Consider the following 144,179-nt stretch of genomic DNA (forward strand, 5'->3'; position numbering starts at 1 on the left):
CTGGATGCAGGGCACACGCGTGTGAACCTGCATTTCCCGCGCGGTGCACGCACACTTAGGCAGTGCTTGCCTGACGGGTCACGCATGGGTGTCCCGGGCAGGGCCTGTCATGTGGGGAGAGATCCGCAGGACCCCGAGACTCAGGGGATCACAGAACACGCTTTGCAGAAGGGCGGGCACACCCTGGAAATGAGACGGGTCCACTTGCCGGGGAGGAAACCTAGACACGGCTGACAGGCCAACCCAGCCCTTCCTTCCCGCGTGGCAGGTTAAAGCGGGGATTCAAATATTATATCTAGGTCGCTACTGGGACGGTGGTGCAGGGTTCCTATGGGGGGAGACAAAGCGAGGTGTCCCCGAAGGCTGGCCAGATCCTGTCCGAGCCTGCACGTCAGCCCGGATTTGGGGGTGTCAGCCCCCCAACAGTGTGCTCTTCAGTTTGGGGAAACTTGTACACATGGCTTGTCTCTGAATCACCAATCTGCTTTGGACCAGACCTGTCTGTACAGTTTAGAGTTATTGCTTCTAGTGACAGAAGGTATCGGAAGCCCTGGTGGCTTTGGAGTCCGATAAACACGGCAGGCTCAGGGTGTCTGGGTCTGGGGGGCGTGGGGTCCACCCTGCAGGACACAGACCTTGGAGTGGACTGGCCCAGGGTCAGGGGCGTGGAAGCGTTTGGCAGTTCGGGGCTGCGTTCTAATCTACTGAGGTCAGGCACAAGAGGCATGCGAGGGTCTCGAAGGGACACGTGGATGGGGTCATTCCAAAGGGCAGCAGCAGCCTGGCCTAGCAGGGGCGATGCACCAGGAACCTCGCGCATCGGCTAAAGTGTGCTGTTCACACGGGGTGTCGGGCTTACCTTCATTTTGGTCAGAATGGAATAGGCAGACCGGTGCGCTATTTACAGAGCATCTTCAAAGAAATAATTTAGAGAGAATCCTACTTGGAAGGCTCTAACATTTGTACATGAATATCGTACAAGGTTAAAAATAAATAAGGCAATGTCATACAGTCTTATCACAAATAAAAAGGAAGTCATTGGCCAAACCCCAAGGAACATTATGGCTGAGCACGGCCCCTAGGCCCACAGGAAGCAGGTAGGGTTTGGAACTGCTGATGATGAAGGAGGCTCTGCTCATCGAAGGGGAGACCTCGCCGTTGCAGAACAGCCGAGGCCCCGATGGCTTCCCGCGGCTGCGGTGACAGCTGGCCACGCGTTCCGTGGCTTTGCCAACACTCCTGTGGGGGGGGTGGTCCCGTGGCTCTGTGGACCTGAGGTCCCAGCACAGCGAGTCTGGGCTCTCATCCCGGGGCTCAGGGTCCACCTCGCTCAGGGTGATGTGAATTCAAGGCCTGTAGCTGTGGGATCGACAACCCGCTTCCTCACCGGCTGATGGCTGGGGCGTCCTCACCTTCGACCGGCTGCAGGCCCCGCATCTTTAAACAGCGACCTCGTGCTTCGAATCTTCCTGACTGCCCCGGCCTCCGTGTCCACTTCTAAGGGGCCACGTGGTCGCATTGGTCACACTGAGTTAACTCAGATGGCCCAGGATCCTCTCCTCAGCTGCTGCCCCAAGCCCTGAATTCCCTCTGCAAAGCCCCCTTTGCCATGTGACAGAGCATATTCGCAGGGTCAGGATCCCCTGCGCTGTCCACCCCCCTCCCGCCCTGCCCTGGGCTGGAAGCTCGGCCATGGGGAGCAGGTGGGCAGCAGGGCCCTGGCCAGGGTCTCAGCCCCGCAGCTGGACACAGGTGTGCACACCTGCACAGGCCGTGTGCTCAGAGGGCTCTGGAGATGACTCAGCTTGTGCTCTGTCTGTAAGGGGAGGGGGGAGGAAATTCAGCTCTCACCCAGGGCACATCTGAGGAAAGACTGTCCACCTGCCCGCCTCTGTCACTGGCCCGTCCACATGGGCTAAGTGGCCGGCCCTGTCAGCTACACCCACACAGCCACGAGTCATACACCCACAACGGAGGCAGCCCGGGGGACGCCACTAGCCACCCCCATGGGGCTCAGTCCAGAGTGAGCCCCTGTCCCAATTCTGAAAAGTCGGGACCCCCAGGGAGAGCGGTGTGGAATGGGACCCTCAGGCCTGCTGACTCTGCCGAGCAGGGCTCCCCTGCAACCCACAGAACCCTCCGGGCTGCTGTCGGAGCTTGGGTCTCTGCATGGCCATCCCCCTACTGACTTGCCTGCCCAGAAGGTTCCCTCCAGTTTCAAGCTGCCCTCCTCCCTGCAGTCGAGAGCTGAGGTCTCCACGTCCAGCTATTTCTGGCCGGTCTCTTCCCACTGGCCCTCCCAGATCCCTGCCCACGCCCAGGAGCCCATCCCAGCATGGCCGCATTCTTCATCTCCATGGCAACCGCAGAGATGCCTAGGTAGGAGATTCCCAGACTTGCACAGAATTACCTGCAGTCACTTTCCCTGCAAACCGGAGCAGGGACATCTGTACCGACAGCCATAAACTAACTCCAAATCTCCACGTCCAAGGGACTGGTTCTGCCAGAGAAACGCCTTCCATCCAGGAAGCGTTCTCATGGTTGCGAGGTCCACTTGTTTTCAAAATCAACAAAGCCTTGCACTGTTGTTCAGCGTACGGGAACCCAAGATGCCGTGGTGGAAGAGGTAAGAAATGACACCGACCACCTTCTCTCCTTTGAACAAACACAGTGACGTGGGCAGAAAAGGGAACGTCCAGGTTTTACAGGAGCCGATATGCTCAGCAGGGCAGGTGGAGAGCGCACAGGTGGAACAGGAACTATGCTGGTCACAGAGATGTGGCTGCAGGGTCCCCCAAGAATTCCAGAAGACCTGCCTCTGGCTCTTAACAAAAACCCAACCTCGACGAAAGCCAGCGGCCACCACCATCCATGCAGTGGGACAGGGGCTTCTCAGTTCTTCCCAAACCGTCCACCGAAGGCCTGCCCAGCTCTGGCTCTGGCCAAGAGAGTCCTGACTCTTACTCTGGGCTCTGCAGGCCACCGCCCAGGGCGGGAGCTGCCCTCATGGGACCCACACAGCTGGGCTGATGCCAATCCGTCTCCGGGCACACACGAGCTGGGCAGCCCAGTCACTCTGCCAGCCAGACCTCCAAGGCTCTCGCTGTAGCCTGTGGCCCTGGTGGACGTCCTGACGGTCCCGACGTCCAAAGCTCACCCAGCCAACCTCCCTCGGCCACCGAGAAGAGGACGGAGCAAACAAAGACCCTGCTAAAGCCTCGGCGTCTGCGCAGTCTGGGTTCTCCCCTCACCCGAGTCACTGCCCAGCTGCTTCTGGTCATGCCTGGACAGTCCCCCTTCCCCAGCCCGGCCACTGGTTCCCGGCCCTGCTCTGCTGGCCGGGCTGGTCCCTGCGGGAGCCCCGAGGCCACCAACGCCCCGAGCATTTGTGCGCTGTGCCCCCAGCGGCCCGCCTGGGCTCCGCTAAGCCTCCTTCCCAGCTGCTCCGGGGGGCAGGTGGTGGCCTGGGGGGCAGGGGGCAAGCCCTGAGCCCTGCAGAGCCCCCGGCCCGGCTCTGACTGGGAGGCCGGCCGCAGGGGGCACCGGGGGGTGGCCCGTGGCCAGTCTGGTCTGGAGGCCGGCTCTCCCGTAAGGACACATTTTCCGCTCTGAGTTCACGGACCTGTTTTGGGAGCCGTTTCCGTCGGTCCTGCCTTCCAGGAAGTATGTCAGCATCTCGCCCTTGCCCTTGACGCTGACTTTGCCTCGGCACACGAAGCGGTAGCAGCCCCGCCGCAGCAGCCTGTGCACTTCCTCTGTGACCTACAGCGGAGAAAGGCGGGCGTCACTCTTGGTCAACGGGGAGGCCACGAGAGGGTCCCTCCCCGACCTGCACTGATCACCCGATCGCCCGGCCTCTGGCTTCCCCAGGTCGGCCGGCAAGTCGGGTCCTGTGCCCCTCCTATGGTCACTCGGCGAGAAGGACGTGATCCTGCAGAGAAAGCAGGGGACTCAGAGGGGCCTCAACGGGGCCCTAGACAAGCAGGAGAGGACAGCGTTCGCCATGGGGGGTGCCCAGAGTGGGTGGGCGGGCTGGACAGGGCCCACACGGACCCGGTCCTAGGGGCTGCGGTGTGAGCTCCGTGATCACCCCAAGCCCTAACCAGATGCCTGGACACAGGGCTCCGGCTGTGCCGCCAGGGCCCTCGGGACGCGGTAACCCCACACGTCTTCGAGGGTCTGGGACTGGCAGGTAGCAGCTCAGCTGGAAGGGGACAGCACCGTCTCCCATCCCCGTGGCTGGCACGGAAACCTCAGGGCCCCGGTGGGCTCACACCAACCTGCCAGGGACCCCTGGGGCCTCTGTGGGCCACCAGCACGAGAGGGCAGAGGGCACGTTCTCCCAGGGACAACAGGGGTGTGACTTAACTTTCCTGATGCTCAGGTCCCGGGCAAGGGTTTAGCCAAAAGAATTCCTGCCTCACAGAGTTATGAAAAAGGTAAAGGGCAAGAAAGCACTTTCTAATAAGGTTCTGTAAACAGAAGAGGACACGATCATTTGGATTCTCCTCACTTGACACTGAAGGCGGAGACCACCTCTCTCCCCGTCACCCCGACTCCCAGCTGCTGCTCTGAAAATCCCCCCTCCCCCACCCCATGTAGTCACTCACCTCTGGCGTCTTTATTTAAAACGACTCAGCCCACCCTGAGGCCAGGGTCTCGCATCCCCAGGGTGTCAGTCCCCAGCAGAGCTGGGCAGAGGGGCTGCTCTCTTCCCCGCCGGCTTCGCTGGAACCCTGAACCCACCCCCTCCCCCCAACGCGGCTCTCACCCTCGCTAACCGTCGGCCTGCTTCGCGTGCGACGGTAAAGGTCTGTCTCAGCACAACTTACCAAGGCTCCTGGTGTTCATAAGTGCTCACTGAATGAAAGAATAAAGGGACCAATGGAAGGAAGGGAGGGAGGGAGGTAACCAAGGCCCGCCAGAAACCTGCCCGCAGTTCAGGAAACAAAAATGACCACGGAACATCACAACCTGCACAGCTCCCGGGACAGTGAAATCTGCCGATGGATCTGCAAGTGCTGGGAGGGGGTCCCTCAGCTCCCCTCATGGCACAAACAAGCAAAACTGGCTGATCCAGTGTAGACAGAGGGCATGGAACAGAGTATGCTCAACCCACAACAAGTGGCCAAGGATGTATCGTTCCCCTTAATTAATTAACTCCGCCAGTTTCTGTGGATTTTCATCAGCAAGGCACTGGCTGGTGCTCGCGCGGGGGGCAGGGGGCTGCTTGGTGTTCTGGAGAAAGTTCCGCGGCCCCTCACCAGGGCTGCCGCCGCCCACCCACCGGGATGGAGAACGGCAGGTGGGTGCCTGAGGCCTAGACCCTCACCAGGTCGGCTGCATCTCTCGGCCTTGGGAGCAGGTCAGGTGGTCCCTCCCAGACCTTGTAAAGGAGAAGCATGTCGTCCACTTACAAGAAGAGTCCCTTGGTCAACTTGATGATGACTATGACATTCACAAAGACTTGGACGGTCAAGAAAAAGTGGGGAGTGCTGAAACTCCCCAGAGTGCTGCCAAAGACCTCGATCCAAGGCCACACAAGGGCCAGAGCCACACGGCCTCACTCAGGTCCCCAGCAGGGCTCAGCGCACCCCAGAGTCCTTCATGGAATTGAGCCACAGGCTGGCCGGTGACACAGGGGAGGTGCCACTGTCACAAAGGTCACCACTCAGATGTGGCCTCTGAGACGCAAGGTGATCTCAGAGGCCTGCTATTGCGATCAAAGGCTCCATCGTGCTCCTTCCTTTCACGATTGAACCAACCCACAATTCATCTGTTCATCTGGCCTTCCTAGAACCCTGACGTCCAGCTTAAGGCCCAAAATACACATTAACAAAAATCTCTGAGTCTTATCCTTACGTGAGCTCTTTCCTCTCACTGTATTCTCTTGTCTTACGAAGAATGAGAGGTAACAAAATATTCAGATCATCGCACAAGGTAATGCTGGAGGTGAAGATGACCCACCAGCACGTGCAGTAAAGCCGAGGTCTGAAGGCAGGTAGGCTCGGGCCTGGGCGTCCTTCCGGGCCGCTTGGGAGCTCGGGCTGCACGCCGCCCCTGTGCATCTCTCAGCCTTGACATTCTAGCCAGGAAGTCCCAGGCTGCGAATCAGGGTTGTGTATGACGTCACCGTGGGGGGCCCAGAAAGGGTCCAGGTCAGGGGCTCAGAGACACGAGGTCCCCAAGAGGCCGAGAGGGAGTCCCCTGTGAAGTCTGATTCTCAGCAATCCCTGTGTCTCTGAAGAGGTGGGCTGGGAACTCTCTCTAGAGCTCCCTGTGAGGCCCGGCCAGCAGTGGGGGGGACCTCGCTCTGCCTGAGAGAGGGTGCTGGGCTCCCACGGAGACACTTCCCGGGAAGCACCTGCTTGGTCCTCAAGTTGATGGCCAAGGTGGAACCTGGGTATCGTCACGGTCAACCTTCTCTTGGCCGCCGTACTCCTTGGAAAACGGGGCCCTGGGATGCCCCGGGGACTTTAGTCTGCTCAGAACCCTCTTGTCTGCCTCTCCTGGGACAGCAGGCGTGAGGAGGGGTCCCCTTTTCAGGAATTTTGACACAGAAGAAAGAAGGCTTCCAGCTGAGGACTAAGGAATGAGCATTTGGGCAGGTGATATCTGATTAGATATTATCCTCAGGAAAAAGTTAAGACACCTCTTTGCGAACCTTCATCATTAATATGTGAGTCTCTTGTTCACTTCTTCAAAAGAACCAAAGGTTTAACCTGGGCTGGCAAAGGGAAGGGATCTCTCCTGGGCTGTGACCAAGAACACCTACGAGAACCATACAACAGTGGAGCATAAGTGTTTCTCCCTTTAAACTGGGATGACGAGCACGATGGGCTGGAGGGAAAGAGCCTTCGGCCAAGGGGGTGGCCAAGCGGCCAGGCCAGGTCACGTGGGCCGCCAGATGGAGGGACTGCAGGTCTTACCCAGGTTGACAAATGTCACCAGAGCCCTGCTTTTGTCCTGCCCTGTCCCAAGTGCATGGGGTGCTGCCACCCGAGCCTAAGGGCGGGAGGGGAGGGGCCTGGTCTGCTAAGACCTCCTGCGATGCGGACCTCCAGGAGGTCCGGGCCGAGGGACTTTGCCCTGCGGGAGTCCAGACACAGATATCGCCGGGCAGCCCAGCAGCCGGCAGAGGCTGGATGGCGTGCCGGAGTCCCTGCCATGGCAAACAGCCCTCCCAGGAGGCTGGAGGGAGCAGGGACGGTTCTGAGCAGAGGGGTGGCCGACGCAGATCGGATGTTACAAACTTAGAGATGTGATGTTGGCACTGGACAGAAGCCAGGCTGGAGGGTGGAGGGGGCTCCCGCCAGGTGTCCCCTGGGGCATGACCAGCTCCTGGGGAAGGCTGTGAGAAACATAGGTGAAAGATCCTCTTAGAAAAGGAACACGGTGTCCTGGGATGGACGGCAGTACGACACCGTGGACGCGCTTAACGCCCCTGAGCTGTGCACTTAACAACAGCTAAGACGGTCCGCTTTACGATACGTCTATTCCACCACCGCGAGAAAAGTTGAAGGGAAAGAATGCAGAGGTGCAGAGAGGCTGCACGCAGACCCCGCCTGTGTTCCGAGCAGGAGCTGGGGCTGATGGGAAGATTTTGGTGCCTGTCTTTTAAGCTGACGGATCCAAGAGACCCACCGAGGTACCTGTCCGAGGGTCAGCACCCGATGAAGGCAGGCGGGGGCCCCGGGAACTGAACAGGTATGACACGGGAGGGCCCCAGGCGGGCAACCTTCTCATTGGAACCGCATCCTGCAGAGGCCGCACCCCAGTGCCTCTCTCAAAACCTGGGGTGAATGCACGTGTCTCGCAGGGTCTATGGAGGACTGAGACTTTGTGATCAAGTAAAGGACCAGTGCTAACTGGCTGCCAGCTGGTGGCTACCTCAAGGCCAGGCCACAGCAGGAGGGCAGTGGCCCTAGTCACCCAGCGCTGCGTTCTCTGCCCCATCCATCCGGGCCCCCAGAGGCCAACCGAAGCCACACACGGGGGACAGGCTCCTTCCCTCCGTGTGACCCACGCTTGCATGTTTGTTCCAAGGGAAATCCCGCGAGCGGAACCGCACGGCCACAGACCACGAAGCGCAGGGGCCACTGTCTCTTACACCTTCAGTGCCAGCCAGTGCCAGAGCACCTGCTTCGCACCCCAAGTGAGCGCCCGCAGGTTCTCAGGTCAGGGGGCCCCACAGCACCTGCCCTTCAAACGGTGAGGCAGCCCCTTCCCTTCTAGGGAGCCATCACTCGCCATCCCCATCTCTGCGCCTGGCCACACAGAGGCCAACCTCCAAGGCTGCAGACACACTGAGCCTCGCGGCTCCGTGTCCCTCCCCAGAAGAGGCAGACCGGGATGGGAGGACGCAGGCTGCGGGGCTGGGCGGCCGCCCCCGCCCGACCCTTGCCCCTTCCACCTCAGCCTCCCGCCGGCAGGATGGGCCCCTGTGCCTCGGGGGCTTCCGAGTGAACTGACCTGGATTCTGCCCTGGACGCCGGTGCTGTCCATCCGACTGGCCACGTTGACCGTATTTCCCCAGATGTCGTACTGTGGCCTGCGAGCCCCGATCACTCCAGCCACCACGGGGCCAACATTGATGCCTGGAAACAGTCGCGCGGGGCGTCAGTGGGGAAGCCTCCGAAGGGAGGAGCAGCCCCGTGGGAGGTCACGGACTCCTGGGGTCACGCAGTGCAACGCCCCTCCCCAAAGCAGGGACCCCAGAGCGTCGCCGAGAGGCAGCTCCCGGGCTCTGCTTGCACACCACACCGTCAGGATCAGCTGATCCGGGAAAAAGTCCCGTTTCCTGGAACGGCAACCCCGTGACGAGCCTTGCGGATCGGAAGGCTGACCGTTCAGGCTGTGGGCCACAGCGTGTCCCTCCGCCCCCAGCTCCCTCTCCCAGAAAGGACAGTGGCTCGACAGGTCCCCTGGATGAGGGATCCCCTCAGCTCCTCTGGGTGTCGGGCCCAGAACTACATATTTTCAGGGCGCCCTTGTCTTTATGTGGCACAGGGTCCAACTGGCCTGGACAGTGACACAGGCCCAAGTAGCCCCAGTCGCCCCTGCAGCCAGGTCTGGGCTGACACCCAGCACACCTTCTGACTCAGTACTCTGCGTCGATTTTCCTGAGCTTAGCCAAGCGCGTTAATACCATTTCAGACGCTGGCCTAGTCAACCCCCCAAAGCCGAGGCAGTGGGTGCTACATCTCTGGGAGGAGGTAGGGGTGGAACTGGACGGGCTGAGCTGGGAGCCTCAGGCTAGGTGGATGTGGGAGCCCAGGAAGGAGCCCCAAAGGGGCCACTTCCAGATGGCTGGTGGGACCTGGGGAACCCCTTCTACCACCCCGGATGCCCCAGTCCATGTGGACGAGACTGAGCCAGGATGCAGCCTCCTGTGTGACCGGCCATCCGGGCACAGAGGTGCGACTGGCCTATGGGTCCTCAGTAGGAGAGTAAGAAACAGAATTTCCCTGATGGACCCTTACGTCTATTAATCCAAGCCCGCGGCCCCAGAGGAGAACTGGACCCCGGGGGTGAGGCGCAGAGGGTGCTCTGGCCCTACCTCCAGCACGTCCCTCGGGCCGGGCACCAGGGCTAAGTCAGCACCGTGTTTAAGCACATCAGAACTCTACCCACTCTGGAGGCTACCACCCCTCGTGCTCAAGCCCAGCTCTAAGTGCTGTTCTTTAAGGCCACCAGACATCTGAACTGTAAAACAGCTACAAATATCCTGTTTAACTATATCGTGGACTAGTAGGTAATGGGGGGGGAAGGGGGGAGGGGGGAGGGAGGGAAGGAGGAAGGAAGGAAGGAAAAAAGGAGAAAGAAAGAAAGAGAGAGAGAGAGGGAGGGAAGGAGGGAAAGAAAGAGAGAGAGAGAGAGAGGGAAAGAAGGAAGGAAGGCAGGAAGGAAGGAGGGAGGGAGGGAAGGAAGGAGAGAGAAAGAAAGAAAGAAAGAGAGAGAGAAAGAAAGAAAGGAAGGAAGGAAGGAAGGAAGGACAGAAAGGAAGACAGGCAGAGAGAGAGAGAAAGAAAGACATCTCTCGTTTAACTATATCCTCGACTAATACAAATTTTTCTGGTAAACCTGTATTCCCAGAAAAAAGTGAATTTAAGACTGAAAACAGAAACCCTACAAGTCTGATAAGAGCTAGAGCGGAGCTTAGACCCCGGGTGGTTCCCCTCTTCACTCGCAGGCAAGGCAGGGAACCCAGGAGGACCAAAGACCCAGCCTGAGCCTGCACCCTGGGCTTCTGCCAGCCTCGGCCCCAATGTTTCGGGCCTGCGGACAGGGGCACCTTCCTCCAGCTAAGTGTGGACTCAGAGGTGTATCTGAGAGTCTCTAAGACAATCAAGATTTCTCCTGCGTTTCCTAAGCTGCACAATGACTCTTCCAGGTCCTCAGTCACTGATAACCAGCTCTGAGGTGGACCCAGCTGTCCCTGCGTCCCGTGCACTCCTCTGGGTGGTACCATCCTCCTTCCTGTGAGACAAGGGAGCCTGGACCGATGACCCCCGCTCCCAGGGGACAGCCCAGGCCACCAGCTCCCGGGGCCCGTGCAGGAAGGGTGAGCTGGCCCGAATGATGGGACAGCTCGCAGCCACGTACCAACACGGAGCACGAAGTCGTTGTAAGACTGGTAGTTGATCTCATCCAGGACGTCGAACATCTCGATGGCAAAATCTGCCAGTGTGCTGAGGTGGGAGGAGATGGACTTCTTAGCCTGGACGTGAGCAGACACGGGTTATGTTTGACGGGTGCAAGGGCAGAGGGGCCAGGGACACTCAGCCAGTGACCTGCGGGGGTGGGCGGACCAGGCTGTACCCCTCACAGGCTCAGGGACTTGACCCCCACGTCAACCATGCAGCAGCCCCGCTGGCTGGGCCTGGGGCTGACTGGGTGGCACCCTACAGCTGCCCTAGTGTGTGTTTATCATCCCATTCTACAGGTGAGAGACTGAAACAGAGCAGGAATATTATTGCCCAAGGCTCCCAGCTCCTGAGGGCAGAGACTGAGGCCATCTGAGCCCAGGCAGAGCCCTTCCGCAGGAATGGGGGCGGGGGGGGAACCCTGTGGTGGGAGACCAGATGTCCCACTGCTCAGACAAGGCTGCCACCAGCCCATTGGAAACAAGCAAAGTAAGGTGAGCAGAGGGGTCTGAGTCAACTGCTCACACAGCAGAGAGCAGTTCCAGCCCTCCTTCCTCACACTGATTCCGTCTCTTTCATCGTGTTGTGTTGACAGATCCTCTCTTTTGTGAGAAAACAACTGTAAATTTTTTTCTTTTTCTAATGATATCAAGGTTACTTGCTCTTCTTGTTTTAGGAATATTTTCATAGTCCTCAAAGTTGGGGAATTAATGCTTTTTTTAAAAAAAAATTAACTGACAATTTTTTAAAGAACAGTTTTAGGTTTACAGGTAAATTGAGCAGGTAAGTGTAGAGAGTTCCCATATACTACCCCCGTACCACCCCTCACACATACAGAGTTTCCCCTGTTATTAACATCTTGCTTTAGGCTATGGTAGATTTGTTACCACTGAACGAACCTACGCTGATTCATTATTATTAACTAAAGTCCACAGTTTACGTTAGGGTTCACTCTGTGTGCTCTATGGGTTTTAAAAAATGCAAAATTTCATGTACCCATAATTGTAGTAGAATACAGAATAGTTTCACCGTCCTCTAAATCCCCCACCTATTCCCTCAAACCCTGGAAACTATTATTTACTGTCTCCATAGTTTTGCCTTTTCTAGAATATCATACAGTTGGAATCACAAAGTATGTAGCTTTTCCAGATTGCCTTCTTTCACTTAATGATATGAATTTAAGGTTCCTCCATGCCTTTTCATGCTTTGACAGCTCATTTCTTTTTAGTGCTAAATAATATTCCATTGTATGGATGTATTACAGTTTATTTATTCATTCACCTATTGAAGGACACCCTGGTTGCTTTCAAGGTTTGCAATTATGAATAAATCTGCTATGAACATCCTTGGGCAGGATTTTGTGTGGACATAAGTTTTCAACTCTTGTGGATAAGTAACAAGGAGAGTGATTGCTGGATCACATGGTAAGAGCATATTTAGTTCCGTAAGAACTCCAACTGTCTTCCAAAGTAGCTGCAGCATTTTGCATTCCCTCCAGAAATGAGCGAGAGTTCCTACGGCTCCACGACGTCACCAGCACGTGGCAGTGTCCGTGTTCTGGATTTTGGCCACTCTACTAGGTGTGAAATTGTATCTCGTTGTTTTAATTGCATTTCCCTGTGACATATGATAGGGAGCATCTTGTCATATGCTTATCTGCCATCTGTATATCTTCTTTGGTAAAGTGTCTGTTCCCATCTTTGGACGGAGCACTTTTTGATTGGGCTATTTGTCTTCTTAATTTTAAGAGTTCTTTGTATATTTTGGGTACAAAGCCTTTATCAGATAGGTGGTTTGCAAAGATTTTCCCCAAGTATATGGATTGTCTTTTCATTATAGTATTTTCCACCAGTAGAATTTTAAAATTTTAATTAAGTCCCATCTAACAGTGTTTTCTTTCACGGATCATGCTTTTGGTACTGTATGTAAACACTCATCACCAAACCCAAGGCTACCTAGATTTTCTCCTATGTTATCTTCCAGATGTTTTATAGTGCTGCATGTCACATTTAGGCCTATGATACATCTTGAGTTAATTTTTGTGAACAGTGTAAGGTCTGTGTTTAGATTCATTTAAAAAATATAATTTAGATAGACAGATATTCAATTTTTCTAGCAACATTTGTTGAAGACTATCTTTGCTCCATTTGTCAAAGATCAGTTGACGATATTTATGTAGATCTATTTCTGGGCTCTCTATTCTGTTCCGCTGGTTTATTTGACTACCTCCCTTTTGCCAAAACCATACTGTATTGATTACTGCAGCTCTATGGCAAGCCTTGATGTCTGGTGGTGTCAGTCCTCGAACTTTGTCCTGCTTCTGCTATGTTGTGTTGACTACCCTCAGTCTTTTGTCTCTCCATGTCAACTTAGGATCAGTTGGTCAATGTCACATAATAACTTGCTGCACTTTTCATCAGGACTGCATTAAATCTACGGATCAAGTGGGAATCTGGCATCTTAATGATACTGAGTCTTCCTAGGCAGAAATACGGAGTATCTCTTGACTTATTTAGATCTTTGATCTAAATAAGCACTGGGCCCAGTGCTTTCTGTTTTGGAAGGTTATTAATGACTGGTTCAATTTTTAATATAGATATGGACCTACCCAGATTATCTATTTTTCTTATGTGAGTTTTAGCAGATTGCATCTTTCAGAGAATCGGTCCATTTCACCTAAGTTACCAAATTTGTGGACACATAGTTATACTTTTATACCAGTTGGAAATAGTAACTTTTAAAATGTTTGATTTTATAATTGTCTGTAGTTAAGATACAGAGATAAAATAGAAATTTCTATGTTGATTTTATATCCAGCAAGTTTGGTAAAGTCACTTAAAAATTCTATCAGCTTATATGTAAACATTTTAGCACTGTATATTCTAAACATGCGAGCAATTTGAGAATGATGGTTTTGTTCCTACTTTTGCAATTCATAACTCTTCTGTTTACTTTTCTTCCCTTATTGGACTGGCCAGGACCTCCAGTGTAGCACCATAGAGTTGTCCACAATATACTTTAACATCTTTTTTTTTTTTTTTTGCGGTACGCGGGCCTCTCACTGCTGTGGCCTCTCCCGTTGCGGAGCACAGGCTCCGGATGCGCAGGCCCAGCGGCCATGGCTCACGGGCCCAGCCGCTCCGCGGCATGTGGGATCTTCCCGGACCGGGGCACGAACCCGCGTCCCCTGCATCGGCAGGCGGACTCTCCACCACTGCGCCACCAGGGAAGCCCCTTAACATCTTTTAAATGTCCATTGGTTCAGTGGAAATGGCCCTTCTTTTGTTTCTAATATTAGTAATTTGTGTCTTCTCCCTTTTTCTTGGTTAGCATGGCTAGAGATTATCAATTTTATTGATCTTTTCAAAGAGCCAACTTTTGGTTTCCTTGATTTTCTGATTTCTTGTCTTTGATTTCATTGATTTGTGTCTGATATTTATTATTTCTTTTATTCTGTTGCTTTAGGTTTATACTGCTCTACCTTCTCTACTTTTCTAAGGTGGAAGCTTATTGATTGGATTGGTCTTCTTTTCTAATGTATGAATTCAATGACATAAATTTCTCTCTAAGCACTGCTTTTCCTGCACCCCACAAATTTTGATAAGTTATATTTTTATTTTCCTTTAGTTCAAAATATTTTTCAACTTCTCTTGAGATTTCTTTTTTTTTTTTTTTTTTTTTGCGGTACGCGGGCCTCTCACTGTTGTGGCCTCTCCCGTTGCGGAGCACAGGCTCCGGACGCGCAGGCTCAGCGGCCATGGCTCACGGGCCCAGCCGCTCCGCGGCATGTGGGATCTTCCTGGACCGGGGCACGAACCCGTGTCCCCTGCATTGGCAGGCGGACTCTCAACCACTGCGCCACCAGGGAAGCCCGAGATTTCTTTTTTTTTTTAATTTCTCCTTTGTATCACTTAGAAGTGTACTGCTTCATCTCCAAATATTTTGGAATTTTCCAATTATCTCCTAGCAATAGATTTCTACTTGAATTCCACTCTAGTCTAAGAATATAGTTTGCATTATTTCAATTATTTTAAATTTATTAAGCTGTGTTTTATGGCCCAGAATGTGGCCTATCTTGGTAAATGTCCCATGTGAGGTTCAAAAGAAGTACATTCTGCTGTCCTTGGATGAAGTAGTCTATAGATGTTAAGTACATCCAGGTGATTGACGATGCTGTTCAGTTCAGCTCTCTTTACAGATTTCCAGCCAACTGCATCTACAGATTACTGATAGCAGGGTAATGAAGTCTCCAACAAAAATAGTGGGTTCATCTACTTCTCCTTGCAGTTCTATCAGTTTTCGCCCCCTGTTGTTAAGTGCATAAATACCAAAGATTGTTACATATTCTTGGAGAATTCACTCCTTTATAATGTACCTCTTCATCCCTGATAATTTCCCTTGATCTGTAATTTGCTTTGTCTGAAATTAAGATAGCTACTTGAGCTTTTAACCGTGCTAGCATGGTATCTCTTTCTACATCCTTTTATTTTTTAATGTATCTGTGACTTTATATTTAAAGTGTGTTTCTTGCAGAAAACCTAGCTGGGTCTTGTTTTTTAGCCACTCTGTTAGTTTCTGCTTTTTAATTGGTGTATTTAGGCCATTCACATTTACGGTGATTATTGATATAGTTAGATTAGCATCTACCATATGTATAACTGCTTTCTATCCATGACACTTTTTTTTTACATCTTCCTCTCTTTTTCTGCCTTTTTTATAGGGGCAACCTGAGGACTTTATTCACAATCCTGAACTGGGAAAGGGGAACACTCAGTGGTGCCAGGCTGCCAGGATGGGCCAGGGTGGCAGGAAGGGGGCAGGGCTGGAGGTAGTTCTTGTGCCCGGCCTTCTGTGTTGACCTTCCCCAGAAGGTCAACACGGAACGGGCCACTGACAAGACAGCCTGCAGGCTGCTGCCCTAATCCAGTGCAGAGGGCAAACTGAGGCCCACAGTGGGGGGCCTGCCCATGGTCCCTGGGCAGCTGGGGGCAGAGCCGAGGGTAGAGCCGGGGCCCAGCCCCTGAGCAGGGCCCACCTGTCGACCTGTGCTCACCTTGGTCCCGGCCGCGGGCGCCAGCCCCACGGCAGCCATGTAGGTGCTTCCGATGGTCTTGATCTTCTCCAGGTCCTTGTAAAAGTCTCTGTCCATGAGCTTTGTTTGAAACACAAAACTGTTAAACGTTACATAACATCTTATAAAAGTCACGGCGGCGCACGGCCGCCAGGAGCAACCGCAGACAGGTACGTTCTGGAAAGCAGTGTGTCTTCTTCATGTAGGCATGAGACAAGTTCTGGGGCTGAACCGAGAGGCGCAGGCCTCAGGGGCTCCAGCAAAGGTGCTTAAAAGAGGCGTCAAGGAGGAGCCATACGGAATGCACTCCCGTCCTCTCCGTCCTCCAGCAGCTGAGCTCACAACCACCCAGCGGGCAGACGGGCCCCAGGGAGGGAAGCAGAACTGGCGCAGACTGGAAGCCTGGCTCTGGAGGGTGCAGAGGTGCCTGCCCACCCCCCCAACCTGCAGGTGAAGCCGCCCACCTGAGCTCGACATTCACAAGGCAGGGCACAGACGCCAGCACCCGCCCTCCCCATATCCTAAGGCCAATTTCCTTCCTCAACTGTCACGGTTGGTTAGGATTCCCAAGGAGACAAAAGGCACGTGCTCCCCCTGGCCCCCTGCCATCCACAGAGCAACGTGCTACATCGGTGGACACAATTCAGGACTCGGTTGGAGGAGGGGCACCAGGCCGGCCCAGGCCCCAGGGGGTCAGGACTGTGGGGCGGCCCTTACCTCGTCAAAGTCGGCGATGATCTCGTTGAGGAGGCGCAGACACTCCACGCCCATGTTGTTGCCATCCAGCTCGATGTAGAAGTCGTTGAAGTTGGGGATGGAGGCGAACATGACCCCCACCTGCGAGTACGACTGGTAGTACAGGTCCTGGGGGTCAAAGGTTGGGTCAGGCACTGAAGAGGCAGGCAGAGCAGCATTGAGGGCTGGCGCTGGGAGCAGGGCCTGCGGACCAGTCCTGACGCGTGGCTGCCAGGACGCGCCGGCACCCCGTGCCACACGAGGAGGGGGCTCGGAGGATCTAGGCCCACACGAGGTAAGTCAGCTCACAGGTGGGTGCAGAGCCCCCAGCCCAGCGGGACGAAAACATGAGCCCTGGAGCTATTTCAGGCCAAAGCTAGTGAAGCGAAGCCTGGGGGTTTGTGCCTTTAGGACCTAAAAGCCCGGCCGGAGCCTCTTTATTGCTGAGTCGGCTTTCGTAAGCCCTGCCCTATGCTGACTGGGTGGTCCCAGAGCTTTACTGCAGTAGGTCGTGGCCACTAGGACGTTCTGAGCAACTCAGACAGCTCTGAGCACAGAGAAGGGAGTGAACCGCCGGCCCTACGGGTGGGTGCGGCAGTTTCTAGGGGGCCACCCAGGACGTGCAGGCCTTGAAACGGCGCTTCCCAACCTCGTGTGCAGTTTACTGAAGCCCACTCGCCTTCCCTGTGGGGACAGTGGATGCTGTGCTCTCTCCCAGGATCAAAGGGGAGGGCACGCTAGCTCTGGGCACCTGTCACCCCCATGGCCCAGGGGCCTCAGATGGTCTAGTTCCCACCCTGCCCTTGGGGTGGCCGAGGGGCCTCTCCACCTCGGTGCTCACCATGTTGCGGGGGTTGGACATGAGGAAGTGCTGGGCGACGTGGGCCGGCAGGAGGTTGAAGAGAATCCTCTTGTTGTCCAGCTTCACCCTCTCCATGTCGTCCCTCTCCTCCTCTGCCTGGGGAGTGGTCCTCCGTTAGCCACTGGCCCGCCCACTCACGCTTCCCTGCTCGCTCGACTACCCGCCATGCAACAAGATTCTCGCCTGGACCAGACTCTGGACGCTCTTCCCCAGTGGGCCCTGACGTCGGGGCATCCACGCTCATCTCTGCATCGTCCAGTTCGAGCAAGAGCCCTGCTTAGTCAGTTTAACACGACGTCCCACCCTTGACCTCTGATCACCCCGGATATCTGATCGCGTTCCTCATCTCCGAGCCCAGCCAGGTGATGTCAGATCACCTTGGCCTGATCTCAGCAGGGATCCTGTTAGGTCAGTTTAGCCGGAAGCCCCCTCACGTGGATGCCTCCTTTGGGAGTTTCCCATCCACCGCCCCCCACCCTGCCCCTTGGCTACAAAGCCCCACTTGCCCGCCCTCTATTTTGGGTTGAGCCCGCTCTCTCTTCCGCTGCAGTGGTTGGTCCCTACGCCTGATGCAACACTCCCGAAAAATGTCTGCCTTACCCTCTTTAATGAGAGCTCTGAATTATTACACCTGTAACGCATGCTTCTTTCTGCTATCCAAGCTAAATGCCAAGTATGCCAACAGTTTCCACCAGGCTCATCTCCACGCCCTCTCCAGGTAGTGACTAGATCAACATTAGGGGCTCAGAGGATCCACGCAATTCTGGACTAGTCACCACCCGGCTCAGCTAGAGCTTCCAAAGGACAGACCATTAATAAGGGGCCTGGCCCCAGTTTCCAGGGTCTACCCCCAGCCATCTTCTGGGGACCAGAGGCCTGAAGCAGCCCTCTGTGGGGCACGTGCCCACTCCCAGGACACACCAGGCCTCCAGCAGCCTCCGACGTGCCTCCAGAGCATTGCTGGCCTCACTGGGAATGCCCGCAGCCAGCGGTGGACCCTCCCTAAGCTCCTGCGTCCTCTAGAATCTCCTGGCTTTCAGCAGGACTCACAAGTCTCTGGGCGCTGAGACAAGCAGAAAGCTACAGGGGCCGGGGGGGCAGACCCAGCGGAGCAGAGGGTAGAAGCCGGCGGGTCCAACTGGGGGACGCGGCCAAGCAGATGGCAGGTGTGGTACAGGTCCCAGCTGGCTGGCCTCTTAGCTCCAGGGCCCTGAGAGACTAATGCAACCAGCGGTGATGGCCCCACTCACTGGGCACCATGAGGGCTCAAGAGGCGATGCTGGCAAAGTGCTGAGGGCAGCCTCAGGTCCGGTGCCAGCCCTCAGAAATGGAGGCCACCGGATCACTGTGGGTCACTGTCCCCCGCTTTCACATCTGGCACCTGGCCGTAGCCAGGGAAGGAGCTCAGCTGGGGGGACATTACATCAGCATTACAGGGGCAACAAGCTCTTGAATGCAGTGACAATGTCACAGGCATGCCGTGTGGATGGCCTGCGGCCGCCACCAAAACCCACACCGTGGAGGGCAGCACACCCTGGTTCAAGTGGCCGGGTACAGAGCTCCAACCGCCTCGTCCTAAAATGAAACGCCCATTCATAGAGGCACCATTCCTACCTGGCAAGGGGTTAGGAGGGCGTCTGCTAGCTCGTAAGCCTTGAGGAGTGTCACCTATGTTTGGTGCTGTTATTATCATAACAGTGGAAGGGGTCAGCTACACGTTGCTGGATTTCATGCAGTGATTCTACCAGTGAAAAGCAAGCATGTGAGACCCCCGAAGGTGGATGTGAGGAGGCCTCAGGCCACAGCTGCCAGGAGGAAGGGGGCCCAGCCAGGAGTCCCAGGCCTCCTCTAGGGCGTTTTCTGGGAAAACGAGATGTGTGGTCCACAGGAGCCGTCAGTTAGCAACGGGGCTGATGCACGACAGGCTTCGTCCTGCCCCTTAAAGCGGGTAGACATGCTGCAGGTGAGGACAGAAGAAGGAGCCCAGGAGCCCCAGGACCCGGCTCGGACAAGCATGGACCCTGCAGACAGGGCTGTGGCTGTGGACAGCGGCTGAGATGGGTATCCGCAGACACAGCCGTGTGGGGAAGAAAGGCCTCACAGGGGAAACGGGAACCTCTCCTAAGACACATATAATTAATTTCCTGTTAACACGTGTGCACTGACACACAAAAGAAAGTTTCTTGAAAGATGAGGTAAAGAGAAAGTAAATAATAGTTTTTAACTAACAGGTGTTTAGAAACTTATTAATGGCACAAAAATGTTTGTTTTCTCCAAAATATTAACGTTAACAGTATTTTAATGAATGCAGTGTAACTGAATATGTTTCAACTTTTTAAAAAATTTTGATCGATCACTTTGTGTGTTGAAAAGCTTTCGTTCTAATTTCGGTTTCTTTCAATTTATTTACAGCTAACTCAGATTTATGGGCTATCAGATTAACTCTCTTTCTAAATAATCAACTACTTTTTAATCCGTCCACGGATGTGAACGTTTCTGTTGAAATCTGACTGATAAATGTCTATCTTCTTACAAACTAAGCAGAAGAAGTTGGATCGTTATATTTTTCACAAATAAGATGAAAATCCACCGAAGTTGTCTTTTTGTAAGACTTTCCAACCAGCCAGGAAGTATTGGTAAGAAAGAGCTGTGGGTAATATACATTATTCCTGTAAACAAAGTCACACGACAGAGACACATCCAACATCCATTTTCAAAATGTTTTCTCGGGCTTCCCTGGTGGCGCAGTGGTTGAGAGTCCGCCTGCCGATGCAGGGGACACGGGTTCGTGCCCCGGTCCGGGAAGATCCCACATGCCGCGGAGCGGCTGGGCCCGTGAGCCGTGGCCGCTGAGCCTGCGCGTCCGGAGGCTGTGCTCCGCAACGGGAGAGGCCACAGCAGTGAGAGGCCCACGTACCGCCCAAAAAAAAAAAAAAAAAGTTTTTTCTACAGCATAGTTTCCTTAGTTATCAAAAGGGAAGAGGAGGGGGGATAAATTAGGAGTTTGGGATTTACATATACACAGTACTATGTATAAAATAGACAACCAACCTGAAACTAATACAACATGGTAAATCAACTATACTTCAACAAAAAAATTAAATTAAAAAAGCACGTTCCTTCTCACGTGACTCTATAGGACAGATTATGGGAGCTTACCTTCCAGAAATTAATTACCAGGGGACACTTACAGACAGCTTCACGGCATCTCAGAAGGGCACCCAGCCTGGGATCACTATCTTTTGGTAAACAGAACAGAGCAAAAACAAAAAATAGCACAACCTGACAACTCCCGGCCGATGACCAGTGAGCCACTGTGCCCTGTGACTCTCAGTGTGACCCCTATGAGGTGCTGTGAAGCTTTCGGTCTAACCAGCCGAACAAGCAGACCCTGACCCAGCAGCTGGAGTTAAGGACAGCTCGCTAAAAATGAGCAATTGAGGGAGGGTGGCACCGGCCTCGCTATGCCTGGGCAGTGATGTCCCTGCCTGTGTCCTAGAAGTGACATCTGGCCAGGGTGAGATCAACCCAGCCAGCTCATTCTTCAACGAGGAAAGCATGTTTCTTAATTTTCAGATTCGCTCACTATAAACAGAACTTCTGATGTTGTTCCGCAGTGTTTCGCAGAGAAACAGAGAGAACAGGGCAGATATAGACATACAGGAAGGGATTGATGAGGAGGAGTTGGCTCTCGTGATTATGCAGGCTGAGAAGTCCCACCATCTGCTGTCTGCAAACTGGAGACCCAGAAGACCTGGTGGTGTGACTCCTGAAGGTCTGAGAACCGGGGTGCTGAGGGCAGAGACGATGTCCCAGATCGTGTAGTCAGGCGAGAGGGGCTCCAATTCTCCCTTCCTCCACCTTTCTGTTCTATTCAGGCCTCCCTCAAGGGATTGGATGAGGCCCACCACATTAGGAGGGGGAATCTGTTCTACTGAACCCAATTCAAATGCTAATCTCATCTAGAGATACCCTTCCAGACGTACGCAGAAAAACCTTTGGCCAAATAACTAGGCACCTCGTGATCCAGCCAAGTTCACACATAAGCTAACATCATGATGTCTTCTTCCCAAACCCCACTGTGCTATCTCACTTGCCTTCTGGGGTACACACAGCCCTCTTTGGGACGCCCAGGCTCTGAGAACCACCTCCTCCTGGGGAAGCACAGAAAGGGAAAGGGCCTTTCCAAAGCACACAGAGAAGCTGAGACAGAGGTCATCAGTCCCCAGGTGAGAAGGACTTCATCTCTAACTCTTGAACTGAATCATTCCTAGTTGCCTCCCTTTGATAATTTCGTCTCACTTGAGGAAAAGCCACTCTGTGAGACATGTGCGTCAACAACTGCACCAGCTGGGCAGGTGATCAGTGATGGTGCTTGTCTCCATAGATAGCGGCTGCCCTGCAGAGGGGACAAGTGTGGAGATTCAGGGTGGACCAGGCTGGTCAGGCCACACGGGGCACAGGCATCCAGAGGAGCCCCCCACCCACTGCCAAGAGGGTGAAACACGAGGGGAGGTGGGGTCAGAGGAACAGAGACAAAGATGATAGCAGACTTATCGTTAAAAGCAATGCCAGACGAAAGGTGGTGGAACGTCTTTAACGCACTGAGGAGAAAAAAAAGATCATGAACTCAGAATCCTATACCCAGCAAAAGTATCTTTCAACCACAAAGGCAAAATGAAGAGTTTTTCAGACACGCAAGAGGTGAAAGAATTCATCACCAACAGACTTGCAAGAAACATCAAAGTGGGTCCTTCAGGCAGAAGGAAGATGACAACAGACAGAAGGCTGGATCTGCACAGAGGAATGAAAAGCACCAGAAATCATAACTATGTGGGTAAACAAAAAATACTCTTTCTCATTATAACATATCTTTAAAATAGACTTTAATGTTTATGATGGAAATAATAGTATATTTGGGGGGTTATAATATATGTACAAATAAAATCTATGATGATGTCAATGGCAAAATCCCTAGGATGGAAGAAACCGATGTACATACTGTTGTTATGGTTCTTATACTATATGTGAGGTCATATAATACCACTTGAAGACAAGCTATGATAAGTACCCATTAAAAAAATACAACAAAGAGTTAGAGCTAATAAGAAAAGAGGGAGATCAAGTGGAATAATAGAAATATTTAATTAACCTAAAATAGAAAAAGAGGAAAATGAAAACAAAGCACAGATGGGACAAACAGGAAACAGCAACATGGAAGATTCAAGATTAAAATCCAACCACATCCATAATCACATTAATTGTAAACGGAACAGCTCGATTAAAAGGCAAGATCCAATTGTATGTTGCTTATATGAAATCCACTTTAAATAAAAAGATACAAATAGGTTAAAAGTAAAATGATGGAAAAACATATAACAAGAGAGCTGGATTACCTATATTAATGTCAGACAAAGCAGACTGCAGAGCTAAGCATATTACCTGGAAAGAGAAGGTCTTTTTTTTTAGGGATTGATATTTATTTGGAGTTTTTGGTTTTAGCCCACAGGTATACAATAGCGTCTTTTTTTTTTTTTTTTTTTTTTTTTTTTTTTTTTTTTTTTGCGGTACGCGGGTCTCTCACTGTTGTGGCCTCTCCCGTTGCAGAGCACAGGCTCCGGAAGCGCAGGCCCAGCGGCCATGGCTCACGAGCCCAGCCGCTCCGCAGCATGTGGGATCTTCCCGGACCGGGGCACGAACCCGTGTCCCCTGCATCGGCAGGCGGACTCTCAACCACTGCGCCACCAGGGAAGCCCGAAGAGCGACTTTTTGTTGATCAGAGAAAAAAGGTTTCAATTTATCAAGAGGACATAATCCTAAATATTTATGCACCTAATAACAGATCATCAAAATACATAAAACAAAAACTGATAGAACTGCAACAAGTTCTATCCACAGTTGTAGTTAGAAATTCCAACACCATTCTCTCAAAACTTGATAGAATGACTAGAGAGAAAATCGGAACCTGACTTAACTGACATATATAAAACACCATCCAACAGCGACAGAACCTCTCCCTGGCTAACTCCTCCAAAATCTCCACGACTCTATCAGGTGTTATCTTTATAGGCTAATGTCACCAACTCGGGGGCCCGGTCAGGCCGTGGGCCTGTCACACGTGTGGAGAAAGGAGGCCTGGGAAGTGACTGAAGAAGGAGCTGCAGCAGACCTCAGCTCAGCCCAGCCACTGGGAACTCCACGTCTGAGCTCCCCACCCGCCACCGAGTGCTGAGAATGGCCGCTGCACAAGTGGGAATTACCGTCGGAATAGGCATTCATTGTAGAGAGAGAAATTTTTATCATAATCAAAATTATAAGTGTCATCATGATTATCTGAGTTCAAAGAAAAAAAATCACTGGAGCAAAGGCATTCCGATAGTTCCAGATTAAGAGGTTGAGGAAGTCGTCAGGAAGGAAAAGCCCATCTGTTTATTTAGGTTTATAGAACCAGCTGGGTCTCAATAAATAATTACCCCACTGAGCCTTTGGTCTGGTAATTTTGCAACAGTTCGAGGCACTCTGATGTGCCTCTGCTGAAATATCCAGAGGGCAAATGGGCAAAGTCTAGAAATTTCCTTGTTTTGCTGCGTTTACAGGAAAGCGAGGCGTTTCTCGTTACACATCGTTAGAAAAATATGTCAGTGTGTTCCACGTAGGCAACCCTTCCCCCAGGACACAGAGGTTCTCTCCTGCACCAGACTCCCTGGAAAGCACTCTTCGCCGTGGGGCCGGGTGTGCAAGGGGTATCGCTGGCAGAGGACCCCAGGACAGGGTCAACCACTGGACTTAGTAACATTTAAGGGGACACCAATGCCAAGAACAGCTCTTGCCAATCCAGATGAGAGAAACTGCCTGCCTGCCTGAGGGAAGGGGTCCCCGGCTGGGGGAGCCGACAGCCAGGGCCTCAATCCCACTCTCTGAGCGTGAGGTCCAGAACGGGCACCCAGTCAAAGAGTGGGAAACCCCATCTCCCACACCCCCAAGCCGGTCCAGCGCTTCCTGGCTCATCCTAAGCCCGTTCTTCTCTAGCTCTGAGTAGCTACTCATAACTGAAAGATCTTAAACCAGAGGGCCCAGCGGACGGCCAGTAGACACATCTCGGGGACCAGCCTGCCCGGTCACCCTGGATACCCGGCTGGAGCCGGGCAAGACCAAGTTCAGCGGCACAGCCCACCACAAAGAGGCCGTCCTCCCTTACCTGGCGCGGCTTTGGCAAACTGCAGCAGCCGCATCCCCTTTCCAGGAATGGTGTGCGCCGGCCTCTTCCCCTGGCGTCTCTGCTGACCCAGGACCCACCCAGAGGGCTCTACCTACAGGCCCCCTTGCCGCTGGCTTCTGGCCGGGCTCGGCCGGTGGGAACATCAGTAGGGGCTGCGAGGGAGGCAGGAGAGCACGGCTGGGTCCCTCCCAGCATGGTCACTGTGGGCTGGCTGTGTCCCTTGGCTAAAGGTCGTGAATCCTGTCTGGTGGCCCAGATTGTCCCAGGTGCTGAGGACCCCTTCCACTGTGGTGCCCTGGGCACTGCACCAGCCTGGGGTTGTCCTATCGCTGCCCCACCTTTCAGATGGTCCAAGTGCCATTAGCTCTCTTGACCTCACTGGTCTGGAGCGCGCCCTCTGCCCTCTGCCCAGACTGAGTGCTACGTGCCTGAGACCACACCCACCTCTACCGCAACCCCCGCGCCTGATGGGCATGATGGACAACCATGCCCGGGCTCTATGGGGCCACTTCCAAGTTGCCCCCTGGTGGCCCCTGTGACTGTGGGGTCCCCACCCAGGGGTGCCTCCCCCTGCCCCTGCTCCATCACACTCCATGGCCAGGCCACCTTCCAGAGACAGGGATGGGATCCTGCCACCCTGGCTTTGGGGCCAGCAGTCAGCCCTGCCCACAGAGAACGGGGGGCTCTGACCCCTCAATGGTCTCCCCGCCACCCTTTCCCCCCGGGGTCTCTGTGAAGTTCCCCCTCCTGGCACACACCTTGTCCCCTTTCCTCGACGCCAGCCCCTTACCCCCCCACGGTTGAGTCTCAAGCGTCCAAGAGGCCCAGAGAAGCCCAGGCTCTTCCCAGAAGCCTGGCTGGGCATGGTGTGCCCATGTCGGTGGGGCTGCGGCCTCGATCTGGCACCGGTGAAGGCGGCTGCCTGAGTCCCCCGAGGAGCGGGGTGAGCCAGAATCAGGTGGATTCCCACCCTTACGCCCTCACCAGGGGCCCTGCCCAAGCTGCACAGGAACTGGGGCCAGTGCTCTCCAGAGAACCCACCTGGGGGGTCCCTGCCTGTGCAGAGGGAGCCAGGGGGCTCAGATCTCAGCGGCCTCCTGCCCACCTGGAATCCAGGTATGGAGTGAAGACAGGGCTGGGCCACAGGCCCCTGCGAATCAGGGGTCTGTCCCAGCAAGGGCTGGCTCAGGGCTCCCACTGGCCCCACACAGGGAGTCTGTGTCCAGAACAGGCACTGACTTAAGAGTACAGGCTGAAGAATAAAGAAACAGGCAAATCCACAGGGACAGAAAGTAGATGAGTGCTGGCTCGGGGCTGGGGGTGGCTAGAAATGGGGAGCGACCGCTAATGGTTATGGGGGTTCCTTGGGCAGCGTAAAAATGTACTAAAACTGACTGTGGTGTTGGTTGCGCGATGCTGTGAATATACTGAAAGCCACTGAATTGTATACTTTAGATGGGCGCGTGAACCACGTGGGATGTGAACTTCACCTCAGCAAAGCTGCTGTATAAAAAGGAATAAATAAGCCATGCTTTTCACCTAGCATATCCGTGTGTGCACAGACAGATACACACACACGCACGCACACACACACACGCGCGCGCACATTTTCTTTCTTTTGTTTACCCAGAGGAATGGAATGATTGCTCATGATCTTGAATACAACCTGCCCTGGTGTGCAGACAGCAACCTGTTTTAGTAGCATCTGTCTTTTCCAGGTTAATTAAACTAGAGGGTGAACAGTAGTTTCCACCGGAGTGGCCGCTGCCTTCCGCCCCCATCACAGCCAGCCCTCCCATCCCCCCTCCCTGCCCCTCCTTCCCACAGGGAGAGCACCCAGCAGTGGCTCCGGAGAGAGCCCAGTGGGGCCTGCAGCCTGTCAGACGTAACACGGTGTCTGCACCGACTGTGCGCCAAGCCTGCTGGGAAGGGAACTGTAATCGTTCCTCACTGCAGTGGCTAATTGCATGTGTCAACCTGACTGGGCCACATGGCGCCCGGATCACTGGTGAGCATCCCTTCTGAGTGTGTCTGAAGGAGAGATTAGCTCTGAATAGCTGGACTGCGGGAGGAGGTCGTCCGCTCCAATGTGGGCGGGCATCATCCAATCCCCTGGGGCCTGAAGGGAAGAAAATAGCAGAGGAGGGGCACTCCGCTCTCAGCCTGAGCTGGGGCGTCCATCTTCCCCCTCCCTCGGACATCAGCACTCCCGGTTTCTGACCTTGGGACCCGGACTGGACTACGTACACCCCAGCACTCCTGTTCTCTCACGGCAGGTGGCAGATGGCGGGACGTGTCAGCCTCCGTAACCTCGCAGGCCAATCCCGGGAATAAACCTCCTCTCTGCAGAACCCAACCAATACACTCCCACACGGGATTAGGGTCCTCACTCCATTCTACTGCGGACCAGGGACCCCAAGTGGAGTTGTGGGATTCCCGAGGAGGACCACTTAACTCTAGGCCCACCTCCTGCCCACCCGACACAGCTGACCAGCGAGGGCCTCAGCCACTGACCTCCTGCCTATTCCACCGCAGGACACGGACAGGCGTCATCCGTCTTCCTGAAGCAAGGGTGTGGGCAGGCAGAAAAAAAAGGAGACTGGGCCCCCCAGCAGGCGGGGAGAGTGTGGGGTGACGGCGGGGTGCACCCAGACACCTGGCTCAGAGCCACGTGGCTCTGGACTGGGACCCTGGCTGCACACAGGGTCCCTGGTATGCGGACGCTCCCACCCACCACAGACCTGCTGGGACCTCCAGTCATTCCAGCCCTGGCCCTGGGCACATCACATCCGTGTCTGAGCCCATCTGTAATCCCACCTCCCGGGCAGGGCTGCTGTGAGGACGGAACAGAATGAACTCCCTCAGACAGCCAAGGGCTGCTTCTTCACGTGTCAGAATGAGAAGACTCTCCTGCAGCCTCTGTTCTACTGCACACCCGCCTCCCCATTTTTAGACGAGGAAACCAAGGGGAAGCAATCTGTCCAGAGCCAGGAAGCGTGCAAGTTACACAGATGGAGTCTGGCCTCTGGACCAGAAAGCCGGAAGCCCTCTGTTCCCAGAGTCGGGGACACAGAGCAGGTGACAAGGGGACAAGGAACAGGTGATGAGGGGGCTCGGAGACACACCACACCACGTGTGACCTGGGCTGGGCCCAGAAGTGGCCCTGGGTATGCCCGGTGCGCCTGTGCTCTGAGGTCATCGCCTGACACAGGGGCTCAGGGCCCAGGACAGCTCACGGGTCTGCTACTCCTCCGTGTCTCTCCCTCTCGTTTCAGAATTCCCCAGCATGCACTGTAAAAACATCAGGTCCCGGCCCCCAACCACAGACCTAAATCTGGAGCGGGCCACGCGCGATTCGGCACCTTCAGGAATTTTCCACGAGCCTGATGAGACCCGCTGTCACGTCCGGCCAGCGGAGGCCGAGCCCCTCTGCACCGTCACCCCTCTGCCAGCACGCCTTTGCTCACTGCTGGCAAAGCAGTCAGACTCTGACCGTCGCACAGGGCTCGTCAGACTGCCCCCCGCCTGCCTGCCTTCCTGCTCCTTAGCCCCAGTGGCTCCACCCACAGAGCCGCCAGCGTCCAGCCGGGAGCCCCCACCTGACACCTCTCCCAAGGGGCCCCCGCCCCCCCCCACCCCACGGAAGCAGAGGGGCTCCTCTTGCCTGTGCGGCCCACAGGTAGTCCAGCCGCAGCTTGACGTCCACCTGCCGGGCGTGCAGGGCCAGCGTGCACGAGAACAGGAGGATGGCCACGATCGGCTCAAAGCTGCGGCCCGAGACGGCGTCACCCCTTGGGGAAGAAAAGGAAGGAAACCCACGTCAGTGTCCCGAACGCAAGGCCGGTCCCCAGAGGCCCCTCAGACGCGACACCCCCAGCGGCGCCCGGGACGGACCCGGGCGGAGAGCCCCATCCCCGGGGAAACCCGAGGACTGGCTGGAACGTGGGTCCAAGTGAAGAAAGGGAGAAGCCCCGGCACCGGCGAGCTTCTGTTCAGCAAATCGGAACACAGGGCCCCTCACGTGGACACAGGCGATGCCTGGCCACCGGCTCTAGCCGGAACAGCGTACCTACCCCACGGCCTTCGTGTACCCGCCGAGCTCCAGGACGAGGATGTAGGAGGTGGTAAGCACGGCAAGCAGGATCATTTTTGGCAAGGAGGACACCCGCAGGAATACAGCCAGCGGGAGGGTGCCCACGAGGCCACACAGCAGGGCGTGGGGCGCAGACTCGCAGGGCGCGGCGGGCAGCACGCGGTCCCGGCGCCCAGACGACAGGATCACCAGCGACCCGTTGGGACTGGAGCTCCAGGCCCAAGGCAGGCAGCCCACCTGGAAGGGGGAGAGAGGACCCAGGAGCGTGGGAGGAGCCCCACTCAGGACACTCACGCGCCCTGCTCCCCGCCCCCTACGGCCTCCCGCTCCAACCCGCTCCCCCAGCGCCATCAGCCGGGCCTCGGAAACTTCTGCCTGCTCCCGGCCCTGCTAGTCTCCTGACTACCCAAGAGGGGGCAGGCTCCCCAGGGCCTGGGCCTGGGGGCATGAGACCCCTACCATCCTCCCAAACCACTCAGCTCCATCCTGTCCCTCCCCCCACCCCCTCCTTCCTGTTTCTCTGCCCAAGCTTCATCCTCTGCGCACTGTGAAGGCCGGGCCTCCATTCCCAGGAGGATCGCGTGTCCTGCCCTGGGTGACGTCCCCTTCCCACCCCGCACTTCCTTGAGCACCCCCAGGCCCACCTCTGATCCCCTTGTTTCCCTCCCCAGCCCAGGGCCAGGCCCTTCAGGGTGGTCCCCGCAGGGCCCCCCACGTACCTGCGCCTGGCGACCCTCACCACGCCCAGCCCCGTGCTCAGCAGAGACACTCACCACACAGCCTTGGGCCACGGAGTAGATTAAGACCACGATGAAGATACACAGGACGGTGCGGATCTGGATCGTCAGGCACCCTGGAAAACACTGAACAACAAAATGCTATTGAGAAAACGGCCTCTTGTTACAAAGTCGATCGTGTTCACAGTAAATCACAGTACAGAATGTTGAGAGCCACCTGTAGGCAGCTAGAGTCTCACCGACTACTCATCCTTCACACACCTTTCTCGGTTGTTTTCATATAATTAATCTCCCCGGTGGAAAAGCTGCCCAAACTAAAAAAGACAAAAACTGAAGTCTTTAAATTAAAAAGATGCTGTGACGCTGAGTGGCACTGACAATCACTGAACAGATTACCTTGACGTTTTCAGAATACTGCATCCTTCTATCTCAGAAATGGTAAGACTTTCCGTTTATTTGTGTCTTACATGCTTTAACTAAGTTTTATCATTGTCTTCACACAGGCTTTATAAAATTTTTGTCATCAGAAGTCTTATGTTAAGTCTATTTAATAAACACATTTTGCAATATTCAAAAAATGATGTCATGGATAAAAGAAGTTCTTCTTAGACTCACACTTCTGAAATTAGAAATGAAAACGAAAATAGAGACCACAGGGAGATTACAGAAAACACCGACCGGCCAGGGAGCCCGGGACCATCTACATGGTTATCCCTCTATCCTCCCCGCCGTGAAGTCGGAATCATTACCGACCCTGCTCTACCGGTGAGGAAATGCGGCCCAGACACCACTCACTCTCCAGTCCAGGAGACACAGAGTGGGCCGCTCCAGCTCACACAGTGGTGGACGTGGATCTGGGTCCCAGTTCTAGGCTTCAATACTGTTGTAGTTTCCTTGAAACGCAGATCTCCTCTGAGGTCCTCACGCAGAGGAGCTGTTCTGCGGCGGTGTGAGCCCCACTGTCTTAGTACCTGCGTCACGCCCATCCCAGTCTTCTCTCTCACTGAGCCCTGGGCAAGGCCGTGGATGCTCAGGGGGACTCCTGCCCCCAGCCCCAAGAAGCACGGGCTGCTCACCCTTTTACTCAGCAAACCCTGGAGACGCCGCGACCGGGAGTGGGGCCTGGCCCCTGGTGCTGCGGGAGAGGTGCAAACAGGACAAATGTCTCTCGGGAGGCTATGAGTGGAGGGGCACTGGCCAAGGCTGGGCAAGCCCCGCCCACGGTGTGTCCCGCTCCGGGCCTGGAGGGTGGACGTGGATGTACAGCTGGGTTGCTGATGCCTTTGGGCCACCCAAGGAAGGGCAGCCTTGGGCTGAGCCGGCACATAGGGGCAGTCAGAAGACCCAGAGAGAAACTGGTCTCAGGTAGTTGAATGGAGTCACTGGATAAAACCAGCCCTGGGCCCACCCTCCTCCCCTCCCTCTCTCCCTCCCTCTGAATTTTCTGAATATATAGGACAATAAATTCCCTTTACCACTTAAGACCATTTGAGCTGGCTCTTCCGTTACCTGCAAAATAACATTGTTTAAGGCCGCCCCTGGATCACGCAATGGTGAAGAGCTGTGACGGCCAGCCTCGGGGTACTGAGACCCTCTTCACTCCATGCTAACTGCCTGATCCTACAAACGTGTTTGATTGAATACACACGAGTTAAAATACCTCTCTGGAAATTAATAATGACAATCACAAGGGCCCGCCTGGAGTTGGGGCTTGTTTGCTGGGAGCAACTAGAGGGGTAGGAACACAGGCACGATAAGAAGGGCTGTCTGTTCATTTTAAGACTGCTGGCCGCCTTTTTTACAGTTTATTTGGGTCAACTTATCAGTTCTCGAGCAAAAAAACAAATATACAGGCGCACACACACAGACACACACACACAATCTCCGTAGACCTAAAAACAGCATGAAAAGTTTGTCATAATACAGAAAAAAGGTAGCTGATCTGACATAAACAATGGAAAATTCCCCCAGAACGTGACCCACAATTAGACAACCCAGGGGGTTGTCTATCGTTGCCACATCCTCAGAGCATGCTGTCACTGTCTCACGAAGGGAATCTGCAGCAATGGCCAGGCTGAGCGCCCGGGACCCCACGGCCAGACGGGGATTCACAGCCTGAGCTGAATTTCACAAAGGACCCCAACAGTGTGACAAGGTCGCGAGGCAAGGGGATGCAGAGCAAGGCCCTGCCCTGTGCTCTGCAGAGAAGCAGAGCCGTGGAGCGGGCTGTGACCAGGGCGCGACACACGGAAGAAACCGCGGCCGCGCCAGATGGCCGGCGAAAGGAGGGGTGACCGCCCGGCACCGTGGAAGGTCAGTCCTAATGCGGGCGACACTCCGCCGGAGCCGCGTGGCAGCAGAGTCCCAACGACCTAGGCAAAGGCGACAACTACACAACCGCAGCCTTCTCCACTCAGCCCTGCCTCTGCGCTCTCGGCTTATTCTCCGCCCATGCGTGTTGAGGGCCCAGAGAAGCACAGGGCGTGGCCAGAGACCACGTGCTCCCATGGGGGCGGGGCTTCAGAGGCTTCTGACCAGGCATCAAACCTGGCATCAGCCTTTGGCTAAGATCAAGTGTAGTAAGAACTGCGTTTTACACTACGGCGCACAGGTACACACAACTGAAGCAAACTTCCGGGAAACCCTGACTACAGTTGATATAGGATGGCATTTTCATTCATTCCTATTCCATTCCTTTTGTTCACATCTCACAAAAACCTAAAAAAACCAAAAAACCACATATAAAAACAAGCAAAAAAAAACCCCCAATTTCACAGCCCCCCAGAGAGTTGCAATTTGAAGTTTAAAAAATATGACTTACCCTATGCTAAATACATGAACTCAACCACACACAGATGCACTGCAGAAGCCACTGGGGCTGAGGTAGAAAAGGATGCGTCACGGGGACGGCGGGGTACTCTCAGGGGCTAGCAGAGCCCTCAAGTTTGTCCCCGGAGGGTCACTGTCCTCTGCTGAGGCTCCGTCTCCCTCCCCAAGGAGGGAAAACCTACAGGTTTTCTAACTTCCCAGGCACTGTCCATTCATCGACAACGTCCAGTGTAAGCGGAATCTCACCACCACTGCAGACCTCCTCCCTGCCTTCCCCACCCACTGCAGGTGGCTCGCAGGGTCTAGGGTGGGCCGGGCCGGGGGCAGGAAGCCTTCCTCCCTGGAGGCCAGCCCTGCCAGGGCCGTAGGGAGGGCAGGAAGCCCAAGGCAGGAGCCCCACCTCCTGAGCGGTACCTTCGCTCAGGGGACCGCAAAAGGGTGACTGGGACGGCGGACAGAAAAGTGAGGCTGAAATACGGGAAGAATGTGTGCCAGGCCCTGCTCCCAGTACATCATGAATATCCTTTCACGGACGGAGACACTGAGGCCCTCGCGCTGGCAGCCCCTAGCAATGGAGCTGCCACACCGGCTGCATGCCCTGGCTGCGGCCGCTTCTACGTCACAGAGGAAGGCACTCTGCCCAGTTGACTCCCAGGCCTTCTCGGGGATGCTCAGCTGCAATGGACCCTCCCGCCTGCGTGCACAGCCATGACCACTCACGTCTCCCCATCTCAGCACGTGCTGGCCTCTGCGGGACGACCCTGCCCCCGCTGCCTGTACCCACCCTCCCCAGCCAGAGCCTGCCTGCTGTCTGGCCCCTCCTGTCGCCTGGCGCCCAGTCTTCTGCACAAGCCCCATGGTGAGCTCAGAGCCCGGCGCAGGGCCTGCAAAGGGGAGTGTGCGAGTGTGTAAACTGGCCCCTGAACTGGCGCGCACTGGCCGGGCGACCTGCAGCTGCCTGCTGCCAGGACCATGCACGCTGCACCCCGCTGCTTCCTGACCATCGCTCTGAGCGGACCCATGAAGCAATGGGTCAAAATCGCACACCTAGAAAAAATGCTCAAGCCCATGGGGGAGGGCGAGGAGGGGGGTATGGGTGGAAAGAAAGGGGCTGGGGGAGCCAGGGTCACCTCCTCCAGGAAAACTGTCCACCAGGTGCACAGATTCTGAACACGGGGGATGAATGGGACGGGCTAAGAAATTAGCATCCACTTGCCATGCTTTCACTTGAAATTAGGTGAATAAAGCAATCTTATCTGAAGTGGGAAATTCCAGTTTACCAAACCAGACGCCACCCCATCTATGAAATCAGAGAGCTGGGAACGTGGTTTGAATAAATAGCACTTTTTCTTAACTCAACAAGTTACCTATGAATAATAAAAAATTTAAATAAATAAAACTAGAGCCGATCTTCTCAAGAAGTAGCTGTTTTCAACAACTGTGCAAAAATAACACTGGGTCGGTCAGACGTGACAAGTGGGGGTCTAGTGGGGACAGGGGACATTTGAAAATGAAGGTTCAGGATGTGAGAGAGGCGTGCGGGACCAGGACAGAGCCCTCTTCCAGGAGCCATGGGCGACACGGGGCCATGCACTCAGCCCTGGCTCCAAAGCCAAGGAAGCATCCTCGAGAGTGTGGCCGCCCCAGGCTAGGACGGGAACCCACGACGAGCCACAGGACGCTCCATCCGCAGAGAAGAGCGTCACACCTTGTGTTCGTTTATCCAGTCACTACCAATCACCCACCCTTGTGTCCATGGGGCACCTTCCCAGAACCCCAAACTGCACCTGGCACATCATGACGGGCTTCATGAACTCCCAATATGCAGACACTCTTTCCGCCTGCCAAGAAGGCAAGCAGACGAACTGCCTCCACTACCCCACCTGTCCTGCCAACGGGGCAGGCAGAAGCCATGCACCTACCTGTCCAGGTGACGTGCAGGTGCAAGACACACACACACTGGTACCTGGACTAGGTAACGAGCAGGTAGAGAACACGAGACACATATACCTGGACCCGGGTGATGTGTAGATACAGGACACAGGCCACCAGGAAGCAGATGCAGAACACCAGCAGGAGGAGGACGGCCACGCTCCTAGGACAGAAGACACGTGGGCACTGCAGGTTGGGCCGGGCGAGGTGTGCCCGAGAAATGCCTGGGAACCCACCCTTCCTCCCCTGCCTCACCCAGTCGCTGGCCCCCAGGAAGGAACAGCGGCCTCTGGGGACTTGTCCATGCTGGCTCTCTTCTAGGGGAGGAGCCCTTCCTGTGTCCACCCCAACTTCTAAGCCCCCCAGGGTCTCTCTAGTCCTGGGAGCGCCTGAGAGATGCTTTCCCTATGCAGGAAGGGCTGGGGTTGCACAGACTTGGCTGCTGGGTACCACCCTCTTACTGGGCTTCAACTGGGAAGGGTTTTTCTAGAAAAAGCTGTATCCCCACATAGGGCCGTGCAGATGGCCACTGTGTGTCCACAGTGTCCTGGGGTTGGGGGGGGGCGGCTTCCATGTACTTTCTGGAAACTCACAGGAGAATTGCTCCACTCGGGACGATGACTAAATGTTATTAAAATCATTATGCGTTTGTTCCTTTCCAAAGCCTGCTTTTCCTCATTTTAACGTTTCTGAAAATGACAAGCACCTAGACACCAGGGTGCCCATTTGGTGCCCTGTTTGTCTCCTCCTGCAGACGCTGTCATGAGGTCAATGGCACATGTGGTGTGGACAGAGTCACTGAAAATATACGGTGTCTGAGAACCGAGCACATTTAAAATTAAAAACTGCGAGTGAGCATTCCACACGTTTGCCATCAGGCGTGCTCAGCTAGTTCCTCTGGTAAATGGAGAACTGGTGTGTGGCTCAGGCCGTCCCCAAAGGCCAGGGCACCGCAGGAGTGTGACCGCGGGAGTTGAACCTGAACTTGAAAAGAAAAGGACTCCTGGTGACCTTCTCCTCTGACTGATGGACCTGGAACGGTACTTACTGCGGGATTATTAGAAGGTAGACAAGGCCAAATAAGGCGGCCAGGATGAGGGCCAGAATGACGGCGCTGGTGAAATACTCGTCCTGAAGCTGGTGATACTAGAAGACACAGAAAAGGACCGTCAGCCGCCCAGCTTCCTGGAGACGCCAAGGTCTTCCCGAGGGCGCCAGGGATGCCTAGAACTACAGCGAGAAGGGCCACCCACGTTCACTCCCAGCCCCCCCAGAGCCCCCCCACCCCGCACTCACCTTTCGCTCTCGCTCAGCCTGCTTGTACTTCAGGGTGAAGAAGTTCAGGTCCGCCATCTCCAGCTCCATCTGGCGGGCTTCCAGGAGGCGGCTGATGTACCTGTTGACGCGTGTCCCAGGGGTGGTGTGGACAACATTTGTAGAGAAAGACGAGCGGTTTCTGAGTTTTTCTGAGGCTGTTCTCAATGCCCTCCGCTGCCCGTCACGGAAAGAAAGGAAGGGATAGTGTCAAATTCTCCACTTATTAAAGAAAAGAGCTCTTATGCTCCCACCTCCTGGGTCCTCGCCCACTGCAGAGTCTGGGGGGCCGGGTTTGGGGATCTGAGATGCAATCTCGCCTCAGCCACCTGCTGGCAGCGAGATTCCAGGTGAGTTATCTCATCCTTGGTGTTGTAAGTGGGGTTACATGGCACCTGTGCGGTGGTACCATGTGGAGGATTTAAGGGACCCCGCTCATGTGCAGTGGACAGTGCCCAGCACAGAGCAATGAAACTGGTTCTTTGAAAATGTCAATAAAATCAACAGATATCTAGCAAGGATGACAAAGAAAAAGAAAGAAAGACACTAACAAATTCAGGAAAGAAATATAATTTTACTACAGACCCTGGAGACATCAAGAGGATATAAGGAAATACTATGAACAATAGTTCACATATAAATTTGACAACTTAGATCAATTACCTACTCCTTGAAATATACAAACTACCACAACTCACCCAACAGGAAAGATAACTAGAAAAGCCCTATAATGGCTAAAGAAATTTACTTCATAATTTTAAAATTCATGCAAAAGTAATCTCCAGGCTGAGATGGTTTCATCGTGAATTCTACCAAACATTTAAATAAGAATTAACATCAATTTTATACAATCTCTTCCAGAAAATAGAAGTCAACACTTCCCAAATCACTTTATAAAGTCAGTATTAGGGGCTTCCCTGGTGGCACAGTGGTTAAGAATCCACCTGCCAGTGCCAGGGACACGGGTTCAAGCCCTGGTCCAGGAAGATCCCACATGCCCGTGCGCCACAACTACTGAGCCTGCGCTCTAGAGCCCGCAAACCACAACTACTGAGCCCACATGCCACAACTACTGAAGCCCACATGCCTAGAGCCCATGCTCCGCGACAAGAGAAGCTGCCGCAATGAGAAGCCCGCACACCGCAACAGAGTAGTCCTGGCTCGCTGCAACTAGAGAAGGCCCACGGGCAGCAATGAAGACCCAACGCAGCCAAAAATAAATACAAATAAAATAAATAAATGTATATAAATAATAAAGTCAGTATTATACTGATACCAAAACCAGACTAAGACAGTATTAAAAAAAGGAAAACCACTTTTGAGGTCACATCCCTCATGAATATTGATGCAAAAATCCTTAGCAAAACATTAGCAAATAGGATTCAGCAATATATAAGTAGAGGCCTACACCATGACCTTTACTAGATATGCAAGGCTGTTTAAATATTTGAACCTCCATGCAATCCATCGTATTAACACCATATTAACCAGCACATGGAAAACCTCATGGTCATATCAACTGATACAGAAAAAATCCTTTGACAAAATTCAATATCCACTCATGATAAAAATGATCAGAAAACTAGGAATGGAGGGGAACTTCCCCAACTTGATGAAGCACATCTCCAGAATACCTACAGCTAACATCACACTCAAAGGTAAAAGGTTTTCCCTCTACCATCTGCAGTAAGGAAGAGATTTCTGGCTCACCCCCACCTTGAATACAATACAGTGCCCCCAACCAGTGCCATAAGGCAAGGAAGGCAAATAAAATGAAAACAGATTGGAAAGGAAGAAATGAAACTGTCCCTATTTGCAGACATGATAGAAACAGACATGATAGTCTACACAGAAAACCCCAGTGGGAGGAAAAAAAATCCTAGAACAAATAAGTGAGTTCCACAAGGTCACAGGATAAAAGATAAACATACAAAATCAACCATATTTCTTTATACTAGCTATGAGCGTGTGAAGACCAAAACTAAAATACTGTACCATTTATAATCACTGAGAAGATGAAATACTAGGTGTAAATCTAACAACAGAACTTGTATGCTGAAGACTACACAATGCCAGTGAAAGAAATCAAAGAAGATCTCAATAAATGGACAGACATACCATGCTCATGGATAAGAAGACTCAACATAGTATAGTGAAAATGTCAATCCTCCCCGCACTGTCAATTCCTGTGAAATCCTAGCAGGATATTCTTTTTTTTTTTGTAGCTAGACAAGCTTATTCTAAATATTAAATGGAATAGCAAAGGAATTAGAATAGCTCATTTTTCTTAAAAAGAATAAAGTGAGAGGAATTGCTCTACTGATTTTAAGATTCACTATATAACTATATCAATCAAGACAATATGGTTTTGGCAGAAGGACAGACACATAGATCAATGGAACAGAACAGAGAGCCAGAAATAGCTTCACACAAGTATGGTCAACTGATTTTTGACAAAAGTGCAAAAGCAATTCAATGGTAGAAGCAAAGTTTTTAAACAAATAGTGCTGGAGCCATTGGAGATCCATTAGCAAAAAAAAATGAACTTAACTCAAACCTCACACTTTATAAAAAGAATTAACTCAGAATGGATCACATTACAAAACATGAAAATATAAAATCCAGTTAGAAAGCAGACAATAGACACAAGGGGCATTTCACCAAAGAAGAGAACATACAAAGAGCTCCCTGGAGGCCTAGTGGTTAGGATCCTGGGCTTTCATCAGGGAACTGAGATGCCACAAGCTGGGCAGCGTGGCCAAAAAAACACATGGATAGAAACATAAGCACTCGCTTTTCGATCAATATTAAAGCATAACATTTTATATGAGGGATTAAATCTTGAAATACATAAACACATATTTTTATTTCTTTTTTTTTTTTTTTTTTTTTTGCGGTACATGGGCCTCTCACTGTTGTGGCCTCTCCCGTTGCGGAGCACAGGCTCCGGACGCGCAGGCTCAGCGGCCATGGCTCACGGGCCCAGCCGCTCCGCGGCATGTGGGATCTTCCCGGACCGGGGCACGAACCCGTGTCCTCTGCATCGGCAGGCGGACTCTCAACCACTGCGCCACCAGGGAAGCCCTTTTTTATTTCTTTTTAAAAGTGGATTAAAGGTCATTCCCTTGCAGAGCTAGCCTGTATCTACTTTACAGTATGAAGTATCTCTTTAATTTTATAACTAATACTTTGTATTTTAGTTTTTCTTACTCCCCTCAAATTTGGGGGGACATGAAAGTAGCTTTGTGAGGACCATTTGGAAATTCACTGTCACAATTCTCCCCTGTGCTTTGTTTGTTGTATCTTTGCACACGTGTAAAGATCTGTAGATGAAATGCTGTACAGACAGTTTGGCTAAAAACATAAAAGCTCACCAGCCAGCAGAGGGGAATAATAAATCAGTGATATTAAAATCTTCTTACAATGTCAGAAAGATAAAAGTCAGAATAAAGACTCTTTCCATTGAGAGAACGCTCCTAGATCAGTATGCAGCTAGAAATTTTAATAGGGAACATGCATCTTTTGGTAATAAAAGTTGTTAAGAACAAAATAGCACACACACAAAAAAGAAAATAAGCACTTGAAAAGATGTTTGACATCATTAGCCATCAGGGAAATACAAAATAAAATCACAAGGAGATATCACCGCACACTTATTAGAACAATAATATATTTTCTTTAAAAAAAATGGTGACAGGACTAAGAGCTGGCAAGGATGCAGAGACTGGATCACGCATATGTTGCTGATGGGATTGTGAAATGGTACAGTCACTCTGGAAGACAGTTTGCCGGTTTCTTAAAAAAACAAAACAAAAAGCAAAACCAAATAGGACCCATCAATGGCACACCTCGGCATCGATCCAAAAATAATGAAAATTTATGTCCACGTAAAAAATCTGTACCTGAACGTTTATAGTAGTTTTATTTGTAATAGTCAAAATTGGACACAACCAAAATGCCCTTCAACAGATGAGTGGTTAAACAAAGGTGGTCCATTCCAACCCCGCATACCAGCCAGCCACGGAAAGGAAGGAGCTATTGATCCCAGCAACAACCTGGAAGGACCCAAGCATAGAGCTGAGCATAAGAAAGGCCACGTTCAAAGGGTCACACACTGTGTGATTCGTTTATACAACATTCTCAAGTGACAGTTATAGGGATGGAGAACAGATTAGTGGGATCCAGGGTTAAGGATGGCTGTGAGGAGGGAGAAGGTGTGACCACGAGCGGGGCGAGACCTTGGTGGTGATGGAAATGTTCTGTATCACTGCCACTAAGAAAGCCACTGGGTCTCAATCCACACCAGCCCATTTCCATGGACCCACCGATGTCAGGGTCTCAGATGCAAGTGCGTGGCGGAGACCGCTGGCAGTCTCCCCGACATTCATACCCCCTTGGTCACAGAACCCAAGTTCTATAAAGGCATTGGTCTCAGCCAATGCACTGCCTTTCTCCCCTTCCCCTGTCAGCTTGGTGCAGCTGTGTGGCTGAGTTCTGGCCAATGAGCTATACGCAGAAGTGTTGCTAGGGAGCATCCTCAAGAGGAGAGAGATATGCCTTTTGCCAGCTCTGCCTTGTTTCTGCTGGCTGGAATGCAGATGCAATGACTGGAGCCCCAGCATTTATCTTGGGCCATGAGGTGGCAGAGCAGCCAAGCCAGAATAATGAAAGAGAAAGGGTCTGGTCAAGATGCTTGTGAAGCCACCACATTAGCCTTGAACTGCCTGCTCTCTGGATTTAGTTTATCCATGAGAAAACTCACCTCTATTTTGTTCACGCCACCATGATTGGGGTTTTCTTCATATGCCCTGAAACCCACTCCTGATTAGCACTACCTCCGAAAGCACACATCTCTGAAGCGGCATTCCTGGATGCTATGACCCATCTGCTCCTCCAATCCCAATCTGCCCTCTACCTGCCATGGGGTGTGGTAGTTACAAGAAGACAGGGTGGTGAACTGGGGGACAGGGAAGATGGGGCATTCCCACAGCATGGAGCTGAAACCCTGGCCTGGGGTAGACTGGGCAGGCATGCACTTCCTGGGGCTGAGCTTGGGCACCCAACTTCCTGAAGCATATGAGCAGCTGAGATCAGTAAAAGTGTCCCCAAGCCTGCAAAGCACAGAGCTGCGTCTCAGGTCTCCTTTCACACGTGACATCCCAGGAAGGCCATGGTCTGAGAAACGGTCTCTGCCCAGCATCAGCCCCTCTGGGGAGCAGGCAGCAGGCAGCTGCTCTGCCCCAGGTCTTACCCAGTCCCCTCACATATCCAGCTCCCCACAGGGCCCAATGAGCGGCCCTGCCATCCACCCTCACCTACTGAAGGGACAGGGACACCCCAGGGGCTTGATGCTATCACTTCACAGACGACTTTCTAGAAATGACTCATCAGCCTAAGAACTGGTGGCTTTTCTCCACCCTTTTCCACGAAGAATTCCTTGTTTGAACCTCTCCCAGAGCAGGGGCAGGGGCCAGGCTCACGCCTCCCAAGGGGCGTCCTCATCAGGGGGTATCCACCGCCTCCTTGAAGCAGCTGCAAAGTTCTCTCCTTCCTCTGCTCTGCAGGAGTCCATATATGAGCGGGCACTAGAACTCCTTCAATGACCAGGAGAACCCACCGTCAGAGCCGTACGGGCTGGGAGTTTCCTCCTGGGAAGCAATTTAGTAAGACTTGAGTTCCTAACAGACAAAGGAGTATTCACATTTCCGCTTTTGCCTGGGTCTTTTTGCCCTTTTGAGTTTTACCAGGAATTTGTCCATTTCATCTAAACTGTGAAGTAGGCTGTCAAGTTGCCACCTTACCTTCAACTATGAACATGTTAGGATCTACACGACGCCCCCTTGCTCCCCGGGGGACAATGGTAATGGTGTGGTGGCTGGATCGTCATGGATGACAGCTTGGGGTTTAATCCACTTCAAGGACATGGGCTGTCGGGGAGCAAGGAAGAGCAGAACCTCCTACTAGAACCCACTGGAGTTTTGCCAGACAAGGGCCAGCATAAGGGCTGAACCAAAACTGGCCAGGAGGGGAGGCAGCAGCTGAAAGCACAGAGCTCTCGAGCGGGGCCATGAGGGATGGCTCAGTCGGGTGATTTCAGACGAGAAATCCTGCGAGCCCCTGGAAACCGTCCTGAGGCGTGAAGTCTTTCCTGAGGCCTAAGCAACGAGAACACCATGCCCAGATCCAGCTCAGCAAGTGTCTCTGCTCTGTCCAGCAGCTTTCCGGATGCCAGTGCAGGTTGTTCCCAGGTGGGCAGACCTGGCCTGGGTCTCGACCACGGTAAGTGACCTTCAGCTCAGAAGGTAAGTGGCCAATGGCGACTGTGCTCTGGTCTGGTTTGTCTGGGGCTGATGGACATATAGATTCACCTCAGGTCAGCCTGTCACCTCAGGGGTCAGAGTGTCCTCTTGCGACAACTAAAAGCCAGTGACAAAAGAGTGGCACACACATCACTGTGGTGACAGAGAGGGGAGCCAACCGCTGTCCCTTGCAGTGGTTATACCTGGGGCATCCTGATTCGGTGGGGACACAAAGCAAGTAAAAAGCTACTAGATGTCAAAGAAACCTTGGAGGAATCTGTAATACCATTTACCCTGTAAGAGTCAGAGAAGAAAAGCCACCAGAATGATCATCTCAATAGATACCGAACACTATTTGCTAAAATTCAATATCTACTTCTCATTTTAACAAGTGCAAACACTCACTCACAGGGCTACTTTCTTGAGATCATTGGGCACCCATTACTAGTTCTTACCAAAAGCATCACAATTAATAAGAAAACTCTATTTGTTTTAACTAATTAAGCCAGAATGAAAAAAAGAATGCCACTCATCACTATCATTGAATAAAGGATGTAAAAAAAGAAACAAAAATTATCACTATTTAAAAGTGATACCACTGTATATCAAGGAAACCCAAGGGAAGTAAAAAAGTTATTACAATCAGTTTCAATAAGTATGGACCAAACATAAGCTAGAACTTGATCTTCATCAAATTCAAGCAGTAATGGTGGAAACTATGTTTCTAAAATATTCCGAGCCATCTTTAAAACAAAAAGCTGGGAAACAGGGTAGGAAAGGCCCTCTGCAGACCTTGAAACAGATCAGGAAGGGAGACGCGGCATGAAGCAACGAACAATGCTTAAACTGTGCTGAGGCCGTGCTGGGGAAGCTGTCACAAGAGTGAGTGCGGAAAACATGGAGAGAACAATTTGGCAACAGCGATCACAAATTAAAATACATGCACCATTTAACGCAGTGATTTCACTACAAAGAAGTTACCGCAGGCTATCCTTGTAAAGTTCACTAAGATGTACAAAAAAATTTTTTTAATTTAAGGATGTTCTCAGCACCGATGGCCAAGAGAAGAAATCTGGAAATCACGTTCCCACGCATCAGCAAGGCACCGGGAAACAAGTCTGTCTGCAGGTAGAGGCCCCCTGGTACGAGTCTCCAGGATCTCCAAGGTCTGTCACTGAGTGAAAAGACAGGGCGTTGGGACAGTTAAATAGGTCAGGTCTTATTGGCATTAACCTTCTAGCACACAGCCAGGTTTTTCTGGGGGGGAAGAAAAAACACAAAATGGTAAACAGTTTGGGAGATTGGACTTTCTGTATCACGGGTACATGTTACTCTTGTATTTTAAAATAAATATGCTTAGGTAATTTTAAATCTGAAGAGAAGGAGAGAGGCAGCATTTTTTAAAAGGGGAGAGAGAACTGGAAGGCTCCTGGTGTACATTCTGGAAGGGGCAAATCTACCGGCAGTATTAGGGGACTCCATAGAGAGCGTCTCCCCACGCTGGCCGGGGAGGGGGAGGCTTGGCTCCCACCTGCTGCTATAGGTAACACTGGCGCTACAATCTCTAACCAGCTACACACCCACGCTCGCAGATACTCAACTCAGAGAAATCCATTTTACAAAATGATCAGAGATGTGAGTGCACTTTCGTGAGCAAAACAATGCTGTGAATCATTGACTTTGCTTTAAAAAAAAACCCAAAAAAAAAACAATAAAAGCAGAAATGACCTAAATATCAATGGAAGTCGAGTGGAAGTTGAGTAAGTAAACGGTCTCTCCCTAGGCTGGAAATCTACACAATGATTAGAGAACCCTATTTTTGAGGAAGAGTCAATAATATAAAGAAACCCTTATGATACACTGGCAAGTGAAAAAAAAGTAACAAACAGCAAACTGATTGTATATCATCCCATCAATTTTATGTAGAAATTTATAAATATACACACATCTAAGAAGCTAGAAGGACGAAAATGTTGACGATAGGTTGGTTGAGGGTGATCGGATTGTAGATGAATGCTTTTCATCTTCTTCTTTGTGCATTTTTGTATTTTTCCATATTTTCCACAATAAATTACTTTTATAATCAGAAAGGAATACTGAAGGAAGAAACAGACAAGCGTAAGCATGCGGGGGTTGGATTTACTGGAGAGAAGTACCTTGGACGTGAAGTACCCTAAAGCTGCGCTGGAGCCCCGACACCAAACCCCGAAGCCCAGGTCCCTGGCCGGAGGTGCGTGCACGGTATCGTCGCCTAGCGGCCGATTCACCCTGGGCTCCCACACGGCTGACCCAGGAGAGGCTAGGAACACGGGAACTCCAGGTGCACTGTGGTCTGAGGCTGACCACGTACATCTGAGTCACCCCCCAGAACCTGGGACACAATGTCTCACAAACTCGGCACATAGGCACAGGCGACAGTGGAACCCACTGCCCTGATCCCGCCGGCTTCCCCAGCTCCATCTCCAAGGCCCCCTCGGTCAGGCTCAAGGTGCGGATAAAGTAAACGGAAGACAGGAACAGGAACGATGAGGCAGACCTCATCCTAAAGCAGATGCAGGATCTGAGACCCGCCGGGGAGAACGGCTGCAGGGCAGGGGCTGCTCTGCTCGGGGGTCACCGGACGGGGCACTCATGTCATCCTCCCCAAATGTCCCCACTGGTGGCCGGCCCCGCCCGTGCACAGCCTCTCCACCCCATTGTTCCAGGACCACCATGGACCCCCCCTCAGGCCGCCTGCCCTGTCTTCATCCTCTGATGCCCCCCCCCCACGGTGCCAGCCCTCTACCTTCCCCATCCTCGTTTTCACTAATCGCGGGGGGCAGGTGGCAATGAAAGGGCACAGAGCAGGGCAGCAGAGGCCCGGGCTCCCAGCTCGGCTCCCAGCCTGCGGCACCTGCCCCTGGAGGCTGTGCTCTCTGCCTCCCCAGCAGGGGAGCTGCCTGGGCCCATAGAGGCTGCCCAGGGGGCATCGAGGCCGGAATCGGGCGCCCTGCGGACGAGGGGTCAGAGTCTGGAGGAGGCGGCGTGACGGAGAGAGAAGCGGGCTGGGTGCAGAGGGCGCCTGAGAGCAGAGCGCAGGCCTGGGCTGCGGTCTCCTCCGTTGGAGCCAGCCAGGCAGTGGCGGAGGTGTCCCAAGCACCAGAGATGTTGGGTGTGTCGGAGAGGGGCATGGGGACCCTGAGCACACAGGGTAGACCCGTGGGAGACTCCGGGACAGGGCGCCAAGGACGAAACCCAGGACACCACCACGCATGCTCCCAAGGGAGGCGGGAGGGCTGCAAAGCTGGGGAGGTGAGAGGCTCGGGGGACGAGGAGTCCAGGAATCCAACCGTGACTCCTGACGCTGGAAGAAAAGGAAGGAAGGGGCTTCCCTGGTGGCGCCGTGGTTGAGAGTCCGCCTACCGATGCAGGGGACACGGGTTCGTGCCCTGGTCCGGGAGGATCCCACATGCCGCGGAGCGGCTGGGCCCGTGAGCCATGGCCGCTGAGCCTGCGCGTGCGGAGCCTGTGCTCCGCTATGGGAGGGGCCACGGCGATGAGAGGCCTGCGTACCGCAAAAAAAAAAAAAGGAAAAGGAGGGAGGGAAGGGGCCCTGCACACAGCAGGTCTGCCTCCCCCAACCCCTGGGATGGGAGGGACGGGAGGAGCTGCACAGCTCCTGTCCTGGGCGTTGAGCCCAGGTGTGCGATTCCTCCCCAACCTAAGGAGCCATGGCTGGGGCGGGGGCGTTACTGGCGCTCTGTGGTCCGAGTGCGAACACCAAGGAGCCACCGGCCCCAGCGAAGGAGAGGCTGATGTTAGCTGTGCAGGCTCATCAGACACAGTCTGAATCCAGGGGTCATAGGCTCCTTTCACAGGTCAGCAGGCTCTGCCCTGGAAAAGCCTTATTAACTCCACCACCCTGGGCAATCCAGCAGGAATGACGCGTTCCCTCCCCTCTCCGCACCCCAACCCCCCTGAGGAGTCCTGGGGACACCAGCCCTTGCCTCAGGCTCCAGGATGATGGCTCTGCACTGCCCAGGCTTCAACTAAAATTTGATTTTTCATTCATTGTGGATTCTTTTGGATTACATTTGATTTTTTAAAATATTGCACTATTACTTATCCTGATACTGAGGGGTTTTTTTGGTTTTTTGTTTTATAAATTCATTTATTTTATTTATTTATCTTTGGCTGTGTTGGGTCTTCGCTACGGTGCGCAGGCTTCTCGTTGCGGTGGCTCTTCTTGTTGTGGAGCACGGGCTCTAGGCACACGGGCTTCAGAAGTTGTGGCACGTGGGCTCAGTAGTTGTGGCTCGCGGGCTCTAGAGCACAGGCTCAGTAGTTGTGGCGCACGGACTTAGGTGCTCCGTGGCATGTGGGATCTTCCCGGACCAGGGCTCGAACCCGTGTCCCTGCATTGGCAGACAGATTCTTAACCACTGCGCCACCAGGGAAGCACATCCTGATACTGAGTTTTGGATGCATATTTAAATTGTGCACCTCATAACCCTCCCCCAGTCCCATCCCTGGGGGGGCGGGGTCAAGTTGAATCAAGGGGGTTGGGGAGGGGGTAGTGTGGGAAGAAGACAGAGATTAAATCAGGGTTTCTACCCTGGCAATCTGGCTAACAAGAAAGCCTGAGAGTTCTCCTGTTACAAATTCTGGGTAAATATATTAACTCATACACACTTTGAAATGTACAACTGAGCTGGCAAGAAAGTAAGGAAAATGACCAGAGGCCAGAAGCGTCAGGACAGTGGGAATGCAGGCCAGGGAATGGTACCATCAAGCTTTCATGGGGCTCACAGAAATCCAGGGGCCCAAGCAAGATGGGCAGTGAGGTCAAAGCCCTCCGGCTGAACCCCAGACCCTGAGAGGCTCCGTCAGCAAACACCAACCAGGAGAGACCACGCAGTGGGGTCGGTCTAAGACAGCTGGCCTTAGACCTAGCTGCGTACCACCTGGGACATCTAAAAACCACAAGCTGGGCATTTAGCCTCCTGCAAGGCCAGTAGAGGAAAGGCCCATCTTCTTGAGGGAATTCACCAGCAACAGAGCTCTTAGGCATCTCCAGATAAAGTTTTCCCAAACAGGAGCTCGTCATCAAAATCACAAGAAAATTCCTCTAGAATAAGGCACCACGAGCGAGAGTCAGCAGGATTTTGCTTCCTCCTGAAAAGCCACTAAAACTGTGGTGAGGGAATTCCTTTTAAAGGCATAAAACCCACACGGAGGAGAAAATGAGAGTGCAGAAGCGGCAATGCAATCTCGGGAAACAGGCAATCGGTCACGGATGTGCAGACCCAAGAGCACAGGTGATAGTGAAAGTCAGAATATTCAGGAGGCACAGCCGTTGGTGAGGGGACTGGAGGGCCAAAGACAAGAGGACGCGGGGAGGACGCTCAAAGCTGCTGACGAAGTGGCGGAGCACAGGCTTCACCCCAGGCTGCCGGGACGCGGCCCTCCTGCCCCAGAGGACCGGGGTCTTCCCTGGGGGGGGAAGGGATCAGGGTCTCTGGCCCCGGGTTACAGGCAGTATGCTTGTGTGGTTGAAGCAGACACTAAGGATCCCCCCGCCAGCCACAATGCTGCCTCCGCTCAGCTCCAGGCTTTCACCCCAGGCCTCGCCCCATCCCAGCAGACTAAAGACCAAGGTGACTCTGACCAACCCAAGAAGAAAGACGGAAAATCCTGCACCCAGGTCACCTGCAGGAACACCCACAAAAGGAACCTCCGTCAGGTGCTGGAGGCCATGCGCCACGAACTAGAGGGACTTAACCCAGGAAGGAGCGGCCTCTGATATGAGAGCCAGAGAGGGAGGGAGGGGATGGCCAGAGATGCTCTCCATGGAGGTGAAGGGCAAGGCTGGGGTGACACCACGTTGAGGCTCTCGGGGTGCAGACAGAGGAGGTCGGGGGCTCCGGAACCAGCGATACAATATCTGACACGTACAGATATCCTGAGGACAGATTTAAACAACGGCTGGGGGACTGTGGCTTGAATTTACCGATAAATCCATGGGATGCCAAGTTGCAAAAAAAACCCACAACGTAATGAAAAGTGTTTTGCAGGAAAGCAAAAGCAACCCAGCTCTGAACAGCATTTACAAGATTGTGTGAGGTGAAGGGCGAGGGCTAATGGAGGCGACCGCAGCAGGACGGCACTGGGAGGACAGACACACAGGGACTCCCTGCGGGACCGGCACACGGGGGTGGGGCCCGCCTACCTTGTCGTCGTCCTCGCAGGTCATGACATTGGAGAAAGGGATCTCAGCCTTGAACATCTTCCGGCAGTGCATGAGCTGCACCAGCAGGTAGCACACGGTCTTGAACTTCATCCTCTTGGCCGGTTTTATATCTGAGAGAATCAGCCCTGGAAATATCTGTGCGGACGTGCAGCAGAGAGAAACGCTGTGAGCCGACACACACGTCCTACCTCTTGGGCGGGGAGCACGAACTTAACGGGGCAGGGAGATCACAGGCCACTTGCTGAGGACCTGCGGCTCACCAGACCCAGCAGGGAACAGAACCGGCAACCCAGTCCCAAAACACGCAGGTCTCAACTACGTCCAATGCCTCTGAAACGAGAGCGATGCCCGAATCCCGGGGCGGATGCATGGACATCACCCAGCTGGGGCAGCACCACCCTGATGAGTGTCACCCACTGGCCCCCGGGGTCCGTCCTGCAGACCTGCCCTTCTGCCTTTCACCTTTTTCTCTCTCCTCCTCAACCCAAACTTCTCCCAAGGGGCTGCTCATCGTACAGACCTCGCCATCCTTCCCACCCTCAAACCGCAGCCATGGCTGACGCTGTTGTTTAATTCTGTATGACGGGTGGGGCGGCATCCACTCATGGCACCAAGGCTCCCTCCTCTGACTCACAACCTCCTGCATCCCGGCAGCAGCTCGCAAGCCTTCCTCCTTGGCGCCCTGCCCTCTGCTCCTATGTCCCCAGGTTGACCCCAGCTGGTCACCCAAACCTCTCACACCTGCCCTTCCCTCACACACTCACTCCCCTTCTCCAGAAGTCAGCTCACCCTGCCCTGCCTGTCCTGCCCTGAACCCCATTTCTCTCCCCTGGCCAGTGCCACACCCATCCCCAGCTCCCACATCACATGGGTGCCACCGCATCCTGGCCTGGAGAGCACTGGCCCACGGATGCACCAGGACAGTGAAACCCCAAGCTCTCCCTGACCTGCTTGTATCCTGAAGAAGTACTGTGGCCACCTGTGTCCTGTGCACCTCACCTGTGTCCCGTGCCCCTCACCTGAGCACTGCACTCCTCACCTGAGCCCTGTGCCCCTCAGCTGAGTCCTGCGCCCCTCACCTGAGTCCTGCGTCCCTCACCTGAGTCCTACGCCCCTCACCTGAGTCCTGCACTCCTCACCTGAGCCCTGTACCCCTCACCTGAGTCTTGCGCTCCTCACCTGTGTCCTGTGCCTCTCACCTGAGTCCTGTGTCCCTCACCTGAGTCCTGTGCCCCTCATCTGAGTCCTGCGTCCCTCATCTGAGTCCTGCGCCCCTCACCTGAGTCCTGCGTCCCTCACCTGAGTTCTGCGCCCCTCACCTGAGCCCCGGAAGTGGTTCGGTCACCCTCAATCGTGTCCAGATCACTTTCCCAGGACAGAGTGACCTTCAGCGCTCACACAGGATGGTCACAAGCCTTCCTGTCTGCACAGCACCCCTTGATCCATAGCGCACCCCATCCCTGACCTCCTGCAGAGGGTTCTCAAACCTGATTTGCAGGAGAGGTAGTGAAGGTCCAGGGAGGTGCAGTAGGACTCAGGATGGCCCAGCCCTCGAGGACCCCAGGGCCCTGACTCCAAGCTCCATCCCCTCCCCTCCCCCACGGCCCTCCCCTCACAGGCAACAGGCCAGGCCCAGGACACAAGGTCAGCGGGGACACCCTCCCATGTGCGCAGAGCTCAGGGTCTGAGAAGCAGCCATCTGGGGAGCTATGAGTCCTTAAGAAGGCTCCGCACAGGACCCCTTCTGGAGCCCACCTTTCGCCGATGGGAGGGCACGATGAAAAAGGTCTCGATGTTGTGAGTTTTCAGAAAACTGTTCCTCTCGTGTCCATGGCCCGGCTCCACCTCATAGTCACCATTCAGGCACGCCAGGGTGGTCTTTGTGATGTGAACCTTCCTACGGAAAAGGAGGCGGAGGTTTGGACGAAGCCTCCCCTGCGGGGCCGCAGCTGGTCTGGGAGGCATCCGGGCGATGCTCTGCGGGGTCCTGGCAGAGCTCTGGAAGGAACACTCAGATTCCCTGGGGCATACGCACAGGAGGACTGACAGGTGGGATGGGGCAGGGGAGGGACCCCACGAGAGAGGGGGAAGTGTGCAAAGGAGGGCCAAGAACAGGGAGGGCTGCAGGCAGAGGGGATAAGGGGCCAGAGGGACACAAGAGGAACTGAAGGGGACAAAGGAAGCAAGTGTCAGAGGACACAGAAAGGACGATGAGGGAAGGAGAGGGGGGCAAGGTGAGGGGAGAAGCCAAACCCCCAGGGCGGGAGGACCCCAGCCTGACATCAGGCCCACACTGTCCCCACACAAAGTGGGCGGGTGGGAACAGAGCCATGTGTGCGGCATTCATGCCCACCCCAGTGAGTTTTCTGGTGAGAGAAGGAGAAATCCTCAGGTAGCATAACCTGAGCTAAACCCAGTCCCCACGTAACCTAGACACGTGGCCTGAGCTTCCGGCCCTTAGCAAGGCCTGAGCACTGGGGCTTAGGGAGAAACACAAACTCCCCAGCATGCAAAACACTCCCTGCAAAGACCTGAGCCCTCACGTCCCCAAACAGTCTCCTGAGTTCCTCGGTCGGGGAGGGGGAGACACATGCAGGGCACTGAGGCAGGAGTGAGCATCCCCCCATTGCTGGCCCTGAGGGCACCTGGGACACTGTCACCCCATCAGCCTGGCCCTGAACTGCAAACGGCATCGACAGTCTCCAGAAATGCACGCACATCCACTCATTCATTCACTGGTCCCCCTCCCTCCTTTCCTTCCTCCCTTCCTTCCACCACAGAGCGGGACGGCACAGTCCTGTCACTGAGCTGAGGGGCCAACAGGGAGACACAAACATCAGCGACCACTCTCAGCGCAGAGCATCTCAGGCTCTGGAAAAGAGGAGGGGTCTCGGGTGCAGGTTGCCCTAAAAGCACATGGTGGGAATGGACAGCACCCAGGCTCTCAGCCTGGGCTGGGGAGAAACTGGAGGCCTGGCTGGTCCTGAGCAGCAAGGCCACTAAAGGGGATAGGGCCACCTCACTTCCAAGTGCTGCCCACCGCTAACGGGGCGATCCCTCCCCCAACACAGGTGGTGGGAGTGAAGACAGCCACGCTAGCTCGCCTGCCCTGGAGACGGAGGGTGGGGACGCCCAGTGTCTGCCATCCCTAAGGCCCGCAGCACCAGAGCCCAGTTATTGATGAGACTGTCTTGTCCAAGACAATAGGGGTGGGGAGATGTGGGACCTGGGGCGGAGGGGGCTCCACCATACCCTGGAGTTGGGTGGGGTATGCAGGTGACCCCAATCATGGTTCCTACCTGAGGGCCCCTGGGGTGGGGGGCACGGGTAGGCCATTTGCTCAGGACCCAATTTCAGTTGCTTCCAGGCAGCCTGGAACATGCATCCAGCACTTCAGTTTGGGGCTGACCAGGAGCCGTGTGTGCTTCAGGGCAGCAGAGAGGGCTGTGTGGTCTCCTGCCACCAAGAAGCAGACAGGTGCCCCATCCCTCCCTGGCCTTGGCCTCTCCAAGGCAACCACTCAGGGTGTACGGCCTTGGGAAGGAGTCCATGAATCAAGTCCCAGGGGTCCCAGCGTGAGATGCTGGGGTAAAGACACAGCAGTGACTCATTCCTCCCATCTGTCCGCCCGCCCGTCCATCTGTCTGTCTGACCAGCCACACTCCCCGAATACCCAATGAATAGAAGATAAGTGCTTGCAGAATGGATGGATGGAGGATGGATGGGTGGATGGAGGAAGTATGGAGGATGGATGAGTGGATAGGTGGGTGGATGAAGAAAGCAAAAGAAGGACAAGGGGGAAGGGGGAGGGATGGGCTGGGAGTTTGGGATTAGCAGATGCTAACTATTATATAGAGAATGGATCAACAACAGGGTCTTCCTGCACAGAACAGGGACCTATATTCAATATCCTGTGATAAACCATAAGGGAAAAGAATATGAAAAAGAACGTATTGATATATATATATATATATATGCATGTAACTGAATCACTTCGCTGTGCAGTAGAAATTAACACAACATTGTGAATCAACTATACTTCAATAAAATAAAATTTTTTAAAAGAATGAAGGCATCACATTAAGAATAGTGCAAGAAAGAGCAAACCTAAAGAGAGGCAGAGTGAGGAAACCCTGAGAAGCTCCAGGGTGGACACCATCTCCAGGGGCCTCTCGGAAGGTTACTGGAAAAGCCCCATCACACACATTCCCCCCCTGCCCCGCTGCAAGGGCAAGGCAGGACCCCGAGGGGTGCACGCACCACGTGTGCCAGGCCCCTAGAGGCACCGGGGAGGGTGGCTCAACAGCCCCTGGTCCCCACTCACAGAGCAGCTTTCCAGCAGCCCCTCCCAGGCCAGCTTCCTTCCCCTCCGCCCCCTGCCCTGCGGGGAGAGTCGCAATGCTGTCTCCCTGGGAGCCAGGCACTCACGCTTTGGCCCTCGTGTGCCCTGAACCCTCTGCTGAGGCCACCGCTGGCTGCACACACCTGATCTGGTGTCCAGTCCTCATTTTGCAGCACTGAACGCAGCTGACGGCTCTCCCTCCTCCCCGGCCCTCCTCCTGGCTGCCCGCACTCCCTCTCACCACCCCACCCTCCCCTGCCCCTCTTCCTGTCTCGCGCTCCCCTCCTCTCAGGAGCTCTCAGGCTCGGACCTTCATCATCTTCCCTCCTCCTCGCACCTCCTCCTGGCGCTCCGTGCACAGTGCCAGGGTCTCAGTGCCCCCAAGGGCCTGTGAGCGCCCCAGACCCCCGCCCAGCTCTGAACTGACCTCAGTGCCCAGGAGACCCAGGCTGACAGGTGATAAAGGCACCTCCCCCCGGCCCCGTGTCGTGCTCCCCTCTCTGCATCCCCCCGGTGGCCCCCCAAGAACGTGAACCCCACCGGGGCCGAGGGCTTTGTCTTCGCTGCCAACATCACCCTCCCCCGTCCTGGAAAAGCCAGGTGCTCGGTAAACACTGTGCTCCTGAGGTGGGTGTCTCCGAAAGGGGGAGTGGAGGGGAGGAGGGAAGAAAGAAGCAAAGCAGAGAGCAGGGCAGGCAGGATGCACGCCCCCCACCATGGGACTGGTAGGTAGAGTGGAAGGAGGGAAGCTACCGGTCAGCCGGAACTTGAAAGACGCCCTGGCCAGGTGAGGGGGCTGCGGAGCGGGGTCCCTGGCGGTGGGAAGTCCGTGTGCTTGTCCGCACGGCAGGCGGAACGCTGAAAGACCTCAGTGGGCAGGGGAGGAGGGAGGTGGGCGGCTCCTGGCGCCACCTGGCCGGCCAGGGGGCTGGACTTTGTGCAGGACAGCGGGGCTGCAGGCGGGCTACTGCTGGGACTCACTCCCCCCCACCACCGAGACCCTGCTCTGAAGGGTGGAGAACAGGAGGAGCGGAGGGGTGCTGGAAGGACGGGGCCCTGGAGGAAGGAGGGGTCGGTGGCCAAGAGGGTCCCCCCAGGCGGACGCTCAGAGGCAGCCCGGGTCACAGATGACAATGCCGCGATTTTTGAGCTCGCCTAGAAATGCCGCGGCCACTCCCGTGGCAGGCTTAGCGTGGATCCAGGCTCGTTGGATTCTAATCTCCAGGCTTGTGGCTTCCTGGAGCCCCGTAAGCTCTCCTTTCCTGCAATTTCAAAGCTGCTCTCCAGAGCCAGTGGCCTTGGATGTCACTCACTGGTCCCTCGGCCGAGCTCAGGGCCTTGGCACAAGGAAAGGTGTCACCTGTTTCCGCCACCTCCCCCAAAAAGTCAGGCCAGGAGGGAGCGGGGAAGATGCGGCCCAGAGGACGCCAGGTCTCTAGGGTGAGAACAGGACAGCTGGGGACAGGCAGCCAGGGCCAGAGGGGCCCTGAGGCCCCGCAGAGCGGAGGGCACAGAGCTTTGCCCTGAGGTTCGCAAGACAGAAGCAGACATGCGTGTGCAGGAGTCTAAGGCTCAGCTCTAGCCCCTGGGAACCGCAGCTGGGCCCTGCGGCAGCTGCGAGCACGGCCGCCAACCCCTCTAAGAGGCGGAAATCGGGAGGGTGGGGCCATGGGAGTGTGCCTCAGAGCCCCCTCTTCTGCAGTCACATCGTCCCCCTGCTGCCCACCGTTCGTGGAGGGCGGGGAGGTCCCGTTCAGTTCTCGGGTTAATGTTTTCACCGTACGTGATGCCTTGGCTCTGGGGAATGGTTTGAAGAAAATGAGACCAAAGGAGGCGACTGTAATGAGAAAGCATTAGGAGTGCACGGACCAGTGAGAAATGCACCGTCCTCACTCTAGAAGGAAATCTGTAACTTCCCTAGTGGGGCTCTAAAGGCAGAACACTTTCCACTTTAAGTCTGAGAAAGAAAGCAAAAAGAGAAGCGACATTCAGCACGCAGGACAGCTCCGAGCCAGGCAGACCACAGGGGCAGCGTTCAGTCTCCTCCTCCAGGGTTGGCTCGCCCACTCTCTTTGGGGCCTTGCGGGTGGGGCTGGGACAGCCGGGCATTCCCAGATCCCCAGGCAGAAGGTTGAATTAGAATCCCCCGCCCCTACCCTCAGGGTTCCCGATTTACCCAGGCAGGCCGGCAGCTTCCATGACGTTCGCCAGGGTCACGTCGTTGGACCACACGTCGTACTGCCACTTGCGCAGGCCCAGGACCCCGCAGAGGACCCTGCCGGTGTGCAGCCCCACACGCATGTTCAGGTCCACCTCAGTGGCCTCGGCCACGGACCTGCAGCAAACACAGGCAGGGCGTGGGGCTGGGGCCCCGTGGTCTGCTCCCTCAGGGCCAGGAGCACAGGGCAGCGGGAGCATGCGGGGGGCGGGTCTCCTGACCTAGTCAGCCTGACCCCCGAGCTGTGGGCCCTGGTGGGCAGGGGTCACTCCAAGCTGGCTCCCCCCTGCTCCCATGGCCACTGGCCATCTCACAAGGCATCCCACCTCCCCTATCCCCCTCCCCACCCAGAGCAGCAGCAGAAGAAAAATGAGCCCAGGACCCCGATCGAGGACGCCGATCCTGCTCTGGGTACCACTGACCTCATCAGGGGTGTTCGTGCCTGCTTGCTAGCCAGGGGCCAGCGTGAGAGCCCCGGGGAACATCGGACAGGGTCCCAGGAGCCCTGGGAACGGTCAAGGTTTGACCCTGAGTTCCCTGAGAGGGTGGGCTGCAGACCCAGCCTGCGGGGAGGCGCGAGGCTCCACAAACCTGCCCCGAACAACAGGGGGGCCTTGTGGGGTGCAAACTGTGCATCTGTCAACTCAAGGGAGAAAACAAGACGAAACACGCGGACGCTGAAATCAGACTGCAGGGCCAGCGCACGCGCGCTCCACTGCCCCAGGCGCTCGTGTCTCTGGGCTCCAGACCCGGCTGAGGAAAGGGTTGGCAGGAAGCCCTGAGGGCCCCAGGAGAGACCACCCTCAGATGTGGGGGGCAGTGCCTGTCGTGTCAGAAGAAACAGGAGGTGGTTTTAAAAGTTCCTTTTAAAGGAACGAGGACGCCCTGCATGGTTTCTCCAGCCCCACGAAGCCCACGGTGAAGGGAGATGCAGGAAGTAGGCAAAGGGCCTGTGATCGCACAGCCAGAGCGCGGGGGACGCACCGCAGCCACGGGGAGGCCCTCTGATGCCACTTTGCTGGACTTTCCACTTCTCCCCAAAAGCAAGAGATTATTTAATCTTTAAAAAGTCTGAAGCATGTTGCTGAGGAAGCAATGTCGCGCCTGGCTGGTGTGCTCCAAGGGACAGAATTGCAAGGAAGCCGTGAGGGCGGGGAGGGGGTCAGCCACGGCGCCCCCAGCCCTCCCCACCCCGGGCGGGTCCGAAGGTGGCCCCGACCGGCACGTGTGTCGGATGGGGTTCTCCGGCCAGTGGAGATGTTCCGTAGCAAGAAGGGCAGGAAGGTGGAGCTGAGGCTCGGGGACACAGCGGCCCCATGATTAGGACATCGGCTGCGAGAGGGAAGGCAGACTAGGAGACCAAAGGCACACAGGGCCACGCTGCCACCACCCTCAGGCAGCCCGACATGGACTACCCACCCTCCGTCCCCTCCCAACAGCAGGTGCCCTGTAGTCCAACCACATCTAGACCTGCCCCCACAATACAGCAGGTGCCCCGAGCCTGTGAGCAAAATCTCAGTCCTGCCCCAAGTCTCAGGGCTGAGTCATGTGCATCCCACCCTGTTCAAACATAACAGAGGCCCAGCCCGGATGCTGCAGCCAGGAAGCCCTCCCAGATCCTTCACCACAGCAAACACACCCCCGTCCCTGCCCAGACCCTTGTCACTCTGCTTCCGCTGGGTCAGGCTCCATCAGAGACTACTGCGTCCACATGGCCACATGGCCGGGCTGACTGTACTGACCAGAGGCTTGGCGGACATCCTAGGGCCCTCCCAGAGAGTGGGTTGCAAGCATCCTGGGAGGGGCTGCCCCAGGCCATTCCTCACCTGTGTCTTGTCCCAGGCGGCTGGGGCTTCCCACCTACCCCACCCGCGACGGCTGCAAGCTGTAACAGGGCTTAACCGCTGGACAGATGCCTTCCGGCCACAGCGCCCGCCACTGGCCCCTTGGGTTTGGTGTCAGCCCAAGGGAGAAGGAAGGCGGTAGCTGACACCTCCTGCCCTGGCTTAGCTTCCACAGCCCACCTGCGTCCAGTGTCCTGACTAGCCCCATCCCACCTGGTGGTCTCTGCGCGTGAGCCTGTCTCCACGCTCGGTACCTGGAAGTCCTCTGTGCCTGGACTGGCCTGCCGCCTGCTGACCCGAGGCCCATCTACAAGGGGTCCTGGCCACGAGCTTCCCAGGGCCTGGTGTAACACCAGTCCTGGACCCTCCTGAGTAAACGGTGTGGAATGAGATTTCAGTTCCCCTCGCCCACACAGCTGCTGACCACCACCAGCTCGCTGCCCTCCAAGAAAAAAACCCTTAATCTAAAAGACTAAAGAAAGACGAGGGGCTTCAAATGATGAGGAAATAAAGAGACTGGGAATCTTCATCTGAAACAAAATGAATGCCACCAGGACACAACTTAAGTCCACAACATCGCAAGGAGGTCGACAGAGAAGGAAAGTCCCGAAGCCCTGGCTCACGTGCCTCTGACAGCAAAGGAGCCTGTTCTGTGCAGCAGAAGAGAGGACAGAGCTGGGCCGCCCCGCGGGAAGGCTGGGCCTTCCCCAGAGACTCTGAAACTAGCATCCCCAGGGACTCTGAAACTATCCCACGATCTCTTCCTAGCAGGTTACTGATGCGTGATGCCCTTACTAGTGATCCACGATTTATTCATCATCGTAACAGGAGTAGCAGCATTAAAGAAGCAAACACTTACACCCGGGGTGCACCTCGGGCTGGGTCCCCAGAGCTCCACCTCCCCAGCCTGGCTCGTGCACACTCGGCTGCCTCAATGCCAACGTCCTGTCCTCAGATCAAAAACTGCAGGCTGCGACCAGGAAGGGACAGGACCTGGGGGGCAGGTTAACCCCATTCGTCAGCAATGCCACAGCATGCGTGAGGCTCACTGGACCCAGCCCACCTGCCCTACCCTGACTTCCACTTGCACACCGTTCACCCACAGCCTGGCAGGGCTTCCTGCCAGCCAGGAGCCCCTGCCACGGCCCCCCGCCCCGAGCGGCCTCCACTCAAACCTCCCCCCATCCCAGCCTGTCTTCTAACCAGGAGCAGTTCTGCCTGCAACTGCTCGCGTCACCCACCGAGGGCCTGTCCCCCAAAACCATGGCACACGCGGGCCCCGGAGACGTGCCGAGACACTGCCTTCCCAGCTGGCCCTCGAGCCCAGCCTCACCGTCCTCCGTATTCAGGGGGCCAGGCTGGACCATAGAACCAGATACGTCTACACAGGGTCCCGGGCATCCTGGTGTTCAGCTCTGATAACCTCAGAAGCCTGCGTGCCACGAATTTACAATAAAGGTTTTGTGGAAGCCTGACTGTTCACATATCTTTACTACCTATTTCATTGTATACACTTTAAATGTGTTTTTTTTCAATTTTAACTCTTTTTTCATTCGTTTGCCAATCGCCAGTTAAAGGTACTGAAACAACAAAACTAAGGTTTAAAAAAAAATTTTTCTTAATTCACAAAAAGAAATGAGTTCGGGAAAGAAGTAAACTTGCAAAAGATGTTTTTGTGCATTTTAAGCATTTCTACTTCTGCAGTCGTGGAAGGGCAAAGGGCAGGGGGACTGCTGCGACCCACGTCCAACCTTCCTCAAGGAGGCCTTCCTGTCCGCAGTGTGCAGGGCCTTTGCCAGCCTCCACCCAACCTGTGCAGCCCAGGACACTCCATCAATTCGCCCCGTCTGTCACCCCTTCGAGCAGGCTCTCCATTGGGGGAACAGCAGACGTGCAGTGAGCTGGACAGTCACTTGTAGATAAATCCTGCCTCAAGAACTGTCTCACTCTAGATTACCAACAAGGACCTTCTGTACAGCATGGGGAACCATACTCAGTATCTTGTAATAACCTGTAAGGGGAAAAGGTCTGAAAAAGAATAGATATACATATATATATGTAACTGAATCGCCCTGCTGTACACCTGAAACTAACATAACATTGTAAATCAACTATACTACAATTGAAAAATTGTCGGGCTTCCCTGGTGGCGCAGTGGTTGAGAATCCGCCTGCCAATGCAGGGGACACGGGTTCGAGCCCTAGTCCGGGAAGATCCCACATGCCGCGGAGCAACTAAGCCCGTGCGCCACAACTACTGAGCCCGCGAGCCACAACTACTGAAGCCCGTGTGCCTGGAGCCCGTGCTCCACAACAAGAGAAGCCACCACAATGAGTTAAGAAAAAATTGTATGAAAAAGAAAAAGAAAAGAAAAACAGAAAAAAAACAAAACAAAAAACCTGTCTCACTGAAGAGCGTTTGCCAAGAACTGAGAAAACTGAAGGACGGGGAGGACCAGGCCTCCAGAACAATCAGAAATGACTTCTGTCACTCGGCCATCTCTTCTCATTCGACCTCCAGCCTTGGGCTGCTCCAGCCTGGGCACATCGGGTCTACCCATGACCTGAGCACAGGCAAGCTGGCCTTACCAGCTCAAAGACGGGTCAGGGAAGGAAGAGCACATGTCATTTACTTCTACTTAACTCAATATAGTGAACCAAAAATACCCAGACCACAAGCAAAGCCACGTCTGGATGAAGTATTTAGCAAAACGGTACCCTGCCTGTTTGGAGGTCTGATTCGTGATTTGCTAATGCCTGTGACAGGCAAGGTGCTCCCCGTGGAGTGGACAAACCCCGTTCCTATAAGTGCACAGAATCCTGCTGCTTTGGAGCCCAAGGGAGGGACAGCGGCAGCTCAGCTGGCTGCCTTTTCTGGGGGTTAATGAATTGATGACCGCAGTGGCTGGGGACCCAGCATCTTCCGTGCCAGCCCATTTAACCTGGGATCCCATTTAATTCCCACAACAGCTCAGAGATGCAAACACGGTTTCTGCATGTCACAGCAGAGAAAATCAGGGATGCGAGGAAACCAAAGCATCACCTCAAGGATGGGGAACCAGGAACCCAGGGGGCCTGTCTGCTTCCTCGGGCAGGAAGCCCCCAGCCCACTCAGGAACAGCTGCATCTGGGGGCTGATGACCTGAACTCTAGGAAGCGTTCTTGTACCAGACTTGGCCGCAGAGGAGCAGTTTCCTTGGGTCTGACCTAATATTCAAGGCCTGACAGAGGGAAGCTGGCACTGGGTTGCAGGAAAGCGTAGAGGCACAGATCTCACATGGGCAGCACACCCATTGGTGGGGGGGGGGGGGGCAGGATCAGGCCTGGGTACCCTGGGGAGGGGCCGCAGAACTTACAGTCAAAGACCCAGGTCCGAGCAGCATGACACCACCAGGAGTCCTGGTGAAACCTCCCCAGAACCTTCAAGGTCAAGGACTAGCCCCTGACCACCAGGACACAGGGCCTGGACGTGGCCATGAGGTTGGTCCCACTGCCCTGGTCTCTGCCAATCCAAGCTCGCTCAGAGCCCTGGATGTCATGAAGCCATCACTCCCATTTTTCAGATGGGGAAACTGAGAGCCAGGGTCACAGCTCTGCAGGGGCAAGACGAAGCCAGTCATCACATTTGCTGGGCACGTAAGGCTCTTCCCACTCTATCTCCATTCCTCCCACAGGCAGGTGCCACCTGGCCAAAACTGGGAATATATAGATGACTTTAAATTATTATTAAAAATCACACCAACAACAATTAACATGTGGTTTTTTTTAAGAGCACATAGCACACTTTAATGAGGTCCACAGTTTGAGAGGAAGATCTGATTTGGGTGCTGCGGGCAGATGGGGGCCAGATACCCCCAAGCAGGAGCCCAGGGGGCCTCGGGCACTGCCACTCCCCTGGGAGGGGGTTAAGAGCCCTGGGACTCCACATTCAGGCTGCATTCTTCACTCGGTCTTTTACACGGAGCATGGAAAATCTTTCATCCGTTTTCCCCATAGAAATGAACTTTCTACCAAGTGGAAAAAAGATCATTCCTCACTTCTTGGCCAGGGAGAAGACCCTCGACCCCTCCGGTCTCACTCAAGGTCAGGGCCGGTCTGGCTGCACGCCTGCCTGCCCCTGCCCTTGCAGAGGTTTCTTCCTCGGTTTTTACAGATTCCTTCTTCAGCTCCTCTCTATCCGGCGGCAGCAGCGCTTGACCCACACACGTCGGTCCTGCACTCACAAGGGTCGGAGTGGATTGCCCTGTTTTCTGAAGCGAGCGACCCTGGTGGATGTGCTGCCCGCAAAGCGCCCGCCTGAAGAGGGAGCTGACAACAGTGGTCCAACACCCCTACGGTGGGGCTCGCGCATCCCCCGAACCTGAGCATCTGCGTCACCACGCACGGCGTCTGCACGAGATGCTTCAGGAGTCTCATAACCTTGCCAACCATCCCTCCTGCCTTTGGGTGTCCTCTGTCCACTCAGAGGTCCCCAGGCCTGCAGCAGACCTCTCTGTGGCCCCGGCAAGGGACATCTCGGCACCGCAGCCTCTTCTGCTTCCAGGTCACCCACGGCGCTGTGCCCGCGACCCAGGGCCACCTCTGGCCTCCCCAAAGAGCAGGCCGGTCAACAACCAGCCTCTTCTCCAGTTCAGCTTTTCTCCAGAGCAAGGGCTGCATATTGAAATCACCTGGGAGGGGGGGGCTTTTCCACCCTCAATCCTGGACCACAGCCCAGACCAGCTGCCACTGGCTCTCCGGGCAGAGCAGGCCTCAGGGATTCGACTTGCCCAGGCAATGCCGACACACAGCTCCTGGCTCCTGAGAAGCGGGGTACCAGGCCGAGCACGCTGGCGAGGTGCTGAGCGCCCTGCTTCTGCACACAGTGTGCAGGTGTGTGGACCCCGCAGTCTGCGTCGCAAGGACCGTGCAGCTGAGCCTGCCGTTCATCCCATCGCGTTCCATTCTCGTGCTATGACTTCTCTGCTCCCAAGTGTGAAAACACAGCAGGCCCTGGTGACCCCATCTCACGGAGCCGAAGCCATCTCTCCAGGCTGTCGAGAAGCCGGGATGTGGCTCTAAGCTCCGCCCACCAGCCCAACCTCCCAGCTCCAGACCCTCCTTAACTAGACGGAAGGCTCCCACCTCCTCATTGCCTGACGAGGGCTATGAGGGTGGCTAAGCAAGGAGCAGGCCAGGCCCCCAGTGTTCCAGAAATACCTGCTCCACCCCACCCTCTCTCCACAGAGAGCCCCTGACACCTGGTCACCTGCCCGCATGGACAAGCACATGGGACTCCTTTTCAACTGGAACGCGGCCGGATTTGAGCCAACCCTTTCCCGCAATCAACTCCTTGAAATCTTATCCGGCTAAGCGCGAAGGGTCATTTCTTTTGGCCTAACTAACGCATAGCTGGCAATACCCTGGATCACCGCGGACAGGGAAATGCAGTCCCCACAAAACGCAAAGAAGGGAATCACAGAGGCAGAGCTGCACAGAGCAGGCGGGACTCCACCCAGCACCTCGCCGCCTGGCTCTGGGTCTCCGCAGCCACGGCACAGGTGACCCACCTCGGACACACTGGCCAGGACAAGGCAGGCCTGCACGGCAGGGCACTCACGTGATGGTGTCGATCATGTCCAGGCCCATCTCCACGCAGCAGTGGGCGTGGTCCGTCTTGGGCTGAGTGAGGCCGGACACGCAGTAGTAGCAGTCTCCCAGGATCTTGATGCGACGGCAGTGGTTCTCCTTCGGGCGAGAGGGCAAAGGGCATGTTAGTGGCGCACCTGGGGCCGCCCGAGCACCTGCGCCTCTGCCACCACCAGGTGCGCTGACCGTTGAGCTCAAGGCCCGACCTAGACCAGGGCCCAGGCGGCTCTCCCACAGTCAGGGTACCTCGGGAGGGCAGGTGGCCCCTATATGGCTGTGATTAGGGTCGCCTTGGGGCACCCCACGCCGTCCCCGCTACCCGCACTCAGCCTCTTCCCACGCGGGGGTCCACCTCCCCTGCCCTTCAGATCACCAGGCCAACCCCACAGGCCCTTCAAGGAGGGGAGGCCACCCCATGCCTGGGAGCCAGGTCCTCTCCCCAAGGAGGGGCCCCCTCTCCCAAGAGGGGCTAATACAGTCCCCGTCCTCGGATCACCATGTGATTGGCCCTACTGGAACATGCTAGACTCCTTCGCCAGCCCGGGAAGGCAGGCCACACGCATCTGAGTGCCCGTGGCTGAACCCAGAGTCAAGGTCCACAGGCCGTGTGAGCAGCTCTCCCCAGAGAACCACCAGCCGGGGCCTGAGCCCAGACCTCACCACCCACGGGGAACACCTTGGAGAGTCCTCCGACACTGCAGAAGGTCTACTCTCGCACTTACACAGAGGTGAGAATGCCAGTGCCCACCTCGCCCTCGTGTTGAGGACAGAGAGACACGCCAGACGCTTACTGCCACCTGTCCTGCACCAGTCCTTGGGGGTCAGCTATGATTATGACGGTGACTGTCAGTTTTATTTCAAGGACAGCATTAAAACAGCAGTTGTAAAACATTTTGTTTTCAACACCCCTTCAAACCCCCCCTAAATAACTGAGGACCTCACAAAAAGTTTTCATGTAAGCAGGTTACAGCTATGGCTATTACCACATGAGAAGCTACAACTGAGAGATTTTTTTTAATGTATTAAAGCATTTAAAGTAACAAGAGCAAATGCGTTATATATTAACATAAGTAACACTGTTTGAAAAATTATGACATTTCCCCAAACAGAAACAAATGAGAAGCAAGGCATCGTTCTCACTTTTGCAAGTCTCCAGTATCTGCCTTGACAGGAGACAGCTGGATGCTTTGTTCTACCATTCACGACATCATGTTTCCTGAGCTTGTGCACGTCTGTGAAGATCAGCCTCACGCAGCCTGTCGTGGATGAGACGGACCTCCCAGCCCCCGGGACGGACAGCCCCCCGGATGGTCCTGTAAAGCCCAGAGCTCTGCCGACCCTACTCTGAGCACACATTCTACAGCTTGTATTTAATTCTGCTCTTTGGTTTCTTACAAATGAGCCACCTCCTGCAGGTTTTCTCCAATGCTGTGAATTCACACAGTGCCCCGGGATGAGAATTCTCAGCCCTCACCACCCACGGGTTCACACACGGCCCGCACTTCTTCTGCAGGACGCTGTCCACTGGTGCAGAGGGTCGGGGAGGAACAAGGGCCAGCGACCCTGCTGCTCTCCTGAGAGATGGCCCAGGCCACTGAATGGCTGGGTGCCCAGCTCCCCCCAGCCCTGGGCCTCCCTCAATGTAGGGACAGTCGGTCAAAGGGGAAGAGAAGAGCAGTCACTTCCACCTGTCGGGTGGTCTCTGGGGAAACCCAGTGACCGGGTCTTCCCCATGCTAAGCCCCACAAGCTCCCCCTGTGGACAGGGAGCTGGCCTCAGGGAGGTCCAGGGTCCAGCCACTCATCCTTCAAGAGACCAGGGGCAGCCACTTAACCATTAGGACACCAGCCTCCTGGTCTGCAGAAGGGGTTTGTTTCCCCGCATTCCACGGGCAGGCCGTGCCGGGGCTGACTTGTCCCGAGACAGAGTCTGGGAGCCCAGGGCCTGGTGCAGACGTCCACACCACAGAGCCCCTGGGAGGCAGCCGGCCAGGCTTCTCTAGGCTAGCAGGCAGCCCGGGCTCTCTTCTGGCACCTCTAGAGTGTCCGTCCTCACCTGTCCCCACCGTCACTGCCACGACACACCATGCAGGCCAGCGAGGGGCAGCTCCCCCCATACATCCGTGCCCCGTCTTCACAGTCGGGCTGCCTTCACTAGACCCGAGCGCCCAGGATGAGATGAGGGTCCACTGCCAGGGGCCGGACCCTCCCCAGGCGCAGAGACCCTCAGTGGAAGGCTCATGATTCCCGACTCGTCCAGCCCCCTCCGAGCTGTCTGGATCTGGTGATCCAGACCCCTCCCTCTGAGAAGCCCGCACAAGCACCTACCCCACGTGGGCAGCATTCTTGCAGAAGATCTCTAAGGTCACCAAGCCCTGATTCTGGGGACCTCGAGGATGACAGGTATTCCCCACCCATCAGCATCTCCGTGGGACGCTGAGTGCGGGTGACTGCGGACATCCCTGCATCCCCCAGCTTGGCTCTGCAGAGTTCCCAGCCACCTCCAGGCCCCATAACCCCAGCCTTGTGACCCTGGGACTGGAAGGTGCTCGGTACAAGGTCACTGAGCGGGCAGGTGTGCGCGCGCACTTGTGTGTGTGTGTGTGTGTGTGTGTGTGTGTGTGTGTGAATGGGCCATAAATCCTACGGGCAGGTCGTAAGTGGCAGTTGTGCCGTCAGATTTCAAGGGAAATCAGAGGCCGTGGGTGGGGCTGCCCCCCAAGCAGCCACCCTATGAGCCCGACCGTCATATCTGACACAGAGACTCAAGAGTGGCCGCCACAGAAAAGGGAGTCTCTGTGGGGCTGGCCGACCCCTCAGGACAGGAGGTGCTGAAGGACCCTGTCGTTGTAAACTGTGATGAATGCAAGTGGTGCCCCTGGCGAGCCTCAGGAGTGACCCCTACGCCCGGCAGGGCTGCTCTCCAAGGCAGGACGGGGCATCTAGCAAGTGTCCAGGCCGCGGGCTCACAGGTAGATGAGGCCCACCGCATTCTGGGGAGAGCCAACGCACGCAGGGGCGTAACTACAGCCCGCCAGCGACACATGTGTCGCTGGCGACCATCCTGAGACAGTCCCTCCCGGGCTCAGAACAGACTGGGGAAGTGAAATGCTCACCCGTCCCCTTGTTTTTTAATCTCAACTCTCCTGACTTTTGTTAACAAGCTTAAGAGACCAAAATAACGATGTTTTCCATTGCTTTTGGTGTTTTAGATAACAACATCTTCCCTGTAAATACTGAAAGCCAGCGCCTGGAGTTCCCCCGCAGGGAGCGTTTGTGACACCTGAACAGCTGCTTCGCGGCCAAAGCAAAGAAAGAAAATGGAGGAGGAGGGCCAGCGGGGCTTGCTTGGAAGGGACAGGAGTGACAGGACATGATGGACAGAGCCCCCTCAGAGCAGCACAGGGGCTGCCGGGGGATCCAGGCAGGAGGGTCTCCTTTGCTTCCCAGGTATGGTCTGCAGGCCCGCTGGTCAACTCTGGACCTGGCTGGCCCTGCCCGAGAGGACGGCAGAGACTCCCACACTCAAGGGCTCTGTGACCCTGCCCGCCCAGCCCTGGACCCAGGAAGAAGCAGAGAATTCAGTGGGATCTCAGGAAGAGCCACTGCAGCTTCAGAACCGGAAGAGGCCCAAACCCCTCTGAGGCCGGCTCTGAAACAGCGGGGTCCAGAGAGGTCAGAGGCCATCATGTGCACCCCACACTGCAGCTGGCTTCTGGGAAGGCTGGGGAGCTCCCAAGACCTGGTGGCACCCCTGTGGGAGGGGAGGTGCAGAGAGAGAGCTTGAAATGACCCAGTGACTGCACCTGAGCCCCAGGTGGCTGCATGCAGAACCAAATGGCCAAGTGGTGTTAACCTTGCACGGCGCCGGGCCATCCGTGGGAAAACCAAATAAGAGATTTTAGAAAATGTTCCTTCTAGGAGGCTGTCTCAGCGTTTAACCTGCTGCTTCCGCACAAAGCTGAAAAGAAATGCACCAAGATATAAACCACGGCTATCACTGGAAAGTAGGACACATAATCATTTCAACTTCCATTTCCATAGATCGTTCCTGCAGTTCCTTTTACTGAGTCCCACGTGCTCCACCCACTGCAACAAGGACCGCGGACACAAGCGAAGGGAAGAGACGAGGATCCTGTGCTCCGAGGGCTTCCTGCCCACGGGGAGGGACCACACAGGAGCAACAGAGCAGGAACCCAAGAACGCACAGACGTCTGTCCTACAGCAGAGACCAGCCGCATTAACTCAGGACCGGAAGTTTCTCCAGCCTCAGCCACGCCCAAGAGACATCAACGGGCCCCACTGAGGCACACTCTCCAATAATAAACAGTCACATGTACACCTCTGCTCCTGGTGTCCAAAAGGAACAGAGGAGGAGCAACCCAAAACAGGGCACAGATGCCTAACTGCACGGGGCGGGGGGCGATGGTGGGGTGGGTCAGCCCTCTCTCCGCGTATCTTGCCTCAGGGTCTGCATTGTGGGACAGAGCCGTGCAAATAGCTGATGTACTTAAAAAAGAAAAATTAAATTTAGAACAGCAGTGCCTAAAAATAAAACCAAAATGAAATAACTGGGAGCACGCTGGTAGCACAGTTCACAAGTGGTTTCACAAGTGGTTTCACAAGTGACAGGAAAACACGTATTTGACTGGATATCTAGTGGGATGTACTTCAAGGGCAAGGTAACGAGAGCAACCACTAAAGAAATCTTAGATTCTATTCAATGGTCTTATTGTGGGGAATAATATTGGTAATGCTATTTTGAATCAACTGTATATAAAAGGATGAAACAAAAAATTCTATTACTGTCATTAGGGTTTCCAGCATCAAAGGAAAAGGGACACAAATTTAAGAATCACAGGAGTGAAGTTAAGTGAATTGGAAATAACAATATGAACTGAGCATTCATTCATGAATTTTTCTTTTTCTAAAACATATCTTCCATGTCTGGCTCCTGTAAAGTCCCAGGACCGGAGACCACCCAGATTACAGGCTGGAAAAACCATTTCCCAATGAAAGAAACTAGGGCTTCCGGAAAACGCCGCATCGGTGAGGCAGGACCACGCTCAGAGGGGACGGGCTGAGTCAAGAGGAAGCAGGAGGCAACCGCACGGCTCACCCCTCCGGAGGGTTCTAGTCCTGAAACTCGATAAAGAAATGAAAAGAACCAAGCATGCACTGAGGATAACCCAAGAGCTGAGGACTAAATGTGCTTCATTTTTAAGGAACCACAAGCTAATAAATGCAGAGGAAACAACAGGATCCGAAAACTACCACTGTGGCAACCAGAGTGAACACCGATGGGCCAAGTTCGCCAGGCAGCTGCTGTGACCCTCGGGTGCAATGTCATGGGAGACGGGTAACAACACGGGAACCTCAAACCCACACGCCCTGGAGGGAGGAGGCCAGCGGGGAGGGGTGCACTGGGGACAGCACTGTGCTCCAGGGAAGGGCTGTCAACACAAATGAGCGAGCCCAGGATCTAAGGCAGGTAGAGAAGGTCTGCTGGTTCAGGAGAAGCACAGGACACACCCAGCCTTGGGGCTGAGCCGCCACAAAAGGCAGGAGGCTTAATAAGGAAAAACCGAAACCAAGAAACGCTTGGCATATCCAGGAATACGGTGTGTGTATTCATCCAGGTTTTAGTTTTCTGTATCCTATGAAGGTCTGACGTCTCGGGGGCCTCGCTGGCAGGGAACGATGACCACCGCGCAGGGCTGGCTAATTCCCGGAGACAAACAACGGCTTGTTCCAATTACACAGGCGGATCAGAGGCCACATGTCCTCTGCGGGCTCTCACACTCTGGCCACTGTCCCCACCCTAATCACCAGGGCAGGGACCAGACCGCAGGGAACACCGACAGCCCAGAGCCCTTACTATCCACACTGTCCAGCCCTGCATCTGCTTGCCCCCTCTTCCCGTGGAAACGCCAATAAAGCCCCGCCCTGCTCTCCCAGCCCCCTCTGCCAATCTGGGCGCCCGGTGGTCCCCTGTGACCTTGGATGGCCTGGTGTGTCCCCTCCTCTCGGGGACCATGAGTGATAGAGCATCCTTCTATGGCCTTAGCCTCTGTGTCATCACCCAAGGGTGCAGTCCAGACACACGTCCACCTCATGTGAATCCTGACTGGAACAAACCAGCTCTGAAGAAAAGACACGTCTGAGACGAGCAGGGTGACCAAGCCCAGAGCCAGACTCAGAACTCTGTGACTGCAGTCAGTGCAATTGGGTGCGACAGGGGCCTTGAGGTGGTGCTGGCCGTAACGTGCTCAGTGGAAGAGCTACTCACCAAGGATGCAAGCGTGCTGTGCGGTGCTGGGCAGGACCTGGCGGGGAGAGTGCAGACCAAACAAGACTGGCCAGACGTTAGTTACTGTCGAGGATGGGTTGTGGGTGCCGGGGGAGAGGGCGTGACGTTATTGTCTCTACCTTTGTGCTTGTGCGAATTTTCTAAAACCTTCAAGGGCAGGGTTTACATCTGGCTTACTCATGCTGCACCCCTATCACCTAGGACAATGCTGGCACACAGGAGGGACCGGGGAGCTGCTTTCTGAAGCCAAGTATGAACACGTGCCTCCCTGGTGATACGTGGAGGAGACACGTCCTCCTCCTGTGCACGGCACTCAAGGGGCCCGTTCAGGCTACCCTGCCTCTCCCTCTACCGCGGCTCCCCACTCAGGCCTCAAGTGAACCTTGCTCTCCACACCACCCTCCTCCCTCTGCCTAGAGCACATCTCCCCACACAGGGACCTGGGCCACCGCACCTGCTGAATAAAGGTTTCCTCCCAGCAGACAGGGTGTTGAGTTTCTACAGGTGGCCTGATACGAATGACAGACTCCTTCAAATTCCAAACATCTACTGGCTTTTCAAGAAACAATATCCAGGGCTTCCCTGGTGGCGCAGTGGTTGGGAGTCCGCCTGCCGATGCAGGGGACGCGGGTTCGTGCCCCGGTCCGGGAAGATCCCACATGCTGCGGAGCGGCTGGGCCTGTGAGCCATGGCTGCTGAGCCTACACGTCCGGAGCCTGTTGCTCCGCAACGGGGGAGGCCACAACAGTGAGAGGCCCGCATACCGAAAAAAAAAAAAAAGAAAGAAAAGAAGAAAAAATATTTATTCCCTGCTAATCAAGGGATAATTAAAGAAATCCAGGTTCATCATCAAGGATGCAGAAAGTTCAGAAAATTAAAAATCACAACTCAGCAATAACCACAGTTATTCTGGGATATTTCATTCCAGCCTTTTCTCTCTGGCACTCACATAAGTGTGTGCACACACAGTGTGAAAATTGGGATTCTACTCTCTATGTTATTTGATCACTTAAAATCGTTCCTTTGGGGCAGTTTTCCAAGCTGAGCTCTGGTGACAGCTCCACCGCCACCCCCTCCAGGCTGTGCTCACGATGTCTGTTTACATCCTGACCACACGCTAGCAAACATCTCATTCAGCAAATCCTGGTTTTGCAAAATTGGCTCCAGGTCTCCCCACCCGAGCTGTAAGCACCCCGGCTGTAAGTTCCCTGACTCCGTCTTTGTGCTCCAGCACCCCTTGCCCGACAGCAGGTGCACAGGTGGCTTTGCTAAAGGAACACCGTCCAGCAGAGTCACAACTGACCCACGAGCACGTGTCAGGCCTGAACGCGGCCAACGCTGCGCAGCTACGGGACCAGGGTGTCAGAGCAGGAAGGCCTGACCCTCTGAAATGATCCCGAGGACAGTCTCCCGAGGAGGAGGGATGAGGGGGGACAGGAAGGATGGACCTGACCACACACCCGAGTAGCTCGGAATTGGGTAGGGAGCTCTGCCCTTGGACCAGCTTCCATGGGTCCCTTTCAGAAACATCCAGAAAAACACAAATAACTGAAAAATAATGTCCTCACTGACACAGGTCATCAGAGTCATCTTTCAGGAATTGCACCCCCTACCCTCTTGTCCAGGAGCCCCTCGGTGTCGGGTCCTCACGGGCCAGAAAGGCTCACGAAGCGTCCGAGTTCAGGGACAGTGCAGACTGGCCAAGCCCAAGGGCGGGCATCCCCAGGGAGAGCCCCTTAGCAGACTCTGAGCATCCCCAGGGATGCTCGGACCAGAGAGGGGACGCCTCCCGCACTTGTCCGCGCTCGCTAACCACCCATGACGCGTGTGGGTCAGCCTCCTGGCCCCGGGCACCACCAGCACTGTCCTAAATCCAATGCACCCCCATCCTGTGCCAGGCAACCGCCACCTCGGGACTGAGAACTGACAACAGTGCAATGAGCTCTCTCTGGAAACAGTCCCTGAAGGATTCCCGGGGTCATGACCAGAGCTAAGGACTGTGTTCTCATCTGCCTGTCACCCCTGAGGAGGGGGCCACAACCAGCCCAGATGGCCTTGCGGATAAGAGGACAACAGGGACTCAGGCTCGTCTCCGTAGTGGGCACACCAAGGACCCTCCGTGCTGGCCCACACCTCCCGAACCAGCCAGATGAACGTCTGCTTCACCCGGCCAGTTCATCTTCCCGCAGAGAAAACTGATCCAGAGAAGGGCCCCGTCCCCAACAGGTGGCGGTGGAGCAGGGCTGAGCCTGGGACAGGGGCTTCTCCATAAACCTAAAGGGTGCAGCCAGTTGTCAAATACACACGGAGATCAGAGCAAACACAAATCTAAAATGGATCCAATAAATGGGGGAAAGGTCAAAAACATAGTGCACATCTGTGGTCATCAGCCATGGATGAGGGTAAATAAAACGTCAGCTCCTGTGGAGACTAAGACAAACACGCTCTGTGTTTGTTTAACTGCCCGGCAGATACCTTTGTAAAGGACGATGGGTTTGGATCCCTGGGGTCACCACACCCTCCTCACTGGGCCCTTGGACACAAAACAAGCACATGTGAGAAAAACATGTCCAGGTGCTCATCAAAACAGGACACCAGCAGATTAGAACGAAAATATGTTTAAAACCCACAACATCCATGCACAAACGGACAGAGAAAAAAAGCAATAAATTAGAAGGGAATGAGGCCATTTTAATTTTGAGCTTCCTCACAGTCACCTCAATGAGAAGGAAGAAAGATCCGAGATGAAACCATGATGTCTGAGCTGGAAGCTGCACTGGATGGTACGTGGCAGGTTAGACGCTGAAGGTGCAAAGATTAGTGAACCTGAAGGCGCAGCAGTAGAGACTGTCCAAAATTAAACAGAAAGAAAAAGAACCCCCAAAATAAAACGAGATCATCATCCTGACGTGGGTGAAACTGGCGTTCCTGAAGGAAGAGGAGGACGGGCATAGAAAAGTATTTGCAAAACGGTGACTGAGGGTTTTTCCCCAAATATTATGAAAACTACAGATGCGAGAAGCTCAATAAACTGCAAGCACAAGACACCTGAAGAAAACCACAGCTAGGCACGTCAAAATCAAACTGCTGAAAACCAGCAACAAAGAGAAAATCTGAAAAGCAGGCAGAGAAAAAAGACATTTCATACAGAGGAGCAAAGAGTTGACAGAAGACTTCTTGTTGAAAACAATACGAACGATGACAAGAAGAGCAACATCTTTAAAGTTCTGGGGGAAAGACCTTTGCACCTAGAATTCTATACCCAGCAAAAAAGAAATTCAAAAAAATAAAGGCCAAATAAAGAGTTCTTTCAGAAATATAAAAGCTGAAAGGATTTGTCACCCGCAGGCCCACACTGCAAGAAACACTAGAGGAGGGCTTGCTTCCCTGGGGGCACGGTGGTTAAGAATCCACCTGCCAATGCAGGGCACATGGGTTTGAGCCCTGGTCCGGGAAGATTACACATGCTGCAGAGCAACTAAGCCCGTGCACCACTACTACTGAGCCTGTGCTCTAGAGCCCATGAGCCACAGCTACTGAGCCTGTGTGCTGCAACTACTGAGTCCAGTGCCTAGAGCCTGTGCTCCACAACAAGAGAAGCCACCGCAGTGAGAAGCCCGCGCAGCACAACAAAGAGTAGCCCCCGCTCGCCGCAACTAGAGAAAGCCCGCGCGCAGCAATGAAGACCCAATGCAGCCAAAAATAAATAAATTTTAAAAAATAAATGTATAAAAAAAAGAGAAAAAGAAACATTAGAGGAAATTAAACAGAAAAAAAAGATAAAACGTGGAAATATGCCACACGTAGACCACACAAATGAGTGAAGCCCATATTCTGGGCCATAAATTTAAGAGGATTCAAATTTTAAAAGTATGCTCTCCAACCACAATCAAATTAAATTTGAAGTCAAAAACAGAAAGATCTTTGCAAACTCCCTCAAAAAACAAACGTCTTAATAATCCATGGGTCTAAGAAAAATTAAAGGGAAAATGATAAAGTATTTTGAACTGAACACAAATAGAAACACAACATATCAGAAATTTGCTACAGCAGTACTTCAGAGGAAGTTCACAGCATTAAACACTCATATCAGAAGAGGAAAAAAGATCTAAAACACAATGGTCTCTGCTGCTACCTTAAGAAACTACAAAAAGAAGAGCAAATGAAAACCAAAATAAGCAGAAGAAACAAAATAATGAAAAAAAAATAAAGGAAATTAATAAAATTGAAATAGAGATATATGAAACCAAAAGCAAATTCTTTTTAAAAAAATCAATAAGACTGATAAATCTGCAGCCAGAATGATGAGACAAAAAGAAGACACAAATCACCAAACTCAAGAATGGGACAGGTGCCATTACCACACATTCTACAAATACTAAACGGATAACAAGGAAATAGCGCGAACAACTTTATTCTAATAATTTTGACAACTTAGGTTAAATGGGAAGACTCCCTGAAAGATTATAAAACACCACGCTCATTCAAGAAAAAAATAAATAACCCCACGAGCCCTACTGAAAGTAATTGAATTTATAGTTAAAAATTTCCACAAAGAAAACTCCATGCACCAGTAAATTCTCCACACATTTAAGAGAGAAATCATACCGATGCTACACAAACTCTTCCAGAAAATTGAACTGGAGGAAATACTCCCCAACTCTTCTATGAAATCAGCATTACCTTGATACCACATAAAAACAACATAAGAAAAGAAAGCCACAGACTAATATCCTTCAGGAGCACAGATGGAAAAAAAATCTAAACAAAAACTTAACACACATGTACACACACGTACACCTACATATTCACATACGTATTAACTCGTGTACACACATGCGCACACACACATGTACAGAGTTGCATGCATGTTCATGCACACTCACGTATATACAATGCACTCACATGTACACACACACTCACATACATTTATATACACATGCTCATTCACATGCGTACACATACACACACCTAACATATCTCTTACTCCAGTCAACCCACCATGAGGCTCCAGTGTGTGCAGCACCTGTTCTCTGGAGGGTGTGCACTTCCCTTGATAAAAGTATCTAATCCAACATCTCAGACACCAGTAAGTGTCCTGGTGAAAGAGCCTAGTAGTGAATAAAAGAGAAAATCTCTTACGTACCAACAAACTGGACAACCTAGAAGAAATGGATAAATTCCTAGAAATATACAAGCTACCAAGATTCAATCACGAAAAAATATAAAATCTGAACAGACTGCATCAGTAATCAAAAACTCCCAATACAGGAAAGCCCTGGACCAGACGATTTCACTGGTGAATTCTACCAAACGTTCAAAGAAGAATTAATACCAATCCTTCTCAAACTCTAAAAAAAAACAGAAGAGGAAGGAGCACCTCCAAATTCATTTTACAAGGCCAGTATTATCCTGCAAGGATGGCACAAAAGAAGAAAATTATCCAATATCCCTGATGAACATAGATGCAAAAATCCTCAACAAAATTTCAGCAAATCGAATTTAACAATACATTAAAAGGATCACACAGCACGATCAAGTGGGATTTATTCCAGGGATGGTTCAACACACACGAATCAATGCGATACAAACACATTAACAAAATAAAGAATAAAAATCATATAGCAATCTCGATAGATGCAAAAAAGGTATTTGATAAAATTCGACATCCTTTCATGATAAAAAGTCTAACAAAGTGGGTATAGACGGAACCTACCTCAACATAATAAAGGCCATGTATGACAAGCCCACAGCTAACATCATACTCACTGGTGGAAAGCTGAAAGCTTTTCCTCTAAGATCAGGAACAAGACAAGGATGCCCACTCTCACCACTTTTATTCAACATAGTGTTGAAGTCCTAACCAGAACAGTTAGACAAGAAAAAGAAATAAAAGGCATCCAAATCGGAAAAGAAGTAAAACTGTCTCTATTTGCAAATATCATAATATTATATACAGAAAACGCTAAAGACTGTATCAAAAAACTGTTAGAACTAATAAACGATTTCGGTGAAGTTGCAGGATACAAAATCAATATACAGAAATCTGTCACGTTTCTATATACTAATAACGAACTAGTAGAAAGTAAAATTAAGAAAATAATCCCATTTACAACTGCATCAAAAAGAATGACATACCTAGGGATAAATTTAACAACAAAAAAAGGCAAATTGTAACAGTCTGAGGAAACACATGGAACACTGAGACATTCTGAGGGAACGTGTGATGCCCCAGAAGGCCCAGTGGACACCCTGCCATGTGCACCCTGGGTGCAGTGCCGATAGAAAGGGGCAATGGATGTCACAGCTGGGACATGGGCCCGAGAGGTGCCCCCAGGGCCAGGGTGAGGGCACAGGCCTAGAACTCAAGGTGACACTCACACCTGCAGCTGATTTAAAACAGAAGAAACTGGCAAAGCGACAGAGGGAGTTTGTATTCTAGGAAGGAAGAGGACAGGACAGGGAGCCCCCAGATCACACATTTCATCCTGGGTGTTCCCAGGGCACCATCTCCACCCGTGCTCTCCCACCCAGGGAGGCCCATCTCTCCAACCCCTGGACGGGGTAGGCCCTGCGTCTGTTCCAGTAGAACACAGCACAGGTGGGGCCGGCCATCGGACTGCCCACCTCTGGGAATGCCACACCCACAAAAGAAGCAAGTGATCACCGGGCTGCATAAAAACTAAAATCTCTGCCTTTATACAACACTGTCAGCAAATGAACAAACAGGCCAAAGTGGGGAAGAAAATATTTGCAAATCAGGTATCTGACACAGGACCAGCGGAAAATCCGTAAAGACTTCCTGGGCGGCTGGGAAGCAGGTTATGTCCTGAGAGGCCTGGAGCGGGGGGTCTCCCAAGGACAGCAGAGGGGCAGGCGGCACTGCTCACCACGAATCACTGACCAAACTTGGCCCTGATCCTTCGGGGACCGTGATGCTGACCTCAAGCTGCTGGGAAGACAGAATCGGACGAGGAGGCAAAGAGCACAGGCCCTCCCGTCAGCAGCAGATGCTCAGAAAAGAGGCCCTCGTGGGCCGAGTGGGACCCTGGTCCAGAAGCTTCCTGGTGAGGGGGGAGGAAGCAGCAGGCCTGAGAAAGCTCCCAAGCAGCACTGTGAGAGCCCCCGGCCGCCAGTCACCCCCTGCATCGGACAAAACACACATCCTGACCCAAAGGCAAAAGGTGCTGGAGGCCCGGGCACAGGCCACGCTCACGCCCTCCCCGCCTCTTCTATGCAGCCCTGTCCGCGGGAGGACGCCCGGGAGGCCTTCTCCCAGGAAGGCGAGGCGGCACGTGTTTGCACAGACCTCAGCCTCGCTCCCGGGAGCAAGTCCAGTGGCCGCGCAGACAAAGGCTGCCAGGGCCTCGAGGACAGGCAGCTCCATGCCCAGCAAAACGACATCACAGGCAGTGTGACCGCTGCTCGCTCTTCCTGCAAGGCAAGAGCAAAGGCCGGGGCCTGGTGTTCTGTGTCCTGCCCAGAGGCCGGTCCGAGTCTGCGGCCCACGCGGTACCCGCCACCCAGCGTCCCTCAGGACTCCTGGCCACTGCATGAGCCAGGCCCAGCCAGGGGTCCTCTCTTCACCCTGTTCACTGAGGGGACGTCCACCCTTCCAAGAGATTTAACTGTCACCTCCCCTGAGAAGGAGTCTGACCTCGACAGAGTCTGCCGGCCGACCCCTCCCTCCCTCCCTCCCTCCGTCTCATAACCACCCACTCAGGGGCCTCTGTTTCCACCTCGAGCAAGGCTGAAGGAGAAGGTGCACTTGTCCGTGTCCTTGTGTCTCCCCCATGTCCTGGCAGGACAGGGCAGGTGGGTGTCGGGGTCCCAGGCCTGCATATGCTGCAAGCGAGGCCGTTAGCCTCGGCTTGACCTCTGCAGGCCTTAGATGTGACCTGTTCCAGGAAGACTTCAAAACCCTGGCGCTCAGCCCGCAGCGAGCAAGGGGGCCGGGCATCCTGAGACGTCACCAGCTGACCCCCAGCAGGCAAGTTTCAAGCGCAGGCAGCGGGCCCGGAAAAGGGCAGCACAGGCCTGCTCCGAAGAGTCCTCCACCAAGGCCAGCCCAAGCGACACGTGCCACAGGACAGAAGGTGGAGGGCGGCCTGCGCGCAAGACCACGCAGCTCAGCCGGTGCCTCGTGCCGCCGGGGCCCCTCACTGGAGGCGCTGCCTGTGCTGGTGCAGCGCCGTCCTGTCTGCAAAGGTAGCGCTCAGGTCCCAGGGAAGGAACCAGCGAGCAGTGAGGCTGGAACAACGGGCGAACACCGCGTCCCAACCAGCCTAGGTCACATCTCCAACATGGGGATCCACCTGGCACATCGTCACCCCAGGAGCAACTCACGTGAACCTCCGGACAAAGGGAGAGGCTGCGCTTACCGTGGCCAGCTCGTCAAACTTGCCGAAGAGCTCATTGAGGAGTTTCACCAGCTCCTGGGCCGTGCACTGCGACGCCAAGCCCGTGAAGCCCACGATGTCTGCAAAGAGGATGCTGCAAGACAAAGGGGTGCCCGTTGCCCTCCTCCGCCAACAGACGGACAGGCTCCTGCCACTCAGACGGACGTTACCTTCGCACGTCACCTGAAACTAGAGCCCCCTGCTGATCCCTCAAGCAGCGGAAAAGGAAGGCTCTGCTGTTCTCGTGTCACAGGTGAGGAGACTGAGGCTGGGAGAAGCCGGGGGACTCTTTGGTCATAGAGGGAGGAAATGCTGGAGCCACTCAGAGCTCCTCCCAGGACACAGGGGAGCAGCAGTGACCACCGCATGCTGTCTATATACTCGGCGTTCCCCAGACACAGGGGAGAAGCTCAACGCCCACTAGGCCTGTCCCTTTTCCCAGGGTGGCCCTGTGACGGGGCCGTGGCTGGTGGCAGGTGAGCAGAAGTGACGTGCTCTTATGGAATGAGCAGCCCTCCTCCACACCTCCTACAGGTGATGCAGGCGACTGAGGCCCAGGCCCCGTCAGAGCCTCACGGGAGTCCTGTGCTACGCGCAGGGTCACCCCTCAGTCGGCTATGAGGCGGGGGGCAACCCCTCTTATATGCAGGGCGTCCGTTTACTACAGTACCTGGGTCAGTCTAAACAAGTCAATGCCCACCCATAGCACACAGCTGGCATCCTGGATGTTAGAAAGACTTTCAAAGGCTTAAGTAATGAGGACCAAAGCAGGGCAGAGAACTTGTAGGACAACAGAGAACCTCCCCGAGCCGTACGTTTGGGAGAGGCTGGGGTTCCTGACGAGTCCTCCAAGCACCCTGACCCTCCCACATGTGAGGGACGAGGGAGATGGGATCAGGGGCCTGTCTCAGGACGAGGTGTTCCACGGAACCCACTTGGGAGAGGCCATGGGGCCTGATCACGGAGCTGCCGGACCAGGGCCAGGTGCCGCTTCTGGACCTCTCGCCCCAGGGGAAAGAGAGCCCCTCGCTCTTGGAGACACTGCATGGCCAACTTATGTCACCCACAGCCAAAAGCACCCTCAGCTGTGAGACTTGGGAAATCACACACATGGTACACTGGAGGGGTTTGCGAGACTTAAACGTGCATCTCCAGTTTAAATGAAGAAAGCGATGTGGAATTAAAGTGGTTTGTTCTTTTTACACAATTGTGTTCATGTCTTAAAATTCCTGATGCCAGATCTTAACTCAGTTCTGCATTTTCAATAACACCTCATGCCAGAGAGTAGCGACCCACCTCACAGGCAGGGACCAGGAGCCCACATCTCAGAGAAGCTTCTCCCTGACGAGGCCCTCGCCCCACCTCAACCACGCCCTGCCCCAGCTTGGAAAGACGCTGTGTTCACCCCATGACAAGCCGAACGTCCAGTTATAATCCTCTATCTGCAGGGCAGCTTTCCCCACTGAGACTGTGAGGGACTGAAGGATGCAGGCCCAGCTTATACACCCACAGCACCGAGCACAGAGCAAGGGGGATGCACACGTGTGTTATGAATGAATGAATGAGTAAAACCTGGGTGTCTAGGGTAGAGAAGTGTCACTGATACTGAGAAGCTAAGAAAAGGGATTGCAAGAGTGGGCGGAGGTAGACAACACCGATTTTTTTCCCCTCTGTCTTGGTATAAAATTCAGGCTTATTTACATCTCTGAGGAGCCACTGTGTTTTCTTCCTTCTCTATAACTAGCCATGCATTCACAGGCCTTCCTCTATCCACTGGCTTCTCAGCCTCTGCCCGTTCACTTCGTTCCTCAAAAACCGACTGAGCATTGCTCACCCCCATGCTAGGAGAGCCCCCAGGGCTTGCCCTGCCTGTCCTCCTCCACTACCTGTGGGAAACGTCACCCCCGAAGCACCCAACGTCCCCCACGCACGCAGGCAAACATGCGTGGAGGATCTCTTACACCCCAGGTCCCTGTCCTCAGGAGCTCAGCATCCGGGGAAGACAGCTCACAGGTGGGAGGGACAGAGCACAGGGAAGCAATGATATGGGAAGCCTGGGATTCTGCGGGAAGGCACAACACCCACTTCGCGGATGCAGCCAGGCTGGAGCTGTCCTCCCCAGGGACTATCCAGACACACAAGGAAGGAATGAGGGAGGGAGGGAGGTGAGAAGGAAGAAGAAAGAAGAGGGGATTGATTCAGAAGCGCAAATAGCACGTGGAAACTAAGATGAGTGAGAACCATATAATGACTTATCAAAAGCTGAGCGAGGGCTTCCCTGGTGGCGCAGGGGTTGAGAGTCCACCTGCCGATGCAGGGGACGTGGGCTCGTGCCCCGGTCCGGGAAGATCCCACATGCCGCGGAGCGGCTGGGCCCGTGAGCCATGGCCGCTGAGCCTGCGCATCCGGAGCCTGTGCTCCGCAACGGGAGAGGCCACAACAGTGAGAGGCCCGCGTACCGCAAAAAAAAAAAAAAAAAAAAATGCTGAGAGAGTCAGACTGGTTGGAACTTGAGTACAAGCAGTAAGCAGTGGAGCACAAGTCTCCAGGATGAGAGGGGGTCCTTCAAACCGCCATCTCCTGCCTGAGTGACACTTATGTAAAGTATCAATATGATTCCCAGACAAGCAACACTGTTATCTATTCCAGGTACTTTAAAAGGGAATGCATGACTGAATACAATTAATTGCTTTTTAACAGAATCTTTAACAACAAACAAGCAAACCTCAGAGTGTCCAGGGAAAGTTGATTCACTCCAAGGGCTCAGTTTCCTCACCTATAAAATGGGAATAACAATCCCTAGCTCCTGGGGCTGCCATGAGATGAACAGAGTGAGAAGACTGCCTACCCCAGAGCCCAGCACCAACTAGAACAATGCTCAGTTATTAACCTGATGCAGGCAAATTCCCAGCCCAATGGCCACTGCCCAAACCTGGCTTAGGAACAGAGCTCCCACCCTTTCTAGCCAACACAGGAAATAGAAGGTGGAGAAATGAGAAAATGGGAAAGGGCAGCTGTGAAATGCATCACCCGAGAAGCCAACATACCCCCCTTGTGGGAGCTGCTTCCCTGCTGGGCAAGTGCTCCCCTGGGCTCCTAACCCACACCTGCTCCCTCCTTCCCTTAAACTAGCACCCTCTGCCCACCTCCTCCATCCCCCCCACCTCCCTCATCCCCACCTCCATCCCCTCCCACCTCCATAGCCCCCCACCTCCATACCCCCTACCTCCATCCCCCCCACCTCTACCCCCACCTCCATACCCCCCACCTCCATCCCCCCACCTCCATACCCCCCACCTCCATACGCCCCACCTCCATACCCCCACCTCCATGCCCCCCACCTCTATCCCCCCACCTCCATCCCCCCCACCTCCATACCCCCACCTCCATTCCCCCCACCCCCACCCCCCCACCTCCATTCCCCCCACCTCCATCCCCCCCACCTCCATTCCCCCCACCTCCATACGCCCCACCTCCATACGCCCCACCTCCATTCCCCCCACCTCCATACCCCCCCCACCTCCATCCCCTCCCACCTGTGCTCCCTAGGCCCATCGCAGGGCCAGGCCAGTGCCAGCCCTACCTCACGTTGTCGTGCCGCTGGATGTAGATCTTGTGGAAAATCCTCTCGGGGGGCTTCAGGAAGTCCTCCTTCATCTCCATGGCGACGTTCCGGGGCAGGAGACTCATGAGCAGCCGCTCCTGGACAGGAGAGACGGGCCCACGTGACACAGCAGCTCCCCCGACGATTCCTGGACACGCCCAGCCCAGTGACCTTGGTACCGGGAAGCTGCCCTCCACGAGGGGCCTCGGACCCTCCTCACACGTGACCGGCACGTGGTCCAGTCCCACGGACCCTCCCAGCCCCAGGTGGGTCGTGAGCAGGCCTGGGCTGTCACCGCACAGGGAACCCGCGCCCAGAGCACTGCACAGGCACCAGCATCGCCTCCAGAACACCCGGCCCGCCCGTGAGCCCCAGCTTCAGTGAGCAGCGGGTCACGGGGAGGGAGTGTCGCTGCCGCCGAGCAGACCTGTCCAGCGCGGCCCCAGCAGGGACCTCGAGGTGGGCTGCGAAAGCACCTATGCCCCAACAGACGGGGCCCGTGTTCACACGGAGATGAGTGGCTTTGGACGCACTGTGGCACTTCCTCCCGGTCTTGTCTTCTGATTTCCCCCGATCTGCGGGAGACAAACATTTCCTCCCCCCACCGTCCCCACCAGAGGATGGAGCAAACGTCTGGGCTTATCCACAGGAGCCGTGCCGCCCTGGGGACGCTGTCGCCCTTCCGGGACCTCGGTTTCCTCCTCTTGCCTCCACTCCTCCTCCTCTTGGTGGATCCGCCCCTGGCCTCAGACCCACTGGCCACACTGTATCTGAGAAACCGTGTTCTAGACACTTGGACTGAGGCCCCACTCCTCCCTCGATCCCTTTCACAGCCCCTCCCTCCCACTCTGCTTCAGAAAGAAAACAAAAGATCGAAATTTAGATCCTGCTTGGAATCAGGTAGGACATCTTACAAGGGTGAACATGGGGCAGGGAGGGGGCACAGGAAGCCCCTCCCTCCCTCCAGCAGCCCCCAGGCTGGGCCCACAGCCCCTCGGCCTCGGCCTGTCCGGTCAATGGAGGAGGCTCCGACGGGGCCACGTGGGTGCCTGGCATGGCCCACCCGGAGCAGGGTCTGGGTGCAGCCACCAGGCCCTGAGACCCTCCTAGACCGCACGTCCACCCTGCAGTGTGAGGCCACATCCCTGACCGGGGGCAGACGCTCCTCTGCGTGACACCCTCTGAAGGACAACCAGAGCAGCAGTAGGGCAACAGTCACAGACCCTAAAAGCCCCGCCCGCCTCCCGGCCTGGGGTGCGGGTGTCAGGGCTTCTCCGCCTTGGCTCCAGGTGACACATTTATTTTAAGATGGGAGAATGTTTCTGATGCACTGGAAGAGTCTCCCCAGGCGACGCATCCCCACATACACTTCTGAGGAGGGAGGCCAGGCCCAGGCCCGCCAGACGCCAGGTGGAGCGGAGCGTGTTTGCCCAGGCAAGCCAGGCTGTGGCCGGGGCCCTGGGTCCTGAGCGAGGCCCGTGTCTATGCTGGGGGCCCCACCCACTGTGGTCCCCACGCGGCTCCAGGCTGGACAGACCTCCACACTCAGGAGGGACATCGCAAGAGCGCAGCTGTCCATGGCCACACGGGGAGAGGACCCTCTGAGACAGAAGTGCTGGTCCGAGCGTGTGTTCGGGGACAGTCTCAGGGACGGAAAGCCCCACTGCCCAGGGCACGGGAGCTGGTGTGTGACCTGAGCCTGCATGGGAGGACGTCGGCCATTCCTTAGCAGAGGGGCCTCTGGGGACAAGCCCGAGCGCGGCCCATGGAGAGGAGCCTCTGCAGGTGGCCGGCTGTCCTGAGGTGGAGGGAACTCGGCAGGGGGCTCACTCGGGCCACCATCAAAGGACCACCTGGAAGCTTCCAGAGACTGTCACCACCCTGAGATGCAAGGTGGGAAAACAAAAGCAGCTGGACAACAGGGCAGGCCGCCCAGGAAGGGCCCTGGGAACACACAGGGCAGCTGTGCCCTCTCCCGCAGCCCCAGTGTTGTGGGCGTCTACAACCCTGGGCCCCTGCACCCCAGAGCCCCGCACAGAGGTGTTGGGGAAAAGACGAGTCCCAGGGCCTGCAAGACAGCTGCCTGGCCTCACATCCTGGCTCTGCCTCTCGGAGCGGTTAGTCACAATCCCATCCCGTCTGTCAGGGTGAAAATCACACCAACTTCCTCAGCAGGGTGTTCTGAGAAGGGGACGAACGTCTCAGGCCCTGGCTGACCCTCAGGGGTCCCTACTTGGTACCACGCCTCCCAGCACCTCCGGTGACAGCTCTTCACGGCTTCGCTCTCTTGTCTCCTGCATCTTTAAAATCTGTCACCTGCACCTGGAAAACCAGTCAGATGCTGACCAAGCCAAATCAAACAAGCGAAACTGTGCTTCCCCGGTGCCCGTCTCACTCCTTCCTGCACCGTCGGGGATCTGCACATGCCCCGTCTCACAGCCTCGGAACCGACCGCTCTCCCTGAGCGAGCCACAGCCTCCCCCCGGGGGCCCCTGCGGAAGGGAGCCCACCCCACTCTTGGTCTCTCCATCACCTTGGCTGCCCGGCACCATCTGGAGTTAGAACAGGGAAACCGAGGCAGCCACCAGGAGGGAAGGAAGGACTGAAAAGGCAGAGGGACACTGACCGGCCCCAGACGCAAGAGGTGATGAAGAGGCAGGTGCCAATCCCAGAGGACAGAGGAGAGGGCTGCTGGTGGCCCAGGCGTGCACACCCAGCGCAGCGAGGGGCGCCGGACAGATGGCTGCGGCAGACTCAGTGCTGTCCCCAGATCCCTTCTCCACCACCAGCACCACGATCCAGCCCCTTATTCTCACTGGGGGACTTGGAGACCTGGAGTGAAGACTACATTGCCCAGCTTCCTGTGCAGCTAGATGTGGCCAAGGAGATAGGAGTTGAAGGGTCCTGTGGAAGCTTCTGGAATATTCCCTAAGGATAGCTTGTTCTTCTTCCCTCTTCTCTGCTGCTGCTGGGGATACAGTCGTGATGGCTGGATCTATACCGACCATCGTTGTTCAGGAGGATGAAGGCCACACACCAGCGATGGCAGAGACCGTTTAACTGGATGGAGACTGGGGTGTGAGGGCTACACGGATCAGATCTGCCACGTCAGCCATAAAGTGCCTTCCCTGGAATACGTATGTAAGAGACAAGGGTTATCTCACTTGGGTAAGCCACTGTCGTATGAAGTTCCTAACTGCAGGTTATATTTCTGACCAAGGGCCCAGCATGAACTCCATCCACAAGATTAGTGATACTGCCTAAAGCCAACACACATTAATAATCAAGACTAGAGAGAAGCACACAGCCTCTCCCACGGGGAGCGAAGCAGCCACCTGAAAAGGTCAAGCACCCATCCCCGATTAAAAACAAAAAAATCCAGCGAACAACCTAAGACAAAGTAGCGCTCTGACATCCTAAAGATAAGACCTGAAATCCAATTCCAAACACAGCCCTAAAGCCTCAGGCAGCAATGAGACCTTCATTCCATTAGGAGCAGACAGCTACGCTAATGAGTTCTAACCAGTGGAATAAGATACAAAGCCAGAAATCAAAGGGACAGATTTATGAACATGGATCATATCAAACATCCCAGCGTCCTATGCAGGCTATATAAAAACCTCAGTGTTTTTCTTGATTATCAAAATGGGACTTAAACGTATTATCCTTAATACATTTAAACAACAATTGTGAGGGCTCTGCTTCCGGAAAGATGGAGATGTACTTTTCCCTGCTCCCCCCACTAAGTACACCAAAAGTCCGGGACGTTACACATAAAACAGTCATCCAAGGCTGTGAAAGGCAGAGAGGAGGTGGCAGGAACCTCAGGACCAGGGATGGCATGGAGATAAGTCCTTGGACTTTCTTTTTGCCTCACATAACCCAGACTGAGTGCTGGACATGTGGGTGGCCCAGAGATGCCGACAGGCACGGCAGTAAGTTCCGACAAAAGTCGGCTCTCTCTAATCAAAGGATCAGGATAGGGGCAGCCTTGTGAGAAAACTGCTGTAGAAGAATGGTCCCACTCCAGGCACACCTCCAAAAATATCTGCAAACCTCCATCCTCCCCAGGCTGTGAGGAAGCACCAACCCCAGGCTGGGGTGTCACAGAGGCCATACAGGGACCCCTGCCTTTGGCCTCCCCAATCTGGTAACACGCAGCACACCTCTCACACTGTTCCACATAGTCAGTGAAGACCAAAGGCTTTCCTGCTCCTTCCAAGTCACAAGCCAGAACTCTCTCCTGCACAGCAGTAAGGAGGTATCCCCACCCCCATGAACCCCAACAGAGGCCCAGTGTGGAGCCTGGACTTACAGCCCCACTAGGAAGTACTGGGGTGGTGGTCCCCACTTTCAAAGAAGACACAGAGTCTCATAGGTAACACCCCAACTGTCCAGGTTCCAATCAGAAATCACTCATCATACAAAGAACCAGAACAATCTCAACGAATGAAGATAGTCAACAGACACCGACACCAAACGACAGAATGATCAGAATAACTACCAAGATTTGAAAGCAGTCACCCTAAGAATGATTCAACGAACAACTACAAACATGTCTGAAAAAGCGAAAAAACAGAAACTCTCAGCAAAGAAATAGAAGACACAAAAAAAGAATCGAATGGAAATTTTAGAACTGGAAAAAAATCTGAAATAAAAAGCTCGACAGATGGCAACAATAACAGAATGGGGAGGACAGGGGAAAGCTCAGTGACCTTGAAGACGAAACAGTAGAAATTAACCAAACTGAAAAACAGACTGGAAAAATAATAGAAGAAACAACCCAGACGTCCATCAACGGATGAATGGATAAACAGCGTGGTCCGTCCACACAGTGGAATATTACTCAGCTATAACAGGGATGAAGCACTGACCCGTGCTACAACACGGATGCACCCTGAGAACAGTACACACAGTGAAAGAAGCCGGACGCAAAAGGCCACATACTGTGTGATTCCATTTATTGCTACATGAAATGTCCTGAGCAGGCAAACCCACAGAGACAGAACATAGATTAGTGGCGTCTAGGTCTGGGAAGAGCGGATGGAGGGTGACCACCAATGGGTACAGGTTTCTTTTGGGGGCAATGAAAATATTCAAAAATTAGATTATTGTGATGGTTACACACTCAAAATATCAAAAAAAAACATTTAGTTGTTTTGAACTTTACATTGAACTTGATAGTACTGATACATAAACTATAGCTCAATAGGCTTTTTTAAATTAAAAATAAATAGCAACTATAGTGGTTTCAAAAGATGCTGTGAATGAGTCAGACCTCTTTAAAAATCCATCCTATATCACTGAAAAGGAAATGTGCTTCCTCTTGATAAATTTCCTCACAATGGGAAATCAAAATTGTCCCATTTACCTTGTTAGGATGACACCTGAATATGTGCTTTGTAAACAGCTGTAGGTAATTTTAGAATTATGACTTAATAATGGTATTTGAGGAATATCAGGGCCTTTGGAGCAGTGGCCTGTGCAGTCAGGTCAAGGACGCGATCTCAGGGGTAGGACCTTGCAAGCCCAGGCTCCCTGGCTGGGCTACGGGGAACGGCAGGAAAGGAGGCCCCCAAGGAGCTAAGGGGTGACCTTCAGAGGCCTCTCACCCCCTTCCCTAGGATCACCAGCTCTGACAGGCTCAGACCTAAGGATTAGACCCCGGTGGGGAGCTATGATCACCTAAGGCTCCCAGGTGGTCCCTGCCCCCCAGTGGAGCAGCCCTTCCAGCTCTACCCCAACTCTCACCAAGCTGTAGGAAGACAGAGCTGCAGCTTACCAACCTGCCAGCCCTGACTGGAAAGTAATACCTGTGCGCCCCACCCCCATTAGCTTTATGAATGCCACCCACTGCTCCCCATCTCCCAGCCCCTACCTGGCAAACTCCTACACATCCTTCAAAGCCCCAACCAAATACTCTTCCAGTGCACGTCCCACCCTCCCTACACACAGCATGCCCCTTGGACACGCCCATCCTCCAGCTGGGCCTCCCCACAGGGGCCAACTGCTGCTGCTCTCTGTCTCCCATCCAGTTACACCACATCTTGCTGAGACCAGGTTCCCTCCATCCCAGGGTCTCCAGAGCCATGGGCCAAGCATTCAGATGTGCAGAGTCATGAATGACTACCCCCACAGGGATTCCAGCTGGGCCTCTCCCAACCCACTCGGGCACCAAGAGGCAAAGGGCCTCGGGGCTGACACCACTCATGAACGCAAGCCTGGGGACACAGGGGCTGCTCCCCTGCGTGTCAGTCTGAGCCGCATAACTGAGATTCTGGAATCCTAGCTCCATCCTCCAGAGTCATGAGCAAGGTTATCCTGCGCTCAGAGGAGTTTCTGTCCTATGGGTGATCAGCTTGGAAAGGTGTTTTCCTTCGACGTTTGTAGGACTCAGCTGTCAAACCACTGGGACCTGGTGATGACTTTTTGGCAAACTTTTCATTACTGAGTCCATCGTTTTAATGATCATAGGATGTTTCAGGCTTTCTTTTTCTTCTAGAATCAGTTTTAGTAACTAACACCATTCTGGGAATTTGTCCATTTTGTCTAAGTTTTCAAATATTCTGGCAAAAAAAAAAAACCTCTTAGTGTTTCCCTCTCATCTATTTTTAACCTGGCTTTATCCCTAGGGCATGTGCTTTCCCATCCCGGATCATCTCGTACCTGCTCTTTCTTCTTGGTCAGTCTCTCTAAAGTTTTTCTGTGTCAAAGAACCAATTTTTGATGCTTTTGTCTGAAACTGAAAGAGTCCTGTTAAAAGACCCCTCACAGCCCTTTGGAATACTTTAATCCAGATATCAATCAACCCAAAACATCTGTGTGAGCCTTTTTTTGTGGCTGAAGAGACACGAGGATGTAAAGGGAGAAAACGGGCCACAGCTGGTTTGGGGGGGATTCTGGGCTTTGGCCCCTGCTCTCCTCACTCTGCCACCAACGGCTTTGTCACTTGTGTTATTGGCCTTCCCACATCATTTAAATTCTCCGAGCCAGCCCCAGTTCTCGGATTTACAAAACGGAACAAAGTTTTTACGTGCTTAACTGCAATACAGGGGCCTGAAATTACTTTTAAAGATCTAAGAACCCAGAGGAGAGAACACCTTCCGATCAAACACATTCCTCTCTTCTGCCACAACCCCGCGGGACAGGACAGAGTCGGGCAGCCCTGCGTAGGGGCCGCTGTCTGTTTTGATTCGGTGGGAGGAGGGGTCACTGACAACTCAGGTAGCTTTTTCAAAATATAGCAGAGAACCTTCTAGAAGTAGAGTGCATCCAATGAAGCAGACAGGCCCCCTGCCCATCCTCTCCAGCCCCTCTGGTTCTGCGGATTGCCCTGAGGAGGACAGAACGCTTCTAATATTCCCACTTGTGAAAACATTGGAGGAGGCCTTGCTGTTGGAGACTGGTCTGGGGAGACCATGCCTGTCCGTGTCTGCAGGGAGCAGGGCAGGAGATAAAGAAACACTCAGATTTTGTAGCCAAAGCAGTTGGGCTTTCTTTTAAAATAGCAACTTCAGGGCTATTAATTCTAAACCCTATGGGAGGGGAGGAGATGCTCCCGATTTCTGGCACAATCATCACTGTCTTCTCAGTGTTGCTGCAAAAATCAGTGATTACAGGCACGAATGCCCAAGGGTCCTTCCCGGCTGCAGGCGGGTGAGAGGTAAGAGCTCACAGTGGCATCCGTACCTAAGAGACTCTTCCCAAGGTTTGAGGTGAAGCGCACCCTAAAATCTACGTAACTGAATCACTTTGCTGTACACCTGAAACTAACCCAGTATTGTGAACCAACTATACTTCAAGAAAAGAAAGAAGCAACCGATCAACCTGGGCGAGAACAGCGTTGGCATCAGATTTGTACAGAGCAGGGAAGGACCTGCGAATCCCGTCTAAGTTACTGCCCGGGATTCTGCAGTGGGAGCCATGCTTCTCAACAGTTTCCGTCTGCTGATTCCTGTCCCGGAAAAAAAGGGTCCAGCAGCTGGGCCAGGCGAGGGTTCTGAGGTTGCGTGTCTGCATTTCACAGCAGGTCCCTCACTCGCCCCTCCCGCAAACCCTGGCCGGCCAGTGGTGGCCACACAAACGCAGGCCTGTCCTGCAGGTGCATCCCAGAGAGAGGACGTCTAGGGGGGCTCTGGAGAAACTCCTGCTTCGGGCCATGAAGCACAATCTTCTCCTGCCTGCAGAAGCCTCCTTGGCATACCTGGGTGGACACTCATCTGGGGAGAGAGGAAAGAACAACCTGCCCGGCTTCTAGGGCAAGTCCTGCCTCCGCACTGACCCCCCCCCAACCTGCGTCTGACCAGCTCTCTGTCCTGCTCAGACACATCAGGGGCCCCGCCATGCGGTCCGGTGCGCCACCTTCCACCGAGGGCAAAGCCCTGCCTCCCTCTCACCTTCTCCCATCTCCTTCCAGCTGAGGCCACAACAAACTACACGCCGCCCCTTGACCACCAAGCAGGTGCCCCGCCCCGTCTCACCGCTCATGCGCCTCCCTGACTCGGCCTTGCTCAAGGACCCCATTCCCAGCCCCTGCAGCCCAAACCCGGCATCTCCCTGCCTCCCCCCAGAAGCCTGTGGGGCACAGCTGCCGCCACACAGTGGTCCTTCTGGAGCTGGACGCCCCACCCCACCCCCTCCCAGAACTGGACCACGTCCGCAGCATCCTCTCCCAGAACCCCCTTCCAGAACCAGGGTGTATCCACCAATACCCCCTCACATCACCTAGGGTGCCGCCTTACTGGGTCAGGGCCTGGAGAAGACTCTGGAAGCGGCTACGGAACTGGATTGCTCTGTTACTTGAGTTGAAGCATGAAAACACAGACAAGCCCATATGGTCAGGGCGTCCCTCACCTGCAACTCAGGGGGCTGCGGTTTTCACACTGACACAGAGGTGTGAGTTGGGCAGAGCTGCCTGGCCATGTGCAGGCTCCCCTGGCCTGGCCAGGCCGTCCCCTGGCAGGCTTTGATGTACCAAGTGCCTACTGGTGCTTGAGAGCCCTGAAGAGGTGGCTGAGCCCCACTTGAGCCCAAGTGCTTGCCTTCTGCCCCCCAAAGAGACAGGGCTCCCTGAGCTAAAAACAGGCGTCCCAGCCAGAGGCAGGGAGTAACCTGAGTGCCAGGGACAAGGCCTCCCAGGGAGAGAGTTGTCCGGTGATACGACCCGTGGGTTCCAATCAAAAAAATATAGCAAGTCAGGATACTGCCTCGCCCCCTCTCAGGACAGGCCAAGGGAACTCACGGGGGTGACCCATCCGCACTTCTGCATTTCGTGTGCTCAGCTTTCCCAGCAACAGATGAAGCCACAGAGGAAAATGACTGATACGGTGGAATATGCGAAAGATTGAGGTTTTACACAAAGAAAAGCACAGCTAGAGGAACAGACTTGAGGAACAGCAGCCTTTCCCTAGTGAGCGGCTCGTTCAAACCCACAGGAAAGTCAGAGCATGAATGGGCAGAGGATCAGAACACGTGCTCCACAGAGAAACACAACCGGTAAGCACGCATGGAAAAGTGGCCACCGCGCAAGGAACCGGCATCTGAGTAAACGGGGGGTACCGAGTTCTAACAGGAAGAGAAGAGAGAAGGAGGGATGGAGGGAGAGAGAAAGTGGGTCACGTGCAACACTGGGGATACACACCAGAACCCTGAACGCTGGGCCCACCCCAGCTTTCCCAGCCATGGGACTGGGCAGGCCTGAGAACCTGCATTTCTGGCAGGCTCCCTGTGACGCCAACCCTGTCGGCCCCAGGACCCCACTCAACCACTGCTACCCAGAGCTGGGTGTAACTAAGTATTACTTATAAGATAAAAGGAAGCACAACATGTTTTGGAAAATACCCAGGACAGGGAGAGAGATGACACTGTAATATTTGCACTCCTGAGAATGTAACCAAGGATACTTCAAGTCTGTATGAATAAAGGTGCTTATGAGAAAGAAACATCTTTAAAAACATGGTGTCTAGAAGTCAGATGCGGAGACCTGCATGAAGACAAGGAAGCAGCAGCTGTCTTAGGTGAACTTTAGGGCACCAGTGGATACACCTGTGGGAAATGTTGAGTCAAAATGCAGAAAATAAAATTATGTATACACCAAAATGACGAAGATGAGGGGAGAGAATGTGAGTAAGGACGGAAACTCGAAAATACAGAGCGCTCAGCTGGGTTCATGGGATTGGGTGATTGCACATTTCCTACTTAAGAACATCAGGTCAGCGGTTAGAACTCAGACCCGTCGCTGAGCTTCCGTGAGTCTGGGGCTGAGAAGCTCCTTGCTCTCGGAGCTGCAGAGAGGTGACACACGTGCAGCAGCAAAGGCTAGGTTCGCAGCAAGCACGAGAGCTTGCTCGGCCACTGTGCTCCCTGGACGGGAGTGTGCGTGCAGGGGAGGGACGTGCACTTGCAGAACCCGCACGTGCAGGCAGCAAGAGTGGCCACACCATGGCCAGCATCCTCGCCATCAACAGATGGGACCCACTGGAAGGACAGAGGGCACACCAAGCATTCGAAAATGTTTTAAGGGTAGATGCTAGATAGTCTATAGGAAAGGCAGCAAGAGTAAGAAAAGAAACTCAAGACAGAACCAGAGAAAGCGGATCCAGAGAAAACCATAATTTGAAAAGATACATGCACCCCAATGTTCACAGCAGCACTATTTACAATAGCCAAGACATGGACGCAACCTAAGTGCCCCTTGATAGATGAATGGATAAAGAAGATGTGGTACAGTTTCAAGATGGCGGAGTAGGAGGACATCCACTCACTCCCTCTTGCGAGAGCACGGGAATCACAACTAACTGCTGAACAGTCATCAACAGGAAGATACTGGAACTCATCAGAAATGATACCCCACATCCAAAGACAAAGGAGAAGCTGCAGTGAGACGGCAGGAGGGGCGCGATCACAATAAAATTAAACCCCACAGCTGCTGGGTGGGTGAGTCACAAACTGGAGAACACTTAGACCACAGAAGTCCACCCACTGGAGTGAAAGTTCTGAGCCCCACGTCACGCTTCCCAACCTGCGGGTCCAGCAAGCGAAGGAGGAATTCCCAGAGAATCAGACTTTGAAGGCTAGTGGGATTTGACTGCAGGACTTTGACACGACCAAGGGAAACAGAGCCTCCACTATTGAAGGGCACACACAAAGTAGTGTGCGTATCGGGACCCAAGGGAAGGAGCAGTGACCTCATAGGAAACTGAACCAGACCTACATGCTAGTGTTGGAGGATCTCCTGCAGAGACGGGGGGCAGCTGTGGCTCACCACGACAAGGACACTGGCAGCAGAAGTTCTGGGAAGTACTCCTTGGCATGAGCCTTCCCAGAGTCTGCCATTACCCCCACCAAAGAGTCTGTAGGCTCCAGTTCTGGGTCACCTCAGGCCAAACACCAACAAGGAGGGAACTCAGCCCCACCCATCAGCAGACAAGCAGATTAAAGTTTTACTGAGCTCTGCCCACCAGAGCAACAGTCAGCTCTACCCATCACCAGTCCCTCCCATCAGGAAGCTTGCACAAGCCTCTCAGACAGCCTCATCCACCAGAGGGCAGACAGCAGAAGCAAGAAGAAGTACAATTCTGTAGCCTGTGTAACAAGAACCACACTCACAGAAATATAGATAAAATGAAAAGGCAGAGGACTATGTACCAGATGAAGGAACAAGATAAAACCCCAGAAAAACAACTAAATGAAGTGGAGATAGGCAACTTTCCAGAAAAAGAATTCAGAATAATGATAGTGAAGATGACCCAGGACCTAAGAAAAAGAATGGAGGCAAAGATCGAGAAGATGCAAGAAACGTTTAACAAACACCTAGAAGAATTAAAGAACTAACAAACAGAGATGAACAATACAATAACTGAAATGAAAAATACACTAGAAGGAATCAATAGCAGAATAACTGAGGCAGAAGAATGGATAAGTGACCTGTAAGACAGAATGATGGAATTCACTGCTGTGGAACAGAATAAAGAAAAAAGAATAAAAAGGAATGAAGAAAGCCTAAGAGACCTCTGGGATGACATTAAACACACCAACGTTCTCATTATAGGCATCCCAGAAGGAGAATAGAGAGAGAAAGGACCCAAGAAAATATTTGAAGCGATTATAGTCAAAAACTTCCCTAACATGGGAAAGGAAAGAGCCACCCAGGTCCAGGAAGCACAGAGAGTCCCAGGGAGGATAAACCCAAGGAGAAACACGCTGAGGCATATAGTAATCAAATTGACAAAAATTAAGCACAAAGAAAAATTATTAAAAGCACAAGGGAAAAACGACAAATAATATACAAAGGAACCCCCATAAGGTTAACAGCTGATTTCTCAGCAGAAACTCTACAAACCAGGAGGGAGTGGCATGATATATTTAAAGTGATGAAAGGGAAGAAACTACAACCAAGATGACTCTACCTGGCAAGGATCTCATTCAGATTCGATGGAGAAATCACAAGCTTTACAGACAAGCAAAAGCTAAGAGAATTCAGCATCACCAAACCAGCTCTACAACAAATGCTAAAGGAAATTCTCTAAGTGGGAAACACAAGAGAAGAAAAGGACCTACGAAAACAAACCCAGAACAATTAAGAAAATGGTATTAGAAATATAAATATCAATAATTACCTTAAACGTGAATGGATTAAATGCTCCAAACAAAAGACACAGGCTCGCTGAATGGATACAAAAACAAGACCCATATATATGCTGTCTACAGGAGACTCACTTCAGACCTAGGGACATATACAGACTGAAAGTGAGGGGATGGAAAAAGATGTTCCATGCAAAAGGAAATCAAAAGAAAGCTGGGGTAGCAATACTCATACCAGATAAAATAGACTTTAAAATAAAGAATGTTACAAGAGACAAGGAAGGACACTACATAATGATCAAGGGATCGATCCAAGAAGGATATAACAATTATAAATATATATGCACCCAACACAAGAGCACCTCAATACATAAGGCAACTGCTAACAGCTATAAAAGAGGAAATCGGCAGTAACACAACAATAGTGGTGGACTTTAACACCTCACTTACACCAATGGACAGATCATCCAGACAGAAAATTAATAAGGAAACAGAAGCTTTAAATGACACAATAGACCAAACAGATTTAAATGATATTTATAGGACATTGATCTGAAAATAGCAGATTACACTTTCCTCTCAAGTGCACATGCAACATTCTCCAGGATAGATCACATTTTGGGTCACAAATCAAGCCTCGGTAAATTTAAGAAAAATGAAATCATATCAAGCATCTTTTCCGACCACTACACTATGATATTAGAAATCAATTACAAGGGAAAAAAAGGTGAAAAACACAAATGCATGGAGACTAAACAATACGTTACTAAATAACCAAGAGATCACTGAAGAAATCAAAGAGGAAGTCAAAAAATACCTAGAGACAAATGACAATGAAGACACGACGATCCAAAACCTATGGGATGCAGCAAAAGCAGTTCTAAGAGGGAAGTTTATAGCTATACAAGCCTACCTCAAGAAACAAGAAAAATCTCAAATAAACAATCTAACCTTATACCTAAAGGAACCAGAGAAAGAAGAACAAACAAAACCCAAACTTAGTAGAAGGAAAGAAATCATAAAGATCAGAGCAGAAATAAATGAAATAGAAACAAAGAAAACAATAGCAAAGATAAATAAAATTAAAGGCTGGTTCTTTGAGAAGATAAACAAAATTGATAAACCTTTAGCCAAACTCATCAAGAAAAAGAGGGAGAGGACTCAAATCAATAAAATTAGAAATGAAAAAGAAGTTACAACGAACACCGCAGAAATACAAAGCATCATAAGAGACTACAAGCAGCTCTATGCCAATAAAATGGACAACCTGGAAGAAATGGACAAATTCTTAGAAAGGTATAACCTTCCAAGACTGAACCAGGAAGTAATAGAAAATATGAACAGACCAATCACAAGTAATGACATTGAAACTGTGGTTAAAAATCTTCCAACAAACCAAAGTCCAGGACCAGATGGCTTCACAGTTGAATTCTACCAAACATTTAGAAAAGAGCTAACACCCACCCTTCTCAAACACTTTAAAAAAATTGCAGAGGAAGGAACATTCCAAAACTCATTCTATGAGGCCACCATCACTCTGATACCAAAACCAGACAAAGATACTACAAAAAAAGAAAATTACACACCAATATCACCGATGAATACAGATGCAAAAATCCTCAACAAAATACCAGCAAACAGAATCCAACAACACATTAAAAGGATCATACAACATGATCAATTGGGATTTATCCCAGGGATGCAAGGATTCTTCAATATATGCAAATCCACCAATGTGATATGCCATATTAACAAACTGAAGAATAAAAACCATATGATCATCTCAATAGATGCAGGAAAAGGTTTTGACAAAATTCAACATACATTTATGATAAAAACTCTCCAGAAAGTGGGCATAAAGGGAACCGACCTCAACAAATAAAGGCCATATATGACAAACCCACAGCTAACATCATTCTCAATTGGTGAAAAACTGAAAGCATTTCCTCTAAGATCAGGAACAAGACAAGGATGTCCACTCTCGCCACTATTATTCAACATAGTTTTGGAAGTCCTAGCTAGCCACGGCAATCAGAGAAGAAAAAGAAATAAAAGAAATACAAATTGGAAAAGAAGAAGTAAAACTGTCACTGTTTGCAGGTGACATGATACTATACATAGAGAATCCTAAAGATGCCACCAGAAAACTACTAGAGCTAATCAGTGAATTTGGTAAAGTTGCAGGATACAAAATTAATGCACAGAAATCTCTTGCATTCCTATACACTAACAAGGAAAGATCAGAAAGAGAAATTAAGGAAATAATCCCATTCACCAGTGCAACAAAAAGGACAAAATACCTAGGGATAAACCTACCTAAGGAGGTAAAAGACCTGTACTCAGAAAACTATAAGACACTGATGAAAGAAATCAAAGATGACACAAACAGATGGAGAGATATACCATGTTCTTCAACTGGAAGAATCAATATGGTGAAAATGACTATACTACCCAAAGCAATCCACAGATTCAATGCAATCCTTATCAAATTACCAATGGCAATTTTTACAGAACTAGAACAAAAAATCTTAAAATTTGTGCAGAGACAAAAATGACTCCAAATAGCCAAATCAATCTTGAGGGAAAAAAATGGAGCTGGAGGAATCAGTATCCCTGACTTCAGACTATACTACAAAGCTACAGTCATCAAGACAATATGGTACTGGCACAAAAACACAAATATAGATCAGTGGAACAGGATAGAAAGCTGAGAGATAAACCCACGCACCTATGGTCAACTAATCTATGACAAAGGAGGCAAGGATATACAATGGAGAAAAAACAGTCTCTTCAATAAGTGGTGCTGGGAAAACTGGACAGGTACATGTAAAAGAATGAAATTAGAACACTCCCTAACATCATACATAAAAATAAACTCCAAATGGATTAAAGACCTAAATGTAAGACCGGACACTATAAAACTCTTAGAGGAAAACACAGGAAGAACACTCTTTGACATAAATCACAGAAAGATTTTTTTTTTTTTTTTTTTTGTAGTACACGGGCCTCTCACTGCTGTGGCCTCTCCCATTGCGGAGCACAGGCTCCGGACACACAGGCTCAGAAAGATCTTTTTTGACCCACCTCCTAGAGTAATGGAAATAAAAACAAAAATAAACAAATGGGACCTAGTTAAACTTAAAAGCTTTTGCACAGCAAAGGAAACTATAAACAAGACGAAAAGACAACCCTCAGAATGGGAGAAAATATTTGCAAATGAATCAAAGGACAAAGGATTAATCTCCAAAATATATAAACAGCTCATGCAGCTCAATATTAAAAAAACAAACAACCCAATCAAAAAATGGGCAGAAGCCCTAAATAGATATTTCTCCAAAGAAGACATACAGATGGCCAAGAGTCACATGAAAAGCTGCTCAACATCACCAATTATTAGAGAAATGCAAATCAAAACTACAATGAGGTATCACCTCACACCAGTTAGAATGGCCATCATCAAAAAATCTACAAACAATAAATGCTGGAGAGGGTGCAGAGAAAAGGGAACCCTCTTGCACTGTTGGTGGGAATGTAAATTGATATAGCCACTATGGAGAACAGTATGGAGGTTCCTTAAAAAACTAAAAATAGACCTACCATATGACCCAGCAATCCCACTACTGGGCATACACCCAGAGAAAACCATAATTCAAAATGCACCCCAATGTTCACTGCAGTACTATTTACAATAGCCGGGTCATGGAAGCAACCTAAATGCCCATCAACAGATGAATGGATAAAGAAGATGTGGTACATATATACAATGGAATACTACTCAGCCATAAAAAGGAACGAAATTGGGTCATTTGTAGAGACGTGGATGGACCCAAGGACTGTCATACAGAGTGAAGTAAGTCAGAAAGAGAAAAACAAATATCAGATATTAACACATATATGTGGAATCTAGAAAACTGGTACAGATGAACCGGTTTGCAAGGCAGAAATAGAGACACAGAAGTAGAGAACAAACGTATGGTCACCAAGAGGGGAAAGCAGGGTGGGGGAGCGGGTGGTGGAGGTGGGATGAATTGGGAGATTGGGATTGACATGTATACAGTAATATGTATAAAATCGATAACTAACAAGAACCTTCTGTATAAAAAAATAAATAAATGAAATTAAATTAAAAAAAAAGATGTGGAACATATATACAATGGCTTATTACTCAGCCATAAAAAAGAATGAAGTAATGTCATTTGCAGCAACATGGCTGGACCTAGAGATTAGCATACTAAATCAGTCAGACAGAGAAAGACAAATATCACATGATATCGCTTACATGTGGAATCTTAAAAAATAATACAAATGGAGCTTCCCTGGTGGTGCAGTGGTTGGGAATCCGCCTGCCGATGCAGGGGACATGGGTTCGTGCCCCGGTCCGGGAGGATCCCACGTGCCGCGGAGCGGCTGGGCCCGTGAGCCATGGCCACTGAGCCTGCGCGTCCAGAGCCTGTGCTCCGCAGCAGGAGAGGCCACAGCGGTGAGAGGCCCGCGTAACACACAAAAAATAAAATAAAAAAATAATACAAATGAACTTATTTACAAAACAGCAATAGTCCCACAGACATAGAAAACAAACTTATGGTTACCAAAGGGGAAGGGGGGGAGGGATAAACTGGGAGTTTGGGATTAACATATACACACTACTATATATAAAACAGATAATCAACAAGGACCTAATGTATAGCACATGGAACCCTACTCACTATTTCTTTATAATAACCTATGTGGAAAACGAATCTGAAAAAAGTAGATATATATGTACGTATAAGTGAATCACTTTGCTGTACACCTGAAACTAGCACAACATTGTAAATCAACTATACTTCAGTAAAAATAAATACTTTTTCTTAAGAAAGTGATTTTTTGAAGAAAGTGGGAAAGGAAGATATTTGAAAGGAGATGGAGAGGACAGAAAAATACAGAGAAAGCAAAGGAAGATTCAGAAACACACAAGAATGGCCCCCACGTTGATTTTTCCAGTACTTCAGGCGATGTATTTAAGGGGAGAGGACTCTGAAGAGTCACTTCTGGGATCCCGTGGAGGTGATGAACGTAATAAGGGACCAAGCTCGAGGGTCTCTTAGCACCGAAGACTCCCCATCAGCGCCGATGACGCTGGCATGGGAAAACGCTCAGCGCACAGCCCAGGAGACGTGCTCTTTATACTTGTGCATGTGGGTGCCAGCACACTCATACACACACATCCACACGTGCACATACACACACACGCCCACAAGTGCACACACGTGCACACGGTGTGTACAGAGACATACAGGCATGCACACACGCAGTCCACATGAATGCAAATCCACACACATGTATATACCCACACAGACATGCACACATATACGCACATATACATTTGCACACATGCCCCACATATCCACAAACACACACGTGTACACATACAAATGTGCCCGTGCATGTGCATACAACACACACATGCCCACATGCACATCGCAAGAATGCACACAGCCTCACAGACACACATCTCCCACACGTACACCACCCACAGACAGAGCCACCCGCTGATCCACACACACGATCTAAACATACATGCGCCATCTATTTCTAAGTGATGGCCAACTTTTACTGTAAATACTAGGCATCATTATAACACCTACAAATGGAAATGTGCGTGTGCATTTTTAAGTGTACAGTCTGTACTTAACGCCTCGTATTTACAATAATAATAGCATCTCGTTTATAAACCCGTCCCATCCACCCTACCCCGGGAAAACAAGCACTTTGGGAAAGCACAGGAGTCCGGGTGCTCCCAGCTAAAGGCCTCGCCCAGGGCTCTGGGAGCATCCCCGTGGCCCCAGGACAGCAGCAGAGCAAACGCCGCCGAGAGCGGTGAGCCCGCGACATGCAGGGGACGGTAGCTGGGGCAGTGGGAACCCACCCGGCTCCCTCCAAGCCTTTAGATCACAGGGAACAGTGCAGCTGCCCCAGCAGGCCTGGCAGCAGCCGGGCAGGGTGCTCTGCAGCCTCAGGCCAAGCTGCGGGTGTGAGGCTCACAGGGTGACCATCACTTCCTAGCAACTCAGCCCCTTCCAGCGGCACCAAGGCCAGCTCTGCTCTGCCTCCACTGAGGCCTGCCTCCTGGGCGTCTCGTCCACAGCCCCGTGCCTCATGTCACCCACAGTTACACCGAAGCCCAGGGATGACCACGGGTGGCAGTTCTTCTGCCTCTGCTCCCACGCAGCTGTCCCCTCTCCTCCGACCAGCTGAGGGGGCTGGTCCACAGAGACAGAAGGGCCAGCGGGAGCCTGAGGCCCCTACCCGACTCCCAGGCGGGCCAGGCTGGGCCTCACTCCCAGTGCCCTTGGTGAGAAGGCTGTGCGGCTCTATGCCCCCCGCCCCGGGCCCCCCATGTCCCTCGGGGCGAAACCTCGGGTACTGACCTGCTTCTCATTCTCATCCTCCAGCCTCAGCCGGTCCTCGATGCAGTTCCGGGCCTGCAGGAAGGCCTTCCTCTGGGAGCGCTCAGCCAGGATCCTCACGAAGACCCCGTACATGTTCACGCCAAGGAAGAGCAGGGCGTTGGCACCGAGCTGGAGGGGAGAGAACATTGCAGAGGGCTACACACAGGGCCCAGCTCAGCAGAGGCTCCTACGCGTCCTCCGACCACCAGCCCATGAAACGACTACGCCAGCCAGACCCACAGTGCCAAGCCGGTTTCACATGGCCACGAGCCAGGCCTCATCCCTCACCCTGTGCAGGGGTCACCTGTGCTATAAGCTTGTCACGTAACGGAACAGTAGGAAAGGACGCAAGGTGTGTCCCCCGAAATTCACGTGGAAGTCCTCACCCCTAACCCCCCAGCGTGGGCCTGTATTTGGACACAGGGTCTTTCAAGAGGTAATCAAGTTAAAATGAGGCCATTAGGCTGGGCCCTAATCCAACATGACTGGTGTCCTTATAAGAAGAGGAGATCAGGACACAGACGCGCACGGAGGGAAGACAGGACACAGGGAGAAGATGGCCGTCGACACACCAAGAAGAAAGGTTTCGGGAGAAACCAGCCTCCAGAAGTGTGAGAAGTAATGTCTGTTGTTTAAGCCACCCAGTCTGGGCACTTAGTTACAACAGCCCGAGGAAACCATTACACCCAGAAGTTTTGAACGTGAAGACAGAGTGGTTATTCCCACAAAGGCAACATGGAAAGCTCTGGAGAGAAGCAGTGAAGGAGAGTTGATTAAAAACAAAAAAGAGGGCTTCCCTGGCAGCGCAGTGGTTGAGAGTCCGCCTGCCGATGCAGGGGACGCGGGTTCGTGCCCCGGTCCGGGAAGATCCCACATGCCGCGGAGCGGCTGGGCCCGTGAGCCATGGCCGCTGAGCCTGCGCGTCTGGAGCCTGTGCTCCGCAACGGAAGAGGCCACAACAGTGAGAGGCCCACGTACCACAAAAAAAAAAAAAAAAAATGGTGCCCACTGTCACCCAGAACACCTCATTGTGACCTGAGCATCTCCATGTGACCTGGGCATCTCCGTGCGACCCAACCATCTCCATGTGACCCCGAGTATCTCCATGTGACCCTGATCATCTTCGCTGTGCCCCTGAACACCTCCAAATCTGAGCGTCCCGCTAGCTGGAGCGTCCATGCTTTAACCCGGTGCAGGGCTGGAACACAAATGCATCTTCAACGCCTGTGCCACCTCTCACAGGCAGTGGCCAGCACTGGCTGCACCCCGGTGCACTGCACTGGCCCCCGTACCACGCAGCGTTTTCTGCGTCTAAAGGACCACCTGCTGTATTCTGGGATCAGCTCATCCCAGTCTGTAGAGGAAGGCGCTTTTCTGGTGGCAGCGGGAAGACCGGCGTATACGAAACAATAAACTGTAGTTTGGTGGAGTCAATATTTAAATGCGTACTGAGCGTGTTTAAAACGCCCACAGGCAGTAGTGAACACGTTTCTAAAAATTCAAACGATAGTGAGTCTTTGCACAAAATGCGCTTCTCTCCCAGCAGACCCTTAATCACCTGTGGCTTCTGCACGCCCCTCCCAGCCTCTATTTAAGGTTTTGAACATGCAGAACATATAACACACAGGACACCTCTCCCGAGATGCCCTCCAGCCCGTCAGCCCCACAGCTTCCGTGACCCCTGCAGTGAAGCGCCCAGCTGTCACTGTCGAGCGGAGTACGCAGTCGGGTGGAGCATAAGGAGTCCAACTGAGGGGCCAGGCGCCCGGGGTCAGCTCAGCACAGGGTGCAGGATGCCACAGGTCACACCTGGCAGATGTGGCTTTTCCAGAAAGCAGGGCCTCAGGTGGCCGGTGGCAGAAAAAGGGGGAAGTGCGGGTCCCTACTGAGGTCTGGGCAGAGACGTGAGGCATGGGCTGGGGGCAGAAGGGCCAGCAGAGGCTGGGCAGTTTGGTCAAGGGAAAACTCAGGAGTAGAGTGGGAGCGGGCTGGGTCACCGGGAGCCCCACCTTGTCACCTCCTCTACACCCACCTTCTTCACACCTTCCCTTTACTCCGGCCATGGTGACCCCCCAGGGACACCAAGGCCCAGCCACGCGGTCACTGAGTACCTAGCTGCCCTGCCACACCGTGTGAGCTGCTCACATGGAAAACAGCCCCGCGGCACGCCCCACAGCTGGAGTCTGGCGGGCAGGGCGAGGCGGAAGCAGCGATCTGGGGAGCGGGCAGGTCTCCCCTGCCTGGTGCTCTGCATTCACATTCACACGCCCAGGGTGCTTCCCCGCGCCCCAGAGATCTTCCCGCAGGAGAGCGAAAGAGGAGGCCGTCCACGAGAAGCTGCCGGCACACCTGCCCCCCTGCATTCCCACACACCCCCAGACCAGCAGCCACGGTGACGGGCACACAGCAGCGACAAGAGGCGCAGCCCCTGCCCCCGTGGGGCACAGAGAGCTATCAAGACGGGCTTCCTAATCAGTGATCAGGGACGAGGGTGACAAGGCAGAGAGAATCCGGCCCAGAGGTCACCTAGAGAGGGCGTTGGTTCACACCCGCACCAGAAGAGAGGGGATGGGGGCAACAGGCTGAGAGGGTTCTGAGCTCGGGGAAGGGTACATGCCGGGGTGGAGGCTGAGTACCACACCCCAGAGCATGTGGCCGCAGGACCACAGGGCGTCCTGGTACTGCCAAGTCCTCACCAACCCCACGGCATCCCTGCTGGCACTACACACACAGGCCCTGAGTAAGGGCAGGGCCCCCCGCTGCAGCGGGCGCGGCACACCCAGCAGACCCGCACATCGGGCCTCAGCATCTGGGCCCCCGAGGACCTTCCCAGAGCCCACGCTGCCCTGGATGCCAGGGCCCTGCCAGGACCTCAACCCTGCACCTTTCCCACCCTTGGAAGGCTTGCCCTTTGAGCTCTCTTCCTTGTCTAGCTGAAACTCCACAGCCCAACAGGACAGCCCCCTGCCCCCTCACACTCTGGAATCGAAGCCAGCTCCGTGCACAGCCCTGTGACTGGGGTGCTCCTCCGGCCACAAGGGAATCCTCGTCTGTCCCTCCTCCCCCGGGGACCTCCCTCTGTCCAGCCCAGCCGGTCCCACTGCCCACTGCCCGCGGGGGCCCCCCCTCCCCACTTCAGCTGGGACCTGCAACTTCCAACCATCATCCTCGACAGCAAGCGTCTGATTATTTCTTTCCCCTGAAAATGAGATCCTTCTCTTAACTCCTCTTCCTCTCCCGGGCGAGCCCATCTTTCTCCCCTTTCCAGCAAAACTCCTGAAAAGGCCTCACCTCATCCCGCCTGGGCCACACCCCAGCCTGCCTTCCCTTCCACAGCTGCCCTGGGCGGGGCCCCCTTCACATCCTGAGCCCAGGCTCAGGTCCCAGTGCCCAGCCCACCGTCAGCTCCCCTCCCCTGGCCCCTTCCCCAGCCTCCTCTGGCCCACGCCTCACACCTGGACCCCCCTCCACCGCAAACTCCACCCCTCATGATGTCTCATCCACACTCACCTCGGGAGCCCAGCCCTGTGCCAAAGACCCCAGATCGACACCTTCACTTGGACCAGCCAGCCGTGCCCCTCCCCAGCCCAACCTTGCATGGGACAGACCCTGGCAGGACCCCTGGTCACCCCCAGCACTCACCCCAGTAGCCTCTCCCACCTCAGCAGACCCAGGCCCCTGGAAGCCGCTCAGGCCTGGGCCCATTGCCCCCACCAGCAAATCCTCCCGGCTCCGTCTCCAACAGACGGGGCGCTGACACCCCGCTGCCGACGGCTGCTTGGCTGCCGAGCTACCTCCTAACCCGCCCTGTGCTTCTCCCAGCTCTGCAGGCTCCCCGCACGGTCCTCTGCCCTGAACCCCTGACCTGCAGCCTTCCTGTGCCCAAAGCCCTCCGTGGCCCAGGCCAGAGGCCCCTACATCCTGTCCTCCTCGTGTCCCCCCGGCCTCGCCTGCTTTCTTAGGGCCTCTGCCCTGCGTCCCTGAGTGGGACCCCCTTTCCCACACAGCGCCTGGCTCACCCCCGACCTCCAGGGCCTCCACTCACAAGGCACCTTCTCGAAACAGCCGACCCAACCCCTGTGTCTACAAATGCACACGCTCTCACCTGGGCTTGGAGTATTCTCCCGCTGACCAGTCCTCTTTCTTTCCTTCTTCCTTTCCTTCTATTGTTTTTAGCAGTTACCGTCTTCCAACACGTTATAGAACATTAACTCACTTGTCACCTTCCCTGCATGCTGTCTAGCCCTCGAGGGGCCTCAGTCTGTCAGGTCCACGACTGATCCGGGAGCCTGGAATAGAGCCTCTCGTATCATACCAGGTGCCTGGTATTTCTTGAATGAATAACTGAGGACACAGGGGTGGTGAGGGGGCTGGGCCCCGTCACCTTGCTGGAAAGGGACAGAGGAGAACTCACACGCAGACACCTGTGCTGCTACCTTCACTGCCCAACCTCTCTCCAGGCTGTCTCGGACGAGACCTGATAAGACTGTGTCCCAACTCTCATATGCCTCGTCAGATGGGCAGTGGGGAGGGACCCCAGCTTTTCCACGATCAAGAGAGGCACAAGAGAGGCAAGACATCAGGCTTCCCTGGTGGCGCAGTGGTTACGAATCCGCCTGCCAGTGCAGGGGACATGGGTTCAAGCCCTGGTCCGAGAAGATCCCACATACCACAGAGCTACGAAGCCCGCGTGCCACAACTACTGAGCCTGCACTCTAGAGCCCGCGAGCCACAACTACTGAGCCCACATGCCACAACTATTGAAGCCCGCGTGCCTAGAGCCCATGCTCCGCAACGAGAAGCCACCGCAATGAGAAGCCCGCGCACTGCAACAAAGAGTAGCCCCCACTCGCCGCAGCTAGAGAAAGCCTGCGCGCAGCAGCAAAGACCCAACACAGGCAAAGATAAAAGCAAGTGAACAAATAAATTTATTTTTAAAAATGGATCAAAAATCTAAATATAAGAGCTAGACTGGGAAAAATATAAAAAAAAAAAAAAAAACAAAGAGGCAAGGCATCAACGTGTCCTAGTGTCTGAAAGTGACGTGGCTTCTGGGGCAGGCTGAGCTGGTGGGAGCTGCTGGGACACAGCCCACAGACACATGCACACATGGACCAGATCACGCAGCCCAGGGAACGGCACTGGAGCGTGCAGGGCAGGCCTGGCAGGAGCATCCCCCTCCCAAGCCCTTGCCCTGCAGGCCCCGTGACCTGGGCAGACGGCCAGCAGAGGAAGCACTGCAGGGAAAAGGATGAGATCACCTGGCGACAGGTGTGCATGGCCACGGCAGCTCGTCAGCCTCTGCCCACGGGGCAGGCAGCCAACCCCACCCCACAGTGGGCACTGGGGGTCCCCCGGCCCCTTGGGAAGGCCAGTGTAGAGCAGGGAGAAGCTGGTACCGCGCAGTGGGTGGGCGCGTGGGGTCATCAGTCAACATGAACTGTCCAGATGTCCCCTGTGGCAGGCAGGGCTCTCCTGTCCCGGCCACTCCAGGTCCCAGAGGGCCAGGCGAGCCTTGCTGGGGCTGGGAGGAGATGAGCTCTGAGGCTGGATTGAGAACAAACAGGCCTGGTCTGGCATGTGGAATGGAGGCCTTTTCTGAGTCCACAGTGACCACAAAGATACAGACCCAGCCAGGAGGTTAAGGCCACCACCTGGAGGGCACGGGGGGAGGGGGGCTAGACCTTCTGTCTGTGTCCCCTCATCCGAGTGGCCCAGCTGGGGACTTCCGGGGCACCCACTCTGTCTGTCAGACGTGTGCTCAGAATCACTGATTCAGTGACTGCAGGAAACCACGACGAAGCGCATCTTTCTCTTAACCGTGACGTATCGATGGTACTCGCAGCACTTCCCAATATTTTGCCCCTCTTGTGACACAGGGCAAAGACTTGGGGGGAGAATTCCTCCTCAGGCGTTTACATCCCTGCAGTTGGCCTGCACTCAGGAAGGCACACAACTGCTCTCCAGCCGGAGGGCCCTCGCCCGCTGCCCCCCAAACCCCACACGCCCTGCAGATGGAATCACATGCCCAGGTCTTGGCTAGTTTCTCAGGCAGGGCTGGGAGCCCTCGTCAAGTGAGCATCTCCTGCGCACCAAGAGTTCTAAACACCGCCGGCACTCCGCCATCCCACGTCCCTGCTCCCTGCCTGGCACGCCGCCCTAGAGCTCGTTCAAGACCCTCACCTTCCACCCTGGCCCCCAGGCCCCGCTGCGCTGCCCTCAGCTCTCCCCCTGCCGCTCAGCACGAGGCCGCGGCAGCTTCGCTTCCTGCACAACCAACAGGGCTCACTGCCCCCCACCCCTTTACACGCACCTGAACGTTGCATCATTATGTTTTTTTTTTTTTTTTTTTGCAGTACGCAGGCCTCTCACTGTTGTGGCCTCTCCCGCCTCGGAGCGCAGGCTCCGGACGCGCAGGCTCAGTGGCCATGGCTCACGGGCCCAGCCGCTCCGCGGCATGTGGGATCTTCCCGGACTGGGGCACGAACCCGTGTCCCCTGCATCGGCAGGCGGACTCTCAACCACTGCGCCACCAGGGAAGCCCCATCTCACACCCATGAGAGGCTGTGAGATCAGTAACTTAACCGAGGAGAACCCATTGTTCAGGACTCTAGGGGCTATGGGAGGAGGGCAGGCCTACCTTTACTAGGAGGCAGAAGGTAAACCTCCAGGAGGCCACACGAGCAGGGACTGCTACAAACTGAAGCAAAGGTGGCACCATGCAGGCCCCAAGCAGGCCCTGGGCAGGTGGGTGAGCCCGGAAATGAGGCCTGCCATTTATGGGGAAGACACGGGCGTAGAGAGGTTAAATCTCCCCGAGGTCCCAAGGCCAGGACGTCCCAAACACAGGCACGTAACTCCAGGGCCCGCCAGGCCACGGGCACATCTCTGGATCCAGGCCTTGGGTGGATGGGCCTTGGGGGCCCTGCACGGGTGGTGGCAGTCATGGGCTTCAGGGCTGCCGGGCTTGTGGCTGGTCGGGGTATGGCCGGGGCCTCACCCGCCCCTTGTCCTGCACACAAGGCCCAGGGCAGGTGGGGACAAGTGCCTAGTGGGAAGTGTGGAAGGGGCGGCAGGGCAGGGGCAGCAGGACGCTCTCAGGGCAGCAGGGTTTCAGGACAAGGACCCCATCACAGGTGCCAAGGAGTCAGGGAGTGGCTGCGACACAGGCAGAACGTGAGCAGACTGTTGCAACGGCAGCAGAGATCCTGGGCACTGGCTGGACACAGGGATCCGGCAGGGCCAGCCCTGGAGGAGGGGGCGGGGCCACTGGAGCCATGAGAGCCCGCGTGAGGGGACCTTCAGAAAGGCCTGCACGGGAGGATGTGAAAGGTGGACTCCAGCCCTTGAAATTAAAACTAGAGTTGAGAAGATCAGAAACCTCCCTTTTGGGATTTTCTCATCATCTTAGCTTCCTTCCTGCCATCTTTGGGGTTAGATTACAAAAAGGAATGGCGAGTCCCTGGGGGGCATAAAAGAGCCTGTGTGTGTGTGTGTGTGTGTGTGTGTGTGTGTGTGTGTGTGTGTGTGTCAAGGTGACTGACCAGTCAGTCTGTCCTCATCTGCCAGGGCCCTGGGTCTCTCACACACACACACGCACACACCCCTGCCATGTGTGTGGTCAGTACCCCTCCCAAGGGCCAAGGACTGCTCGTCTGCCCAGCAGAAAGACGTTCCCCCTGCCCCCCGCCCACTAGCCACTGCATCCCTCACTGGGCTCGGCTGGAGCCCACTCGGGGGGAAGCAGCTGTTCTCCCTCTCCCCCGAAGAGCTCACCTCCCCCGCGGCTAGGAAACCTGAGTGGCATAAGCCCCTACTCCACTGCACTCCACTTCAGACCACCTGTGGGCCCTGCATCCCGCAGGAAAACCACACATTCTCCGCACCCCTGCAGTGAGCTGGGAGTTGCCCCCCACTCCAGCAGCGCTCAGCAAAGGGACTTCTTTGATTTATTTATTTTTTACATCTTTATTGGGGTATAATTGCTTTACAATGGTGTGTTAGTTTCTGCTTTATAACAAAGTGAATCAGTTATACATATACATATGTTCCCATATCTCTTCCCTCTTGGGTGTCCCTCCCGCCCTCCTTCTCCCACCCCTCTAGGTGGTCACAAAGCCCAGAGCTGATCTCCCTGTGCTATGCGGCTGCTTCCCACTAGCTATCTACCTTACGTTTGGTAGTGTATATATGTCCATGCCTCTCTCGCTTTGTCACAGCTTACCCTTCCCCCTCCCCGTGTCCTCAAGTCCATTCTCTAGTAGATCTGCGTCTTTATTCCCGTCTTACCCCTAGGTTCTTCATGACATTTTTTTTCTTAGATTCCATATATATGTGTTAGCGTACGGTATTTGTCTTTCTCTTTCTGACTTACTTCACTCTGTATGACAGACTCTAGGTCCATCCACCTCATTACAAATAGCTCAATTTCGTTTCTTTTTATGGCTGAGTAATATTCCATTGTATATATGTGCCACATCTTCTGTATCCATTCATCCGATCAAAGGGATTTCTTAAAATGGGATCACTGGTGGGAAGGGACGCTTCAGGGAGACTGGGGGAGGGCGTCTGCCAACCACCTGTCACCCCACCCTGGGAACCCCCAGGGCCCTCCCACCTGGAGCCCCCCCATTGTGAACCATTAGGACCAGGTGTCCCCCCCACCTCCGCACCTTGCCAGACAGGAGCTTCCTCACACGCCCAATGCATCTACTGATCCAAACCGGCCACCCCCGGGGTTTCCCCAGGGTTCAGGAGTTTTCCTTTCCCCACGAAGGTCTCTTGGACTTCCCTGGCAGTCTAGTGGTTGGTTAAGACTCCGCACTTCCACCGCAGAGGGCACGGGTTCAACCCCTGGTTGGGGAACTAAGATCCCACGTGCCTCATGACATAGCAAAAAAAAAAAAAGTCCTCCCATGAAGCTCTCTGAACTCGTGGCCCGGCCGGAGGTGCCCTGAAGATGGTGACCACGTGGTTTAGCACCTGCTGTGCAGAAACCACAAGGGAGACAGGCCGGGGGTCACCGTGAGCTTCTCAGAGATGCAGGTGCCCACAGGCTGAGGGATGGAGAGTCGGGGAGGAGGCGTCGGGAGGCATCACCGACCACTCCTGCAGCAGTGATCCCATCTCGGGCCCAGTCCAGCCCGGCTGCACTCCTGGCGAGCCCATGGGCACCCACATCACTCACTGCTCAGCACAGGAAGGAAACAGCGGCAGATCACCCCTCGGGTTCTCCGGGAAGGCCCCAAGACAACACCTGGGCCAGGGGAGTTAGCAGCCAGTCCGGGCAGAATTGCCCAGCCCAGGGGAGCCCACGGCTTCTTGCCACGGACGGCAGTCGGCAGCAGTGGAACTGTGCCCGGGCACCTCTAAGGCCCACGTGGGAAACTGCCACTTGGCCCGGGCAAGACTAGTGCCACGTCTCGGTGCCCCTCAGAGGACCTCCTCCCAGATGGGGATGTCCAAGGGCTCCCACCCCAGGGGGACCCCCCAGCACTGGACACTAGCCAAACGGACGTCTCTTTGGCATGGGGAGACAGCAATCCAGAAGAAAGTCCCTCCTCCGGGGCCCGACCACTGGCTTCTGGGCTCCGAGGCTGGGCCGGGGCTGGCGCACAAGTGACCAGCACGACCACACCCGGCCTGGGGCTGCTTTCCCAGGGGACGATGACACCAGGACCGCTGCGGCTCTCACGGCCTGGTCCCCACGTGGACCCAGGAGTGTGGTCTGCACTGCACCTCTTCCCTAAGGGAGACCCCACGCTCGCGCCAATTCCACAGGGCCCGGGCGGGTGGGGCATAATCCCACCTGGCTAAGAGTCCCCCAGCACAGTGACCACGCCCAGTGTAGACACAGGGCCCAGCTCGCCCCTGGGACCCTTGCCCCCCAAACTCCCCATCTCCTGAGGGGCCATCTCAGAACGGGGGGCTGAGCTGAGAGGCAGAGCCGAGCACCCCGTTGGTGCTGAAGCACGTGTGCGCTGAGTTTCAGACATTCACACCCCCGACGCTCTGTCCCCCAGTGGAATTCCGCTGCGCTGGGCTTCCCGCAGAGGCTCCTCTGCAGGGCGCTTGGTCAGCCCCAAGCATGTAAAGACAGAAGAAGCCAAACAGGGAAAGCACAAGCGCCTGCGTCAGACCTGGACCACCCGGAGGGCCCTGCCCCATCCCCAAAGGGCCTCAGGAAGGAAGGGCAGACACTTCAGATTTACAAGCTGGGCAGTTAAACGGGAAACGTGTGCCCCTGGTGTCCTCAGAGGGACCCTTCATAAGGGGAAATAACACACACACACCACAAAGAAAAAAACAAAAATTTTAAAAGGTTCATGGCAATTTGGAAAGGAGTTCAAATATCTGCAGAAGATCGTCCCCCCGTCACTGCACCCACACCCCCAGTTGCTGCACCCACACCCCCGGTCGCTGCTCTCACACTCTCGTGGTCTCCAGGACAACATCCCGCCTCCACGGCAGGCCTGAGACCCGAGGAGCCCCGTGCTCTGCCCACTTTCCCAGGCCGGCCGCTCCCCTGTCCCCCTTCCCCCATCCACGTACAGAGCGTGTCGCACCCCAAATGCCCCCGCGGCCCACGCAGCACGCAGCTCTGGGGAGCCCACGCTCTCCCCTCGGCACTCCTCCCGCTCACTGATGCCTCTGCCCGCAAGGGTTCCCCTCCTTTCACTCGGCGGCCTCCTGACCCCCCAATCCCGAGGCACCCCAATATCACCCCTACTCAGCATTCAAACTCCTCCACTGAACTTGATCCATTTTCAATCTGCTGCCGCCCAGACTGTCCCCAGCACGGGACCCGGGGCCCGTCCTGCAGAGAAGCCAGGTGTGTGGACTCGAGGGTGCGGCTCGAGGATGTCCTCCTCAGTCACAGAGGGCAGTGCGGTCACAAGACAAGGAGGGAGCTGCTGCCCAACGCACCCACCCCCCGCTCCACCACCCCCTGACTCCCCACGTGCCTCCCACCCCACCCTGCAGAGCCACTGTGCGTTTGGTCTGTGGGCCAGGCCCTGAGACCCCTGGGTCCCTCTCACCTCCTTTCCAAGGGTGCTCACAGGGGGACCCATTCATTCCCACCTCTACTCAGTCACCGCAAGCCGGGTGGCGCTCTTGTCTTTTCAAGCAGAGCTGGCTTTTCCACATCACTCACAGGTGTGTTGTCAAATTAATGTAATTGCTTCTTAGCTCTGTTTTCCAATTAATAGAAGTATTTTAGGGCTACCATCTTTTGAAAGAAGAAGGGCAGAATGTCGGTAACTGTTGGAGCTGAGGGCTTCTACCCAAGAAATCACCACGCTGGTCCTTCTACTCTTGTGTATGATTGAAGTTTCCGTAATAAAAATAAAATAAAAACAAGTTATTTTTTAAAAGATGCTGATGGGCTCTTGTGAGCTCCTGCCGTTGGGTTTCTAAGCCCCAAGGCTGAGGCCCGCTGGGCTGTGGTCACCACACCTAGGTAGGGGCGGGAGGATCCAGGCGCAGTGCTATGTAACCCTCGGCATCTTCATCAAGGGCACCTCCTGGTGTTGGGGTCCCGGCTCACCCCACCTGCTGGCGCACGAGTGAGCTGGGCCACAGGACCGTGTGGCTCCAAGTCCCACCCACCCATCCACAGCACCTGCAGTATTTCAGCGCCTCCGTTCACCTTTACACACCTGGACGCCGACTCTATCCACAAAGAAGATCTCACCCCACTGCCCATTTCTGACCCTTGAACAAACTGGACTTCAGAAAAGGGTCCCACCGCACAGGGTGCTCCCGGGACACAGTGAGTACCCAGGAACCACTTGTGATTCCTGCAGGTAAGGATCTGCTTTAAAATAAAGCATCAGGGGCTTCCCTGGTGGCACAGTGGTTAAGAATCCGCCTGCCAATGCAGGGGACATGGATTTGAACCCTGGGCCGGGAAGGTCTCACATGTCGCGGAGCAACTAAGCCCGTGCGCCACAACTATTGAGCCTGCGCTCTAGAGCCCGCGAGCCACAACTACTGAGCCTGTGCTCTAGAGCCCGCGAGCCACAGCTACCGAGCCCGCACGCCTAGAGCCCGTGCTCTGCGACGAGAGAAGCCACCGCAATGAGAAGCCTGCGCACCCCAACGAAGAGTAGCCCCGCTCACTGCAACTAGAGAAAGCCCGCGCGCGGCGATGAAGACCCAACGCAGCCAAAAATAAAAAAATAAAATAAATAATTTTTTAAAAAATTAAAAAAAATAAAATAAAGCATCAGAGATATTTCCAAATCCTTAGGCTAAACCAATGATTCCCCAGATGTGCTCACTGAGCTTCTCATCCACGCAGCAGGACACGTGTTTGGGAAAGCAGCCACCTTGCAAAACAAGTTCAAAGAGCACACATTTCAGATCCCTTTGGCCACGGTTGATTCAGGAGGCAACGCCTTCCCTTAACAAGAGAGTGTCTCTCCCATAAGGGAACTAGGCAAAGGCACTAAGAAAAATGCGCTAACGATTTCACAGAAGGTCATCACTCCAGCACAAGGCTCCCCCTCCCACCGATGCCCACGACCAAGTTCTCCCAGCAGCAGTGGGCAGAGTGTCCCAGAGCGGACGCCTCCCTCAGATGCTCACGTGCAGCACAAGACTGCCAGTGCAGATGTGAGAAGCACCCTTGGAAGAATGCAGTCTCACACGGGCTCATCAGGCAGCTGCTGAGAAGGGCGCTAGGGGGACAGTGCACGGGACAAGAGGCCACACAGGAGGGCCGGCCGGAGGGCCAGGGTCCCAGGCACGGCCCAGGTGCGAGGGGGCAGGCCCTGCTGCGGTCGGTCATTCTCCTTGTCCAGAGTGTGGCATCTGACATCCCCCACCCTGGGCACATGGTGCCTTGGGCCCCATACGAGCCACTGCATGAACAAGACCCACCCATGCATCAGAGTCAGCTGTGCTCCCGGGAAGCCAGGGTCTACGTCAGCAAAGGAAAAGCTGGACCCTGATATAGTCACTCTGTACTTCAGAATCAAACGAGAAAGCTGCCTTCAGACTGGGAACGTGCCCACAGGGAGGGCTTCCCCCTCTGCAGGGTGTGGACAGCAGGAGGGAGCACCCAGCATGTCCAGTGACCCTGACGCACCACGGATGGGAGTCCCGTCCCCAGGGTCACTCTCCTGGGCATGCTGTCCCCCTGCACCCGGATCCCTCACCTGGACATCCCCTCCACCTACCTGCACGAGGGGCCCCTCACCTGGGGTCCCTCATAAGCACCCTGGTTCTGGGCCTGCAGCAGCCCCGCTGCCCACAGGATCCCCACAAGCCGTGACTGCCTGGCCAGGCCCCCTTCCAAGCTGCACTGCCCACCTCGGCAAGTGCCCCCGACTCCAGATCTAGACACACAGCGGCCCTGCTTGCTGTCCCTGCGCCCAGGCTGTGGGCCCTCAGACCACAGACCCTGTACCAAGCCTGACACAGGCACACCCGCGTGAACACTCACACCCCTGACACCAGGATGCACGCACGTGTGTACACACGGGCACCTACGTGTGCACACACAGGCACGTACATTACACGTGTGCACTCGTGCACGCGCACACGTCCACAACACGCGCAGGCGCGCGCAGAGGCCCCGCCCCCAGAGCTACAGGCATGCTCTGCACAGCCCCGCCCAGAGAACCCTGACAGCTGGGTATCAAGGCAGATACCACCACTCTCCAATCCAAGAAGACAGGGTCCAGGAGGGAAGGGGACAGAGCAGGATGCAGGGGGGACGAAGACCGGAGGGCCGCAGACGCGGCAGTGAAGGACAGCCTGCAGTGGGTGGGGACGCCGCGTCAGCCCTATGCCACACCCCGCACGTGGACGTGAGCCCGAGGAAGCCCAGCCTGGACTGACGCAAAGCAGACAGAGGACAGAGGGACACAGCCGGTGGGGGCCCCAGCCCTTGTCAGTCTTCCCCAAGGCTCTCAGTCCTACACACACGGCCCCCTCACCCGACCTCCCCACCTGGGCAGAGCCTGGGGCCTGGTGTCATTTCATGCACTGGTCGTGGAGTTGGAGGGCCCCGGGCCCCATTTCCCTCGGGGGAGACACGTCCACCCGGAAAACAGTAAAAATAATCAGTGTGTTGCGTGAACGTGTGTGAGCGCGCCTGTGAGTGTGCATGTGGGTGTGTTCCTGTGTGAGCGTGCAAGGGTGTGTGTGTGTGTGTGCATGCATGTACACACGTGAGTGTGAGAGCACGTGCGTACAAGTGGGAATGTGCGTGAATGTGCTGTATGTGCATTTGTGTGGGTGTGAGTGTGCACTTGAGTGTGCTTGTATGTGTACGTGCACATGCGCGTGAGAGAGACGACGGACCACATGTGACTCACATCCTCAAACATGGCGGAACCCAGCACTTTAGGGGCGGGAAGGTCTTTTCTGCCTGCCTGGCTCAGCCCCTCGGTGCAAACTAAGGTGCCTGCAGTCCGGGAACAGGGTCTCACCTGGAGGTGCAGGGGCGGGGTGGTGGCCCAGGCCTCCTGGCTGCCATGCGGCCCTTCCTGCCCCACCGCCAGCCCCTGCCCAGCCTGGCACGTGGACGAGCGAAGCCCTGGCCCTGGGGAGGCCTCAGCACAGACACAGCCCTCTGGCTGCCGCTGCTGGGCTGTGCTACGGGAGGGCTCCCAACAGCACACCGGCCGGAAGCGATGGGAACACCCAAAGGGCACAGTCTGGACAGACGGCCTGCCACCGGCAACCTGCGCGTCTCTTTCAGCGTTTGACCAAGACCAGACAGAGGGTCACCAAGGTAAGGAAAACTCGTAGGTCACAGGCTACGCTCAATTTGTGATGACAAGAGACTCCCACTTCACTGAGTGCTGGCCCACGCTGCGGGGAAGCCACGGTCCCAGAGGGCCACCTGCACCTACACAACCACGGGCGTGACCTCGGAGGAAACTGAGGCACAGGGTAAGTCCCCTGCCCACCGCACCACAGCTCGGAGCAGAGCCCCCGCGGTGCTGGGAATTCCGACCCACCCCATCTGAGTCAGGAAATGATCCGAGGACATTTCTGGGCTCCAAGTCTGCAGGCACACAGAGCCAGCAGGAGACTCGTCAACCCAGAGGCTGGGCCCTGACCCTCTGGACCTCACAGATGTGAGGGGAGAAGGGCATCACCCCAGAACCACTGTAAGCCCACGGAAAGGGCAGCGGGTGGGGACGTTTCCCCACAGGACCCGCTTGAGGAAGACCTCCAAATATTCCTTGTGGCCCGAGCCCCAGGGCCTCCCCGCACCTGCCCTTTCTTCCACGCCCTCCTCCCTGGCCCCGTGGTGACCAGCTCAGTCCCTCAGGCAGCCACCTGCAGCCCCAGGGTCCAGCAGCCCCTTGGCCTCATCTATCCAGGACTTGGCTGGAGCGCACTGTCCGCAGGAGGCCACCCGGAGCCCCCTGTCTGCCTTGTCCCCTTCACATGCCTCCGAAGGTCACACACACCCCCCCAGCACACACTGCAGTTCCAGTTGTTGATCGGGGTCCCCAAAGACTAACTTTCTGGAGGGCAGGTGGTCTGGTCCCCTAGCTCGGGGCCTGGCACCCAAACGTGGATCACAGAACTGTCCAGAGAAGGTGCCCCAGCCCGAGCAGCTGCGAGGCTTCACAGCCATGTCTGCTTCGCCTGGTCCCCGTCCCTTCCACCAGGTCCACCGGGGGGCCAGACTCCAGCACATGGACAGTCTGGGGGTCCTGCGGCCACAAAGGAAAGCCTGGCGCCCACAGGACCGCCCAGAGGGGGAACAGGTGGGAACCCTCGCCCGACGCCAGGACGGTTCCCCCTCACCCAGGCCCCAGTTCCTGCTGCCCTGGTGTAGGCAGCTCTAGGTCTTCTTACAGTTTGAGCAGGCTACCCTGGCGGGAGGATGACAGAGCTGTGATGGAAACAGACCAGGTTTAGGGAGGGGACCGCCCAGCAGACAAGGGGGTTGGGGAATCAGGTGTGCCCTGTGGGATGCCCGCTGGACATGAACCTGGAGGCCTGGAGGAGCCACTGGACACTGCCCAAGGCTCAGGGAGCAGCCGGGCTGTAATGTGCAGGGGGTGGGAAGCCGGGGCAGTAAGTCACCGTGGGGCTGAGCCCTGCCCAGTGACGGGAGCCAAGGCCGGTTAGCCAGCGGGTGATGGGATCCAGCCAGGGCAGGGGAGGGAGAGGGAGGGACCAGTAGGGGGCAGTCAGGAGGCTGGGGGGTTACGTGCAGCAGGAGAGGGGCCCCACCTAGGAAAGAGCCCAGCCAGAGGAGAAGGGGCCCCACCGGGGTGAGGCGCCGGCTGTGCGGCACGGCTGCAGAGGCGGGCTGGTCAGGAGAGGGTCCAGGGTGGCGGGGTGAGGGGAGATGCAGAGAACCAGAGGGGAAGAGGGCCAGCCAGTGGAGCAGGCGGCCATGGGGGGGGAGGGCCCCGCCTGAGGAGGCGCTGGGCTGAGGGAGGGGCACAGGTCTGGAAGGAGGGGTGGGAGACACATAGGGGCGGGAGGCATGGGCTGCCCAAGCCCGTGTGGCGGCCGGTACAGCCAGCACACATGGTGATTCTGACAGCGGTCACGTGGCTCCACCTGCCAGCACTCACGTTCTCCTCAAGGGCTCAGCCCAAACTGGAGGGGCAGGGGGACTTCTGGCCAGCTCCCAGCTGCCCAGGACAGCGGCGATTTGTTACCCTTTCTGCGGTTCAGGCACTAAACACATTTCCTTTACGTGGATAGGCAACCAGACTGCACTGCACTGCAGTGGACCCTCGCTATCCCCCCTCTGAAAAAAGACAGCAATCCTGACCCACCTGCCCACAAAGCGGGCATCCGGGAGGGAGCCCTGGGGAGAGAGTCAGCACAGGGTGGAAGCTGGGGCTCTGCGCCCTGCACCCGTCACAGGCAAGGCGCCTGAGGGGCAGAGCAGGCACCCTGAGCCAGCAACCCTTCTCCAGAGACACCCCTCCTGCCCCACCGTCACTCCCCGGCAATGACCTTCACAAGCACTGCCCTGACTCTACCTCCCCGCCACTCCCCAGCCAACCTGTCCCTGAGCACAGTCACCTCCTCCCAGAGCCTCCCCCCTCAAGGCTCTGTCAGTCAACAAGGGACAAATCTGGCATCTCCCCCTCCCCTCCTCGGCCACCCTCGAAGCCCCAGGCCCCCAGGCTGCTGTGCTCACCCCCCCACCCCATGCCCTCCAGCCTGCCCACCGCTGCTGGTTCTGAGCAGGCCTCAGGTGTTCCTGAACGTGATGCCTTCAGTTCTGACACGTTGCCCAGTTAAATAAAAGTGACTGTGTTTAGGTACAACCGGGGGGCCCTGAAAGCAAGGGGCTGGGGGGGGGGGACCCAGTCCGGTCCACATTCATGGGGCTCATCCTTGGTGCTGGTCCAGGTGGGAATAAGGCCATTTCCCCCAAATTCTTTCTGCTCTAGCGGAAAGCAGCAGGCACACCCTCTCGGGGAAGGGTGGAGGCCCCCAAATTTCAGCAGTGCAGTCACGTGGCCGGCTTTCTGCATGTCCACCTCGGCCTCCCGGCAACTGGGCTGGTCCCGGCTCTACAGAGCCCAAAGGCACACGGCTGCGTCCCCAGATCCCCACACACCAGGGCGGCACAGGATTGCTGCAAGAAAGCCTTAGAGCCTCCCTGCGGAGGGCCTGAGGCTCTGGGAGCCCACACTTGAACCCCGGTCTCAGTCCCCAGAGCGCGCTTTCTCTGGCGAGCATATGACACGCTGCATATAGGCAGCAAAGGCGGCACCCATGCACAGACCGCCTCATTCATCCAGTCCTTCTTCTGCCGCTTTTTGGCCTCTACCCTGTGTCCTGCAGGGCTTCTGCCTGCCCCAAATTCCATCCTGCGGGAGCAGCGCTGTGAGCAGGTGAGTGGACTGCAAGATGGCAGGGAGGCGGTGAAGCGTGATTAGCAGCGGACATGCTTCGGAAACGTGGGTGCTATCTTCTTCACTGGTCTCAAATACCAAGTTGCAGAGCTCACCAAGGACAGATTTCACAGACTCCCAGAATTTTCTAATTGGAAGGGAGGATCCCTGGGGCACCATACAGTCGGATCACCACGTATTTCTCTGCATCCATCCCCATCTATCTGTCAATATCACCACCACCTGTACAGACTCATGGGTTTGAATATGAACATTCTAAAGAAGCCAAAACGATTCAGAAGGGGCCTGAGATTTCAAATATGTGCTTTTCCAGTACGAACTTTCACCACAGCCCTACAGGGGAGCTGCGATGCCCTTTAGACAGGTGGGGAAACTGAGGCTCAGAAAAGGAAGGGTCTGCATTGCCCAGGGAATCACAGCCAGTGGCAGTGAAGCCCAGATGTCTGCTCCCTACGACTCCCACGCCCCCAGGATGGTCTCCCTTTCTTCCTAGAATACAGGCGCTCCTCTTATCCTGGGGGAGGGGCAGAGTTCTGAGTGCCCAAGGCACCTTTACAGACTCCCCCTCCCGCACCCCTCCCCCCTCTCTGTTTTAATCTTTTAATTCTCTAAAAGGAATGACTACAGGCTACATAAAGCATTGGTTATTAAAAAAGAAGACAATAGTATTGCCTGTCACTGAAGCAGCTGACTGAAGCCCTGGGTGCAACCAGAACTGAGCCAGGCCCCAGCCCAGGCCTGTCCAGGCCCCCTCCCCACCTGCAGCTGACCTGGCCTCCCTCCCGGTCCTGGTAGGGAAGTTGTCCTTGCTGGGGGGGCCTGGCTGTGTGGGGGGGAGAGGGACAACCACAACACATGGGAGGGTTGTTGGGGGAGAGATACAGGGGTGTCCCCTGCGAAGGTCAAACAAGCCGCACTCAAAGCCCATAGGAGGCCTGCTGGAGAAACAAACCCTCCCCCTTCCCCTCCCCTCCCCCTCCCCTCCCCTCCCCTCCCCCTCCCCTCCCCTCCCCTCCCCCTCCCCTCCCCTCGCCTCCCCTCCCCCTTCGCCTCCCCTCCCCCTCCCCCCTCCCATCACCTTCCTCCCCTCCCTGGGGGCAGGCAGCCCTCTGGCCCTCTTCCCTTTTTTCTGCCTTTATCTCTGCCTCCTCTCTGCCTCCTCTCTGCCTCCGGCCTTCACCCCTACTTCCCTTCCTCTCTTCCCCCCACCCCCCAGCCCCTCTCCACATACTCCCTCCTCCTCCCCTCCCAGCCCTCACCACAGGCTGGCCTCTCTGGGCCCTGAAATATAGGTCCAGCATTGTGTCACTCTTGTGTGTCCCATGGCCCCTCTGACCCTGTGCATCCCGGACATCACCGTCTGGGGGCCCCTCCCTTGGTCCTCGGGTGGTGGGTCCTTAGTGGGGCACCAGCCCCAGCTGTCTGACACCCATCACTCCCCCCACCCCAGCTGTTCCTCCCAAAGCCAGATCTGTCCAGCTTCCCCTCCTCACCCCATCTCCTCCATCTCCCCCTTTCTCTCCCTCGATGGGCTCCCCCACCCCACCCCACCCACCCGCCCTCTTGCCAAAATGCAGCCAGAGGCAGAAACAGAACCCTCCCTCAGGGCCCTCCAAGCCCAGGTGGGATAGGCTGGGCTGCACGGAAAAGCTCCGAAAGCACCACGCGGCAAGACATCTGCCTCAGACCTCTGGGGTCCTTGGGCTGGGGAGGAGCCCACGGGCAGCAGCCGGCATGGGATCCTCGCAACGATCTTGCCCGCCAGGGAAAGACAGCGACAAAGTTCAGGCGCTGCGAGCCTGGGCGCCGGCTGCGGCAGAGCAGGTCGGAAGAGACCACAGCCCTGTGCGACCTTGGCAAACCCTGTCCCTGTGGACCCCAAACGGGTCCACAACTGGGCGCCAGGGTGGCTGGAGGGGGCCAAAGTCCTTGCCCCCTTCCCACCTCCCCCATGGCGGCACGGTTGGGAGGGGGTCTCTGCGAGCGCCGCATGGGCTCCAGGCGCCAAGCGTGAGGGAGAGGCACCCTAGGCTGTGCGCACAGCCCGCAGGAATCCTGCCTGCCCTGGCCTGCTCCCCGCGCCTACTTTTCGTCCCTCCTGCGGGGATGGGCGCAGACAAACAGCGTCGGACCCGAGCTCTGGCCGCACCCGGCCGCTCACCAGCTGCCTGACCTTGCCAATCTTTGCCCTCTCTACACTAGTCTACCGGTCTCCACGTTCCACACCCAGGAGCGCTTTGTGGACTGTAACTCGGAAAAGAGTCGGCCCCAGGGTGCCAGCCCCCACTGTGTCCCCAATTCTCTGAGTGACCTTGAACGTCCCCCCTCGAATTCGGGGCCTCAGTTTCCCCACCTGCCCAACCTGGCGATGCGCGCCCTCCTCCCCGCATTCCCAGTCCCTCCCGGGCAGGTGTGTCCCAGACCGGATCGGGAGCGCGCGCGGCACTTACCGTCCTCCAGAGACGTGGGCGCTTGGCGGGGACCAAGGTAGCCGTGACCAGCAAATGCGAGGCGGCCACCACAAGCCCGAAGCCGATGGCCAGCAGGCTGCGCACGGGCAGCAGGGCATAGGACACGAAGGTGACCAAAAGGAGCTGCCAGACGCCCTGGTCGGCTGCCACCGGCACCGCTGCCCTCCCGGCGTGGGCCCCGGCGGGGCCGCCGAGCGCGAAGGGACAGCAGAGCAGCGCGAAGGTGAGGCTGAAGAGCAGCGCGAGCTGGCCGACCTGCTGCAGCTGGGGCACCTGCAGCGAGCGGACGTTGGTGACCACGAGCAGCGCCAGGAAGAGCACGCAGTGCACGGGGTGCGAGCCCTTGGCCAGGCCGGGCGCGGGCCCCGGCGCGCCCAGCAGCTCGGCCAGGGCCAGCGCGCCCGCCAGTAGGCTGAGCACGGCCAGCGCCTTCAGCGTGGCCGCCTGCTCCAGCCGCAGCGTGTAGCCGCGGAACAGCGCCTCCAGCTCGGGGCACGCGAACTCCTCGTCGCACGCCCGCAGCCCGCGCCGGCCGCCCGGCCCCGCCGCCCGCTCGGCGCCCCCAGACTCGCCCGCGCCGCCTCCGCCTCCGCCGCCGCCTCGGCCGCGCGGCGCCCCCGCCATCCCAGCGCCATGCAGCGGGCGCGCCCCTCGCCGGCCGGGGCGCCGGGCGGGCGGGCGGGCGGGCGGCGAGGCGCCGGGGCGCGGCGGGCAGAGTTGGGGCGCCTGCTGCCCCGCGCGCGCGCCCCGAGCGCGTCCCCTCCCGCCCGCTGCGCCTGCGCACTGGCGCCGCCCGCGCCCCGGCCCCGGTCCTCCGGAGACCGCGCTGCGACAGCCGAGCTCGGAGCCGCGGGCCTGGGCGCGCGAGGCACACGCGCGCGCCCCGGCCCGCACCCCAACGCCGCATCCCAGGCCCCCCGCCGCCGGAGGGGCCGCGTGAACCTCGAGCACCCACCTAGCCCGTTCCCGGCCTCAGTTTCCCCACTGGTGCGCAGTGCCACGCACTGTGCTGTCTCTCGGGGCGTTAAAAATGCTGAAATTTTGCGCTTTTCCCCTGTGGGAGGGCTTACCTTGCATGCCCCCCAAATAAAAGCAGGTCCCCTATTCTAGAGGAACGCAAAGTGGGGCCCATGCTTGACTGTGGATCCATAGCTAGGGCCCTGCGAGGTGAAGCGATGCCCAAGGACCCGGGGGCAGGGAGGAAGGTGGCCGCCACGGCATCTCCCCACAGGTCCTCTGCCCGCGGGACTCTCCACACGGCGGGCTGTGGGCAAGTCCTGCCCTGGTTCCTACAACCCCCGTGAGTGGGTGCAGCGGTGCAGGAGCAGTGACCAGGTGGTGTAGTCCGACAAGCAGAGCCCCCAGCCGGAGTTCGGGCCGTGGGGCGTGTGGCCAGTGCCACCTGGGTGCAGAAGGAGCCAGGTTAGAGTCCTAGCGGTGAGGCCTCTAGGGAAGGAGGTGGGAGGTGGTTGGTTCAGGGATGGGGTGGGAGTCGAAAGGAGAAGGGACCCTGCAGTTTGCCGTAAGAGGAAACTGGAAACCCAAGTGATGGGGAGATGTTTTCTTCCAGCAGGACAAATGTAGGGACTGTTGCCATGGCGCGTGTGTGGGACCCACGGCTTACACTCATTCACTCTAACGGAAGGGGCTTTGTGCCGGCCTCCACCTGTGTTGTGCTCACAGTGGCCCCGGGGGCCGTGCCTCTGTCCGCCCTTTACCATGGGGATCCCGGAGTGAGCAGCTGGCTCCAAGAGGTGTGGAGAGGTGTAAGGACTCACAGCAGAACCCCTGTCCCCTCCATCATCCCGTGCTGCTTCTCATATGTGTGAACCCCCAGTGGACCAGGAACTGGAGGTCCCAGGAAGTCCCCGAGACCAGGAGGCTAGCCTTCTGCAGGAGGTCCTCCCAAGGCCCACTTCCAGACAAACAGGTTTAATTCATGCAGCCCGAGCATGGGTCTGTTTTAGAGGTACTCCCTGGGGTCCAGGGACTCTAGAGGTAAGAGCCGCTGCACCATATATTGTTATGTGGACACAAGAATTAGAATTTGATGTGTGTTTCACATCTTTCTGGTACCGGTATTAGTTGAGCCGTATGAAGTTGCCATTTCTGTGAGAGTCCAAAGTAATCCCTTACCAGTGCCAATAGCTATAAAGACAGCACCTCACAGACTCTGCCTAGGCACCTCCACTCCATGTCCCCAGCAGTTCACATCAGCAAATTTTGGGTGGCCATCGGGCCCCTCCTGGTGAAATGGCCTCCCCATGCAGGGCACCTCCTCTGTGAAGCCTTCCCGATTCCCCCTGACCCAGCTAATTGCTTCCTCAGCCCAGTTCCTACTCCCCCCTAATACCCACCACTCTATCTGGTAATCAGTTTGTTTATGTCCAACCTCACATGGAGCTGGCAGCCCTGGGAGGGCCGTGTCTGAGCCACGAAGATCACCTGCCTCCCCCTCATGTGGCAAAGTGTCTGACTTCCATCATCTAGTTTTCTCCCTGCCCCCAAATGGTAGCAAAGTCTGCCAGATTTTTCTTTTTAAGTTCTGAGTATCAAGAATATATTCTCTTGTTAAAGGACATAGTATATTTTTTATCCTAATGATTTTATGAAAGGAAAGCTGAATGATATCCAAAAACGGATCAAACTACCTAAGAATGAAACAAATATGACAAAGCGACCTGGGTGCAAAGTTCACAGATCAACGGCACACTCTTCCCTTGGCCAACAAATTTAATAGACAAAATTGGCATCAACTCCTTTTCTAAAGAGCTTGTGTGTGTCAGGGTTGATGGAAAGAGATTCAGGCACAGGCGCCATGCCCTTTGCTTGCTGCCACACAGGGTCCTCCTGACAAAGCAGCCAGGACCATAGGGTACATACAGTTCACAGGTCATTGTCACATCCATCATCCCATTTGGCATCCTGGAGAAAAGATCTGTCACCCTCGTCTTGTTGACCAAGAAGCAGAGGCCCGGAGATGCTTGTGCAATGCCGGAGACAGGAACACACCAGAGCTTCGTGTGAGCTGTGAGGGATCCAGCTTCCTAACTCCAGCTGGTGGGAGGGGTTGCCACAGTGTGGACATGCACTGTTCATGAGTTCATCTTGTCTCCTCGAATCTTCTGGGTGGAAAGGAGAAGGCCTCACGTGGGCAGTTTGCAGTCAGGGCTAGCAGGGAAGTTATCTGACAGACATTCAAATGCACACAACCCATACTCTCTCTGGACGTCACGGCTTGAATCGTGTCCCCGCCGCCAAAATTCATAGACTGAAGTCCTAACCTCCAGTACCTCTGAACACGACCTTATTTGGAAATGAGGTCATTGCAGATATAATTAAGATGAGGCCATTCTGGAGTAAGGTGGGTCCTAACCCAATATGACCGGTGTCCTTATACAAAGGGGGCATTTGGAGATAGACAGACTCACACACACACAAGCCAAAGCAACACTGGAAGTCAAGAGAGAGGCCGGGAACAGATCCTCCCCCAGCACCTTCAGAGGGAGTGTGGCCCTCCCCACACACCTTGATCTTGGACTTCCGGCCTCCCACTTCCGTGAGAGAATATATTTCTGTTGTTTAAGCCCCCAGCGTGCAGTATTTTATTACAGGGGCCCTAGCAGAGTGATACATCTAGCATATGGTCTATTTTGGATAATGTTCCATGTTACAGAGGGTAAATATTGACCAACAGTGAAGGGGTTGCAAAGATCACAAGGAGAAATTCTGCTCTCCTGGGGAGCACGTCCTCCCCAGCAGAGGTGAACCGATGCAGGGCACCATCGTGGGCCGTGTTGTGTCCTGCGGGTCTGGGAAGACGGGCATTCGGTTACCTCCTTGTCACCAAACAAAAGCTTTCCTCTCCAAAAAAAGAGCAAAACAAAACTAGTATACCTCTGGCCCCCTTGTTCCTCTGGGGGTATCAGAGTCCTCTCCCCACTTTCAGAAAGAGAGCTGACGCCTCACTCGAGACAGGCAGGCAGTACTTCTTGCGGCCGTAACGCCACTGGGCCTCTGTCTGACTTCCTGTTGTTTACGAATCTCATGTGTATCTCTGCATTTGAGCCTCACAACCGCCAAGGGCTCTGGCCTTCTCAGAAACTAATCCAGTTTCAGATTGTGCGTAGGCGTGGTTCAGGGTGGGCCCAGCCTGGAGCCAGGTCCAGCATCGTGGACACCACAGGGGTGGTGGACCCTGAGTCACATAGCTGGGCTGGTATCCCAGCACCACCCTTCCTAGCTGTGTGACTTTGGGCAGGTTACTTAACCTCTCTGTGCCTCATGTCCTCCTTAGATTGAGTAGATAACAGCCCCTGGCTCACAGGGTTATCATGGGAAGAGAGGCCCAATTGCACACAGAGCCTGCACTTCGTAAGCACAAAGTGGACGGCTTCTGCCTCTCACGAATGAACGTTCCATGCACACAGGAATGGGTCAAGTGTCATTCAGACTCTTTGAGGTAAATGTGTGAGTTTCAGGCATGTCTGAACAGAGACCATGATACCAGGGACGTCGCTCTAAGCCAGCTCGTTGAGTTCCTCGGACTTTGGCCAGAGACTTGGCTTCCAGACGAGCGTTTCTTATTCCGCTGGCCACTCTGTATTTGGGACAAAGCTCGCCCTGTGGGTTTGTTTGAAGAGACCCACCTCTAGTGAACTGACTCTGAACCACTGTGGAAATGCAGGTTGGTCAGGAAAGAAGTGGGAAAGTTCAATAAGAAACTACATTCAGGAAAGTTAATTTTGTCAGAGCCATTGCCGGGTAATCAAACGACCCACATGACAGGTTCAATGGGCCATTAAAGTGGAGACACCTGCAGCCAGGTGACCTGGGAGAGCTCAGCCTCCAGGGTGCCTGGGACGCATGTTCCTCTGACACCCACCACAGCATGCTTCTCAGGCCTTCCTCAGGTCTCTCCTGGTGGACTTGCTGTCTGGGGCATGAGGGACGCGCGAACATGATTTGTGGACCACGATTAGAAAAGGTCGGGGGATCTGTTCAGGACTCCTCCAGTCAAAAGGGGGCAGAGAACTCCAACCCCAGCTACCTTAACCGGAAAACTAGGAGGCCACTTCACTCTCCCAACTGAAAGCCTGGATGGATGACCCAGGACCACAACTCAGAGGCCCGGGGAGGCCCCTGGGGGAGACGCTCCGCTCCTGGAACTGAGGGCAAGGGAGTCCTCGAGCCCAAGCAGGGACTGCAGATGGACAAGCGGCTGGATGACCAACGGGCAGGCGACCAGCCTACTTCGGTCCCTTCACACATCACTGTCCCCTGCAGTGCTGGCAGGAAGAAGCCTAACTGGGGCACCAGAGCTGGTTCCCACTCACCTCCCCCCAGGGTGGTGGGCTCGCCGGTCCTGGGGGACTCAGCGTCCTGCCCTCCGTGCCAGGGTCGCCGGCCGGCCTAGGGGCGAAGGCATCAGATAACAGCGGACTGTCCCAGCTTTTTGCAGGGAGACCTGGCTGGCGGGCGGAGGTTGGTGTGACTGACACTTTTGCCGATTGCCCTTGTCACTTAGGATTTGGTATCAAACAGAGCAGGAGTCTTGGCTGGTGGGAGAGGCCGGCGCCAAGCCCAGCAATCACACAGATAAATATGCGATCACAACTGAGGCAAGTACTCCCAAGAAAGCAGCCGCAGGGCATGTCCTTGGGTGAAACCTGTGGTGAGCGGAGTGGTGTCAGGCCACGCTGGGCTCTGTGAACAGCACCTGAGCCCCCAGCAGAGTGGGCTACCGGCGGCAGCAGGGAGACGTAGTGCCGCGAGCTCTTGATGCCCAGAGCACGCTGTGGGGCCTGGATGATTAGTCCAGACTCGGGGTGGGGAAGGGGCTGTGGACAGACCTCCTCCGGGGTCCCTGCGAGGTTCCTGTGTCATCCTGGTGAGACAGCAAGTGGCCTCATGAGGAGGGGACGTCAGCCACGGGTAGGATGGAAGGGTCCAGGTGACCCCAGGAGAGGGGACGTCAGCCACGGGTAGGATGGAAGGGTCCAGGTGACCCTGGGAGGGAGACCGCAGTGGACACTCGCGGGTGCGGAAGGCAGTTCATCCAAGCCCCCGCAATGCCCTCGCTGTCTTTCCTGATGTAACTAACACACCTCCCTCAACAAGCCAGAGCAAGTGCATCCCCTTCCTGTTTCCTCTAAATCGCATTTTTTTTTTCTGCTAAGTTCAAAAGAAATTAGATTCCAGGCAGGTGTGCGTGGGTATATTCCGAGGGAGAGGAGCTCTCCATTCAGTCGGTGAGCGCGCAGGGGCTGAGTGCCCTGCACAGGAGCGTGGCTCTGTCCAGCGGGGAGAAAGGAGGGGACAGACTCAGTGCCCAGACGGTCACCTCTGCTGCTAGAGAGGACGGGGCGGTCAGCACAGACAAGGGCCACCCACCCTAGAGACAGTGCCCAGCGTGCACCCTGAAACCAAGCGGGGTCCCCCGACTGAAAAGGACAAGGACGGGATTCTCTATGGATTCCCCAGTGATGTTCGGGGTCCTTACAGTTCATGAAACAATGCTGTTAGTACTCCCCATCCTGGTGCACCGTCCACCACGGGGACAGAAAGCGACAGGCAGGGTGCCTGCTCGGCCCCGCGCCAACGCCGGCCGCTGATGGTTATTTGTAGTGACCCGGGGGACCTGAGCTGGCCGGCACTAAGTGGATTTGTATAAACCATCCCCGGGAGGGTAGGGCTGGAGGTGCTGGGGAGGCAGGAGGGTGGAGCTATAGGTGCACCCTGAAACGTGCAGGGGAGCGGGGTGGAAATAAGCTTTGCATGGCGGAGAGTCGGCTGTGACAGCTGCACCCAAAAGGCAGGGAAGCTTCAGCCTGAGGATTTGCACTAAAAATAGAATCGCTGGCTTGTGGGTAGAGAATTTGACCCAATTAGAGATTACCAGTTTCAGGAATTACTGGAAAAGAAATCTCATTAAATAGGTTAAATATAGGAGCCAGAGGCCGAAAAGGCCATCTGTGACTAAAAGGAAAACCAAAACTCCAGAAGGATTTTTAAATGCATTTTGCATCTGCTGTACAGGGAAGGGACTTAAAGTGCTGTAAATGCAGCCCAGGGCACCTGAGCGATGAGCTCCTAGCCGTGCATTTTGCAGAGGGTGGAGGCAGGTGCAGAGCCACGCTGCTGCCCGCCAGCCCCGTGCTCACTGCTGTGGGGTCTGGCTAAGCTGGCCCTTCTCCGTGCTGAAGAACTGCAGCTCTGGGTCACACTCAGTGTTGGTGACAGCACTCAGGTCAGCCCACAGGGAATGTGAACGGGACCCCACCCCAGCCCGCTCCGGATTCCCTGCGTCTCTAGACACTGCCTTTCCCCGGCCAGGAGCCCGGCAGCCTCCCTCCACGCCTCCCTTCCTCGCCTCACGTCCAATCTGCTTCCCAGTCCTGTGAATCCGGCCCCTGAAATAGCTTCCTCCTCTGCGTCTCCACTCACGCCCGCTGCAGCTGTCTTCATCCGGGTCTTCACCACTTCCTGCCAGGACCACTGGAACCGCCCTCCCTCCCATCACTCAGTCGCTGGCACATTTTCCCTAAAATGTAGAAAGCGTCTTATCCATTCCATGCTCTAAAAAAAGATGTTTCCTATTGCCTCAGAGCATCCCGTAAGCGTGTTTTTACAGCACACACGTCCTGAGGAAAACCCTAAGAAAAGAAACGCTGTGTCTGAAAGCTTTCAAGAGATGCTGCAGGCAGGAAACCCACGCACCCTGGTTGAACGCTGCCTTTCAACTAACTTGACCACAGAACACCTACGGGCACCACGTAGCAGAACACCTACGGGCACCCCGTAGCATGAATGGGCTCTGGGCAAGGCGGGGCAGGCCAGCACCCAGACCGCCCCCTCCCCTACGCACCTGCGTGCTGTTGCCCCCAGCTCAGCCTGGTGATGCTTTACCTGTTGCCTGCTGTCACCTGCATGGTCATGCCCTCTCCAAACCTCTCCTCTGCCTTGCAGAGTTTCACCCACTGCATTGGCCAGAAACCTTCCAGCTCAACTGAAAGGAGTGGAAACCAGAGCAGCAGGTTTGCTGCACGTCTTTGATGGGTCCTGAGGCCCAAATCATGCTTTCCAGACACCCGTGGGAGCAACGCCAAGAAGGGCAGGTGCCTCTTGCGCCTTGGGTCATTCCGGGGCAGCTCTGTCCTCCACACGCCAGCAAAGGCAGCCCAGCGGCCCCCAGGTGCTCACTGCTGGGACAGTCACTCTGCCGGGAGCCCACAGTCCCCGATAGCCAGCCCCAGAATCTGGGTCCTGTGTCCTCCCTAGGCAAGGGGGCATCAGGGAGACACATTAGCCTGGCGCCCCATTGGAGCCATGTCAACTGGGAAAGGCTGTGACACTGGTAAGATAAAACACAGTCAGCACATCCCCATTTAAGGGTCAACTTGGCTCCCTCTTCATCAAAGGAGACCCCCCATCGCCCCACGCTGATTCCCTCCATGCTCCCCTGCCTTTCCACACTCATCAATATCTGTCTCTGTAGCAGGTTGAACCGGGTCCCCCTGGAACTCATGTCCACCTGGATCCTCAGAATGGGACTTTATTTGGAAATAAGTTCTTACTTAACTCTAGTTAAGGGTCTCAAGATGCCATCATCCTGCATTTAGGTGTCTTTATGAGAGGAGAAGACACAGAGGGATAAAGGCCATGTGAGGACGGAGGCAGAGCCTGGAGTAATGCTGCCTCAATCCAAGGGCACCAAGGCTGGCCAGCCACCACCTCAGCTGGAAGCGGTGAGGAAGGATTCTTTTGCAGGTGTCGGAGAGAGCACAGCCCTGCCAACACCTTGATCTTGAACTTCCAGCATCCAGGTGGGGAGAGGATAAATTTCTACTATAAAACCACCACCCAGTTTGTGGTTATTTTTTACAGCAGCCCTAGGATACTCTTACAGTCTTGAAGGACAATTATTTCGCTACCTGCATCTCCCTCTCTTGTGAACCCCTGGAGCACATGGCCACTCCTTATTCATTTTTACGTCCCACTCCTCCACACCCAGGGCTTAGCTCCCCTCAGCGAGTAGCCAGCAAATGTTCCTGCATTACGTTTCGTTGAGTCTCACAGCACCGAGGGTCCCGTGTTTCAGAGCAGTGATGGCCACTGAGTCAGAGCGAGCTACTCAATCATTTGTGGTCCCTGGTGTGCCCAGCGCTGGGGCCCTGAATCTCAGGCCGCCCTCGCCCACCTGTGGTGAGGCACCCAGAATGGCAAACGTGCATGAAGCCAGGCGTCCACGTGCCTCTTGTGGGTGAAAATATGTGTGTTTCTTTCCTCTCCCATACATGTTTCTGTGCATAAATTTTTACAAAAATTTTATGACAAATTTTTTTAGCATCTTTATTGTAGTATGATTGCTTTACAATGGTGTGTTGGCTTCTGCTGCATAACAAAGTGAGTCAGCTATACGTATACATATATCCCCATATCTCCTCCCTCTTGCGTCTCCCTCCCACCCTCCCTATCCCACCCCTCTAGGTGGTCACAAAGCACCGGGCTGATCTCCCCGTGCTGTGTGGCTGCTTCCCACTAGCTATCTATTTTACATTTGGTAGTGTCTATATGTCCATGCCTCTCTCTCACTTTGTCCCAGCTTACCCTTCCCCCTCCCTGTGTCCTGAAGTCCATTCTCTACGTCTGCGTCTTTATTCCTGTCCTGCCCCTAGGTTCTTCAGAACCCTTTTTTTTTTAGATTCCATATCTGTGTGTTAGCATTTGGCATTTGTTTTTCTCTTTCTGACTTACTTCACTCTGTATGACAGACTCTAGGTCCAACCATCTCACTACAAATAACTCAGTTTCGTTTCTTTTTATGGCTGAGTAATATTCCTTTATGACAAATTTTTATAATCAGGAAAATGTAATTTAATATGGGTTGATTGAAATCCAACACATTACAGGTTTGCTGTGAGGACTAATGAATAAATCAGAACAGATAGGGAAGGACTTTGGCCATTGTAAAGTAGGCAAAATAAACATTATTATTGTAATAATAATATTACAATAATAATGGGTATTATTACAATATACAATAATATATTATTGTATTTCTTGGGCAGGTCAAGACAAATTGTACTCAATGAGAGAAAAGCAAGCCAGTTTATATGTGTTTTCAGTTCACAGTGATTAAGTCCCTGTTCCCGGCCTGCTGGGGGAAGATGCAGAGCCTGCCTCCAGGGCCTGGCCAGAAATGACAGCAAAGCAGGTCTTGGGCTTCCCTGGTGAACTCTGGTCAACGCACTCTTTCTTTGGTCAGGTATTGTTTAGAAAGAGAGAGCTGGAACCCTGCAGGGAGGGCTTCCTTCTCCCCACACAGAGTTGCAAGCAGGGGGTAAATGCTTAGTTATCACGTATTAATTCCCGGGCGGTCCAGTGGTTAGGACTCTGTGCTTCCACTGCAGGGGGCACAGGTTCGATCCCTGGTCAGGGAACTAAGATCCTGCAGGCCACGCGGCACAGCCAAAAATAAAAATTAAAAAATAAAATAAAATAAAAGTTCCCAGGCAGAAACTGAGTTAGAATGCTAAGAAGTCATGGAAGAGAGAATCCAAGCTTCATGCAGGTGCCACTGCACCCCGGGGGGGATGGACAAATCAGGACACTGGTGAGGGTGCCACAACGTCAGAGCCCACTGCTCAAGGCTTGTGGGATGCAAAGGGGTGTGGCCCAGGTCCCCGAGTGCTCGGCAGGGTGCAGCCCCCAGCCCCATGCACACCTGTGTGCACACCTGCACCCGTGAGCACGGTGGACAGGCTGGGCACTCCTGGGCACTGCACCTGGATTTTGGTGGGAGTTACTGGGGTGAGGGGCACAGTTCACTTTGCAAACCACTCAGAGCTCAGCTCCAGCCTTACACCCCCCTTGGGTTTGTTGCTGCCATTGACCTTTTCCAGAGTGAACCCTCCACCTGTCCGGGTGAGACCTCTGCCAGCCTCCCTTCTCTCAGCCTCAATATTTTCATCTGTTGTAAAGGAGGGTGACTGATGTTCCCTCACTGCTGTGAAAATGGGGTGCTCTGCCCATTGTGGAAGTACTGGGGAGAGCCCCCCACAAATGCCCTGAGAGACTGTGGGTGGGAGGCAGTCAGCCCCACCGGGAGTCAGCTCCACCTCCCGGTCAGCCCCACCGGGAGATTGATTGAGGAGTTGTGGGTGGGATGGTTCAGGGGCTGGGGAGCAGGCTGTCCTCCACTTCTTCCTTCCTTCCTCATGGCGGGAGAAAGGGACGACCCAGAGCAGTCACCTTGGGCCCGGGCTGGAGTTTACCAGTGTGGGTGGTACAGCCAGTCCCGGACTCCCCTTTGGGAAATCACATGCTAGGGGAAAAAACTTTTCTTTTATATAAAAAAGGTAGGGAGACTGGTCTAGAATAAACGAGGCATAATAACCGATAGCAACACATGAACCTTGATTGAATCCTACTTGTTGATTGTTTTTTAATTGAACTACAGTTGATTTGCAATATTGTGTTTGTTTTAGGTGTACAGCAAAGTGATTCAGTTACACATATATATGTATATCTATTCTTTTTCAGATTTTTTCCATTATAGCTTATTACAGGATATTGAATATGCCTCCCTGTGCTCTATAGTAAGTCCTTGTTTATCCATGTTATATATAGTGGTATCAGTTAATCCCATACCCCTAATTTATCTCTCACCCCCGTTTCCTCTTTGGTAACCATAAGTTTATTTTCTATGTGAGTCTGTTTCTGTTTTGTAAGTAAGTGCATTTGTATCATTTTTTAGAGTCTACATATAAGTGATATCATATAATATTTGTCTTTGTCTGTCTTAGTTCACTTAGTATGATAATTTCTAGAATCCTAGTTTTTAATCCATAAAAGAGCTGTTGGGAACAGTAAGGGAAACATGAAAATGGCCTGGGTCTGAGACGATATTGGGGAATTACTAGGTGGCCAGCTGACTTGATTTTCTTAAGTGTGATAATGATGTTGCAGTGACGAACTAGAGTGTTTTGGTTCTTAGGACATGGATGCTGGGATATTTAGAGATGAAGTTTCACAATGTCCATAACTTTCATCGAATGTGTTCAGTTAAAGAAAACTCTCTTTCCGCTTTCCCTTATGTTTGAAAGTTTCTATATTGAAAGTTAGAAAAGGGAAGAGGGAGGGAAGGAAAAGGGGCACCTGCAGGGAATTCAGCCCAGAAGTGCCCCTTGGCTACCAACAGAATCATTAAATGTTGCCTGTCAGAAAGCACCTCGGTTTGGTCGCCTGGTATCTCCTCAGACTAATATAAACCGAACCTGAGTTCATACTCAAAGATCATCAAGGACATAAGGAAGCAAACTACTGAGAGTAACAGTCAACAGAAAAAAAACCGACCATGGATTTAGACCCTCAAAGACCTGGGATATTGTAATGATCGTATACAGAGTATCAACTAATGATGAATACATTTTTTAAGGAATTAAATGTGTAGTTACAGAAGTGAGTGAGCAACAGACTATAGTACACAGTGTCTTAAAAGCGGCCAGAAGGGAAAGATCTGCAACTTACAAAAGAACAACAGGTGGCCTGAGAACAGACTTTTCAAACAGCAACAAAAAGTAGCCCTCAAAACCAGGGAATTACAATTTATAGGGACTGGGAAGAAATAACTCTCAACTGAGAATGGTGCAATTTGCAGAAAAAAAATTTCATGAATGAGGATGAAATACATTTCCAGAAAATCAAAGACCAAGAGAATTGCACCAATATACCAACAATAATGAAATTTCTAAAGGAGTACTCCACGAGGAAAAGAAAATGAACCCAGAAAAATTATCTGAACTGTGTGGTGAGTGAAAAGACGAATACTGGGCATACAAACAAAATTAAGTAATTCCTTGATTATAAGAGCTAATAGGTAACGACACCCAAAAATGGAAAGTCAAGAAACAGGAAAGAAATGCAAACACTGAGCAAAAGACAGCTGGGTAACAAGGCTAACACCAGGCAGCATAAGCTTTAATACAGAAAGTGTTCCTAAGGACAGGGAAGATCACAACATAATATCAACAGTTTCATCAGGAAAATACAGGTGGTGGTCAGCTCAGCCTGCTGTAAAAAAAACACTGCGATAACAGATATTTTTTTCTCACAGCTCTGGAGGCTGGAAGGCCAAGGTCAAGGTACCATCATGGTCGAGTTCTGGTGAGAAACCACGTCCAGGTTGCAAACAGCTGACTTCTCTTCCCATGGTGGGAATAGGTCAAACTAGTTCTTTGGGGCCTCTTCTTATTTTTTCATTTTTATTTTTAATTTTTTTTTTTGGCCACACAGCTTGCAGGATCTCAGTTCCCCAACCAGGAATTGAAACCCAGCCATGGCAGTGATAGACAAGAATCCTAACCACTAGGCCACCAGGGAACTCCCTGGGGCCTCTTCTTAGAAGGGCACTAATCCCATTCACAGCGGCTCCACCCTCATGACCTAATCACCTCCCAAAGGACCCACCTTCTAATACCATTGCATTGGGGATTGGATTTCAACATGTGAATTTGGGGGAGAGACACATTCAATCCATACAGTATAAGAATTCTAAATTTGCATGCAAAAAGTCTACTCCAAATATGTAAATTAAGAATTGGTAGAGCTACAAGGAGAAATTGATGAACATATTATCAGAGTGGTTGATTTCAATCCACCTCTTTCAATTATTAATAATTCAAGCTGACAAAAAATGAGTAAAGCTAAACAAGATTTGAATGAAACTGTTAACAAACTTGGTTTATTCAATAATACATTCTTCTAGGCACATATGCAACATTTACAAAAATTTAACACTAGGTCACAAAGCAAACCTCAAAAATGTCAAAGACTCAGATATATACAAACCAGTCACCCAGCCACAATGAAAGTAAAATGTGTGTAAATATAAAAAGATTGTTAAAATGTTCCCATATGTCTAAATAACTCATGATTCAAAGTGAAGTAATATCAGAAAAATTCAAAATACTTCAAACTGAACAATAAAAGATACTGCATAGCAAAACTTGAGACATAATGAGCACAGTATTTAATGGGAAATGTATAGCCTCAAATACTTAAATAAGGAAGAAGCAAGGCTAAAAATAAAAAACTAAGAACCCAACCTAAGAGGCTGGATAAAGAACTATAGAATATCATGTGAGGATAGTGTTAGTAAAGAAAAGTCTAAAATTCAATAGAAAACAAGTATTCCATCTTAAGGATCAACTAAGCCAAATGGGTTTTTTTTTTTAATGACTAATAAATCTGACAGTGCTTTGTAGAAGTTGATTGTTTTAAAGGAGAGAAAGTATAAGAAAATATTAAGAATCTAAAAGAGGACTTAATTACAGAAGCTGCAGTTTAAAGAAATTAAGATGATACCATTCATGAATCTGTGGCAACGTATTTAAAAGCATATATAAACTGATCCTGGAAAAATATAACTTAAGAATAACGTCTCAAGAGGAAATGAAACATTCCAGTAGTGGCATAATCATTAAAAGAATCAGGTCAGTAATTAACAGCAGGCCTAGGAGATTTTAGTGGTCAGCTCGACCGACCTTTTGAGGAATCCGTCTCTCCAGAATCACAGACAATTCCAGAGTATAGAAAAACTGGGTGCACTCCACGTTCTTTTATGAGCTATTATGCTTTGCTAGCATTAGAAAAAAAATCGGTAAATATCATTCTCCAAATTAATAGATTGATGAGGGAGAAACCATATGATCATCTTAATTGATGAAGTAAAAGCATTTGATGAAATTCATCACACATTCATCATCCATCTAATTAAATACAAATGGAAGGAGACTTCTTGATAAAAGTCTTCAAAAACATTATTCTTTATGATAAAATCTTAGAATCATTTTCTTTAAAACTCAGGAATAGGACAAGGAATCCCATTCTCATAAATTAGTTTCACAATTTACTCGAGGTCCTGGCAAACTATAATAAATAGTATTAAATAAATATAAACAGTATTAAATAGTTGCTAAAGATCTGAAAGCTTTAAGCATTGGAAGATCATAAGGAACAAAGCTAGTATTATTTAATTTATGATATTCTACATCAAATATTCAAGAAAATCCATACCTAAATTATCAGACATGATACATATTTAACAGTATGACTGGCTATAAGATCAACATCAAAAATTAAGAACAGGGGGCTTCCCTGGTGGCGCAGTTGTTGGGAGTCCGCCTGCCGATGCAGGGGATGCGGGTTCCTGCCCCGGTCTGGGAGGATCCCGCGTGCCGCGGAGCGGCTGGGCCCGTGAGCCATGGCCGCTGAGCCTGCACGTCCGGAGCCTGTGCTCCGCGGCGGGGGAGGCCGCAACAGTGAGAGGCCCGCATATCGCAAGGAAAAAAAAAAAAAAAAAAAAAAATTAAGAACAGGGCTTCCCTGTTGGTGCAGTGGTTGAGAGTCCGCCTGCCGATGCAGGGGACACGGGTTCGTGCCCCGGTCCGGGAAGATCCCACATGCCACGGAGCGGCTGGGCCCGTGAGCCATGGCCGCTGAGCCTGCGCGTCCGGAGCCTGTGCTCCACGACGGGAGAGGCCACAGCAGTGAGAGGCCCGCATATCGCAAGGAAAAAAAAAAAAAAAAATTAAGAACAGAGGTGTTTATACCTCTGAAACAAATAGAGACAGAATTTTCCAAATGATCCCTTTTATAATGCTAGCCAAAAGTTTAAGGTACCTAAGAATAAATGCAACAAAAGACACGCAAGTCCTATAGAGATAAAATTATGAAACTTTATGGAAACTTTAGGGATGCACACACATTTTTTTAAAAGCCTATTTTGTAAGATCAGGAAAAAAACTGAGCTGCAGAGACATTCAAGCTGTCATTCAGGAAGAACCTGCTCATAGCTAGCTCACTGTTTTTCTCTGTGAAAGTCAGAGAGAGCCTTAAACTGTTTTTGTATGTGTGTATGTGTGTGTATGTATGTATGTGAGTGTATGTGTGTCCGTGTATGCATGTGTGTGTGTGTGTGTATTTTGCTGAATTATATAATCGGGAATGTTATCCCAAATTCCACGCTATAAATCAGTGGTTCTCAAACTTGAGCCTGCATCAGTATCCCCTGGAGGACTGCCCTCCCCTCTCCCAGTTTCCGGGTTAGTAGGTCTAGGCTGGGGCCAAAGACTGCATTTTAAACAATTTCCCAGGTGATGTGATGCCGCTGGTCGAGGGACCCTGCTGTATTTGTTACCAAGTACTACCAATAAACATTTCTTTCTGCCTAAACAGCCTATGTTACTCTATTTCCTCAATCAGCTTATGAGATAAAAGCACTAAAATCTGATTGAAAACTTGGGAAAATGTTTTTAAATTGCTAAAATTTGCGTTTCCCATTATCTGAACAGGAATAGAAATGAACAATTTTATTTGACAGACATAATCTGTTCTATATATAACTACACAATTATAGAAGCAGTGACTCTTCCCATTAAATTTTCAAGGTGGTCGCTGTGTTGTCTCACTCTGAGTGGGTCAGACAGGCAAAGCAAATGGAGAACACTTCACCATTCCCATCCCGTCCATGGGCAGCAAACCACCAGGGGACAGGAACTCTAATTTACAGCACTAAACCCAGCACAGCAGGATTTGAAAGCTAAAAGAAGAATTTTCACATTTACCTAAATGTTTTCTATCACTTTAAAGATTCATGTTGATTTCAGTGAGTTTTATTTTGACTAGATCCAAGGGGAGTACTTTCAGTACTGGGTCTCCCCACAGTGTCTAGTTCATGTATTCATACAAATAAAAATAGAAAGCTTTCAGTGCGTTTAGAGTCCTAAAATTATTAATGACACAACGGGCTTTCATGAACTCATACTGAATGGAAAAAGTAAAAAGTCAACATTATGCGTTCCTATGATTCCAAGCAGGTTAAAATTCAATGTACAGAAGATACAGTTTCCTGTATACATTTTCATATTTTCTACCGTGAGTATAAATAACAGGGGCTAGTATGCAGAGCCCTCGCTGTGTGCCAGGCCCTGCGTAAGCATTCTAGGTATCTTAGCTCTTGCAATCCTGGCAGCGATCCTGGGCATGGGGACAGGTGGGTACACTGAGGCACAGAGCTGCAGGTGGCTTCCCCGCAGTCCCTCAGCAGTAACCCGGGGCTCCGTCGGGCGGCGTGGTCCCAGGGTCCTCGCTGTCACTCCTGCACTGGCCTCTTCTTAAATTTAGGGAACTGGAAAGAAGAAAGTAAAGCGTGAGAAGCCCCCAGCACTGGGGGCAGGGAGTGAGGCTGCAGGGCAGGGTGCTCAGCGGTGCCTGTGCTCTGGACCCGCCAAGAGGGCCCTCCCCTGGGGCAGATGGCAGAGAGCCAGGAACCCTGGGCCCCTTGGCCTAGGACGGGGGTCCTTCACACGGAAACAGCACTTTGCAGGTGGTTCCTGCCCTGAGATGCCCACTCAGTCATCTCAGGATGGGGGATTGTTAACTCCCCTTTGGGGTCTGAAAGTCGAGGCTGATGGCCCTGCCTACGTGGGCCGTAAGACATCCATATTCCCACACTTTGCTCTCTTGCACATTCTGACCGGTACATGTACATGCACACGCGCACACATACACACGGGCTTTGTTGCTCTGCGGCATGTGGGATCTTCCTGGACCAGGGCTCGAACCCGTGTCCCTTGAATTGGCAGGCGGACTCCTAACCACCCATCATGTAGCTTTTAAATGAATTTTTCTTATACTAAAATAGGAAACTAACACACACTGCAGAAAATGTAAAAAATAGAGGGACAGTAAGGATGCAATCAATGCTTATCTCCTTCTAATATGAACTAATTTACTAGTGAAACAGACATCTTGTCATCTATGTCTTGCCTTTACATCTCTTTTTCATTTGATATGAGGCTGTTTGCTGTCTTTTTGTGTCCCTTACTGAGTTTTCTAGTGGTGTTTTAAAATTGGATTTCAACAGATCTTTATATATTTTAAAGATATTAACTTTTCACTTGTTTTAATTATTCTAAATAATTTTGTGGTTTGTTCTTTATCTTTCAATTTTACTTTGTCTTTACCTTTTTTGAGATGTAATTCATGTACCATAAAAATCACCATTTTTTTAAACATCGTTATTGGAGTATAATTGCTTTACAATGTTGTTTAGTTTCTGCTGTATAACAAAGTGAATCAGCTATACATATACATATATCCCCATATCCCCTCCCTCTTGCATCTCCCTCCCACCCTCCCTAACCCACCCCTCTAGGTGGTCACAAAGCACGGGGCTTATCTCCCTGTGCCATGTGGCTGCTTCCCAATAAAAACCTAAAAATAGTACTAACATACGACCCAGCAGTACCACTACTGGGCATATACCCTGAGAAAACCATACTTCACAAAGAGTCATGTACCACAATGTTCATTGCAGCTCTATTTACAATAGCCAGGACATGGAAGCAACCTAAGTGTCCAACAGATGAATGGATAAAGAAGATGTGGCACATATATACAATGGAATACTACTCAGACATAAAAGGAAACAAAATTGAGTTATTTGAACTGAGATGGATGGACCTAGAGTCTGTCACACAGAGTGAAGTAAGTCAGAAAGAGAAAAATCACCATTTTAAACTGGATAATTCAGTGGTTTTTAATGAATTTGCAAAGTTACACAATTGCCACTAATTCTGCAATATTTTCAGGACCTCAAGGCAGTCGTGCTCCATCCTCACCACCCCCAATGCCTTGCAACAATCAATCGACATTCTATGTATGGATTTGCCAACTCTGGACATTTCATATAAATTTAATTATATATTATGTGGCCTTTTGTGCCTGGTTTCTTTCATTCAGCATAAGGTTTTCAAAGTTCACTCACATTATAGCATGAATCAGTACTTCATTTCTTTCCATGCCTGAATAATATTCCACTGTATGAATATAACACATGTTATTTATCCATCCATCCGTTGATAGACATTTGTATTGGCTCTTATGAATGATGCTGTGATGAACATTTGTGTACAACCTTTTGTGTGCACTTGTATTTTCAATTCTCTGGGGTATATACCTAAGAGTAGAATTGCAGAGTCCTCCGGTTTGGCCTCTGGAGGAACTGCCAAAGTGTTTTCCAAAGTGGCTACACCGTTTCACATTCCCACCAACAACAAATGAGGGTGTCAGTTTTTCCATCACCCTCATCAGCACCTGCTAATATCTATCTTCTTATTCCAGCCATCCTACTGAGTGTGAACTTGTATCTCACTGTGGTTTTAACTTGCATTTCCCTAATGACTCACAGTGTTGAGCATCTTTTCATGTGCTTATTGGCCATTTATATATATTATTTGGAGGAATACCTATTCTAATCTTCTTAGTTGGGGTCTTTAATTTTTTTACTGTTGAGTTGTAAGAAGAGTTCTTTAAATATTCCACATTCTAGACACTTATCAGATATATGATTTCTCCCACTCTGTGGGCTTTCTTTTTCCTTTATTAATAATGTCCTCTTATATATAAAAGTTTTAATTTGGGTGTAGGCAAAATGACTTATTTTTTTCCTTTGGTTGCTTATGCTTTAGGTATCATAAATAAGAAATTGTTTAATTCAAGGTCACAAAGACTTACCTCTATGCTTTCTTCTAAAAGTTTTAGAGTTTTAGCCCTTACATTTAAGTATTTGTTCCATTTTGAATTTATTTGTTTATTGTGTGAGGTAAGACTCCAAATCCATTCTTCTGCATGTGGATATCTAATTATCCTAGCATCATTTGTTGAAAAGACTATTCTTTCCCTTTTGAATTGCCTTGACACCCTTGTTGCAATCAGCTGACCGTAGATGTTGGGTCTATTTCTGGACCTTCCATTTTATTTCATTGATCCATATGTCTATCTGTGTGTCAGAACCACACTGTTATGATTACCTTAGCGTTAAAGTAGGTTTTTGAAATCAAAATGTAAGCCCTCCAACTTTGCAACTTTGTTCTTCTTTTTCAAGATTGTTTGGATATGTGTGGCCCCTGCATTTCCATATGGGTTTTCATATAAGTTTGTCAATTTTTGGAAAAAAAAAAAGGCTATTGGAATTTTATGAGGGATAACATTGAACCTGTAGGTAATTTGGGGAGTATTGCCGTCTTAATATTATGACTTCCAATCCATGAATATGGGATACCTTCCCATTTATTTAAACTGATTTGTGTACACTGATATTGTATCCTACAAACTGGTCCAACTTATTAGCTCTATTGGTTTAATTTTGTAAGTTCCTTCCTTAGGATTGTCTATGTACAAGATCATGTCATCTACAAATAGAGATAGTTTTACTTCTTTCTTTCCAATCTGGGTGCCCTTTATGTCTTTTTCTTGACTAATTGTCCTGGTTAGAACCTGAAGTACAGCGTTGAATAAAAATGGTAAGAACAGACATCCTTGTTTTGTCCCTGATCTTAAAGGAAACACATTCAACCTTTACCATTAAGTATGATGTTAGCTGTGAGTTTTTCATAGATGCCCCTTATCATATCGAGGAAGTTTCCTTCTAGTCCTAGTTTGTTGAGTGTTTTTATCATGAAAGTTGTTGGATGTTGTCAGATGCTTTTCCTGTGTCCATTGAAATGGTCATTTTTTTCTCCTTTTTTTCTATTAATGTTGTATATTCTTTATTAGTGTCCTCGAGCTGCCATAACAAAGTATCACAGGCTAGGCAGCTGAAACAGCAGACATTTATTCTCCCACAGTTCTGGAGGCTGGGAGTCCAAGATCAAGGTGTCAGGAGGGCTGTTCCTTCTGGGGCCCTATGGGAGGGTCTGTTCCAGGCCTGTCTCTAGCTGCTGGTGGCAGCATAATCCAGTCTTCACATGACACCTGTTTGTGTGTGTGTGTGTGTGTGTGTGTGTGTGTGTGTGTGTGTGTGTCCAAATTTTTCCTTTTCATATGGAGACCAGTCATATTGGATTAAGGGCCCACTCTATTCCAGGATGACCTCATCTTTAACTACATCTGCTTCCAAATAAGGTCACATTATGAAGTTCTGAGAATTAGGACTTCAATTTGTAAATTTGGGGGGGGGGGGCACGATTCAGCCTATAACAGCTTAAATACAATAAAATGTACAGATGTTAAAAATGTAGATTAAGTTTTACTTACCTATTCAATATAAACTCATAGATGCACCACCCAAATCAAGATAGTAAATATTTCCAGCACCCCAACAGGGTCCCTTGACCCAGATGGCTATCTTAGCAAGACTTTATTTTGAAACCAAAGATCTGTTTTTATTTTCCAGTATCTGTTTGAAGCTACATTATCTCAGTGGGGCCCTTATACCCTCCTGTCTCTGGGTTCTGACCTTTTCTAAGCAAAAAGTCCACTCCAAGCCTGTCGGTTCTATGGCTAAAACCAGAGGAGACATCTGTTAACTGCTTCAAACAAATCAGAGGCGATCCTGTCTGGTTTCTCTCCTGGCACTGATGCACTGTCCAATCATCGTTGTTCATCTGGCGAGGGTCCTGGTTAATAAAGGAGCCGGGTTAACTCACCCTGTCCTTCAGGGCTAACGTCCCTGTTAGATTCCCCTGCACATCCCAGACCAGCTCCATGCTGTAAACTGACAGACAGTGGCAGCTACTTACCATGCCACCCACCACAGGCTTCTGAGTGGCTAGATGATGCAAGAGCATTTATTCCCACTTAACCTGAAGGCTTACATATTGGACTGGCACTGGCACTTTGTCACTCGTTTTTCTCCTGGCCTGTTCATTCTTGTGTTTTTGTTATAGATCCTCGTAGTTGGCTCACCAGAAACACAGAACAAAATTCAGCAGCTGCAATGATGATTAACTCTCAGTCTCCTCTTGTGGAAGCCTCTGCCCACCAACGACCCTCTAAAGATCTTCATCTGCTTCTTGCAAAAGCATCTTAAGCTCAGTCTGTGAAAAACTGATATCCCCACCCATATTCCTCCTTAAAATCATATTGCTTTGCCCTTGTTAGTTTTTTTTCCCTTGTCATTATTGTTTTGTTCGGTCTTTGGTTTATTTTTTTTCTTAGTTTAGTAAATCTCTCTTCCATCTACTCAGTCATCCAAGAAAAGCTCCTGGGGATTATGCTAGGTGCCTCTATTTTCTTATATCCAATCACATACCTATCTCTCGGACACTGGGTACCACTGCATCTCTCTCTCCCTCCCCATCCCTGCTGCCTGAGAGGTAGCTGTTTTCCCACCACAGTAGCCTCTCCCCTCTCTTACTCACCCCCACCCCCTCAAGTGTCATCAAGTTGAATTTTCTAAATGGAAATATGAGTGTGTCTCTTTGTGCCTAACACTGTCCAGAGCCTCTTAATAACCTCTGGTTCAGACCATAAAGGTTGCACATGCTCTGAGCTCCACCTGTCTCCACACCCTGGGCCCCAACCAACTCGAGGGGCTTGTAGTTTCTGGAACTCTCCCGGCTCACCGTGGCCTCCATGCCCATTTTGCCTCACTGCCCTTGCCCACCTTCTCCACCTGGGAACACTTGCTCAGCCTTCCTGCTTCAGCTCACAAGCTTCCACCTTCGGAGTCCTACCCCTGTGACCATCCTCCCCCAGCGAAGTGAGCCCTGTCCTCAGCACCCCAACCTGCAAGCACCCAAACTCTGCTCCCAGATTAGTTATAACTTCAGTGGTCAAGAGTGCCACCTGGGTTCAAGACCCTCTTCCAACACTTCTAGCTGAATGACCTCGAGCAAGTTGGTTGACCTCTCTGGGCCTTGATTTCTGTAAATGGGGGTCATAATAACCTACCTCCAAGGCTGTTACAGGGAATGATGTTTTACTATTGCTACCTAGGAAATGGTCAGTGCTCAATAAATATTCCTTATTAATATTCCCTTTTACATCTTTCTATTAAACTGTTCCTACAGTGGAGCAATACCTGAATTCCCGTGATGCTGTGAGCTCTCTGAGAGGGGGAACCACTGTTGACCATCCCTCCAGGCTGAGGTGTAGCTCTGTGCCCCATGCACAGATGACAGATGAAATCACAGTAAAAGATCTCCACTGTGTTTATCCCACTACTCCCCTAGGATGGTCGAGGGGCCGTCCGCCTAGCTTCCATCAAGGGCATTGCAGATGCTAATGAAATGCAGCGCTTATACGTATCCTTGGCCTCATCCACCTTTCCTGGGCACGCCACCTGGGAGATGACCATCCGGTCACACTTCTGTACTGAATGACTTTGAATTGGTTGATTCCATGGGCTATGCCCTCGGCTGCACCAGGGAATCAGATGGAATCATCTGGAGTTCAGGAATTGCCGCTTTGAGTAGGTAGTATGCAGACTCCAGTGGGAATGTCTGTCTGAACCTCTTGGTTAGAACCCAGATGCCAATTCTGCTCATGGCCTGGGAAGCCAGGCTGACATGCTGGGCTTCTGTGCCTGGGACCCTCCTCACCTTTTCTCTCTCAGCTGGAAAATGGGGAAATCGTGAAACCAGCCTCACTGAGGCAGGGCTTTGTAAATATCACGTAAATATAATACAGAATGAAAGTTCTTACTCATAACAAACTGTGTACAGCACAAAACGTGGTCCTGAGCAAGTCTGCTCGTGAAATCTCGTCTAATGGTGACAATGAAGAGGGATTTTGTCCCTAAAGGTGGCCCCAAACATCCTGGGAAGAGCTGTCAAGGTTTCCTAGAAGAATATGAGAATAGCAGCCGCGTGGAGCGCAGCCCAGCCTCCTTGTGAGTCGAGCCCCTGCAGCCCCCCACAGTCTGCCTTTCCTGGGCTGCAAGAGCTCAGAGCTCCCAGCCCTGAGGCGACCGGCCTCTGCCCATTGTGGTCAGGTGGCTCCCCTGGACAGAGCTCACCTGTAACAGAGCCCCACTTCCTGGAGGAGGTGGCCCGACAGAGAGGAAGACTGCGTCCCCTCGGGGCCCGAGTCCACCCTCTCTCTCTCAAGCACAAGGGTTGGGCATGTCTGCTCTCCAGGCTGGGCTTCCTCTGTTGAGCGTGTCCCCTTTGGTGGTACCCTCTCAGAGAGTGACCTGACGACCAAGCTTTAGCCCTGAGCACGGCATCTTGACCTTACCTTGACCCGGCACAGATCCCAGTATGGCACTGGGAGCTCTGGTCCCAGCCTGGCCACATTCCAGTTTGCAGTCAGGTGTGTGTCTGTTCACTCTTCCGTTCAGTACAAAAACAGTGAGTATCTGCTCCCATTGACAACTTGGGACCCACCCTCTTCTGGAGGAGCTTAGAGTCTAAAGGTGAATAAAGACAGGTGGCCAGTCCTTACGTGATGCTGCTTAACAGAGCTCTGCAGAAAAGGACCAGCTGAGTCAGGCTTCCTGGAGGAGGTGACATTTGATTTGGGTTTCAAACAATAAGTAGAGTGAACTCTTACCAGTTCATTTTACGAGGCCAGAATGGCCCTGATATCAATATCAGACCAACATTGTACCAAAAGCAAACTATAAACCATATCCCTCATGAGTAGAGATGCAACGATCCTTGACAAAATATTAACAAGCCAATTTATCGATGTTTGTATTTTTTTTAAATGTATGACCAAGTGGGGTTTAATCCA

The 144,179-nt window shown here is 53.4% G+C and overlaps 1 protein-coding gene across 2 annotated transcripts; it reads right to left on the minus strand.

The window, feature by feature from the left end:
- Positions 1-2,395: 2,395 nt before the first annotated feature.
- ADCY1 (adenylate cyclase 1) lies at positions 2,396-120,278 on the minus strand (the record flags this gene model as incomplete). 2 transcript variants are annotated; one of them, XM_079931484.1, is made up of 20 exons in its annotated part: positions 2,396-3,762; positions 8,473-8,597; positions 10,606-10,720; positions 15,700-15,798; positions 16,435-16,581; positions 17,294-17,410; positions 28,198-28,324; positions 28,607-28,863; positions 29,400-29,489; positions 34,203-34,287; positions 35,173-35,270; positions 35,421-35,615; positions 47,946-48,101; positions 49,722-49,863; positions 54,485-54,643; positions 61,969-62,096; positions 76,688-76,799; positions 80,289-80,407; positions 99,302-99,451; positions 119,634-120,278. In XM_079931484.1, the coding sequence occupies 20 exons, from the start codon at positions 120,276-120,278 to the stop codon at positions 3,424-3,426; spliced, it is 3,405 nt and encodes a 1,134-aa protein (XP_079787610.1). In that variant the 3' UTR covers positions 2,396-3,423. The 2 variants fall into 2 exon arrangements, 1 of the variants encoding a protein (XP_079787610.1); XR_013829754.1 differs by lacking the exon at positions 2,396-3,762 and having other exon boundaries at positions 8,576-8,597; positions 15,700-15,817.
- Between the last annotated feature and the right edge of the window lie 23,901 nt (positions 120,279-144,179).

Source organism: Stenella coeruleoalba (assembly GCF_951394435.1).
Source record: "Stenella coeruleoalba genome assembly, chromosome: 9".
Classification (NCBI taxonomy): domain Eukaryota; kingdom Metazoa; phylum Chordata; class Mammalia; order Artiodactyla; family Delphinidae; genus Stenella; species Stenella coeruleoalba.